At 38.7% G+C, this 144,179-nt stretch overlaps 1 protein-coding gene across 5 annotated transcripts; it reads left to right on the forward strand.

Moving 5' to 3' along the window:
- The first annotated feature begins 10,968 nt into the window (after window positions 1-10,968).
- On the forward strand, window positions 10,969-117,055 carry fam49al (family with sequence similarity 49 member A, like). Of its 5 annotated transcripts, none has more exons than XM_028818640.2 (12): window positions 10,969-11,252; window positions 64,300-64,392; window positions 84,631-84,711; window positions 94,509-94,630; window positions 94,967-95,072; window positions 95,159-95,295; window positions 95,381-95,458; window positions 95,649-95,765; window positions 100,337-100,416; window positions 107,831-107,957; window positions 108,280-108,350; window positions 115,487-117,055. In XM_028818640.2, exons 3-12 carry the CDS (start codon window positions 84,642-84,644, stop codon window positions 115,548-115,550), a joined length of 972 nt encoding a protein of 323 aa, XP_028674473.1. In that variant the 5' UTR covers window positions 10,969-11,252; window positions 64,300-64,392; window positions 84,631-84,641; the 3' UTR covers window positions 115,551-117,055. The 5 variants fall into 5 exon arrangements, with proteins under 5 accessions (XP_028674473.1, XP_028674472.1, XP_051792305.1 ...); XM_028818639.2 differs by lacking the exon at window positions 84,631-84,711 and adding an exon at window positions 85,248-85,327; XM_051936345.1 differs by having other exon boundaries at window positions 64,300-64,383.
- The last annotated feature ends 27,124 nt before the right edge of the window (window positions 117,056-144,179 follow it).

Genomic DNA, 144,179 nt, shown 5'->3' on the forward strand with positions numbered 1-144,179 from the left:
AGAGACAGAAATGAAGAGAAATGACAGAATCGGTGATCTAGTCAGTGCAGAAGATAAGAGGAAAGGCGATTGGGTGGACCTGTGAGGGAGTGAGAGAAACAGCACTCCTGGGAGGGTCACTCCTGTTGAGTATCAGATGGAGAAGGAGTGACTGAGTGCTCCAGGGGTCCTGCCAGACCAAATGCTGGTGTCAGGACAATGGAGTCTGGCTAAGCAACTCCAAGCAGTGACCGGCTAAGATGTCTAAGGCGAGAGTCGGAAATGATTGACCATGCACACTGGTGTCACGCCAGGATGGTGAGAAGGAAAGCTACGCTCACGTTGTGAAGAGGGGGTTGAACGCACCCCAAGGAGACGTGGTTTCTTCCCCTCTTAAATGGTGATACAATGGGAAACAAATACAGTTTTTTTTTTCCTCCTCTGTGCTCGATCAGCTGCTGGCTTGCTACTGCTGCCATGCCGCATGATCTGCATCTCACTTATGTCCATATATTTCATCTCTTTTCATTTTTTTTACCTTTTCATCAATATCGCATTGAATTTTGATTCCATGTTTGGAATTACTTCGTGACAACGCAACGTATAACTGCCCGTGAGTGAATATCATTTCTTTCTCTCTACAAGAAATGTGTCTGACAATAGGAATCACACAAATGAGAAATGATTTCTCTCGCGGGATTTCACTTTCACCAAGCAACAAATCTTTTAATTCTCGTGGATATGCCTATTCATTGGGAAGAAACAGTACTTTTTTTCCCTGATGGCAACACAAATTAGACGATCTACAAGTCTCCGACTTAAAGTTTAAATCCGAACAATGTATTCGATCTCTTTTCGCTGTTCCGTTATTTCACAGAGTAATAATTTCTGTTTGTTTGCACTTACGCGATCTTTACTATCCTTTTTTTGAAGCTTTCGAAATTTTCGTACTTCCATTATTTCTAACCTGCTCTGCATGTGTACTGCGCCAGCGTTTTTGAATTCTTTATAACGTTTTACTCTTTGTTTTATTTCCGGCCTTGGGCGTTGTTAAATCTCTTGGCACAAAGACTCGTCTCGCGGGACGTGAAAGTGTCTCTCTGAGAAAATCACATCTCGTCTCCTTCCAACCTTCCAAGATTTTTTTTTATAATAGAGAGATGATGCTTTTTTATACTTACTGCTATTAGTTTTTTTAATTTCTTTTTTTAATAATCCATGTCTACTGCACTATGTCATTAGAACATGTATTGTATTTGTGCTGCAATTTTTATGTTTCTTCAAAAGCAGGACTAGCAAGGAGTAATTTTTTTTTATTGTACTGTTAAATATGATGACATTAGCCATTGCCTTCATCCACTTCCTCCAATCTAGGCTTGCTGTGGAGATCAACTAGCCCAACAGCATCAGGTGCAACCAGGAACAAAGACTAACTGAATTACTGTTGCTGCATGTAGACAATGCAGTTTTCAATTCCTTTTTTACCATATTATGGTTTATTTTAATTTCGGTAGAAAGGAACCATATAAATTTAAGCTTAAGAGACTGACTTTAAAAATGAGTCTAAGAAGTTTCCTTTTTATGTGTGAACCTTTTCCATGGAACACATTTTTTGTTTTGTTTTGTTTTGTTTTCTTGGTGTCACATTCTGCCAAGCACATAATAGCAGGTCATTTCCTTTTTCTTTCAGGAAACTGGAAGCCACACCAGGACCAGTGGGATGAAGTTGAGGAAAGGCAGATTCAAGAAACAAAGTAATTTTTTTTTCACACAGAGCATTATTAATCAGTGGAATTTACATGCTGGGCCTTGTTGAGAAGATCTGGGCTTGTGGACCTTGCAGTATACACTGCAGAACAAGTGATTCATGTGGCTCATGTTGTTTTCTTTAAAAGCAAATAGGGGATTTTTTTCTGCAATTTGTTTTTTTTTATGGTAACCTCACCTCTACCAGTGGATTTGAACATAATCTGAAGAATACTTGGTGAGTCTGCATTTCTTCTTGTTTCATCTAATTGCACTGAGATCATTTGTGCTGGCATGCAGCTTCCTGCAGTGTCATCGCAGCAGGTAGATGACAGAACTGCTTTCTCTGCTCACATTACATGTCACCACCACTACTAGTGATGGGCATGACACAGCTAAGTGGGAGTTTATTTCTGTGTAGGAATGCATACGAACACTATTCACAACAGCACCTAAAAGCGGGTCCTGCAATCCCCAAACTAGGTATGCCAAACCAGGGGTATCTGTATGGCACTTGGATGATGAACCTACATTTTTCTTGCCCTTGTTTGCCTTAGTTGTAGCCTCTGAGACTTTTAACAGGATTCAAAAGGCAGGCAGCACACTTTACACAGGATGTGTTAGGTTTGTCGCAGGCTGCGTTATTGATTTTAACATAGCAGCCAGGCAGTTCCATCCATCAGATACCTGCTGAAACTTTGTTTTAATGACCTCTTCCCCAGTAGTTAAAGGCCCTTCCTGTTTGCTGAAAGCCCCTCATGGTATTTGTGAGCTTTTTTCACAATTGCTCAGTAATTGTGCACTGCCTTGTGATACTGCTAGTAGCTGTGCCATCTCAAATGGAGCATTTTCTTTGAATAGAAGAAAAGGAAGCACTTAAAATACGCTATCACAATGAGCTCTGACAACTCTCTCTGCCCTGTGACATAACAGTTTTGGTATGGAATGCTCTCTGTATTTGACTAATAGCCTTTTACTGACTGCATGCCTCCCTTTGTTAATGAAAGGTTTGAAGGTAAATTCATCTTTTCAAATAGCCTCCGCTTTTTGTGACTGAGAGGTCCGTGAAGACTTTGTAGTTATTCATTTAATCGCTGTGAGCACTGTTATGGACTGCATTAAACTGGGTTTTCTTATTAAAGAAAGGAGTAGAAAATAAATAAAGCAGGATCAAGTGGTCAGGCTCACTGCTCTTGTTGGAATAAAGAATTGAAACTGAAGAAGTAGACCCCAGATATCAGGGAATGTATCATCTGCTCGACCAATTTGGCTATGAGTCAGCATTTTATAAAATATCTGCATGTGAGAGTACTATATATGTGGGTTCAGTATCTCACAATGGCAAGGAAGGAGTTGGTAAAATTTGAATTTTTAGGAAATATTTAATAAAATAACCTTATGTCTCTAACACACTTTACTATTGTAAGACATGTGATGTAAAGTACAATTTGAACAAGATGCCGGCATACTACAGAGCACATGTCGGGGCAGTTAAAGTAGGGAACGTGAAGTACAAGTCGTTTCAATGAAAACAGATTCCTCAAAAAGGAGCTCATGGTAACATAGGAAGGGTGCATGAACACAGAGAGTGCCCCTAGTGAATTTATATTTGCAACCATAGACTATAATTCTACCCTAAGAATAACATGCATTTCTGGATTTGTGTCTTTCATATATCTTGTTCTCTTTCGATCTTTATTATATTGCTAATAACTTAGGTATTATTAAATGCCAAGAGCATGGGAAAGGTGCTATATAAATAATACATTATTATTACTATTATTATTATTATTATTATTATTAGCATTTGTACAGGCTGTCTGCAATTCTCTAGTCATTTGTTGAATCTTAAGGTAATTACAGAACTTCTTTTGCACTCTCCTGGCACATGAGGCTGATAGGTTTAATACTGGTACTATTATTATTGTTAATTATAATATTATTATTGGGTTATGTTGAGTTTACATATGGTGGTACAGTGCTATGGATGTGCTAGAAGCCAGCAGAAACCCTATGCTAGAGACAAGTTCACAAGGCTTCAGCTCCACAAATTAGCAGAAATGCTTATGACCAATGCATGGAGGCTCAATGCCTCTTCCCCAAGCTGTCCACTATCTGTGTAGAGTTTGCACATTCACGCCATGTCTGCATGTCTTAACTAACCCTCTGTAAGTATGCCCTGTGATGGACTGGAGATCCATACTGAAATCATGCCTGATACTTTCTGATAAGCTTTGTGTAACCCTAAACTTCGATTGAGTGAGTTGTGAAATTGGATGGACACATTTTGAAGAGCTGTGTTAGCCTAGACTTTAGGAGCTGAATGTACTGTATACTGCGGTGGGCTGGTGCCCTGCCCAGGGTTTGTTTCCTGCCTTGCGCCCTGTGTTGGCTGGGATTGGTTCCAGCAGACCCCCGTGACCCTGTAGTTAGGATATAGCAGGTTGGATAATGGATGGATGGATGTAGTGTATATTTCTATAGGCCTATATCTTTTGAGCACATTAATTGACTTTTTATATTTTATTACTCTTTACTGTATGTGTTAATTACATTTTATTTTGCTTTTGAAATTTCGCTATATAAGTTGCCAGCTATGAAGCATTTTTTTTCCTGTTTTCCTAATGGTGTCACCTTGTATAAAGCTGTAAAGCTGCAGCTGTCCTGCTGAACTCTTTTCTGGAGGTTACACAGAGGTTGTCTACAAAGACCCAGCTATCGTTGCCAGGCCAGGACTAACCAGCTTTCTATAACTCTTTGTTTTGGCAGTTAGAATGGGGGAGGGAGAGTCATTGTCACCTTTGTGAGTGACTGACTCTTCCCTATTCAGTTTGATTTATTTGGGGTTTTTTTGGGGATTAAAAGCTCTCCATATATTTTCAATAGGTTATGCCAAGCAAGAGTCCACTAGGGCTGAGCAGTGCACAGCAGGGGTAGGATGGGTCAGTCTTGAAAGGAAAGAAGAGCTAAAAAGTGTGCTTATTCGTGAGTGTAAAAGAAGTCATGGTGTGTTGATGACCCTTACAATGCTTGACATTGTTATTTTATTTGTCTCATGATACTGTCAGCAGAACCAATCTTTACTCAAATTAATTTTAAAGTCACTGAGACAGAAGTGACAGATTAACCATACACTGAATGTATTGTTCAAGTCCTTAAACTAAAGGGTGTGTTTATTGTTTAACTGAATACAGGCGATCACTTATCCAAGAGAACCTACACAAACTTCCCCACTGATAGGGGTCATGTAGAACACCTTCAAAACAACAAATATGCACCAAGATATGGATGCAAGTCACAGCCCACCTCACAATGTCGCTGTTCAAAAGCTTTTCTGATGACCTTAATCATACTCTACCATGCATCCATTGATATGTGGCTGACTCCTCACCATCACCTGTACAGCATATGGTTTCTCGCTTCCAACGAATTCTGATACTGTTGGCTCCTCACTAACTTTCAGCAGAATAAAGGATTCTCTTAGCTTCCTTCACCTGTTCAGATTCTACTCAAACTTCTCTCTAGATCAGGGGTCCTCAATCACAGTCCTCGAGGGCCGCAGTGGCTGCAGGTTTTTGCTCCAACCCAATTGCTTAATAAGAAGCCCTTATTGCTAAAGTAACACTTGTGCTTCACTTTAGTTGTCTCGCTCATTAAGATTTTGAACCCTTATTACTTATTTTAGTCTTAAACAGCTGTACTCTTGGTTTTTAATTGCTCCTAATTAGCAGTAACATGCAAATGACAAAAGAGACCAGCATTTCTCCATTTAGCTTGTTTCCATTTACACCTGTGTGTATTTATCATGCACTATTGGGTTTAATTAAATACTTGGAAGGAAAGTGAAGAGAAAAAGTGAAGGACTGAGAATTACTCATCCATTTTAGCCTTCAAATCCTTTGGATGATATCCTTAGAAAGGGGAAGAAAATCTAGGATATGAGAATTTCCTGACATGGCAGAGTTAAAGCACTAACAAGCCATGAAATCAAATTATTGGCAAGAATTGCTTTCTAATTAAGCAACTGGGTTAGAACAAAAACCTGCAGCCACTGCGGCCCTCCAGGACTGTCATAGAGGACCCCTGCTCTAGAACATTAGGTACCTTAGTTTCTTTTTTCTTCCAAGGGATCCTTCTGCCCACAGACATTCATCACTATCTCCTACTGATGGACTACCAGACCACTTAGTTTATTTAAATCTGTTTGTGGAATTGCACAACCTTCCTGAAAATAACCTTCTGCAACTGTGTAAAAGACAGAAAAGTTGCTGTCACTCATAAGTAGCTGGCCTCAATCCATCTCTACGTGCTCTGTCTGCTGCACTGACCACTTTAGGCAGATTACTGACAGCTACCACAATATTGTAATCTTTGATATGCTGTACAGTTAGCCCTGTGTCAGACTTTCTTTGAAGAATAACATATAAATATTAAACTGTTTTGCTCATGAAAAGCATGCCTGTTTTGTATCACTTATTGTACTTCCTACAAAAACGGCTCTGACAAATATGTAAAAATGAAACTTAACTTTGGCATGACAATCTTGAACTTATGGTGGAAAGAAGTGAACTGTGGAGAATTACGAAAAATTAAAAGAATTGTCAAACATAAACTATAGTGCAAATACAAGGAACAGATATTGGAAGCATATGCTTGGAGTAAAACAATCTTGAAGTCAAAAACAAAACCTGTAATAGCTCCTTAAACATTTTAATGCTTCTGAAAAAAGAATTTATTGAGCAGGACCTTGCTGTTTTTTTCAACAAAGTTTGAATTCCCTTTAATGCATGGTTTGATCTCAAATAGTACACATCAGCCAGAATATAGGTCATGTCCTTATCAGTCCATAACATTATAGCAACCCATAACACAAGATGGCAGTGCATGTGCAATTTGTGATAAAAAAAATTAGCAAAACATAAAGATAGATAGATAGACAGACAGACAGACAGACAGACAGACAGACAGACAGACAGACAGACAGACAGATAGATAGATAGATAGATAGATAGATAGATAGATAGATAGATAGATAGATACTTTATTAATCCCAAGGGGAAATTCACAAATAACACAAATGGTACATGTTTTTGTTGAATCCTGACAAAACACACCTGAGAGTTCAGTAAAAATATTTGAATTGAACTTAAATTGACGATCTCCTGGTCTAAAATCCAAAAACAGCACAAAGGTTCTCATACATCAAGTTACTTATATCTTGGTTAGACTTTAGGATATTCAGCATCTAGTCTCTAGACTTGTCCTGGTGATGTTCATTTTGGTAGCATGGTAAGCCTGACATTTTACAGTGGTGTGAAAAACTATTTGCCCCCTTCCTGATTTCTTATTCTTTTGCATGTTTGTCACACAAAATGTTTCTGATCATCAAACACATTTAACCATTAGTCAAATATAACACAAGTAAACACAAAATGCAGTTTTTAAATGATGGTTTTTATTATTTAGGGAGAAAAAAAATCCAAACCTACATGGCCCTGTGTGAAAAAGTAATTGCCCCCTTGTTAAAAAATAACCTAACTGTGGTGTATCACACCTGAGTTCAATTTCCGTAGCCACCCCCAGGCCTGATTACTGCCACACCTGTTTCAATCAAGAAATCACTTAAATAGGAGCTGCCTGACACAGAGAAGTAGACCAAAAGCACCTCAAAAGCTAGACATCATGCCAAGATCCAAAGAAATTCAGGAACAAATGAGAACAGAAGTAATTGAGATCTATCAGTCTGGTAAAGGTTATAAAGCCATTTCTAAAGCTTTGGGACTCCAGCGAACCACAGTGAGAGCCATTATCCACAAATGGCAAAAACATAAAACAGTGGTGAACCTTCCCAGGAGTGGCCGGCCGACCAAAATTACCCCAAGAGCGCAGAGACGACTCATCCGAGAGGTCACAAAAGACCCCAGGACAATGTCTAAAGAACTGCAGGCCTCACTTGCCTCAATTAAGGTCAGTGTTCACGACTCCACCATAAGAAAGAGACTGGGCAAAAACGGCCTGCATGGCAGATTTCCAAGACGCAAACCACTGTTAAGCAAAAAGAACATTAGGGCTCGTCTCAATTTTGCTAAGAAACATCTCAATGATTGCCAAGACTTTTGGGAAAATACCTTGTGGAATGATGAGTCAAAAGTTGAACTTTTTGGAAGGCAAATGTCCCGTTACATCTGGCGTAAAAGGAACACAGCATTTCAGAAAAAGAACATCATACCAACAGTAAAATATGGTGGTGGTAGTGTGATGGTCTGGGGTTGTTTTGCTGCTTCAGGACCTGGAAGGCTTGCTGTGATAGATGGAACCATGAATTCTACTGTCTACCAAAAAATCCTGAAGGAGAATTCATGGTTCCATCTGTTCGTCAACTCAAGCTGAAGCGATCTTGGGTGCTGCAACAGGACAATGACCCAAAACACACCAGCAAATCCACCTCTGAATGGCTGAAGAAAAACAAAATGAAGACTTTGGAGTGGCCTAGTCAAAGTCCTGACCTGAATCCAATTGAGATGCTATGGCATGACCTTAAAAAGGCGGTTCATGCTAGAAAACCCTCAAATAAAGCTGAATTACAACAATTTTGCAAAGATGAGTGGGCCAAAATTCCTCCAGAGCGCTGTAAAAGACTCATTGCAAGTTATCGCAAACGCTTGATTGCAGTTATTGCTGCTAAGGGTGGCCCAACCAGTTATTAGGTTCAGGGGGCAATTACTTTTTCACACAGGGCCATGTAGGTTTGGATTCTTTTTTCTCCCTAAATAATAAAAACCACCATTTACAAACTGCATTTTGTGTTTACTTGTGTTATATTTGACTAATGGTTAAATGTGTTTGATGATCAGAAACATTTTGTGTGACAAACATGCAAAAGAATAAGAAATCAGGAAGGGGGCAAATAGTTTTTCACACCACTGTATATTTTCTCCAGCTTCAAATTCCAACCATTCCTGGAATCTCCTGGCATCTCCAGGATAAACATGAGATATAATTCCTTTAGCATGTCCTAGGTACACCATGGAGAATCTTCCCAGTAAGCAATTGCAGTACACCTCTAAAAGCAGATGACTTCAACTGGCTCCCCTCAAAGCAGCAGCTCCACTTGGGTATCTTAATGGGTTTCTTGGATACTCATCCTCTCTAGGACATTCAGCTCAACAGTCCTACAGAGAAATCAGCCATCTGTGCTTATCTTTAAGTCTTTTACCCACCATTCAATGTTATAGGTAAACTAAGAGTTATAAATGGATTGTCTGTCTACTCTCAGGTTTATGATTCCCTCTATCCTCACTTTTTGTCCTACAAATATAAATATCTTGTAATTTATTTATTTTCTCTAAAAATCTTTAAATATATTGTATATATTTCCATTCCAAAACAGTTCTCATTCTTATATTTTGCAGTGTTTTGGTATCAATATTTATTGACATAAAACACACAACATTTTTGTAGGAGAGAGAAGTTGGAAGATGTATCAGGGAAGTAGCAATCATTTCCAAGTACACATAATAGTACAAAGTGCAGCAGGACTTTTTCTTAGTCTGGTTATCAAGACTTTAATTGGAAATTTACTTGATACACTTTCTTATTCTGCTTAATTTACCTCAACGGTACAGAATCCATATCCTAACCCAGAAGCATCAGATCCAAGACAAGAACCATCTCTGGAAACAAACTAGTGCAGTTAATGGAGCTGTGAGGCAGTGGTGATAACATGTGTACCGTTAGATAGAACTTTATTTTTCCTCAGAGGGAATTTGAATATAAAGAAGAGAATTAAAAACATAGAAGAACTTCGGACTTAGCAGTCACAGTCAAAGTGAGGCATTATGCAGGCATATTGGCATTGGTATTAAGGAGCACCAATAGCATTTCCTGACATACATTTGCTGAATAATTTGTTTGCTTACTTACTGTTAGTATGTCAGAGAGTGGATGCGCAGCATTGTCCATAATGGCACTCAGTTTTGTTTTCATTCTCTCCCTCCTTTTGACAGAAAGCACATTCAAAAATCATTTATCAAACCATTTGGCATTAAATTTCAACATAAACCAGAGCATGCCTTATATACCAATACATCACCTGTTGCTGGGAAGTATAGAAATCCTACACTGCAAAAAATGAAATCTAAGTAAGTGAAAAGTGCTTATATCAAGACATTAAATCTTGTTTTCTATATTTTAAGAATTATTAACCTATTAAAAAAATTGCATTTACAATTTTTTAGCTTACATTAAGAAATCTTGTCAAAGTAAATTTTGCTTACCCCATTGACAGATATTTTTGCTAAATAAAAGCAAAACAACTCCCATTTAAAGTTTTCTTTGTCTAGTTTTTGTATATGCATTTTTTGCAGTGTATCCACAATTATCTAATATTTGTTAAATTGTACTATAAGGAAAGTTAAGCCATGTGCAAGTTCAGTAAAAAGACCTTTATTCTGCCTGTTCAATAGCACACTTCAAATTCCTTACAAAAGGGTAGCAATAAAATACTAAAGGGTATTTAGCACAAAAGTGATGCAAGATTTTTTGTTTAGTTCATAAACCTTTTTCTTTTCAAACACTTACCAACCCACTCCTTTTGAACAGTCTGCTCTGTGGAGTTTTGCCTCTTGGCTCTGTAAAACCTACTTAATCCATTAACTAATTCCTCGTTAAATCCTTATCTACTGTAGTAAAGGACAAAAATCTCCATAATGTCCCTCATCTAACTAATGAGTGAATGTCGGAATATTAGCATCTACTGTGGGAAAATCTAGACTTCTGGAAAGTTTTCCAGACATTAACAGGGCACACTTTAAACCCCCTGCCATATGCTGCCATCCTTCCTGCTCCTCTGCACCTACCATGATTTGCCTTTAGTGCAAGACATTTCTCTTATTTCATCTCCCTAATGCCCTGGAGAGAATATAACAGCTAAATGCACATTCATAAATTATAAAGTGTAGTTTCTTTTACAGGTAGCCTGCACAGTCAAGTTTTTAAACACTTAATAAATGCCCTCATGAGAGCTTTTGGATTGTGTGAGAAATACTGGCGAACAGTGGAATCACTGGGCCCAGCTGGAGTCTCCATTCTGTTCACAGACACCTGCTAATGTTAATGAACTCCCACTAGCAAGGAAAGGGTTAAGAGACCCCCCTCCTCCAGCCCCCACCGTACTAGCAGGCTCATTTGAGACGTCAGTTGTTATTCGGGGGGGAGGGGTGTATTGGATGTGTGGATTGGGGGGTCTTTGTGAGAGGGGCAGAAGAACACTGCATTTTATCTCGCAGAGCGCAGCAGCTGTTGGGCTAGGACCTGTCTTGAGCAGAGACAGTGAGGCTCGTGAGAGCTTGAAGGAGCAGCCACAATATCTAGGTCATTTGGATAAAAAGGCATCATCAAGGGGCATTTTTTTTGCTTTTTTATTTTTTCATTTTTTCATTTTTATTTTTGCTACCTCTGCATCCACAGTCACCCTGTTTCTTATTGCACTGGATCAAGGACAGCCAACCGAGATTGTTTCTTTAACTGTAAGTACCAACATGTAGCCAGCCACTCCTTACCCGCTCATTTGCTTCTCCACTGTGATTCATTCATTCATTCATTGCTCCTTGAGATTCTGCTGTTTTTTTCTGTGTATCCTTTCATTCCTTTTTCTTCTTTATGTCCTTTATTACCCATTCTACTGGCAGATGCAGATGAGATATTGGGCTGTAGGCAAGGAGAGCCAGGCACTGATTATCTGTTTAACACTGATAGACGTGACATTGTCAGAAGGCAAAGAGGGAATGCTTGGCCAGCACAGGACAGCCTTGTAGCTGTGTTTCTATGTGTGTGTGTCTATGTGTATGTGTGTGTGTGTGTGTGTGTCTGTGCATAAGCAGCTGGAATACAAGGAAGAAAACACAAGAAAGACAGTATTCTTCCAAAATCTAGCACTTCAGCACAGGCATGTCTCCTCAGAAGACCGTAGCAATTCCTGCACATAGCAACTTTCCAGTTCATTTTTCAAGGTAGCTTACCACCTAGTTAAAGGCACTGTCTTGATTTCTCTGTGGGGCCCTTTGAAGTCATTGTTTCAGCCTCTGGCTGGAAATGCTTAATAACTGCCTGCTAATGAAGATGGTCACACGGTTCTACCTGCATGCAGTAGCAGATGAGGCAATAATGTCAAAGTACAATCTATCTATCTATCTATCTATCTATCTATCTATCTATCTATCTATCTATCTATCTATCTATCTATCTATCTATCTATCTATCTATCTATCTATCTATCTATCTATCTATCTATCTATCTATCTATCTATCTATCTATCTATCTATCTATCTATCTATCTATCTATCTATCTATCTATCTATCTATCTATCTATCTATCTATCTATCTATCTATCTATCTATCTGTTCACAGTTTACATTACAACACACCTCAGCCATGTGTAATTGAAATGACAGACGTGCATAGCACTTTTCTGTTTGCATGTAGCAGGCTGTGTAAATGCCGACAGGATGAAGGTGGTGGAGGGAGGGGATTATTTCAGTGCGTGATTTGAAAACAATGGATCACCCCATTTCTCAGTAACCACCTACAGGGGCTCAATGCTTGACTCCTTTAAATCCACAGACCCTTAGCTGCAAGTCATGCTTCTAATCTGCTCTCTCTGCATAGAAATTCCAGTTACTCCATTTTGCAGTATGGGCATCAATCTTGAGGGGGTGGTCTGATCTTCTGCATTGTATAGTAGGGATACCAAACACCATGAGTGTAAAGTAAAGAAAATGGCTTTAACACAAACATGGTGGGATTTGTAATTGCACAGCTAAAAGCATACCTAGAACATAACTGGGTTTATTTTATTACAAATGTAAACTGTCATTCTTACATTTTTTTAATAAGAGGGCATAAATATGTCATTTAAAGCTTTGGTCATCTACTCTATGGTGTACTGCTATGAAAGTCTAGGTACTGCATGAATCACAGAAGACAGAATATAATACAAGATGAAAATACTAGGCTGTATGTACATATGCATCACTGTATGCTTAACCCGGTGTAATATTGAGGTTAGATGGTGTCTGAAATACCCAATACTGTGGGAAGACACAGTTTAATGTAACCATTGCTCTGTTGCTAGGGCACTCCCTTTGGAAATCTGCAAAACTCCCTCTCATTGGCTACATTTTTTGATGATGAGATACTTTTCTCCCCCTTCCCTTTCTTTAAGCAAATTCCATAACAACATATAAAAAAAAATTACACACAGTAAAAGCAGAAGTGGTGTCACTTACTCTCAGCATTGCTGAAACTACCACTGTCTACAGCACTTTGATCTTGTGTGTGTATATCAATATAGTAGCAATGTACTGCATATTTGGAATTCCACCAATTGAAAAGCTTTGTTTTTGTAGATGTCATATCTATTGTTTGAGTTTTGGACAGATTGGTTACCTCTGCACTATTTCCTTACTGCTTCCTGCCCTCAGAGTCATCCTTTCTGCTTTTCTACCCAATCACAGGCAATAATGCAGACAGATGACCAGCAGCAGGCAAGATTAGGCATCATATGGTTCACGTATGCAAAGTAAATGCGTGATAACAAAAATGACGCTTCCATCAATCCATCCATTCATACATTCATACCTCCTTCCCTCACTCCCTCCATCTATCCATCCATTTATTATAGGGCCTTTTTTATCCAATGTAGGATAATGAGGTTCTTTCTTTCTTTCTTTCTTTCTTTCTTTCTTTCTTTCTTTCTTTCTTTCTTTCTTTCTTTCTTTCTTTCTTTCTTTTCAGGTCAGTGTCCCTTATAACCTTGAGACACATTTTTTAAGTTAATGTCCTTTACATTAAGAAACCAATCTGAAAGTCAAACAATCAAAATTAATGGAGGTCTGAGTGTAGTGCCTGACCCCCGTGTGGTGATAAGGATTTGTAAAGTTTTGCCTTCAAAGAAATCTGATGCAGGTGTGGGCCTGGTGAAACATAATGCACTGCAGCATTGTACAAATATGTGTTGTAATCCAGAGTTTTCAGTTACAAATATCTTGACTGCAAAGTGGCAGCATTAAATGGGTGACACTCGATATTGCTTGTCACTAAATGTGTGTATTTGCTCAAGCATTCCCGGATAGCTGACAACCTGTGTTCACACCACACCTTTTCTGTAGCAGACAGTTGTCTTGCACTGCCAGCTGTGTCCGTTATATAAACACCTTGTGTTACACAGCTTGAGACATGTTGTGTGTAGACTGGTGACCAGTGCAACAGATGTTTAACCACAAAGTTACCAGTTGAATCATCAGTGGCAGGATCACTGTGTGACCCTGAGCAAGTTATTTAACTTACTGTCACCCCAATTGTAAACAAAAAATATTAACAGTTGTAATGTAGGTATGTACTTGTAAAGCACAATGATGGTGGTGCTCAGTGAAGAAAGGCAATAAATAAGATAAAGGATGTTTGCTGGTCTTTTATCCAACAAAGCTACAGTTTAGAGGTTTTTGAATATTTTACCTCTAACAAAGTTCTTAATACAGACTTGCTTACCTTGGAATGCTGCCTTCTTTTGAATTAGTGCAATTACCCATAAAGAAAAATGGGTTTTCTGGAATCACCACTGCATAAATAATTTTAAGGAACAGCATACAAATCATTAAGAACTGCACTATGTGCCCCAGATTTTAGAGGCTTCTAGCGGTCACAGACGCAGGTTTTCACGGCGTATTTTTAATCAGCTTCTCTATTGAAATGAACGCTGGTGCCTCTATTCAAAATTGTGGAAAACTACCTTAGTTACGTGTTACACTATTTGTGATCTACTATTTAAAGTTGAAGTCCAAAAATGCTATTTACTGGAGGCAAATCAATGATGTCCCCCCAAAGAGATCATGAGATAAACAGTTACAAGTAAAGCCCATAATCGTGATAGTTTGTGAAATAACGGTGAGGGATTAGCAACTATTTACCTGAAAAAAATGTAGTGGGCCACATCTAGAACTTTCAAACAATTCAACCTTTGCCTAATGTTGCCTTCTTTTCAAAAAAATAAGGAAGGAATGCTGGCCCTGAGGCTAATCAATTGGATGGTTCAAATCCCACAAGTGTCACAAGTGATTCCACTCTGTTGGGCCCTTGAGCAAGGCCCTTAACCTGCAATCGCTCTGTCCTGGGTATGATGTTAACCTACATCTAGCCCTGCTATCAGGTCCTCAGACCTGCAGGGAAAATTTGGGGGTTGGTGGCAAGACTGGCACTTCAGCCTCAGTTGAAAACTTCAAACTGTTTTCTTCTCAATTTAAATTTGTGTGGTGCAACAGGTGTCACCTATTGCCTGGCTGCACTCAAATCCTAACTTGGGATCTTGAGGTGGTTCATCGTGTGGTGGGTGCAGCAATTCACTGTATCAATGCACTCTCTTCAATAAATAAGTCATCCACAAACTCGATCATTTGATTGCATTCCTTAAGGAACAGTTGTTTTTAAGTGATTTATGATAGAATGTACACAATTGGCTGAAACTGAGATGTTTTGGCATTTTATGGAAGTCAAGTTCAAATTACAGCTCATTCGCTGTCTGCATGGAATTTTCTTTCACTTTCTCTGTGTGTCCGTGTTGGCCTTCGTGGACATTAAGTTAGCCAGCAGCTCTATATTGGCCCTATATCAATGAGTAAGGTTAAGTGTGTAAGTGTGCAAGACAATGGGTTGCAGTCATGTTCAGGACTTGTTCCTGCCTTGTGCCTGCACAGGATATGACTATACACAACACTGTAAATCAAAATTGTAAAACAGATGGATGATTGAAGACAGCCTTAAATTAAACAAAGGGTGGAAATGAATTTTTACAGCCACCCAACCTGAGTAATGTTTGCCTGGCAACAGCTTGCTGGTAGTATGGGCTCTTTAGTATATGTCTATAAGAAAGATGGTTTAACGCCTGGGTGGCATTTTGATGTAGCAGGTAGCTGTTGCTGCTTTACAGCTTCAGGAGACTGGGTTGAAATTTCTTCTTGGATGTCATATGTGTGGAGTTTGTACATCCTACCTGTGTGCCTGCTTGTGAAACTGGTCACTGAAAATCTGCCCAGTATCCTGGGTTGGTGGCTGCCTTGCACCAGCTGCTACTAAGATGGGCTCTGACCTTTGTGACCCTAAACTAAACTAAGCCATGTGCAAAATAGACAGAGGCATCTGCTGCCCAACCCTAAAAACAAAGCCAGAATATTATATAACTGTGCATAAACTATACAAGGAACTTTCCTCTAATATAACAGTAATTAAACAAAACTTACCTTTTGTATTATTTTTAGACCCCCAATTATGAATTGTTCTGTGTAAGATTTTGTGTCTGTACTCTGTAGTCACATTCAGCTTCACAGGAGAAATTTTAACTGAAATATGTCCAAAACAGTTTTCTCTCCGCTTTCCATTTCTTTGGCAAATGCCTCACTTTTGACACAGTTGTTACCAAGCAGAAAGAACCACCGGGCTGGATAGCACCGTAAAAATGTTTAGCAAGAGGTACTTAATAATGTAGAAAGTGGTTCAGTGTTTACCTTTTTATAAACTTCATCCTAATCTGAGTCACATCAAATGTGTCAAATGTGTTAAATAATTTCCTGTTGGTGCATCCTACAAGAGTGTGCCAGTACTCAACAGGGCACTTTTTTGCATTTATTATCTGAGAGATGGACAAAATGTCTTCACTTTACTACTCAGATCACTGTTGCCCTCTGTTTATTAAAAAACTAGACAAAGAGCCCGTTTCGACAAAGTAAGATGAAACGGGCACGAGTTTGTGTCAGCAGTGTTTGAAGAATAAATGATAAGTAACGAAGAAGTTGTTTTGTAATGATTGTAGTCCGCTTTACTCATTACTGTACAGGCTTGTACTGTTAGTTGATGAATTTTCCAGGCCTATAGTATAATATTGAATGATGAACGTTCCAGTACAATATGGAATAGTAATAAGTATAAGCACCACAAACATGATATAGGTGTATTGAATGAGCTGTAATCGAAATCGCCTTTCAGGCCTCTAGAGCTTTAATCAAAGTCGCCTTTCTCTTTGAATTTTTGCGGCCGTAAATCCGCCGCCTGCCACGATGTTGATGTTGGATGTCAGTCTCGTAAGGTTTTTCGGGCAGCTGCGCAGAAGGTGACTGCACATTCGGCTTCGGACGTGCGCAGAAGGCGACTGCACATTCGGCTTCGGACGGACGTGAGTGAGTGAGTGAGGAGGCAGGCGAATTATGTATTAAGATGAAAGTAATTCACATAAAAGAAGAGACCCTGTCTTCTTGGTTCCAACCATGCTCAGCAGTAGCAGAAGTCAGGTTTTCTTTCCTGATTCAGATAATGCACATTAATATCAGTTCCTACATGATGGTTAAACACAGGCACAGGACACAGGATTTCACAAAGCCTCAGTTGTGCTTTTGCTTAAAAAAACAAAACCAAATAGCAGAAACCATGTCAAATGTCCTATCTCGAAAATACACACAATATTCAAAATGTAACCCTGAAAATGTTACTGTGAATAGAAGTCAAATACTCAAACTCAGCCTCCTCACCTTATTGAATAGTAGTGGTCAGGGTCAAGATGAAAAAGCCTTATGTGGTGGACGTCTCATACTTTCCATGACTAAGGCATTACTGTACTATTAATTGCTTTTCTAGACTAAATGTTCATTCTCCATAACTGGTGGCCCTACTTAGATTAGAGTTACTTGAATTTTGGTGAGAGCAACACACACTCTTTTCCAAAATGCCAAATAGCAGGAATTCAAGCAAACCTTTTTAAATGATCAGAATGAAAGCTTCATGAATTGTGCTGACTTTTACACTTAATCCCTAAGTATCAATTACAGATCGTATTGCTGTACACATCTTTAAATTGAACTGTGCTTTGATCCACTTAACTAGGAATGAAGCTCTTATGGTTAATCCCTGGAATTTTTTTTTCCTGGAATGAGTAATCTGACAGTGGTCAGTCCATCAATGGAGCTAAATAAATTATTCCATTTATCCACCTATTAGTCAATCCAAAATCCAGAATTTATTGTTGAATTTTATTGAGTGGAACATTTCCATGAAATTCACTCTCTAAAACAAACAAAAAAAATGAGAAAGTTGCCATCAAGCAGCACCTTCTTGTGAAATATAACTAACAAAATAAGGGGCATACTAGTATGCAATGGCATTCTGAAGTGATTTAATATTAAACCTAAATGTGTATTACTGCTCATTCAAAAGTAAAGAAGATAAAATATCTCCATGATTCTTACATTCACTCTGTGATGTTGGACAAGGTGACCATTTCTGTTTACGTACAACTGCCTTGAGAATCCCAGCTCTTTTCATGAACTGAAAGTTTAAAAAAATGATACCAACTGAACTGAAACTGACCAGTTATTTATTTAAAATTCTTCGGCATGGAAATGCACCATGTATACTAAACTTTCAAGTTCCTTCTTAAATTTCTTTGAAGGACTTGTTTAGACTAATATTTTGGAACTAAAGAAACAGGTAATAACATTGACAGAAAAGAGAAGGCCATTTACTCCATCAGGCACATCATTTGGCTAGTTGATAGCTACATTGTCACACTGTCTCCTTCAGATACCTTTAAAAGATGTCAAGATTCCCTCAGCAACTATATGAATTGGTAGTTTGTTCCAGATTCCCTAATTTATCCTAGATTTGCTAATGTACTGGCACAACCTAAAGAAATAAAATATGCTTTTACTCAAAGCAGACTTGAAATATACACTGAGCTGTAGGCCTGTGCATAAAATGTTCAGTGGAAATGGCCATTTTCATTTGTACAAGAAATAATTATTTTCCTGAAGTTTTACAATCATTTAATAAAAGTTCACATATTAGTTTTAAGACAGTGCACAACTTGTAGATAAAATAAAGTCATACCCCAAACATACTGTAGACAAAATTGTCACTAGATAAGAGTATAGGCAGAAACTGATTTTTGACAGTTGGCCTGTGCAAAAAGAGGTAGCATTTTAACAATTTATAATATTATCGTATAAATTAGGGCCTGAATTTCATTTGTGGTAGGGGTGGGGGGTGTTGACGTGTATATATTAACTGGATTAATTACCATGTTCTGTTCTACTACTTAAAATCAAATCAAATCAAATCTACAAAATAAAAGTCAACCATTATAAATTTGCTATAATAATTAGTGAATACCAAGATTATTCAGAATATTTTTCATTTACACAAACTCGTTAAAGCTGATTTTGTAACAACTCATTTTAAAATAAGCGTTATCAAAATTTCTTTTGTCAGTTTTGAGACTTTTGCTCTTGTGATATTTATTTTTGCCTCAGTACATGGGAGACACACTAGTTGGTTAACAGCGTATATTGAGCAATGTTTATTGGAAAAATCAAATTAAATAAAATTTCAAATGTCAGAAACTACTGATATGATAATTCTCCGAGTCTCTTCCTCTTTTTTTAACATTTTATAACACTTTCAGGTTATATTTGTTAAATCAAACTTATCAATTAAGATTAATCCATCATTTCAGAACTGCTGTCAAATTAATTTTACGGAGTTGTTTCCAGCATGCCCTGATAACATAAGTTATCAAAATTTATTGTTGCTTATGACTACATACTTGTACTAATAATGCAGAACTGAGCTGACCTTAACTGCATTAATTGCTCATACCTGCACACTGCATATCATTCACTTCTGCTTTGTTCACTACATCTACTACATGATAAAATGGTAAGGTCTGTGTGCCCGGTCTCTGAGAATTCTGATTGGTCAGTTTGGCTTTGGTTTGATTGGTCAGTTTGAGGTACACAAATGAGCCACACAGAGAGAGTCGCCTTCAAAGATGGCAAGTGTAACCCCAGACAGGAGGAAAGAAAGGTGCCTCATAAACAATGAAAGAGCATGAGATGCAATCTTTACAGGAGTGAGCTGCGGAGAGGGAGCACTGGTGAAAGGCACTGAAGATATGTGTAGGGCAAGATTTAACAAACATTTTTTTAATTATTCTGTTATCTGTCTGTCACAAGTAGCGTGTCTAATTTTTCATAATTTAGTTGTTATACTAATGAACATTACATTGGCTTCAAATGCCCAGCAAAAAACATAACTTTTAGTGTTCTTTGATTGATTTTTCAGCAATGAAGTGTTCTGTTTTTACACCCCCACTAGCTGCACGTCCATGCGGTTTTACACTTCTCTCAGCGCAATATATATTGTATCATTAAAGAGATTTGCCTCATGCTTCAAAGTATTACAGACTGACATATACAAATGTGTGCCGTTATGAAAGTTTTGAAAACTATAAGCAAATAAATTTTATTTTGCAATGGACATAAGGAGCGAAAACTAAAGATAAGTAAAGACATAACCACTTTGTTTGAAACACACCTCAGTTTTTACTTGCTATAATTACAGCTGGCGCTGCTCATTTTGAGTTTCTGCTGGATATTCCAGTTTTCCTCCCACTTGCTAAAGACATGCAGATGAGATAATGTAAATACTCCAGATCATCCCCATATGAGGAAGAGTGGATGTGCAAGACCATCCATGCAAGGTTGACTCTTGCTTTGCACCCAGTGCAGCCAGGTATATAGGCACCTGTTCCTCTCATCCATGAACTGGAAAGGCTGATTAGAAAATGGATGAACAGTTGAAAAGGCAAAAGCAGTCATATGAATTACATTCAGAGGATGAATATGAAGCATCCATTATTTTACTGGGGCTTTATATAGTACTGTAAAAAAGGAAATTAATTTTGGTATAATTTCATAATACTTCATTCAGTGGCACTACAAGTTTAAACAATTGCCACTAACAGTTGATTGGTCATCACCCTTTCAAAGGACAAATATATTTCTATTTCTGAACTAATGCTACAATTGGATAAAATTGGCAATAGTCAAAGATATTTTGCTTAAAAAGAACAAGGGATTTTTCTGCTTTACCAAGTTACGTAATGTAGGATTTTTAAATAACAGATGTGATTCCCACAATCTTACATTGAAATTAAAGTCCTGTTAAAATACATTCTCTCTCTCACACACACACAGGTTAAACAACAATTACCTAAGTTGCCCAATCACACTACACAATCTAAGCAAAACTACACTTAAGGCTTCAGTATACTGTATAACTTCATTTAAAAACACATATCAGAATTCAGTAAAACAAAAAATCCAATGTATTTTGCACTGATTCGGCAGGCCTAGGATCAATCAGGGTGTGTTTGGGATCACTCAAACCCACAAGTGGCTACATCCCATCAATACCTACTGTTGAGACTATACTACATTTTGTAACTTTTTTTTACATTTATTTTAACCATTACTGAGTATTTATTGACAATTTCTTCAAATGGAGCTTCTTAAAGTGGCTGCTATGACAGTATGTATTGCAAAGCGGGTGCATCCTTCATGAATGTGACATCATGGGCTATGGTGATGTGATTTTAGCTGCTGTCTAATTTAAGAGTGAGTTCCATACTGTGCATTAATGGAACTTCTTTCTAATTAAAGAAAAGAGTCTGCAAGAGAAAAACTAGGCTCTCAGAAAATTTCATTTTTTTTCATGGTTTTACCTTTACATTTGGATTTATTGATTTCAAGTGACTAAAAAAGATTACAAGAAAAAAATACAATGATATAGCGCTTTACCCACTATAACTGGATCTTTAAGTTCCATTTTAAAAATAAAACTGTGAATGTTTGGTAAACATCAAAAGCAATACACAGGGGAGTCAACATCAGTGGGATATTTCCCTTTAATTCAATAGGAAATAACAATAGCCATAGCTGGAAAAGTGATTAGTCAATTAATTTGAATTCCTGTACTTTCTCAGCCCATAATCAGCTTGAATAAATTTGGAAATGTAAAGTCTACATGTCCACTGGAGATAACAATTAAGAATGAGATTGTGTATAGGAAAAAAACACGGTGCCAAGAAAGAAGATTTCGTGCATTCATCAATCCAGTATTCCTTTATTGCTGTCAGAACATTCCCTATGGTTTTGAAATCAGCAATAAAGCTACAGTATATTGGATAAATGCATAATGTTTGTGCAAGACAAGGACTGAGGGTTGTCACTATGTTCTAAAATTCATGAAATGTTTAATGGTAGATAGAAGTATGTTTTTGCTTGTACATGGTGGTGGCTACTTGGTAATGGAATAGAAAATCAGTAACATCAAAGTGGTAAATGCTTCATATGTACAACCCATGCATCTCAGGCAAATGATTACCTCTTTCTGCCTGTCTGACTCATTATTTACATGGCCAAAACTTGAAACAAGTAGATTTCTTGATATAAAAGAACAACCTTCACTACCTTTGTGAATCAAAGCTGGCCTCAGTGCAGACCATAACCGGGCTCTACATGTCCTCTTCTGTAGGCAGACGCTGCTGTAGTCTGTCCTTTTTGCTCTTTAGGCAGATTAAAAAAAACTCTTCAAAACATTCTGCTTTCAAATGGCAAAGTTTTTAAAAGCATCCTTTTCTATGGCTAAATGCTGTGTTTAGAGTGTAAAATTAAGATTCAGTGCCAGCTGAAAAGAGGAGAAATGTCATTCAGGGCATTCACAGCTTATCTATACAAAGCATGCTAGCAGACACTACCAATAAAACACAGCAAATGATAAGAACGCTTTTCTAGACAATGTGTTTTTTAATTCTGAAGAATGGCCTCATGGAACAGAAATGTTTACTGAAGTCAAAGGTGCCAGCTACTGATACAGCATGCTTATGAAGTGGCAGGATATTAGAAGAACACGCACAATGATTAATGAAAGGTGGAAGGGTTGTTTTACACACCTTATTTTTGGAACAGTGGTTTGTGTGATCTTGTCTGGCCTCTCTTCTCTGTGTCTAGCCATTCCTGCCACATGTAATGTACGCCTGGTCATGACTTCCAAATGCAGTTTTTATTTTTTCTTTCTTCTTGTTTCTCTCTCCATACACTATCCATGTGCACTTTGTCTTTAGTTGTAACCCTCATCATGCCTACAGTTGCTCAGCTGTCATCGCTCTATCTGCAGTTAGACTGACTGTTCACCTTCACCCATGGCTTTGTTATTGAGTCGTTCATGTTCTTCTTCTGTTATTTTTGCTTCTCCTATTTTTTAACACATTTTTTTCTGATTTATAGACTGTGATTTTACTCATGTGTTTTGACACATTTTCTTTTTGATTTCTTTTTTGTCATTTCTCCTTTAAAAATCTTTATTTATATGAATAAATGATGTGGCTGGGGGTTGAGCCTTATCGGTCGGGGTTCTTTTGTAGTCAAACACTTGTAAGGTTTACCAAATTATTACATTTGTTTATTACTAATCAAAAACAATAAGCTATAACAATTAATGTTAGGTGTTCTCAATTACTTTCACTAAAGAAATGGCTAGTTTTAAGCATATGCCTTTGGACATACAGTATATACTTATGCTTTCCAAAAAGGCTACCACAATCCAATTTGTAGATCATATTTGCCTAGAAACTGAAATAAAGCATGTGATGACAACATTCTTAAAAGTAAGAAAAGCAGTAATTCAAAATCAGGCCATAATATTACACATACCGCTCCCCAAACTATTATCTCCATTCTCAGTTAATCTTTTTGGGTGTTTTTGGACAACAAGATTCCTGGTCCTGTTTGCTTTTGTTTATTGCTCTACCCGCTTATTAACCCTTCTCTGTTGCGACCATGTCTCCTCTATCACCTGCTGTTAATCTCACTGAAATTTGCTCATTCTTTAATCACATATCCAGCCATTCTTACATTCTCCAGCATTTATGAGTTCTCAATTATAATGCACTACCCTTACTTAAAACGAACAGTTAAATGCACCAAATAGAAGCCACTTTTCTGTTGCAACTATTGCAAAATGAGGGGGTGAGAATCTGGACCAAACTGAGATAAGGTAGAGCAGCTTCCAAATATCTGTCCACTTTACTGCAGTATTTTGTTTTCCCTCAGAAGATGACATCCAAGGAGCAAAAAGTGACACTGATGTTCATAAACTTGAATTTTGTCTTACTAACTTGATCAGGTATTAGAGGTTATTTGCTTGCTTAGTTCTGGCCTATTCCACAAGAGACTGAATTGGAGAAACTAATTTACCATAAGGAAACTGGAAAACAATGTGAAGAATACTGATTTCCTCTCATCAAAGATTATTTTGTTTTCTTCGTACTGGTAATTTTTAATAACAACCCAACTCTTCATTGTTACATCAGTACATTATTCTTCCTAGCAGCTCACTCATATTATTTCAAGTTGGCTTTTTAAGCTTTTCAACTTAAGAAAAGTTGCTTTGAGGCTGGTTTATAACAGCAATTTTGAATTGGTTATGACAGAGTGTCTACCAGCTGTTACACTCCTGGCACATAACCCAGTCTGAGATCTCAGGTAGCCACATTCAGTCCCACAAGAAGCGGAAGCAATATACGTACATATATATCCAAATTGGACTGCTATGTAAATAAAGGCTCTGTCTTCATTCATAAGCCGACTGGATGAAGATATTCTCAAATCTCAATATTAAAGTATAAAGTATATTCTAACCTTGTTCTGAGCATTTTTCTAAATCAGACCATAGTTTTACCTATGAGTCATGGATGACATATTCGTGTAAAGGTAATTAATTCAATCAGATTTACCTAGTGACATCATGAAATTAAATATTTATTGCTTACAATGTTGTGTTTGCCATCATTGAAAAGATTCATCTCGTTCTCAATGCACTGAATGTTTACCACTGTTATGTCCTCCTTATGTTCATAAGACCAACACAGCATGTAGATTAGTATTCCAAAAGAGCGCTGCCAAATAAATCTTATATTTTAATTGCAAAGCTTACAAATTATGTTTTTTAATTCCACTTGTGTATTTCTGATTTGTGGACAGTGACCATACAACTATGACAACCCAATTCTTTCAGATAGGCTGTGTTTTCTCAATCCATGTTCTTCATTGTGTAGTTATAGCTGCTGCTTTACTTTCTGTATGTTAGAATTTTGTTTATCAAAACTACACTTTCTACATGTCCATCTGTATTGACTTACTTGCCTCCTAGATATCTGGTAATCCACCTAATTACATTGCACAACAATTTTTTTTAAAAGTCTTGATTGTGACAGGTACCTACTGGGTATGCACAAATATAGTTTTGATTTTACTGCATCACATAGGAACTCTGAGAAATAGACATTTATACGTTTACTGACAATAACATTTAGTCACGTTTATGTTTCGCATAAGCTATTAAATTCAAGAGAATTAAAAATGTTTTGCTCCTGATTTTCTTTTGTATTCAATGTCTGGTGCATCACATTGCAGTGTCCAACAGTAGTCAGCAAGTATTGACAGATTCCAGTTGCCCTGGTATCGTTTCTCCATCGTAGCAATGTCCTGGTGAAACCTTTCACCATGTTCGTCACTAACAGCACCGAGATTTGCGGGGAAGAAGTCCAAGTGTTAGTGGAGGAAATTAATCTTGAGTGACATGTTGTGTTTCATTGTCTTGTATGCTTTGAGAAGTTTGTCTACCAGTTAAATGTAGTTTGGGGCTCTGTAATTGCCCAGAAAATTGTCAACAACGTATTTGAAGGCTTTCCAGGCAATTTTTTACAGCCCAACCAACAGATCTTCAAACCGCTTGTCACTCATACCTTCGCCTTCCTTGTTCAGTGCTTTCACGAAATTCTTCATGAGTCCCAGTTTTATGTGAAGAGGAGGCAAAAATATCTTGCCAGGTCGACAAGCGATTCATGTGCCACGTTTTTCTGCCCTGGAACTAACTTTTTACAGAGTGGCCAGTTCTGTCGAGAATAGTGCAAATCTTTGGCACAGCTGTCCCATTCACAGATGAAACAACAGTACTTTGTATAGCCAAGCTGCAGTCCTAGTAACAGAGCAATGACTTTAAGATCTCCACAGCTATACTGGACGTGCTTCAGCAACAGTTCCATATTCTCATAAGTTTCTTTCATGTGTTCTGCATAGCCAACAGGTACTGAAGGATAAACGTTGCCATTGTGTAGCAGAACAGCTTTCAGGCTTAACATTGACGAATCAATGAAGAGACACCACTCTTCTGGGTTGTGATCACAACCCAAGGCCGAGAACAATCCTTCAATGTCACAATAGAAACAGAGACTGTCGACTTGTGCAAAAAATTTGGTTATATCATGATGTTGGCCTCGAAACACAGAAATTTTCATTCCTGGTGACAGCAAACACCATTCCTGCAGTCTCGAACCCAGCAGCTCGGCCTTTGCTTTTGACAGACCCAAATCTCTGACCAAATCGTTCAATTCAGACTGTGTTATCAGATGTGGATCACCTGATGAGCATGGCATTGCAGTTTCTTCATCGGGTTCATCTAAGGTCCAATCCTCTGGTGGTTTCGGAATTGGAAGACTGTCGTCATGTGGCATGGGTCTCATTGCTGAAGGCAGATTAGGATATTCAATTAATTTCTTGTTTTTGGCAGAGAAACCAGACACATTAGTCAAACAGAATTAACAGTCCATCACATGGTCTTTCTGTTCTCACCATATCATCGGAACAGCAAACAGCATCGTTTTTCGAGTGCCTCTGAGCCAGGCTCTCAGACTGACAGCACATGTCGCACAGCAAATGTGAGGCTCCCATTCCTTGTCTTGATCACCAATTTTGCAGCCGAAATACAGATGACAAGCTTTCTTTACAAGAACAGTCATCCAACGTCTCTGAGGCGCAAGAGTTTATTCGCCACAGATATAGCAGAATGTATCGCGGCTGTTACAACATTGACGAGACATATCGCCAGACACCAAAATGTCTAAAGCATCAAGCTTACTTACTGTTATATTGCTACTGATACAATACTATACTATACTGATACTATACATACACACTGACTATCTATATTAACCAAATGAGCAGGATCGGTGTATGCAAGCCACCTTTATAGCATGCTGAGACAGTGTCAAGCTCATTCAGACCTGCCCAGGCATGCCCAGGATGTCAACTTCCACAGAACAGCTTCCAACCTGGCCTGATTCCATGCCTGGACATGTCCAGGCTGCACAAACCGTTGTTGATAAGTCACTTACGGGAGTGAAAATGTTTGGATACAAACAAATATAAGAAAAAATCATGACAAAACTATAGATTTCTCTGAAACAGTACGTAATGGGTAAATTTTGATGTGATATTCGTGATCAGCACCCAAAAATCTATATACCCTAGTGTTCAAGAAGCAAAAACTTTATTGTGCAGTGTTACAGTGTTCTGTACATGTACAGTAACTAAATAGCTTGTTTCATCTTTATCCTAATCATTTACTTTGTGAGAAGCCACATCTGTTCGAAGTCCACACAGATGTTTGCATTTGGATTCTATGAAGCCAGAAAATCAGCAATGTGGCTGTGGCAATGTTTCCTCAAGGAACATAATGTTTTAGGTCATGTTCACTGAGACTTTCACTGCACCATATCATTGATAATTCATTGATTCATATTGGCATTCAGATGCTATTTCTTTTTATTTTGACTCTGAGTTAGAAAAATCTTATGAACCTTTCCAGTACAAATTCAAAAATGATTGATGAATAAACAAATAGTCACATATATTCCAAGCATACAATACATCTTCATAAGGTTAATTTAAGAAATGATCATTTAGAAAAAATACTTTCTTTGGAAGTACTCCCTAACACTTAAAATACCTACACATTACTGTATGCAGCTAATGCACTTGTACTAGACTATATTGATTTGTTCCTGAAGTTACTAATGTAATAATAATAATAATTTTGTAACCTACTGAAAGCAATTTACATAGACAGTGAAGAACCACTTCAGCTACCACCATTGTCTGCCATCCACCTGGAATGATGCAACAGAAGCCATTAATGCACCAGTGCACTCGCCACATGGTTGTTAGGTGGTGAAGGGCTGAGACAGACAGTTAACAAATAAGAGATTATTAGGTGGCCAGAATTACCTGGCCATGGTGGGCAGTATAGCCAGGACATCAGGAAATACCCTACTCTTTTTGAAATATACCCTTGGATCTTTTATGATCACAGAGATTCAGGACCTTGATTTTATGTCTTATTCGAAGGAATGCACTAAATTTTGTGTCCCTGTCACTGCACTGGAGCATTGGGATTCACAAACAGATCACTGGGTAAGTGATATCTGATGGCGTCACCAATGCCTATTCCAGCAGTAATCCAAGTTTTTCATAGAAGGTCTCCCATCCAAGTGCTGTCTGGGCTCAAACACGCTTCAGGTGCATGATCGGTTCTGAAGTGTAGGTGGTAATCTCATAGACTGCAGAAAACTTTGATTTATATATCCTAACCATCCTGAGGGTCTGTAAAATATATCAAAATTTACCATGTAATGTTAAACTAAGGAAAATAGCCTCATAGATAAATAGTGTGATGTGTAATATCCATCGAACGTAATAGCATGTATCTATTGAGTGCTTTTAAGGAATTCATGTTTTTCATTTATCCTTCAGTTATGACTGTGATTCTTCAAGTGTAAATTGTGTAAGTTGGCTTGATTTGAGTGGATTTTGGTTTATAATTATTTGATTGTGGTTTCACTCTTTAGTACATTATCCACTTTACTCTTTTTGATAATAATTATTTTACTCTAGAAAATACTATTATACATAAGTGCATTTTATATGTTCTGTCTGACATGACTATTTCTGTCTGGTTCTTGGGTTACTCAGGATGATTATTTATTCTGTTTTAATAAGTTTGCACATTTGGACAAATGTACGAGGGACGTTCAAAATGTTTCTGCACTTTTTTTAACTCTGTTTATTAAGAATTTCAAAAACAAATTACATCACTTTCTACATAGTCACCTTCGTTTGCGATGCAATTTTCCCAGCGTCGTACCAACTTTTTAATGCCTAATTACTATTCATCCCACCTTCACCGTTTGCAACAAAAATATAAAAGCACAGAAACTTTTTGAACATCTCTTGTATATTTTTTTGTTATGTTTATATTTTGTATTAATTTTGTTGCATCTTTGACCTGGTCACTGTCTCTTTTTAATTTTGTAAAAGTCAACTAAACGAAGTGGGTGTCAGGAAGGGCAGATGGCTGTGAAAATATGGAGGCAGCTGGCCAAACTGCCATTAAATAGGCAGAGAGAGAGAGAGAGTGTAAGAGAGAGAGAGTGAGAAAGTGAGAGAGAGGGAGAATTGAATTTTGAATTGAACTTTATTAATCAATATTCAACAAATCATTTACAATATTGAAAGTAAAGAAAACAAAGAAAACCCCAATTCACAACAAAAAGATTACAATACTTAATTCATATGTCAAATAACAAAAATCAATTCATTATCTTTAAGTTTACAAATTGCCTCATGAACACACTATTTCTCCTCAAAAGAATTCACATTTGCAGTCATTCTGTAGAATTTATATTCCAAATACACCCTGGCTTGTACAAGTCTGTGAAATATTCTGATCATGTAACGTTGTTTACTTGATTTCACTTTCTCTTTTCTGTATTTATAAATGGCCATCTTGGCCTGTCTGATGAGGAAATTACCAAAGAGACAGTGAGAGAGACAGAGAAAGAGAGTGAGAGAAGGGAAGAGAGAGAGAGAGACCAACAGACAGATAAAGAGAGGAGACAAGAGGTAGACAGATTGAGAAAGAAAAAGTGACATAGAGAAAGGGCATAGAGTCAGACAGAGAGAGAGAGAGAGAGTGAAATAGAGACAGTGAGACAGAGAGAAAGAGAAAAGAGAAAGAGAGAGAGAGAGGGAAAGGGGAGAGAGGCAGAGTATGACAGAACAAAAGAGTGAGAAGGGCAGAGAGATTGAAAGAGAGAGTATTCATTTCATCTGTACACAATGCCTCCACAAGCACTGAAGAATCCTTAAAGCTTGTTGAGATGACAACTTGAATTGGGCTTTTTAAGAATAAATGAAGCTGACATTGTAGTAATTACAAATTCATGGCTAAATTACATTATATCAGTAACTATAACTCCTTCAGGAAAACCAAGCAATATAGAAAACAAAGAGGCATGGTGCATGTCACAAATATTACTGAGGTTCATAACATCAGTGAAGAAAGAACAGAGAAGAAAGTAGCATGTCAGAATTGCCATTGGTTGAGTTAGCATAGAAGAAATATTAGATTTATCAATTGGAGAGTGTACAGGCCACTAATTTCATATATTTCAAATTATATCATATTATTTATCCAAACAAGAGATATGTGTCACAAGCTAGAAGTAGCAGTCACAGGTAATTTATCTTATCAAGTAATGTACAAAAGATGAAACTGAAATGGTGCCCTTGGAAAAGGTCTACTTTCTCCCACAGTTTGTTTCAAATCCTTCATAGTGTAAAGTCTGCCTATATTTCATCTTTTAAAAAATTAATTAAACAGAATACAATTAGTAGAAGTTTCTGATTCTTTAGCAAAACTGACATTGATTTAATTAACAAACCAGTAAAATCTATTTTACAGTAAACGTGGGGCATAGCAAACACATTTGGAAATGACCTGCACAATCATAAAAACTAGGCAAGCACAGACAGTTTCATGTACAAAAAAGGAACTTTGACTATAAATACAACATGGGTAGCGCTCATCTATAGGAAGTGACATCTGAGGAGGATTTTTGGCTATATGTTGATACAATATTCTAATGATGGCAACACAATTAAAAGACCAATAAAATGCTGACTTATATTGTAAAAATATTTCAATATAACTTTAACGATACTGTGTTCAGGCTGTATCATGATAGTGAGACTGCATTTGAAGTACTGTGCACTTCTGGTCACCACTCTCCAAAAAAAAGATTGCAGTGCTAGAAAAGCCAAGTATGAAGAAAAACCAAATATGCTCTCTGACCTACAAGCCACGTCCCATTCTGAAGGGTTAAGAGAATGAAACCTCCTTAGTTGTGAGCAGAGAATGCTGGTTAGAAACCTGACCCACAACTTCAGAATTAAAATATATATATATATATATATATATATATATATATATATATATATATATATATATATATATATATATATATTCATTTCCTGACTCATGTTTTGTTGAGCTGTCACATGTGTTAAGGTAGTACAATCCCCACTTTGCCAATCACAATTCTGAAGATTAAGTGGAGGACGAAATGAAATTTGAACCTCTATGGCTCTTGGAGAGTGCAAATCCATAGCCTTTTTTGCCCTTTGTTTTTAAGAAACAGGAAAGGGAGGTTGCTAAATAATAGCAGATGGGCAGGCAAGCTGGGGTAGCTTCCCATGTGGTGAGACTTTTCTGCAGAAAAAAACACAGTAATGTGCAAAATGGTGCATTTTAGTGTATCTTTGTGTGAAAAATATGCAGAAGGTCAATTTTTTTAAAAAATGCACTGTTACCCTGCAATAATGTGAGCAAGAGGTATAAAAAAAATTATTTCACTGATGCATTACAAAACTGGGTGGCATGGTGGCGCAGTGGGTAGCGCTGCTGCCTCGCAGTTAGGTAACCCGGGTTCGCTTCCCGGATCCTCCCTGCGTGGAGTTTGCATGTTCTTCCCATGTCTGCGTGGGTTTCCTCCGGGTACTCTGGTTTCTTGCCACAGTCCAAAGACATACAGGTTAGGTGCATTGGCGATTGTAAATTGTCCCAAGTGTGTGCTTGGTGTGCGCGCCCTGCGGTGCCCTGCTTTGCGCCCTGTGTTGGCTAGGATTGACTCCCTGTGACCCTGTAGTTAGGAAATAGGTTGGATAATGGATGGATTACAAAACTGCAAAGAACACAGGTAAACAAGGAAGTGTGAACAAGACTTTAGAGGGAGCAGTATTCTTTATTTTTCACCCAAAAAATATTTAAAACCTACTGAAATGCTTTTTAGTGAGCTTCATGATTCCAATTGTGAAATCATCTGCAAAACAAATTTTAGTGTCAGTCTTGGAAATATGAAAGATTCATCTTGGCTTTCCCTATTCCCCAGCAAAATATCAGTGTAGAACAACTTAGGACATTTACTTTGATTGATTTAGAGGCAAAAGTACCTAATGCTTAGTCATGTTCTAATCCTCCAGACAATGGTACAGAGATTTATTTTTTGCTCCAGTGAATGTAAGAGACTGTTATGTTCTTCACTGGGACATAATTTTCATATACTGGTCATCCAGGAGTTTTTCACATTTCAAATGTAATTATGGGAATTTATTGGTTCCATCAAAAATTGAAGCATGTGCAATATAGTAAAGTACATGAATTATAGTCTTGTAGGTTCAATTCATTCATTACCTATATCTTCGCTCATTATGAATTTGACTTATAGGATTCAGATTATTTCAGTAGACAGTCTTCTCACTGATGGTTTCTTTTTTCATATCTTCTATTGCTTCAACACTCATAAGAGCTTCAAAGCATTTTAATATAAGATTGATTTATTTAATCACAGTCACTTTCATTTGGAACTTTTTTTCCAAAAAGTAAAGCTTAAGAACCATATGCAGAAACATCTTTCTTCACAGTACATGTAAAATAACAGCAGATTAGTGGTTGTAATCCTGAACTATGCTTGGAATAAAATTGGTAAAACGTTTTAATTTTCAACAGTGTTTATCTGATAAAACATTTTGAAAAAAGATCAATTTGAAAAGAGAAATATTATTCAAGACAATACTAATTACTGTCAATTGATCACTAAAATATGTAGATTTTTGATCACTTCATCCCTGTTCCAGTAGTTTCTTAAACCTATATACTGTATGTAGCAGATAAAAGTTAACCCAGATCTTTGATTTATGAGAATAAATTTTATGATTTTTTGGACATTCTATGTTCCCCTTCTGCTATGGATGACACTCAACAGAAATAATCAAAAATCTGCTGCCATGATGCTAATTTTGTCTTTAATTTTATAGTCCCTAGTATAAATACTGTATGGTCCATCCTCTGGTACTGGGCTAGAGTAGATGAGATCTTGATAAAAACCAGTGGTCTTTTCAGCAGGTTGTGAACTGTAAACATGATTGCCATCTTCAGTACCAAATACCAAGTAAGACAGTCTGGCTTTTTACAAAATATATTAGGCTGTTTCAAGTAGTTCCATCACACTACTGCCAAAATACATTACACCATGCAAGATTTCAAAACAAATGAAACCTGTATCCCTCACCATTCTAAGTAAATCATTAATTTCATGTTTCTTGTTTGAAATATAATGGTATTAGTGGTTTCTCTCCATGTTCCCTTGAATTACTTGCTGATATGACTGATGCTACACCTTCCAGCAAATTAGAAAAATCTTTTTTTCGGAGACCTTTTTACTTCAGTTTTTTTAATGAAGCTTTCATCTTTTGTATCCTGACAAATGTACAGATTTTTTTGGGAAACACATTTTTGGAAGGGATCTGCTTGATGGTGCACTGAAAGCTCACTGAGCACCCACGGATTCGTGCATAAATCAAGGCATTTCTCCTTTTTGCATTTTATTCTTTGTTCCGTTTTGTTTGTGGATCTCAAGCCCTTCTGCGTAGGAGAAATGCTACTGAGTTTGTTTTCTGTACTAAAAGAATGTTCCATTATACTGCAATTTTACTTTATGTCTTTTTTAATGAGAGGGTGGTGACATCTTGTAACAGGATCCCACATCATCTCCACTGCATTATGCTTTCTGTTAGGGAAATGTAATGAGTGTTAGATTCTCAAAACATTTATTTGCTTTTTTTACAAGGTTACCTCTATAGTTTTTAGGAACTGTTGAAGAAGAATTACAGAGATAATGCTCTCTTGACACTAGTACTGATTCCTTGATGGTGGATAAGCAGCATTATCCCCAAAAGAGTTAAACATATCAAATGTACAGTATTCTAATTCATCATTTCTGTAATTATTTCTTCCTTCAATTAAACCCCTCTATGAATAATAAGCTTACAATTAATAAACAATAATAAGTAATAATAATACACACATAAGTTATAAATTCAATACAATAGATGCATAGCTCTGGTGTTCATTGCAGATGTATGTGTGTATAGGGACATTCTTATCACATGTACAGAATACAGTGAACTTCTTATTTACCAGTGTTAATCACATCACAATTCTCCTGTGCAATGATTAGTAAGTATAATTTGTATTATTATTTTATTTCTTCATTTTTCAAACACACTTAGTCCAATACAGAGTTGTGAAGAGGCAGAGACTTGGTAGGACTAACTTTAGCAAAATATTTAATTCACATATAGGAAAAGAAGTGTGTATCTAGGAAGCTAAATTTGCAGTGTAATTGTTTATAAGATGAAGATCTGTTGTCTATATAAAGATCTATAAGTGAGTTAATCTCCATTAGTTTCAATGAGTTAAAAACTTAGTAGGTCAGAGAAGGTTGAAAAAGGTAATTATCTTGTATACAGTAGGACCAAGAGGTAAACGTTTCTCTACCTTGAAATGTGTCCTGCATTGGTTCCATATTTTAAGGAATTGGTGGACAACTGGGTAACTGGTGAACTGACAATAGTTAGTACTGAGTGGAGCACAAAGCAGGACATACAAGGAAGATTTAGAGCAGGATGTGATTATCATTGCAAGCCAGGTTGATGTGGATCCATGAATTCCTGCAGATTTCTAAGATTTTATTGTATGTATATTTGCTGTCCAGTAGTAAAACTGTAAGTTAGGTAGTGATATGCCACTTTCTGCTTTAGACTTCGCAGAGTCGTCTTTTTCAATTTGTGGCCATTTTGAATTCCAGATGTGCAACAGTATAATTCAGTGTAATTTACTAAAAAAAATGTACAGTATGTATATTGGTTTACTCTGGAAAAGATTAAGCAACTTAGGGAAATGTTCATTTTAACTGTATTAATTTTCGCTTCTGAGGTGAGATGGAGAGTGAACTATATCTTTAGACATGATACTTACAAAATTGTATTGGAGAAGATGTTTATATTTACTTAAGAAGGATTTCCTTCAGACATTTAAAGTGTTTTGATATCATGAACAAACAGCTACCTAATCTAGTATGATATGCTGTAGAGATCTCAAGGAAAAGTGCCCTTTTATTCGGATTAATTTTTAATCCATAAATTTTATGAAATTCTCCTAATATGTTTAAGACTAATGACAGAAGTAATTGTGGGTTTGATATATATTGTAAAGTGCAATATTGTCTCCATATACTTATGCCAAAGTGTTGAGGCTGAGGGCCTGCGTTTAATAAATCTAGTTTGGTCTGGTGATATTACTGAGGGAAATGCTTTCTCAATCATTCTAGCTAAGACTTTTGCTAGTATGTTAACATCATTATTCAGGAGTGAAATTGGCCTATATGATGCACTTTGTAGTAAGTGTTTAATTTTAACTAAATCACTGATGTTCCCTCTGCCGTACTGGTGGGTATTTAATGGCAGCAGACACATGTAAGTTGATGGTTATGTAAATACCACTGAATAACATTGCCAACATTATGTCAGGGATATTCCATAAATGGAAAACTCTGGGCCAATTTTAATCTTTTCCTTAGCTGTCAGCATACATAAACACTGGTAGCATTGCTTAATAGCTAATTTTCTGTTGGACATGATGTGCAGACACAGGTAGCAAAACTTCCAGCAGCATCATTCCAGCAGCAGGTCCACTTCCTTCTGGACTCAAACCAGTGTCCTAGCATGATCTAGCAAGCTGAGATAAAGAAACATTTTTGTAGCATAAGTACACAGCTACAGTTATTTTTAGGCACATACAGTGCATCCGGAAAGTATTTACAGCGCATCACTTTTTCCACATTTTGTTATGTTACAGCCTTATTCCAAAATGGATTAAATTCATGTTTTTTCCTCAGAATTCTACACACAACACCCCATAATGACAATGTGAAAAAAGTTTACTTGAAGTTTTTGCAAATTTATTAAAAATAAAAAAACTGATAAATCACATGTACGTAAGTATTCACAGCCTTTGCTCAGTACTTTGTTGATGCACCTTTGGCAGCAATTACAGCCTCAAGTCTTTCTGAATATGATGCCACAAGCTTGGCACACCTATCCTTGGACAGTTTCACCCATTCATCTTTGCAGCACCTCTCAAGCTCCATCAGGTTGGATGGGAACCGTTGGTGCACAGCCATTTTAAGATCTCTCCAGAGATGTTCAATCGGATTCAAGTCTGGGCTCTGGCTGGGCCACTCAAGGACATTCACAGAGCTGTCCTGAAGCCACTCCTTTGATATTTTGGCTCTGTGCTTAGGGTTGTTGTCCTGCTGAAAGATGAACCGTTGCCCCAGTCTGAGGTCAAGAGCGCTCTGGAGCAGGTTTTCATCCAGGATGTCTCTGTACATTGCTGCAGTCATCTTTCCCTTTATCCTGACTAGTCTCCCAGTCCCTGCCACTGAAAAACATCCCCACAGCATGATGCTGCTACCACCATGCTTCACTGTAGGGATGGTATTGGCCTGGTGATGAGCGGTGCCTGGTTTCCTCCAAACGTGACGCCTGGCATTCACACCAAAGAGTTCAATCTTTGTCTCATCAGACCAGAGAATTTTCTTTCTCATGGTCTGAGAGTCCTTCAGGTACCTTTTGGCAAACTCCAGGCGGGCTGCCATGTGCCTTTTACTAAGGAGTGGCTTCCGTCTGGCCACTCTACCATACAGGCCTGATTGGTAGATTGCTGCAGAGATGGTTGTCCTTCTGGAAGGACCTCTGGAGCTCTGACAGAGTGACCATCAGGTTCTTGGTCACCTCCCTGACTAAGGCCCTTTTCCCCCGATTGCTCAGTTTAGATGGCCGGCCAGCTCTAGGAAGAATCCTGGTGGTTTCAAACTTCTTCCACTTACGGATGATGGAGGCCACTGTGCTCATTGGGACCTTCAAAGCAGCAGAAATTTTTCTGTAACCTTCCCCAGATTTGTTCCTCGAGGCGATCCTGTCTCGGAGGTCTAAAGACAATTCCTTTGACTTCATGCTTGGTTTGTGCTCTGACATGAACTGTCAACTGTGGGACCTTATATAGACAGGTGTGTGCCTTTCCAAATCATGTCCAGTCAACTGAATTTACCACAGGTGGACTCCAATTAAGCTGCAGAAACATCTCAAGGATGATCAGGGGAAACAGGATGCACCTGAGCTCAATTTTGAGCTTCATGGCAAAGGCTGTGAATACTTATGTACATGTGCTTTCTCAATTTTTTAAATTTTTAATAAATTTGCAAAAATCTCAAGTAAATTTTTTTCACGTTGTCATTATGGGGTGTTGTGTGTAGAATTCTGAGGAAAAAAATGAATTTACAGTAATCCATTTTGGAATAAGGCTGTAACATAACAAAATGTGGAAAAAGTGATGTGCTGTGAATACTTTCCGGATGCACTGTAAATGAAGTCACTACGTTCCAAGATACAACAGATTTACTCATTTAATTCTGTTTGACTATATTTTCCCAGTGAATCTAGGAATGTTTCTGCATTTGTACTAAATATACACAAAAAGAATAGCTTGCTCAAAGTTCAAAAATTTAATATCTTTCCTTTTTAATTTAATAAATGTGTTTGAGTAGAAATAATTCATAATTCTACTTCTGCTTAAATTTCATTCATTATTTTAGAAACAGGCCACATATGGTCCATAAAGTCATGCTGTGACGAGAATGCTGAATTCTCCATGCAGCCAACTTTTTAGTAACATAGCTGTGTAGGATAATAAAGTGGCAATCCACTAGCATATTTGAAATGTCTGAATATGCTTGAAATATCAATTGTTTATCTGCATGGTGACAGATTCCATCTAGTGAGATGGGAAGAGTTTGGTTAATTTTGGGTGGAGTTTTTAAACAAAAACAACATGCATAAAGGTTTGGGAACCATAAGGAATATACCTTTTAATATCCAGTGATATCCCATCTCACTAAGTACCTGGTCAGAACACTGACTTTTGGTCATCAAGTGTTTCATATTCTGTATTGGTGTGGAACGAAGAAGCGGGCTAGTGACACAGTGCAGAAGTGATGTCAAATGTCTTTCAAGTGCTTCTTCTCCACTCAAAGGGCAGAACCAGAACAGAAGTAAGTAAACGTGTCAATCTTTCCCATTTGTTTCCCCATATGTGAGCCTGTAAGCTTCAGCCATCAAAGGCCAAAAAGTAGAGCACACCGCTATTTTCATTATGTTGGTAAATCCTGTATTAACACAATCCAATGCAGAAATATTTCCATAGATATCAACCCAAATCAGGGCTATTATTTATGAAGTAACCTCATGACTGTTTCCAAAAACACTTTTGGCATTCACAAATTTGAATGTGATTATACAGCAAGACTAATTGCAGATGATTAGTTTAAATTTCTGTTTGACTAAAGTCAGTTTTACCCAAAGACTTGTGCATTTCAAATAGAGATCTCCTTAAACAATTATATTTACATAATTTAGGACTACCCAGAAATCGTAACCAATAATTATATAATATTGTAATACTTTAAGTAAATGTCCATATTGTGCACCCTGTGAAGAGTTGTTGTTATCTATACTCCTTGATATTGAATATTAACATTCAGCATTCGTAGTAAAATGTTTTTTATACTGTATATAACTAGCCACATTACCTGTTGAAGACCGATAATAGAATGCATTTAAAATATATGATATCTCTTCAGTCTGACTGAACCTCTCTTGCCCGTCACTGTCTCTTTTGAGCATGTTCTCGTAAATACTATCACTTCAAGGTGCCTTGCTTGCCTCCTGTCTGCTTTTATACTTCCTGTCTGACTCTCAGTGTGCCTCCTATCCTCATGTGTCTTTAGTTTACTTGCTAGGCACTTCCTCTTTTGAATGTGTCACTAAAGCCCAAACAACCAATCAAACTAATGCCAAAATGACCAATCAGATTGCTTGAAGGGACCAGACACACATGCACACACACACACACACCAACAGCAGAATTTTATTATATAGCACATATATGGATGAGCAGATCTTCAAATCTGTCATTAGTTGCACATTATTAAAAGTGTTATACAAAAGGTGATTGTTTATTAACCTCATCACATTTTAATTTATTTTATGGTGACAGTACTGAATTGGAAACAATCAACAGTTTTTATTTGCATGCAGAAATGTGCCCATCCATCAATTTTCACAATTGCTTAATCCAGTTACGGGGTTGTGAAAGTGGAAACATTCATCAGTTTACCTAATATGTTTTGCGTGTGAGGAAAAAAACTAGACAATCTAGAGAAACATTTACATAAACACTGGAAGAAAAGGCGAATTCCACACAGACAGTGAACACATTAGACATAAGGGTCAACTGTGGCATCCAGGAGTTGATTAAAGACTTTTTATTTCTTGTGTCAATATTTATATTATTTAATTGCTTCATTGTCTCCATCCATCCATCCATCCATTGTCCACCACTTATCCGAAGTCGGGTTGCGGGGGCAGCAGCCTAAGCAGGGAAGCCCAGACCTCCCTCTTCCCAGCCACCTCCTCCAGCTTCTCTGGAGGGACCCCAAGGCGTTCGCAGGCCAGCCGGGAGATATAATCACTTCAGAGTGTCCTGGGTCTGCCCCATGGCCTTCTCCCTGTGGGACATGCCCGGAACACCCCCCTAGGGAGGCATCCAGGGGGCATCCTGACCACATGCCCAAACCACCTCAACTGGCTCTTCTCAATGCAGAGGAGCAGCAACTCTACTCCGAGTCTCTCCCGGATAACTGAACTCCTCACCCTATCTCTAAGGGAAAGTCCAGCCACTCTGTGGAGAAAACTCATTTTGGCTACTTGTTTCTGCAATCTTGCTCTTTTGGTCACTACCCAAAGCTCGTGGCCATTGGTGAGGGTAGGAACGTAGATCGACTGGTAAATCGACAGCCTTGCCTTTTGGTTCAGCTCTGTCTTCACCACGACGGACCATTGTAGAGCCTGCATTACTGCGGATGCCGTACCGATCCGTCTGTGAACCTCCCATTCCATTCTTCCCTCACTCATGAACAAGACCCCAAGATACTTGAGGTCACTGTCCGATGTATCCAACAGAACCACATCATCCGCAAATAGCAGAGTTGAGATTCTGAGGTCACTGAACCAGACTCTCTCCGCTCCTTGGCTGTGCCTAGAAATTCTGTCCATAAAACTTATGAACAGAATCGGTGACAAAGGAACCTCAACCTCAACAGGAAACGAGTCTGACTTATTACCGGCAATGCGGACCAAGCTCCTGCTCCTCCTGTACAGGGACTGAATGACTCGTAACAACAAGCCTTGTACCCCGTACTCTTGGAGCACACCCCACAGGATGCTTTGAGGGACATGGTCGAATGCCTTCTCCAAATCCACAAAACACATGTGGACTGGATGGGCAAACTCCCATGCCCTCTCCAGGATCCTGACCAGGGTGTAGAGCTGGTCCAGTGTTTCACGGCCGGGATGGAATCCGCATTATTCCTCTTGAATCCGAGATTCGACTATCGACCGAACTCTCTTCTCCAGCACCCCTGAATAGACCTTACCGGGGAGGCTGAGGAGTGTGATCCCCCTATAGCTGGAGCACATCCTCTGGTCACCCTTCTTAAAAAGGAGGACCGCCACCCTGGTTTGCTTCATTATCTCACTTACAGTATCTCACAAAAGTGAGTACACCCCTCACATTTTTGTAAATATTTTATTATATCTTTTCATGGGACAACACTGAAGATATGACACTTTGATATGATGTAAATAGTTAGTATACATCTTGTATAACAGTGTAAATTTGCTGTCCCTTCAAAATAACTCAACACACAGCCATTAATGTCTAAACCGCTGGCAACAAAAGTGAGTACACCCCTAAGTGAAAAATGTCCAAATTGTGCCCAAAGTGTCAATATTTTGTGTGGCCACCATTATTTTCCAACACGGCCTTAACTCTCTTAGGCATGGAGTTCACTAGAGCTTCACAGGTTGCCACTGGAATCCTCTTCCACTCCTCCATGATGACATCACAGAGCTAGTGGATGTTAGAGACCTTTGAGGATGTCCCACAGATGCTCAATAGGGTTTAGGTCTGGAGACATGCTTGGCTAGTCCAGCATCTTTACCCTCAGTTTCTTTAGCAAGGCAGTGGTCGTCTTGGTGGTGTGTTTGGGGTCGTTATCATGGAATACTGCCCTGCGGCCCAGTTTCTGAAGGGAGGAGATCATGCTCTGCTTCAGTATGTCACAGTACATGTTGGCATTCATGGTTCCCTCAATGAACTGTGGCTTCCCAGTGCCGGCAGCACTCATGCAGCCCCAAACCATGACACTCCCAGTGTGCGGCATATGGTCTGAGCACTGACAGGCTGATCCCCCACCCCTTCAACTTCTGCAGCAATGCTGGCAGCACTCATACTTTGATTTTCAAAAGACAACCTCTGGATATGACGCTGAGCACGTGCACTCAACTTCTTTGGTCGACCATGGCGAGGCCTGTTCTGAGTGAAACCTGTCCTGTTAAACCGCTGTATGGTCTTGGCCACCGTGCTGCAGCTCAGTTTCAGGGTGTTGGCAATATTTTTATAGCCTAGGCTATCTTTATGTAGAGCAACAGTTATTTTTTTCAGATCCCCAGAGGTGCCATGTTGAACATCCAGTGACCAGTATGAGAGAGTGTGAGAGCAATAACACCAAATTTACATTCACACCTGAGACCTTGTAACACTAATGAGTCACATGACACCGGGGAGGGAAAATGGGCACAATTTAAACATTTTTCACTTCGGGGTGTACTCACTTTTGTTGGCAGCAGTTTAGACATTAATGGCTGTGTGTTGGGTTATTTTGAGGGAACAGCACATTTACACTGTTATACAAGCTGTACACTGACTACTTTACATTGTATCAAAGTGTCAAATCTTCAGTGCTGTCACATGAAAAGATATAATAAAATATTTACAAAAATGTGAGGAGTTTACTCACTTTTGTGAGATACTGTATACCTTTTAACTATTCTGTCCCCTCTCCCAAAAAAATGCATGTTTTAGCCATATTTTTTTCTTTCTAAAAAGACCTTAATTGAAACAACAGAATAGTCTGAAAGCATATATTGTCACTATATGTTGAGCTTTATCAATTATCATTTAAAAGTACTGTATACCAATTTTCAATATTTGTCTTCATACAACTCATTCATATTTTCTGGTTTAAATGCATACCGCTCTTCTTGGCAAGAAAACTCTTTGCTGCCCCATAATCAGTCACAGTTTTGTTTACTTACTCTGCTTCTTTAAAAATCACACCACTATGATAAGATGCAGGCTTTATAAAGCCATGTTTTTAAAAATAACTTGTTCTAGGTTCTTCATATAACCAACAGTTTTAAATAAATTCTGAAAATTAATTAAAATAACCCAGCCACATTGTCATGTGGGAGGACACGACTTTGTGTTCAGTGTAGAGCATTGCATGACTTCAAGACTCTATGTAAAGTTTACAAATTTCTGTACACCATGTCACTGTAGAAACTATTGGATTGTATTGGCTGAAACTCTAAGCCCATTTATAAAATACTAAAAAATAATATAACCAGGCTGAACATTTCAGGTTCTTCTCATTACCACACACTTCTCAAGATAAGAACACCAATGTGGGATTTTGAATTAAGCTGTATTTTAAACAAAACAATGACAGCTCTTCTAGCTGGTAAATACATATATGAGTTGCAGGCATATATACTGAGCTTTATTGTTGCCCCTGAGTGCTTTTTATTTCTTGGTGACACAAAAGAGTGCATTTATCTACAAAGGCTGTAGAGCAGTGCTCTCCAACTCTTGTCCAAGAGTGAAACTGTGGCTACAGGTTTTCATTTTAACCCTTTTGTTAATTTGTGACTAGTTTTGACTACTAATTCATTTCTTTTGCCTTAATTTTAGTTAACTTGCTATTTAAGACTCAGACCACTTAATTGTTTACTTTTTCCTTAATTAGCTACCAAACAATAATGAGACAGAAATCAAGCCAACTCATGACCAGCAACCTGTGTCCATCATACAATATCTGAAAGTAAAGAAAGGTTAAGGTGTCAGTAATACTGATCTGTACAGGTCCACAAAATATTTTGACATGATCTTAGAAAAAAGATATCAACAGTTATGGAAATATCTGCTGTAGCAGAATGAGAGCACCAACATGCCATGGAATTAAATACTGTATATACTCACGTATAAGTTGGGTCTTCAAACCTGAAAAATCGATCAGAAAATCAGACCCCGATTTATACGCCCATTCAAAAATGTGACAACTTAATTTTTTTTTTTTTACATCTTCTTGCCTCTTCCAATCTTGCATCAGTTTCTCAGACGCATTGAATTCCGTTGCATTAGTGCAGTTACCAATTTCTTTCACTACTTCAGCGACGTTAAATTTAAAGCCAGCTTCATATTTTCTTCTAATTGAACGCTCCATCGTAGATAAGGGATGCTCTTACGATAAATGTGTATGAGGGTGTGAGATACAAAAAAACACAAATCAGTGCAAACGTTGCTTCAGAATAATTCAGGTATTACCGTGTGGTCACATAGGCACAATATAAAGGGAGAGAAAGAGAGAGAGGTTAAGAGCACGCGCTGATACGGTGCATTGCCGCACCCACATAGAAAAAAAAGGCAGTGTGCTCTGTGGTTACTCACTCGGGTGCGAGTTAACATATCATAATCTCTTGAACCAATCGTGTGAGTTTTCCACATTCAATTTATACGACCGACATTATAAAATACTACAAATTATACTGTAAAATCAAGTCCCGACTTATGCGCGGGAGAACTTATCCGCAAGTATATACGTAATGACTTTAATTAACAACAAGAACTGGTTGGAGTGAAATTCGTTGGAGTTGACTCTCTTCACATCTCTATTTAGGTGTCATTTAAGGAAAAAATGAAGCAATACAGAGGAACGAATCTTTAAAAAAAGTCAATTAAAATGAAGGGAAAGGGAATTATTTAGCAGCAAAAACAGGTCACTAATTAAGAAAAGGATTAGAATGAAAATGTGCGGCCTCAGTAGTACTCCAGTGCCAGAGTTGGAGTACTATCATATAATTATAATTTACTATACTTTAAATACGTAGAAATAGTTTTTATATTGCTGCATCATATAGCACAGCAAATTTATAATCAATGCATTTGTATATTGAGAGTTTTTGGTTTAAGGATAACTATGCTTTAACACTTATGATCTGTTTCTTGTCATTCAAATGTGTTCAGGAGAAGATCAGTTTAAATTCAAAAATGTGACAAGTTTGAATTGTCTTTGTTATACAAAAATTATACTGAACTAGGAGGTCTTAGGTTTGAGTCCAGAAGGGGAACGACCTATGCCTAGCATGTGTGTCGTACACTGTAATAATTGTAAGGTAGCAGATCTGAAAAACTCTGAGTCAGGAGATATTTTCTCATACTTTCTACTAAAAGCTTTATACGCATCACTAGCGTAGGCAGTAGTAACATGAGTGGTCTAACATACTAACATGTACTAACAAGTACTAACATGTATATGTGATATTTCATATGTCTTCTTTCCACATTTCAGGAACAATTTAATTTTAATGGTCAAGGTGTTTTTTGCAGTTCTTTCTAACCCCATAAAGTTTCATTGTCACTCAAACATATACAGCAATGACGGTTGTAGCCAAACCTCTATTTTAAAAATGGTTTAGCTGAAACACACACAGGTGTTGCATGGGTCTGTTGCAAGGACTTCACAGTTTTTTGCTCAGAATATGATTACAACTTTTTGATAACATTCAATGGAACATTGGAATTATTGTATAAATATCAAGTAAATAAGAAAGAGAAACTGCTTTGAGCTAAATGGCTCGTTCTCATAAAACTATCCTTAGTATAGTATACTGTATATTACACAAATGATTTGTACAGATGAGAAAAGCATTTGGTAATGACTTATTAATGAATATTATTATAAAAGTTACCAATACAAAGTATGTAGAGGCATTTTTGTTTTAATATATTTGAACTTGAATTAATGTTTTCTAATAACGTATTAATTAAGTTATTATAAAATGTTAAAGAAAAGTATAGTCTATCAATAGCTAAATTTCATTCTTTCTCTGAATTATTGATCAATAGGTACCTCAGTGATAGGTCATCTCGAGGTGCATACGGTGAGATTAGTTGATATCACTCATATTCCTTGTCATTACTAGTTAAAATTTTTTCAGTCATACATAATGAAGGGAGGTTACACAAAAAGACCAAATGACTCATAAAGAGTTAGTGACCATTTAAATGTATATTGTTAAAGAACAATTCAGTGAAATATTTTGTGTAAAATACCTAATTATAAACTTAAATTATAGATGAAATCAGCATCTGTTCACATATATTGCAAGTACTGCTCTGTGAACAGAAATGGCCTGGTTTGTTGAATTATAACAGACTATACAATGAATAGACCAGAGGGGTTTGATGAGACAATAATGTTTGTTTAATATATGTATTTTATAACTTTAGCTAGTTATAAATTGACTTTTGGACTTGCAAGAAGTCCAAATACCTATAACTTCTTGTCTGCATTATGTTAAGGGCAAAGGGTAAATGCTCATAAAGTCAGGCTTGAGGGGGCTCTGAGGCTGCATGTTTTCATTCCAACTAATTTCTTCTTCTGTGTGGGCTACTACCTTAAGTAAGCATGTTGTTTTTTTCCAATTCCTATCTCTTTGTCTCAATGCAGAAATTTTAAAGTGTTTGTCTAATCTACTCTCTCTATATAAAATCCTAAGCCTAAAAGTGCAATGATTTTTTGCAACGATTATATGTCACGTTTTTTGTAATGCTTTAAATCGGGCTTATTATAAAACTTACATATATATGTTTGTTAGCTTTTCAGATTCTTATTCCATTTTTAAATTAAAAACTAAAAAATATCAAGAACTCACGTCCTGCGAGACAAGACTTTGTGCCAAGAGATATAACCACCAGAAACAAATGACAAAGAGTAGGACAGCTGCTGTACAGGCTTTTAAATGTTCGAAGCGCTGCGCGAGATGCAGATCACGTGGCACAGCAGCACCAGAATCAGCAGCTGATCAAGCAAAGAGGAGGTAAAAAAAAACTGTTTTTGTTTCCAATTGTATCATCATTTAAGAGGAGTGACTGCATCTCGCCCTCCGTTTCACAATGAGAGCGGCAGAGATGCGAAGTGGCTGGTGCGTAGAGCATTTCAGGGGGATTGGCGAGCAAAGCGAGCATGGGGCGAACCCGATAGTAATTATTTAAATGTAGAGTGCATTTTTATTTTGCAAAGGGATACATTGGTTTTCCTTATTCTGTGCTCATTTAGTTTCAGAATAATTATTAGGCTCCTGACCAGTTAGTCCTTAAACTGTGAGCAGTATTTAGTCATCAGCAAGTTGCTGGAGAACTACAAAAGAATGCAAAATGACTTTTCTTTCTAATTATATGATAATCACTTTCATTGCTTCAGCTCTCTCTCCTAGAAGTCTTTGCAGAAAATATTCCCCTTGCTTATTTCTTTCTTGTTGATCTGAATTAACGAGTAAAATAAGTCCTCACGATCCCTGAAAAAAATTGCTTTCTTTTGTTCTCTACACAATAATGTTAGGTATTTTATTTTTTTACTTTAAATTTATAAGATGGCAGCAATATCTTTTGAACAAAATGCTAACGGAAAATGGAATCACCGGGCAAGGCCGCGTAGTGTCTTGTGCACTTCATTAACTGTGAGTCTTATGAGAACAGAACCGTTGTTTGACATGCTTATGTAAGCTCATGTCAATTATTGGAGCTGACTTGTGTTTGTTGAAGAGCTGCTTAAGAAGGAATTGATGCCATTGTGTTGCCCAGATAGAGAAATGATTGTTCTGGAGGAGACATAGCAAATTTAGCCTGTAGCCAAAGTAAACATTGCCCCCCTCCACCCCAAAAATAAAAACCCTCCCAAAATTCTATACTTTGATATTTTGTAGTGTACAAACTCAATATTTCTGACAACAGACTAACTGATCATCACTGAATATGCTGACAGCTACTGAAAAGTCTCAGACAGGTTAAAGCAGGTCCAGCACATGAGTGGCCAGAATAGATAGCCATTAGTTTAGCTAAAGTTGTCATCCACTACACTATATACTAGTTATAATAATTTAAAACATATCAGCCTACCATCAACTTGGAATCTGAACAATGTATTCATTTAATAGAAATGCTTAAAGATCTAAAGTAAGTGCCTTTTTTTAGTTGACAGTCGCCTGAGTCTGCCCCAATGATTAAATTCCAGTATAGGTTGACACACATTAGCATCTTTTTTATAATTATCATAAATTTCTGCTTGCAACCGTATTTAACCATGGATCCTAACATATTATGGGGCAGAGCAGACTAACTTATTTTTACCTCAAATAAATCTCTTGAATCTTCAATCAGTAATTTGAAGAGGATCTTCCCCTCACGCATGCAGAAAAGAAGAAGCTGGCTAGAGTTTGCTAGAAGTTATGCATTGCAGGTCTTTGTCTGCCACTGTTATTGACACAACATTCATTAAATCAGATGAGATTAGATTTAGCTAATCTTAGGACTTGGTGAGGACTGCATAATTGTTACTATGTCCTGACTTGTAAAATCATAGAATTGGTATGCTTAACTTTTCACCTTATTGTCAACATGTGTGTGTCTATAGTTATTTTTGTGCATCATTTGTTGTTGGTTATTTTGTGTTTATTTTAACTACACTGTATTTGTAATTTTGTGCAGCTCTCTGGGCTTGTAAATGGAAGTGCATCTTATAAGAATGAATTAAATTGAACTAAATAATAAAAATACTACTTTGACAGTAATATTATTTAGAAAATGTTATTTTTAAATAAGCAGACTGTTTAATTATTACTTATTTTTACAGTGCATTTTTGCTTCAACCTAATTTAATTGTTTTGTTCATTGTTGATTTTTTGCCTTTATAAATTGCACTCAAATTTTATATCCTGCCAGCAATCCTAAATGTAAATATTCTTTATAAGATGTATTATTCTGATCATTAAAGCAAAGCTACTTAGCACTCCACTTTTCTGAGAAATATTAGTTGAAAAGATTTCCCCTTTTGAAGAAATTTGAACAGGAGCCTTAAAATTGTATTTATTTATGTACATAGCTATGCAATCATGTATATATTATATATAGAAACTGTCCATTTAAAATCTGCCAGGAATTCTATATATTTCCATAACTGTTTTGTAGTCAATTCATGTTTATTTTTATTAAATGATTATTTTCATAGTATTACCATCATGTTTTATACAACAAGGCCCAATGTTAACCTCTGCCTAGTCTTTTGGAAATTTGCCTAATTTGTTGTGAGCAAATAGATTCACTAATAATGACTTGCTTGAAAACTCAAGGATAAACATTGTCAAGCCCAGGACATAAATTTATTTTAAAGTTCTTTATTCATTATAACAAATTGTCTACAAGTTGCCCTTTTTTATATTGTTCAGGTACTTTCAATGACCATTGGATCTGAACTAACCATTTTGCTGGTGAGACCCTAGAGTTTAAATTAAATTTTCTTCTTAGCATTACTGGTGCTGCGTCAAAGCTCCAGGAATCTGAGTTTCTAGCCCTGTCCTGTTACTGTCACTGAAGAGATTATAAGATATCCACAGTACTGACATGCACTTTTTGGTAGGATGCCAGGCTCGCCGTGTCCTAAAGATGTGCATGTTTAGTGTTTAGAGATTTGGTCCTCTAACTGAGTTTTTTAGTTTCTCTCTTCTGCTTTCAATGTATCTGCTGTTAGGATGGTCATACTTACTAGATTGTTTTTATTTTTAATTCTGTCTCTCATAAAAGGTGAGCCAAATATTATAGTGTTTTGATTTAATTACATAGATATGTGTTCTTATGAATAGGTTGTAGCTTTTCTGTTACTGTTTTGTATTTGTAAATCAGTGTGCTACTGCCTTAGTGACATCAAGGTACTTGTTTTATGGTATTGCTTGTTATTGTATTTGTTATTAGTTCACTTAGTAAAGTTTAACATTAGGCCAGTGACCATTTTATATTGTTTTAGTGTATGATGTCACATAACATGTTGGGCCATGGTTGGTGTATATATCAAGGCACTCTATAATACAACCCAAATAAATAAATAAAACAAAAAATTTCTGTTAATGGTAGTTAAGGTTAAGAAAACAAATGCAGCATTAGAACTGGTTTCAGCCTAATTTTAGAGAACAAAACATTTGGTTTTGTGATTTTTTTCGGTTTTGACAATTTGATCTTTTTGCCTGCTTTTTGTTCTTTTAATTCTTGTACCTATTTGTCTTTTACCCTTGTCTCTGGACACTCGCACCACCCTAACACCTTGAGTATGTTTCTATATAAGAACAGTATATGAGAGAAAACTGAACTTTCTGGTTCTTCTCTTGCTATCAAAATTTGTACAAAATGTATAACTTTAAATTATCAATAGTTTCTGCATGTATTTTAAAACTGTCATATTTTAACTGCTAATGCCATGTTTTTAAATATCTCACATTTATCATGTCTGTTCTCTTACAAACGTCCTCACAGGTGGCGCAGTGGTAGTGCTGCTGCTTTGCAGTAAGGAGACTGTGGAAGATTGTGGGTTCGCTTCCCGGTTCCTCCCTGTGTGGATAGCACTTTGAGTACTGAGAAAAGCGCTATATGAATGAATTATTAAATGCAGTATTATACTCATGTGGCCAAAATGGCATTGCAGTAGTTGCACTGCTGCCTTATAAACCCAGATTCAAAATCAACACAATCAGCATTTCAGGATATGTGGTGTTTGAATACGTTCTTTGAGTCTAAGAGGGTTTTCTCCAGTTCCTAGAGTTTTTTCCACTACATCCCAAAAACTTTAAATTGGCCTGCTATGTGTACATCTGAATGTGTGCATGAATGCGCTATAGAGTGTACTGGTCTTCCGTCTAGAGATGGTTCTTATCTTATGTCCAATGATATCCTGTAACCCTCCGGCTCTATAGTGGAGTTTACAAAGTGAATGTTTTTTTATAGGGCGGCACGGTGGCGCAGTGGGTAGCGCTGCTGCCTCGCAGTTGGGACACCTGGGGACCTGGGTTCGATTCCCGGGTCCTTCCTGCGTGGAGTTTGCATGTTCTCCTCGTGTCTGTGTGGGTTTCCTCCGGGTGCTCCGGTTTCCTCCCACAGTCCAAAGACATGCAGGTTAGGTGGATTGGCGATTCTAAATTGGCCCTAGTGTGTGCTTGGTGTGTGGGTGTGTTTGTGTGTGTCCTGCGGTGGGTTGGCACCCTGCCCAGGATTGGTTCCCTGCCTTGTGCCCTGTGTTGGCTGGGATTGGCTCCAGCAGACCCCCGTGACCCTGTGTTCGGATTCAGCGGGTTGGAAAATGGATGGATGGATGTTTTTTTATCAACATTTTTTAATTATTATTTCCTAATTTTTTACTACTTGGGAGATCTATAAAACATTTATAACTTTTGGTTTGTGGCTTGAATCTATTTTTTAATGTAAACATTTTTATTTAAATATATTAGGTTATTTTCAAGTTGTTCATTAATTTAGAAAATTATTTTGGTCTTCTTTAGCATCTTTTACATATATACCTGCATGAATTTATTTTTAAATTATTCATGCTTCCATTTCATTCTGAGGGGTTAGAAAAAGATATAGCAGTAGTTCTGTAGTGTATATTGGCCATGGTTCAACTAACAGATATGTGCAATTTTGACCCCTTAAGCAAACTGAAACTCTTTAGTCTTGAAGAGACGTGAGAACCTAATCTGTCTCTTAAAAATTCTGAAAAACAATGATAAAGTTTATTCAATAGAATTTTTCTTTTTGAGAGGTGAAATATTAACTGCTCAAAAAAATTAAAGGAACACTTTGAAAACACATCAGATCTCAATGGGAAAAAAAATCATGCTGGATATCTCTACTGATACGGACTGGATAATGTGTTAGAAATAAAAGGATGCCGCACCATTTGATGTAAATGAAAATTATCAACCTACAGAGGGCTGAATTCAAAGACACCCCGAAAATCAAAGTGAAATGGTGTGGCAGGTTAGTCAATTTTGCCGAAATTTCATTGCAGCAACACAAAATCATACTCAGTAGTTTGTATGGCCCTCTCGTGCTCGTAGATAGATAGATAGATAGATAGATAGATAGATAGATAGATAGATAGATAGATAGATAGATAGATAGATAGATAGATAGATAGATAGATAGATAGATAGATAGATATTTTATTAATCCCAAGGGAAATTCATAAATGTATGCATGCCTGACAACGTTGGGGCTTGCTCCTAATGAGACGATGGATGGTGTCCTAGGGGTTCTCCTCCCAGATCTGGACCAGGGCATCACTGACCTCCTGGACAGTCTGAGGTGCAACCTGGCAGCGTCAGATGGACTGAAACATAATGTCCCAGAGGTGTTTTATTGGATTTAGGTCAGGCGAGTGTGGGGGCCAGTCAATGGTATCAATTCCTTCATCCTCCAGGAACTGCCTGCGTACTCTTGCTACATGGGGCCGGGCATTGTCGTGCACAAGGAGAAACCCAGGACGCACCACACCAGCATAGGGTCTGACAATGGGTCCAAGGATTTCATCCTGATACCTAATGGCAGTTAAGGTGCTGTTGACTAGCCTGTAGAGGTCTGTGCATCCCTCCATGGATATGCCTCCCCAGACCATCACTGATCCACCGCCAAACCAATAATGCTGACTGATGTTACAGGCAACATAATGTTCTCCACGGCTTCTCTAGACCTTTTCACATCTGTCAATTTTGGTATTCTATGGCAAATGTCAATTGAGCCTCACAGTGCCAGGCAGTGAGCACAGGGCCCAATAGAGCATGTCAGGCCCTCAGGCCACCCTCATGAAGTCTGTTTCTGATTGTCTGGTCAGAGACATTCACAGTAGTGGCCTGCTGGAGGTCATTTTGTAGGGCTCTGGCACTGCTCATCCTGTTCCTCCTTGCCCACAGGAGCAGATACCGGTCTTGCTGATGGGTTAAGGACCTTCTACAGCCCTGTCCAGCTCTCCTAGAGTAACTGCCTGTCTCCTGGAATATCCTCCATGCCCTTGAGACTGTGCTGAGAGATACAGCAAACCTTCTGGCAAAGGCACGTATTGATGTGCCATTCTGGAGAAGTTGGACTACCTGTGCAACCTCTGTAGGGTCCAGGTATTGCCTCATGCTACCAGTAGTGACACTGACTGTAGCCAAATGTAAAACTAGTGAAAAAACAGTCAGAAAAGATGAGGAGGAAAAAATGTCAGTGGCCTCCACCTGTTAAACCATTCCTGTTTTGGGGGTCGTCTCATTGTTGCCCCTCTAGTGCACCTGTTGTTAATTTCATTAACACCAAAGCAGCTGAAACTAATTAACAACCCCCTTGTAAGAGCCATGCTACTTAACTGAACAGATCAATATCCCAGAAGTTTCATTGACTTGATGCTGTACTCTGATTAAAAAGTGTTCCTTTAATTTTTTTATGCAGTATATAATCCGAAACAATAGTATGAAGAAAGAAGTGCATTCCAGACTAAAAAAATTTTTTTTTCAGTCTAACAATTGTAGGAAAACAGAGCAAACTACTAAGGTATACAGTTTAGATGGAGACTGTGTAAAAAAACAATCTTTTAGTCAACTCAGTACACTCATGTAACCTTAAGTAAAATGTCTTGTCTTGTCTTACTGTATGTGCCTAATGGAAGATGATGTAGCTATGTAGAACAGTTCATCTAAATTAAAATACTGTGCATTCCTTCTTTCATTAATCACCTGCATAGTCTTAAATTTATTAAATTACTGTCTTAACTATATTTATTATTGTGACAACTTTCCCAAATTGTTTGTTTTTTTGCTAAAAAACTTAATGAGCAAATGCAAACTAAACAAGTCACCTTCAAACATGGGAAGGAATCGAAAGATGCAAATGATGTTTTCACAGAGAGTACAGCTGGCAGTAGTCAAAAAGCGGACAGAAGATGATCGACCATCCTCGAAATGACAGAGTTTGAGAGGCAGGCTTTACAGAAACGCATGATAGAGAGGAAGCGTTGGCCAACACATGGATGTAGAAGAAAGGCATAGGACAGATGTTAGGGTTACATGTAGGGCAAGATATATCAGAAATTTTTTAATTTATTATGTTACCTTCTGGCAACATCACATCATATATAGTGATGTATATGCAAAGCAGAAATTTAAATTGCATGTAAATTGTGTGCACATGGGTTACAGAAATAACTTAAGCACATATAAAATGGTTTATAGTGTGAGGAACGCGTTCTCAGTTTAGTGATGATGAAAGTGGAGTCGTAATGTATTTAGTGCTGTGCCTGATAGTTTTTTTGATTTATATTAATAATGAAGACAAAAATGTAGCCCACAAGATAGTTAAGTCTGCAGCTAACACTAAGCTAGGCTGATTGGTGGACACTGATGGAAACTACCAAAATCACTACAAATTAACTTGTAGAGAATTTAGACTTAGACTGCTATATGTTAGATAAAGTTTAATTTAAATAAAAGTAAAGTTTTATACATAGTAAATGTAAATATTAAAAATTTTTTGAAAGAACATCTAATGAGAAAGACTTTGGAGTACTAATCGACTCATCACTGTATACATCCAGAGAGTGTACAGAAGTGATTTGATCTTTATAGACTAACATTTGTTGAATGATCTTTTGTGAATGACTAAGCAAAATTAAATAAAATCATAATGGATCATATGTAAAACCAAGATCCAGGCCTTTAATGATCTCTTCGGCACAGCCATCAGCATTGTGTCTGTCTGCAGAGAGAATGTCGACCTCGTTGAGAGGTTTCCCTACCTCTACAACAACTTTCATGTCTCTGGTGACTCTTCCTATCAGGTCAATAGAAAGATTAGAACAACATGTGGGGTCATGAGGTCACTAGACAGGGGTGTATGATGTTCCCGATATCTCTGCAAAAAGATGAAGGTCCAAGTCTTTAGAGTTCTGGTGCTTCCTCTTTTGCTACATGTTTGCAAGACATGGACTCTATTCAGTGACCTGAGATGAAGGCTGGACCCCTTGGAGAATGGCTGTCCTTGGCTGTCTCTTTGGAGAAATCTTGGGTACCATTGGTTTGACTTTGTGCTGAACAAGCGGTTGCTCGTGGAGTCCCAAATGAGGCACATTACCTACATTGTGAGGGAGCATCGATTACGGTATTATGGCCATGTGGCGTGATTCGCAAAGGGTGATCCTGCTTACAGGATCCTCATTGTTGTGCAGTCGAACTGCTGGACCAGGCCAAAGACACACCCACGTGACACCTATCTCTGGCAGATAAATGGTCATTTTTGGAGAGTGGAACTGGACTGCGTGTCTGACTAGGGGGTTGCCTAGAGCTGATTCATTGTGAGGTGTGTGTGGCAACACACTCTACCAACGCATGCTCCCCAACCTGACCTGACCTAACCTGACCTGGATCATATGTCCAAGGTCAAACATTAGAGCAGCAGTGGATTCTCTAATTAGGTGAATAAAAATATTCTTGCTATAAGCTGATCACAATATTTGGCAGTTTTCGACATTCAGAGTAACATTTCTAAGAAATTTGCAGGTGAAATAATAGGAATATTTCCATGGATATGATTTCAAAAACTAATCCAAATGATTCAAAAATAAGTACTTTTCACACTAGTCAAGAAACAGAAAATCATTAAAGGTTGTACAGTAGGATGATACAGATGTTCATGACTGAGTCCTCAAGCATAGGTCAAACATGCTCTAGCCCAAATCACATGACTTTTAGCCCATTTGACATGACTTAATCAGCATCTGTTTTTAATTGAACTTCTGCCTTAATTAAGTAAGATGCTATCTCTCATATATATTCCTTTTTTTGAGGTGATCTGGTAATTTATTAATGAGCACACTTGTGGGTATAACACTGAAGTAGCTGCAGCCTTTCGGCATTCCATTGAGTTAGCTTTGCTTGACATTATCATTATTAGGATACAATCAAGGGAAAAAAACTCCACAAAGAAAAGGCAAATTAGTAGCAAAAGACAGAACAGACTGAAGTAATTAAAGCTATGGAAAATTTACAAAAATGTATAGTTTATGTTTACATTTTATTTAACGTTACTTCACTTTCCGAATGCAGAAAAGAAGAAAAAAGGCTAGATATTTAAACAATGAAATTAATTAAAGGTAAAATGTCTCACCTGGTTGTGAAACTACTTGAAATAAAAACCTGCAGCCTCATTAGGCCTCAGGACTGAACTCGAAAGCCTCTGCATTAGCTTCTCTGGGCAAATTAACAGAAAGACTGGTTAATACAAGAATATTGCATCTTGAGTGTACCAGTGGAACATCTGCTATGTAATGATGCATTAAACTGAACTAAATTATAAGATATTGGCAGTTTGAAATAATGGAAAGTGTCAAAGTAAACACAAAGCATTATAACTCATGGTGGCCACTGCCAATAATATTTTTTCCATTGTAGTTTCCTGGGATCCAAGCTACCATGCAGCATTTCGATGATCTACTATTAGCTCCCCATTCGGGTTTATAGTAATGTGTGACTAAAAAAACACTGTTGTTTTTACTTTGGTCTTTCATACTCGTTAATGATATATTATATAATTAAATCACCCTTAACCACACAGAGACATGTTCTGATGAAATAGAAGGCTTATTGGACTGAAAGGTTTTCATACCCTTAACAATTTTTTAATGCATAGAGAAATTACATTTTAACTTTGTTGGCCTATATTTCAAAACAAAAAATGAGTGATTCTGACTGCTGTATGTGCTTATGCACCAAATGTTGGTTTGGAGTATCAGACCTTCGTGGAGTGCATGACTAGAAAGAGTCTTAGCTGGGGATCCCATAGTCGTGCTTGGCATCTTCAACAAACACTTGGATAATGATGGAGACACCCAGAGAAGCGTGATTGGGAGGAATCTAAATCTGATCTAAATCTGAATTGGTGTTTTGTTTTTGAACTTCTTTGTTAGGCATGGTTTTTCCATAATGAACAACATGTTCAAACATAGGGTCACTAATATGTGTACATTGTATCAGAGCACCTTAGGCCAAAGATCTATAATTGATTGCAGCCATATGGTTTAGAAACTCAGCTGGAGAGGTAGGGCTGTCAACTTATCTCCAATTGGTCATTAGATGGGTCAGATTGTAGAAGAGGAGGTGCCACGGACGCATAGGTGCCTCAAAGGATATGGACAGACATGGAAAGCCCAAGTGATATTGAGTGTAAACTGGAAATGTCTGGGAGAGGCCTCTGTCCAGAAGACTTTCAACTACCTTTTTTGGCATCCCGCAGGAGACTGGTGACATAAAGGCTGAATGGACCTTATTCAAAGCCTACTTTGTAAAAGCAGCTACCAAGAGCTGTGCCCAAGAAGCCATATGTGCATCTTGAGATGGCAACTTAAGGACCCAGTGCAGGACATTAGAGGTAAGGGATGCCATCAGGCTGAAGAAGGAGGCGTTCTATGTATTGTTAGCACAGAAGACTCCCAAAACAGCAAAAAGGTATTGACAGGTCAAAATAATAAAGGCTATTCAGTCCCCGTGTGATCACAGTAAGAACTGAGTCTGTATAATCATAAAAACATCAGCAACGTTCACCATGAGTGTGAGACTCCTACAGGGCTGTGCTTTGCCTCCTATCCTGTTTGTGATTATCAAAGTGTAGCCAGGGTGGGGAGGGTGTCCAGTTCGGTGGCTTTAAAATTGAGTCATTGCTTTTTGTAGACAACGTGATCCTGTTGGATTCATTGGGCTGTGAACACCTATACACATTGTGACAGTTTGCGACTGAATGTGAAGTGGCAGGGATGAGAATCAGCACTTCCAAATCTGAGGCTATTGCCTTCAGTAGGAAAATGATTAATTGTCCTCTACGAGTGGAAGGTGAGTTATCTGCCTCACATGGAGGAGTTTAGTTATCTCAGAGTTGTTCCCAATTGAGGGAAAAAGGGATATTGATGAGATCGATGAACAGATCAGTAAAGCGAGTACAGTTATGTGGTTACTATACCAATTTGTAGTAGTGAAGAAGGAGCTGAGCCAGAAGACAAACCTGTTAATCTACATCCCTTCCCTTACCTATGGGTATGAGTGTTGGGTAATCACTGAAAGAATGAGAGCAGGGGTACAAGTAGCTGAAATGAGCATTCTTCACAGGGTGACTAGGCTCTCCTATAGGGATAGGGTTAGAAGCACGGAAAACTGGGAGAGACTTACAGTAGAGTCATTGACCATTAGTATTGAGAGGAGTCTGTTGGGGAGGTTTGGGCATCTGAAACAGATTCCTCTTGGACTTCTCCCAGCAGAGGTATGTAAAGTGCTTTATAAATAAAGTTGACTTGACTTGACTTGACAATCACGGACAGCTGGGTGGAACTCCCAGGTAAGACCCAGGACCCACTGCGAGGAATATAAATTTAAATTTAATCCACTAAGAATGTTTGAGAACACAAAAAACAGAGGAGCAAAATTTGGAGTGTACCAAAGTCAGGAACCAGTGATGGCTCTTGCCTTTGTATGAGTTACTTTCTAATAATGAAAAAGTAAATCTCATTCAGTTTATATATTGGGGTGATACAAAGGTCGCATCCCATAAACATGTGTTTTAGTTCAATGCGAAAATCTAAAGTGGCCCTGTATGCAATGGTGAGTGTAAGTGGGTATGTGTGTGAGTGTGTCCTCCAGTACACTGGCAGTCCTCCCAGAGTAGGTTTATGTCCTGCAATGGATGTTTTGAGTTAGGCTCCTGTGACCGTGTCCCTGAAATGGATAAACAGATTACAGTTAATATATGAACAGATGTAACTCTATGCCTTAGTCCAGTACTTTTGAAACAATATTATAGAAGGTAGACAATAGTTGGTAGTGCTCCTGTCTTTTATATGTTTGACTTTAAACCTGTTAATGGTTTGAGATGCTATCTCTGAGGAGTTTGCATGTTATCCTATTGTTCACATGGGCTTCCTCCTGGCCCCCAAAACAAGCAGGAAAGTTAATACATTCACATGAATTCTCATTTATATCTCACATATATTCTGATATTTCTAAATTTTGTTTCATTTACCAGATTTAACTAAATCAGGACAAAACCTATACAGTATCTTTTATTGATCTATCCAAATACATTTAAACAGATTTATGTGTTTGTGAATGTAAATGTTGCATGGACTTGAATATTCCTTTTACTGCTATAAATATACAAGAAAATTACTATACAAGAATAGACGGAAACTGAACCAAATTAGTGGTTCTAAATTCTCCCAAGTTTAACAATGGCTAACTGTAAGTATGGATTCAGTGTATGCATACTGGTCACTAAATTGTTCAAGGGCTGTATTTTGCACAGTTTATATGCAGTGTTGGCCACATATACCTTACCACTGGTTGTTCTCTTGTTTTGGTGTGATATCACTTTTGGACACTGTTATTGAGTTAATTTGCAATTTGCAGTTCTTGTGTGTGTATGTATTTATGTGTTGGTAAAATTGCTGCTTTCATATGTTGCAGATAACTGTGGATTCCCATGCTCCTGAGTACAAAGCTCAAGGTGCTTCACAGAGTCTCATAAAGAAACTTCAGGTATATGTAACATTGGAGACAGCTATTTCCTGAATATACAAATGCATTAAATAGAATATAAGACAATAAACCACAGTAAAATACTAGATTCAATACTAAAAGAAAATGTAGCAAATAACATAATTTGTGATATAACAAACACACAAATTATGCTGAGCATCTGGACAGAGAGGAAGACTGAAAGAGGAGGCAGAGTGTTAGGTTAAGTTATACACCTTCCTGAGCAGATGAGTTTTAAGTTGTTTTTTAAAAGAATGAATTGAGTCAGCTGATCTAATTAAATTCAGTAGGTCATTCCAAAATGTAGCCGCTATACAGCTAAAGTCTCTGTCACCCACAGAGAGCAGGTTAGTGTGGGGCACAACAAGATTGCCAGAATCAGAGGACATTAGTGGGCGAACAGGAGCATAGTGATGGAGAAGGTCACTGGTGTAGTCCAATGCAAGGTCATTTAAAGGTTTTGTAGGTTAATAATAGAATTTTATATTCAACCCTGTAAGACACAGGGAGCCAGGGGAGGTGAAGCAGGATGGGTGTTATGTGCTTGCTGTTGCTGGTTCATGTTAGGACTCTTGAAGCAGAGTTTTGAATCAACTGGAGCTGTGATAAAGGATGAGAAGTGCACCTGCCAGTATAGGGTGTTACGATAATTGATACGGGATGTGATAAAAGCATGGACAAGTTTCTCAGCATTTGAAAAGGAGATGAATGAGCAAACATGGGATATGTTACAAGGTGAAAGTAGGAAAGTTTGTTAATGTGGTTTATGCGGGTGGAATAAGAAAGGAAGGAACAAAAAATGACACCAAGATCCCTTGCTTAGAAGAAGGTCTGATGAGATCACCATCAAGAGTGACTGAGATGGAGCTCATTTTCTTAAGTTAAGCCAATTTGCAGGAGTTTAGTTTTATTGCAATTAAATGTTTAAGAGTTCTGTTTCATTCAGGTTTTAATTTCACTCACGCAAATTGTGAGCTGAGAAAGCCCTGATGATGTTTCACTTTTAACAGAGTTGAGTATCATCTACGTAAAAATGATAATCCAGTCTAAAGGTACAAATAATATGCATATAAACACAGAAGAGTAGAAGGCCGAGGACAGAGCTCTGAGGAACCCCTTGTGTGACTGGCGCTGAGCTGGATCTACTGTTGCCAAGACTAACAAACACTTGCCTGTCAGTCAGATAGGACTTAAACCTCTGGAGGGAAGTGACAGACATGTTCTCCATTCTGGACAGTAGAATGTCATGTCTGACACTGTCAAAAAGAAGAACTGAATTTGCATTGATGAGTGCAAATCAGAAATAGATGTGTTTCTCACCAACAAAAAGAGAGTCTCCAATGAAATTTCAGATGTTCAGTCTTGAGATAAGGCAGACATAATTAGCAGGGTGAAGGTTTCTAGAAACAAGTTGACAATTAAGTTACTGGGAATAAAGAACCCACTGCTGTACTAAGATACACATAAAGCTGAAAGAAGTGAAATGCAATCAATAGCCCCTGAAGAGAGCATCACCAAGAAGTAAATAATCACAGCAGTACTGTTGAACTGGAGACCATTAAGCAAATTATCCAAAGACACCTTAAAATGGCCTACAGGTGCGCTCTATGAAATCCATTGCACTCACTTTGCCATCAAGATTCCATCTCACGCACAAGAAGCAACTAACATTCCTGGTACCAATGGTATTATAGTAAAAAGTAAGTTCCCATGCCTTTAAAATTTTTCTAAAAGAATAGATACCCCTGCAGTTAAAGCTAGTGGCACATTATATTTACATTTATATTTATATTCAGGCAGCAGACACTTTTATCCAAAGTGACTTACAAAAGAAGTCAACATAATTGAGTAAACATGGAACTATTTAGGAACAGGTGCTATAAAACAAGGTTACAGAACTGATCACCAAAAATAAAGAGCTCTAAACTAAACAGAGAACAAAATTAGTTAATCTTTCCTTAGTTACAACAACCTATCAAAGCTGACGTTCACAGAACAAGAGAGTCTTCAAACTCTTCAAAACAAATTGAGTGAATCGGCAGTTTGGATGAAGGTTAGTGGCTTGTTCCATCAGCTGAGAGCTACACATACAAAGAGTCTGGATTGACATTTGATGCCACGCAGAGATGGTATCACAAGATGCTTTCACTAGCATGCCTGAATGATCAAGAAGCAATGGACCTCACAAGTGTCTCCGATTGCATAGGTGCCTACCCAGTGACTGCTCTGTAAGTAAGCATTAAAGATTTGAACATAACATGTGCTGCTACAAAGAGTCAGTGCAGTAGCCTAAAAAGAGAAGTGACATGTGTCTGTCTTGGCTAATTTAATATAAGACATGCCATTGAATTTTGAATCATCTACAGTGGCTTGGGAGCACAGGCAAGCATTCCTGCCAGTAGACAGCTACAGTAGTCCAGATGTGACAAGACCAAAGTTTGGATCAGGAGTTGTTCTGTATACTTCTCAGACACATTCGGATCTTGCTGATGTTATACCAAATGAATCTGCAAGATAAAGAGACAGTTGCAATGTGGTCATTGAAGGATAGCTGGTCATCTATCACCATCGCAAGGTTGCGTACTGATTTGGCAGCTGTTAATGATAATAACGCAATGGAGATGGCTGGGAGAATAAGTAGCTCTGTCTTTGCTGGAATGAGCTAAAAATGTTGCTCTTTCATCCAGATTTAGATATTAGTGAGACAGGCTGAGATTCTAGCTGATAACATATTGTTCTCCAGAGGAAACAACAGGTACCACTGTGCATTGTCGCCATAGCACTAATATCAGAAACTGAAGGGACTAGATTAGGGGTGGGCAAAGTCATTCCTGGAAGGCTGCAGTGGCTGCGGGTTTTTGTTCCAACCCAGTTGCTTAATTAGAAAACAATCCTTGCCAATAACTACATTTCATGGCTTATTAGTGCTTTAACTCTGCTATGTCAAGTCATTCTCATATCCTAGATTTTTTTTCCATTCTAAGGATATCATCCAAATGCTTTGAAGTGTAAAATGGATGGGTAATTCTCAATCCTTCACTTTTTTCTCTTCTCTTTCCTTCCAAGTATTTAATTAAACCAAATAGTGCACGATAAATACACACAGGCGTAAAAGGTAACAAGCAAAATGGATAACTGCTGGTTTCTTTTGTCATTTGCATCTTATTGCTAATAAGGAGCAATTAAAAACCGAGAATGCAGCTGTTTAAGACTTAAATAAGCACTAATGGTTCAAAATCTTAATGAGGGAGGCAACTAAAATGAAGCAGAAGTGTTTCTAGAGCAATAAGTGCTTCTTATTAAGCAATTGGGTTAGAACAAAAACCTGCAGCCACTGCGGCCCTCCAGGAATGACTTTGCCCACCCCTGGACTAGATGATAGAGCCTAGACAGACAGTGTACACAGAATAAAAGAGAGGACCAAGCACCGATCCTTGGGCACTCTCATGCCAAATTCAGAGAGGGTGGCAAGTAGAATCTAATAGTTGATCTGACTGATGACATGTTAGTAGTTCTTGCTAATCGTAATATGTTAATCACAGTCAGTAGAGCTGTCCAAGTGGAATGGCCCATTTTGTAACTGGACTGGTTAGGATCAAGGAATCTGTTCTGCAGAAATAAAGAAAAGACTTGGTCAGAGACAGCATATTCAGGTGTTTTGGATAGAAAGAAGACTTCTAGTTCTATTTGGGGTTGATGTCAAACTTGACCATCTCTGCTGCTGACGTTGTTACCTGTGGAAGTCAGATTACACTACTACAAGGTGCAGGAAATGAGTCTGTGATGACTTTTCTAGCACATTTTCACATTTCCAAATTATCTTCAGCTCCTGCTTTTTTCTGACAGCCAATAATGTGGTACCCGACAGAGCCACTGCTGTATAAATGCTTTCTTGGTATGTCGAATTCAACCACAATTTTGCCCCTTTTTCATTTGTCCATTCTGTCATGATACGTAAAACACAACACACCAGACAGACAATCCCCTCTGCTGTTTGCAAGGTCCAAAACAGCTAGCTGCATTATATGTATTGTACTTCTGGGTGAAGTTCTCATCTCTTACACACACAGAACTCATCCCTACAACTGAAGACAATATCAAACAGGTCTAACTGGCAACCAGCAGACAGGCAGAACTGTTAGTCAGACTACACGACTGGGAGATATAGGAGCGTGCCACAACTACCTTCAACTCACTAAGATTAGTTAAATGAAGTTTGCAACTAAAAATTGCTGGTAAAATAGCATAAAGTGAGAGGGCTTTGAGGAAGTTTCTGATTATCACTATTATTTAAAGGGAGACGAGACTTGATGTGGATAGTATGAAGTCATCATTTATTTATACTATATATTTAGATGAATCACTGCCAATGGAATTCTATCTCCTTCTCATGGACATCTTCCAAGATCATACAATGGCTTCCATATAATTCACATGTGTAAATTACATTGTTTTTACATATATAAAATACAAGAAAACTGTTGAGACCAGAATTTTTTTAATACATAGCCTTCAAAACATAATAAAAGGATCTGGGGTAATCAACCACAAGACCTTCTTAAAAGTGATGCAAACAGCACTTTGGCTGAGACTTCAATCAGGATACTGAAGATATGGCATGAAAGCACGCATGCAACAGTGGCTCTGATAAACTAATCAGCCAAAGCCTGGTGCACTATGTTAGATTGGCCAGCCAAAATATCCTGAATACCAAATGTTCCGTTCTACCTCCTTCATCATGAAGACACTCTGTAATAATGTTAACAAAGTTGTCATTGTCTGTGTATTCTCAGCACATTGTGGGTGCCTTTTTCAGTTCATACAAAGTCATGGGTCCAGCCCTGAACCTGGAAATGTTGCAAATACTTTATTGCCAACTGAGGGTGCTTCATCACCTGAATAATATATCCATCAATAAGCAAGGATCACTGCTAAAAAATGGTTTTGGGGACAGTAAACTTTTAGTAAACCATCAAAGGGGTGAAAAGCAAAGTGCCATCTTTGACCCAATCTCATTTGTCACATATTTGGTCATTCAGCCATTTAAAGACCCACAAACAGCAACTCTCAAGGAAAATGGTCATACACAATTAAAGTGATCATTGAGTGTGACTCATTTAAAGTTATCTTGGTGTCTAGTTACACTTTGTTTTGCTTGCTAGTGGTTGTTTAGTATAGATAATAAGTATTGGTGCCTTATCACACATCACTATATTTCCATCAGAAGAATGCAGTTTGTTAGCAACTGTATTAAAGCTGTGATTGATTTCAGCTTTTTTTGCTCATTTATTATTATGAAAATGTCATGTTGTGCCTCTTTGTATCTAGTACTGGCTGCTGAAGTGTGACATTTTCTGCATATCTGTTTGTTAAAGCCACACACTCATTTGCACTCATACAAGTGCAGTGGTGTACTCATATGTTCTTCTCGAGTGATCTAAAATCAGGTACAGGAATTATCTACATGTCAGAAGAAACAGAGCCTGGTGCACTGCCCACTGGAGCAATGCTACAAAGCAGTGGAAAGGTGACAATACTCCTTTACTCAGCTTATTAGGAGACTTCTGTTTCCTATCCTTTTTATCAGAGTTCATTAGAAATCTACTGCTGACCTAATTGTGCTTAGAAACATCCTGCCAGGCATCCCATGTTTACTTCAGTCTTGTACTATTAACTTGCATGCATTTTCATTTTCAGAAGGAGTTGTGAAGAGTGAATTGCCTGTGAAATAACGGGAGGAATATAGCTTTTTAAGAGATAAAAAAGCACTTCAGCAGCACCCAACATGGTTAAATGTCTAAACAGAATGCAACTTCAGGGCCTCCCTGCTGGTGTGGGTTCAACCTTCTCAAACAAAAGGTTTACTATCTGTTGTTATGTGTGTTCTTTTCCTTTGCATCTCCTGATTTCTATTTTTCTCTTTGTCTTTCTCTTTCTCCACTCTTATACAGTTGAAGGTCACGCAGATCTGATGCAGTGATTTGTAAGACATCAGCAGTCACGGTTGATGCAGAGCAGTGGTCCTTGAAGAAACAGTGAGTAAGGTAATACAAGCAGAGTGCACATGCTTGTCAGACATTTGTGCACCCTCACTGAAATATGCACACGACTCAAATGCAACTCTGTCTTTGTACACTCTCTCCTTGATCACGTTATGACATGTGTGGGACTGGGAAACAGCAGAGTCACTAAGCAACTGCAGCTCATATTCTGCGTGACAGCAGCCCACAGACTACACATCCATCTATACTCTCCAGCCTGTTGTCTTTCTTCATTTTTGTACTTTTTCAAAGCCTTCATATAACAAAGTAAGGGTGATGGAATACCTGTAGTCCCTCAATATATCCAAAGTACTGTCTAGTTTGTTAAATGGGACCTCAATTGCAACAATTTCACCTTGTACTCTGCAATGTAACTGGGATGGAGTGTCTAGTAATGCTTTTATACTGTGTGTTCCCAATTTGCCATTTCTGTATGACTTAAATAGGGCATTGTCCCCTAACCCTAACTGAGTCCAGTTCAAGCGGCCTCAAAAACCATAGTACAGCACTAATTTGATGCTTATATTTAAATATGTGTTTTTATTTTGACAAAATTTCACATGTAAGTATTTTTATTGTTTGTTTTAGCCTAACTGTATTCTATGAAACAGTCTATCTTTACTATCATTGACAGGAATGGGAACATTTGTCCTAGACTCTTGGCTGGTGGATGTGGTGGGGTTTAAGAACCCAGAATAACCTGTGCACAATTCATTATTTTTATAATGGTAACACCAGTAACAATATCTGATGATTTGACAACAGCCATTAAGTATCAACTGCAAAATCTGAAGGTGTTATTAAACTGTGACACTTTTAAAGAAGCTTCAAAGATTTTATCCAGATGTGTGTATTTTTTGTGTGTTAGCCAGGGCAGGGTGTTATTTTAATAAACTGAAACTGATTAAAAATGGCATGCGCTAAATGATGTACCAAGACTAAAGAGTTGTGAGATCCTGTCCATCGAATGGGAGCTTGTGTGTTAAGTGAATTTCATGGGTGTTATTAATGACTTCAAAACTGTGAATGCTTGGAGATGGATTCTGTAGAAATTAGTGGAGTAAGACCAGTTATTAACTTTATTTGTTTTACATGAAGTTAAAAATATATTTTCTTCTATTTATTTTGCAGTGTTACAAAATGCAAGTATGTACTGATAATCTTTTGCCTTTGGCTGGAAATGCTACAAAATACACAATGATAATGTCCTCCTAGTCACAGTTTTGATAAATGGTAAAGAGGCTGTGGTGGGGCCCATTAGGACAGCTCTTTCCTGGGCCTGGCCATTTATAACGGCATACCTAATAAGGACTGGATGATACCCACTTTACAGTTACAATAACATGGAATGACTGGGATTCTGGGACTTGGTTCCAGTCTGTGGGTTTTCTGTCTGAGGACATTCTTATTCACTCATTAGTTTTAATTTGCCTAGTTAAAGTCCTGGAGTCTAATTGATGACCTGCTTTTCTACTGTGCCAAGCAAAAAAAGAAACATTGATTTGATGCTGTTTGGAATTTGATTGGGCCTCCTGTTGCTCTACATTAATATTTGGGTGAGGGTTGTCCATGTACATGTATTTGTACCCAGTGCTGCAGATTTTCATTTCAGCTGTTTGTTTAATTATATGGGAGCTACTGTAATTATACTGTTATTTATCTTGCCAAAAATATCTAGCAATTTCTATAGAGGCCAGTTGTATCTAAGAAGTTCAATCACTTCTGCTGAAGTTTACCTATCACGATTTTTATCTTCTAGTATGCTTTTCTAAATATTTTAAAGCAGCTGTCCTGTTAATGAAAACAAGCAGGTGCTAATGGAATTAAAACAGGTGGTACCAGTTCACACCTGTGTCCCCTCAAAGAAAGGAAAATCCAAAGAAACAGAAAACATAAAATTAAAAACTATCCTTTATCAAGAAACATAAAGAGGCTTCTATGCCCCATATGCAAAGACAAAAATACATAAATTTGCATACCACATAAGGCAGACACGACAATAGATATGCAATATCTAAAATGCTGGAAATTGGCATTCATTTAAAAAGCTGTTTAATGTTAAATCAGCAGTGTGGTAATCTTATAGAATCCAAGTTTGGAAAGCCCTTTACTAGCTGATAGAACGCCTGTGTTTCCCAAATGAGGTATTTAGCAAAAATGTCTGTAATTGGAAACAAGTTACATGATAATACACCTAAATTTAAAACATTCAAAAGCATTACAGACAGAGTTAACCTTTTATTATTTTTCTATAATCATTTCTTGTAGTGTACATGCTCTTGAAGAACTTGCAGCACTTTATACACAAACACCTACAGTATACGACTCTTAATAGTGATGAGTAACTGTTTGCTTAAAATACATGAATGTTAGCAAGTTAGATACTCAAAAGAGCGTCTTATGAGCAAATTTTCACGGGTAAAATCGGTGTTTGCAGTCTGTGCTCACTTTTCTCTGGGTGTATACATTTACATTTATTTGCTTAGCAGATGATTTTATCTAAAGCAACTTACAAAAGAGGTTAACAATCGAGTAACATTAGGCTAGGGCCTGTTTGTTCAGTAAGTGTAATAGGACAGGTACAAAAGTTGATTGCCATAAGTAAAAAGATTGAATAACTCACAAATTTACAACCATAGTTTACAATCAATAAAGCAGTTAAACTTAACCAAATTAAACAAGAATATAAAAATATCACAGAGCAAAGTTTTGTTTTTTTCTTCATCAATTTGACACATTTGACACAATTTGACAGATATTCACAAAACACCTTTTAAACACATTGACAGAGTCAGGACTACGGATGGAGGTGGGCAGCCCGTTTCATCAACTAGGAACCACACAAGAAAAGAGTCTGGACTGAGACTTGATGCCACGTAGAGGTGGCATCACTACAGCAGCTGTTCAACGGCAGACCTGAGTGGGTGAGAAGGAGTTTAGCACTTCACCATAGTCTCCATGTACTCAGGTGCTGACCCATTGACTACACTGTAGGCAAGAATCAGGAATTTGAACTTAATGCCTGCTTCTACAGGGAGCCATGGTAGCAACCTGAAGAGATGAGTGATGTGTGCCCGTCTTGGCTGGTTAAACATAAGGCAGGCTGCTGCATTCTGGACCATCTGCAGAGGCTTGATAGCACGTGTAGGTACTCCTGCCAGAAGTGAGTTGCAGTAGTCCAGAAGTGACAAGTCCAAAGCCCGGGCCAGACTTTGTGCTTCATATTCCATCAGATAAGGTCTGACCTTGCAGATGTTGTACAGTGTGAACCTGCATGAACGAGAAACAGTAGAGATGTGGTCAGGAAAAGACAGCTACTCATCAATCACCACCCCAAGGTTGCGAACTAAGGTGGTGTTAGCGACAGTGGGACTAGCTGTACGGAGGTGGGAAGCTGAACACACTGGCTGGCCGGGATCACAAGAAGCTCGGTTTTTGCCAGGTTGAGCTGTAGGTGGTGGTCCTGTACTTCATTACTGTACTCCGTTAGCTGCTTTGACGCACGACGGCATCGAAATAACTGACTTGGAGGGCATCACTACCATGCACAATTATCAGAGATTGTTGTGCAATTACGATAAAGAGACACACCAAGAAGGGACACGCTGTTACAGGAACACTTACTAATGCAAACCTGCTAAGTCAAAGATTTAACGAAAGGTCCTTATTTGTCTATTTTTGTATCTATCTTTATGTCACTGACGTAGTCAGATATGATCAAACTAATTTAGAACTAAAGGAAGCCGCTCTTTGAAGCCAGCTGCTGGAGGTCCACGAATGAACCTCCCCCACTGCAAATAACTCAAACCACCACCCCTCCCCCTCCCCGAACTAATCGTAAGCGGCAAAAGCTTTAAAATAGATTCTGAGAAAAAAGAAGAAGTGTGACAGGAGCAGCGAAGAGCATCCGCTTGCGGCGACTGAACGCTGGGGAGAGAAAGAGATAGACAGAGAGAGCGCGACAGAGAAACGGCGATCCTCTGAGCGGCACCAGAGGCAGAGTGGCTACTCTTGCTCTCGTGGACCCGCATCGGTTAAGCAGAAGAAGAAGGGGATTATCCAAGTGCAGAGTCTGTTAACACTACGGGCACTGAAGGTAAAACAGACTTTTCCTCTTGCTTGGCCTTAATGTATTTGTTGAGTTTTGTTTTGCTCTGTTGGCAGTACGCAGGTGGCATACTGCTGCCAGTTTAGGTTTCTCCGTTAGACGTTGATGAGTGATTGTATTTTTGCCATTGGCTGCACACGACTGCAACTGCCATCCTCCAGGACGCAAGGCTATCATGGTATTCGCCTAGAAGCCTTCCGCAGAATAAGTTATTCCTGCGATTACCAAAATGGATTAAGGGAAATAAACGGGAGAGGATTTTGTTGATGTGCAACAGAGCACGTTTGATTTTGAACGTGCCGGCGTGGATTAAAACTAGAGAAAGTAAGAGGGGATTCTGGGTGGCATGCAGCTCTGTGCAGTTCTGTGCCCAGGGCACTTCAGCATTGGCATCCCCTGGCCTCCGATAAATCAAATTAAATGGGTACATCGTATGATTATGTATACGTTATTTAAATGTTGGTAAAGTGTTTCACTCTCTCTCAATGAAAGTGTAATGACAAGAAAGCACATTCTGATTAAGTTTCAATTCAAATAGGATGCAATATAAAAAACACAGGGGTCTCGGTGCAAAGTTTATAATAGCAAAATGAGGAACTATGCTAAAGGTACAAAAATGGGACTAAATTAACCCCTGTCATTTAGGAGGCTAAAGAGTGGAGAAACAGGTAACCCCTCTAGATGATATATTTAGTAAATGCCCACACACTAGAACCATTGAAGCTCCATTCAAACAACATGCATTATATGCTCTGCATGCAAGAGGTACAGGAACAGGGAAAGAACACGCATAACTCCAGTGATCAAATATTATTTTATAAAGCACCTTTTCTGTTAAACAGTACCACACAGCTCTGTTAACATGTCAAAACTGATCAGTGCCACATACTGGGAGAGAATATTTCCTGTGTAGAGTGGCCAGGAATTCATTTTATTCTTCTAAAGTGCACTTCCTAGTTATTCACTTCGGAGAACTGTACAAACTGTAAACTTCAAACAGATTACACATATTGCAAGATAAGAGAATTTAAAAAGAGTACTTCTGTGAAGCCCTAAAACAGACTCTGTATACTCAACATATGTTTGTGGATATGAAATGTATAATATTTAATCCAAATCATCTAGCAAAGATCAATAGAAAAAAAACATCAATTTCAAATGTAAAATACTTTATTTCTAATGTTTAATCAAATCATGAGGCAAAGAAATGTAGAAATTGTGATCTCCATATGTGCTTATTGCACTACAAAATCTTAAGGAGCTAGGTGCCATCCCAAAAGCTTCAAGCACAAGGTGGGTACAAACTCCGAACAGGTCACCAATCCATCAAAGAGCTTACTTCCTCACTCATTGATACTGAGATGAATTTAAAGTTGCCATCTAAACTGAACATCTTTGGGGTGGAGAGAAAAATAAAAATACAAATTGATGTGAATCTTGGAGAAAGCAAGCATGTGTGATAGTCAGGCCACACGATTGCTGGTTGGCTAGGCAGTCAATAGCAATGGAGGTAATTGTCTTGGCTGAAGTGGTTTTATGCAATAGTCTGAATCTGGAATTTCCCATGCACTTCGAGGTCCTGTTTTGCAGCGAGGGAGGGTTACTTGGTTGAAGCAGCAGTGGCATCAAAATAAAACATCTTAACTTAATATGAAAGAGAAAGGGGTGGATAGTAAGAGTTAGTCACCATTTTAGCTACAGTGGCAGGTTAGAGCAACTGAGCTATAAGTACTGATAAAATAATGTAACATGGCCAGTCACTAAAGCACTTGTAATGAGAGTGAGTACGGCATCATTGATCGGCCCTTCTTATGCGGACAATCAATGTGAAGGTTCCATGCTCTGGAAACTGCAGGATGAGAATAACATTGTTGAGTATTTTAATGGGTCTAGAGTTGAAATTAAACCCCAGGAGTAACTGAATTTTAAAGTCACTATCATTTGAAATAGCAGTAATGAATATTCCAATAGAGGAAGCTTTGTACTGTAATTGTTAATTTGAGTTGCCTCAAAGGTCAGGAGATTTAGTCCAGTCCCGGCCCAGTCACATTTGTGTGGAGTGTGCACACTCCCCTCAAGCCTGTAAGAGTTTTCTTAACACATCTTAAAGACATACATTTTAGGTTATTCAGTGACTCTTCTGTACTAACAGAGTGCAAGCGTATTGTCAGTGCGGCTTGTAGTGCACTTTGTGCCCCATCCTGTGATAGTTCCTGCCTTGTGATAGTTCTGTAATTAGTGAGTGGTGTAATCTGTTCTTGCATTTTGCCTTGTGGTTTGTACTATTGAATTATATTTTGTGACAATGTTAGATTGGTCATTTTGCTCTGTGAAGAGGATTACTTGTGTTCTGTTGCGTATTGTATTTACTGTACCCCATTTTTTTGACACCCATTGCACAGCCAGCCTATCTGGAAAGGGGTTTCTCTCTGAATTGCCTTTCCCAAGATTTCTTTCATTTTTTCTCAACAAGGATTTTTTTGGAGACTGGGGGTCTGTCAAGCAACAGGGCCTGTATGTCTTTTCTTAGATTAGAATTTTAATTCCCTTTTCTCTTTAAATGCAGAGAGTTAATTGTCTTAATCAAAGTTATTTCTGCTAAAACATTGAACTCGATAGAAATTTCCCTTAAGACAGCTTCACTCACTTTCTAGTTTCTTTATGTACTATGGAGATAAAATGAAAGAAGCATTTCACAACTGTCTAATAGGTTCAACAATAATTTAATCTCAAATGGTGCCAGGTGTAGAACCTTAGAGTTAGATTCACGGGCAAGGAATGAAAATCAACTTTAGACCAAAAACATTCTGCTTTAGTCTACATAAGGCATGGTATAATTAAGCTCAGAATTATACATCAAATGCAGTTCTGTTAGCTGAGATTTTCAAAAGTATATCCTGGACTAGAGTAGATGTTTTTAAGCATATGGCACTTTTGGCCACCTTGCTGAGGTACAGTTTTCACATACTTATCAGACATCTTTTAGATCATCCTTAATTCTCATTCTTAAAAACCCTGTTTTCCATGAATATCATATGATCACTGTGTCATAATGGTGCACATTAGACTGTTGTTCTTGCTCACTGTATTATTCTGCTTGAATAGAAGAATTCTGACCCTCCAATAATAGTACAAATGGAAAATAATGCTCTGTACTACTGAAAATCAGAGATACCTTGCACAAAACAATTCAAACATTTTCATTATATAGTAGATCAGCCCCAATGTAAATACCATTTCCAACTAGCACCCTTGGAGGTAATCAGAGTTCTTTTCACTATACTCTCCTCCACTTTTGCTCTTGCAGTTTTGGATGTGGAACTCTAAGTAACTCTGTTTGATTTACTGAATTATATAGTTTGTCATAGTACTAGGGTGTTGTACAGTGTTAGCCATTATGAATGTAGAGAAAAGCCAAGCAAAATGACACCTTTTATTGGCTAACTAAAATTTAGTTAGCCAATAAAAGGTGTCATTTGCCAATAAAAGGTGTCATTTTGCTTGGCTTTTCTCTATAGTTTGTCATACTGATACTTTAAAATAAATAAAGGGAACATGTTAAACTGTCAATTTTTAAATTATATGAATTGTTTATTATAAAACACACTAAACATCATTTTGTAAATATTAGGGGTGAAATAAATTAAGTCCTGTATTTTCTGCTGTGAGTATGTCACACTGCATTGTCAGTCATTATCCATCCATCCATTATCCAACCCGCTGAATCCGAACACAGGGTCACGGGGGTCTGCTGGAGCCAATCCCAGCCAACACAGGGCACAAGGCAGGAACCAATCCCGGGCAGGGTGTCAGCCCACTACAGCACTGTGCATTGTCTTTCTCCATTATATGACTAGTAAGATTTTGTATTCACAATGGCACATTCTAAGTTAAGTTCAGTCTTCTCTGACCAATACAGAAGGTTTTGCTCTTTAGTCATGACGACTGCCAAGTGGTATTGGGAGTTGTTAGTTATGGTAGTTGCTTCCCTTTTTGAGCTAACTTTCACTTTGCATCAGAAAGGATTCTCATACCTTTTTTGAACCCCAGGTACAGCATAAGTTTGAAGTGTTGTTTTATAAATGGATAGGGTTGTATCTGCCTGGTGGCTGTGCGCAACACACTGGGAGACTGTAGAGAGTGACAAGGTTGGACAGATATAGTGACACATTTTGCTGTTGGTGTCTGGCTCACTTAGTCTAAACAAAGCATTCATAGTGGCTGTCTGTGATGGCTGTTTCTTTTGTATTTGTCCTCAGTGCATCAAAGTACAAGATTTGCATGTAAAAATATACTCTGTGAGACTCAATGACTGGACCACGAGTGTGAGGTAGACAGGAATGGATGATCAGTAACAGCATTCAGAACAGAAAGTACTCAGAGATTTGACATCAGCCAGTACATTTTGCTGTAAAGTCTTACACAATTCACATACAGCTCTTTGGTAGGCTTATGACCAAGGTTACCATTCACAAAGGCTGTGTGCTTTTTGCGAATAAAAGCTTCAAGTAAGTGTCAGTGCTGCTAAAGAAACAGTCATAATTGAATGTGCCAAACGTTTACTGTTCAATTAACTGAATACGTTGAATGTGCGATCGTTTCAAGACAGTGTATCTCACCCGTTGCGTACTTAAAGTATATTTGTTGCCTGCTTGACACTGTCATGTCAAATGAATTCTCTAATTTTCATCTTGGGGGAAAGTTTCAATGTAAAAAAGAAGTGCTTTGCCAACATTTTTGCTTCCTTTTTCAATATTTGCCACTAAAGACAGAGTGCACAGAATGGAGTGTGCAAAAAAGTAAAGAATGACCGGCAAGAATTTGTGAACTTCCAGATACTAAGATGTAACAGTGTTTTTAATCTAGGTCATAATAAAATATCAACTCTTATTCCCTTTCAAAACAAAATCAAATAGTGAGGCTAAAGTTTAATTGAAATGGAGTTGAAGTGGATTTAATTAGAGTTTATATAACTTGACGTAGCACATCATTTTCAGTTTCCTATAGAAACCATTAATCATAAACTTTAGGTCTCAGTATTGCCAGGACTGGGCCCATAACCACAGCAATACCAAGAACCATTACTACTTTTGTGGCCCAAATGTCTTTTTACTGTGTAGTATTTTTTTTTTCTTTATAGCTTCTACTTGTTTGGTTATCCTACTATTGCTGCAAAGGTGATTGGTTTCCATTTGGGCTTTTGAGGTAGAATGTTCTAGATGAGGCAGTCCACAGGGCTAACGTAGATAGCTGCAAGCTTCAGAGAGTCTTTACGTAACAGTGTGATCTGACAGGCTCAGGAGGGAGTAGTGATGCATCTTCAAAATATGGAAATCACCATCTAGTGGTGAGTTTAAGGCCAGTCCATGCACACTGCAAAATATATGTGAAAATGGCCAAACTGAGTAGCAGGAAAAAAATAAATCTTTATACTACTTATAGTTTACCTTATAAAAGAAATCATTACAAGGCTTTGTTTTCTCTGTGGATGGAACCTGGTTTAGTGTTTTCCACCTCTGGATAGACTGGAGAGGCAACAGTAGCTGTACATCCCAGTTTATATAAGTATTTCTGGTGTTTTGTATTTTTTTCAGAACAGTGTCCGGTCACTCTAATTGTGCGTCGGTGCACGAACTTTACTTTTGTTTCAACAAGCATCTCAATTATAAGCGATTGCTTGTTGTTAATAGAGGGAGTTGTTTCATTTGTGTTTCATCCTGATTTCATTCTGTGGTGTCTTTACTTCCTTCCAATATGTGCAGGTATATTTTACCTTCCAGAGGAAATTGTTAAAATGTTTTGTGTACCACAGTAGATCACATTAGTTCCAAACAATCCAATATTTCTCAGTTCATCTTTCTCTTTCTCTATTCTCTGTCATCAGTGCCTTGAAAAGTCATTTATCTTTGTTTGCAGCATTTTTATTTGATATTTAATATATAATATTTAATTTACTTGATATTTAACATTTTTATTTTATTTGATTTTATTTAATATGATTGGTCAGCAGTGGATAGGTACCCTCCTTGACTCAGGAATTGTATTAAGTGGGTTCAATAAATGGATGGATGGATTCTTGATTTCATTACTTTTTTGTTTGCACTTTGTATTAAAGTGTCACTGATTATGTCACTATGCAGACTATTTGTATACAATTACCGGTTTTATCCATGCTGTGTTTGTACACACTTGAGAACTTTTGATAGATAGATAGATAGATAGATAGATAGATAGATAGATAGATAGATAGATAGATAGATAGATAGATAGATAGATAGATAGATAGATAGATAGATAGATAGATAGATAGATAGATAGATAGATACTTTATTAATCTCAAGGGGAAATTCACAATGATTAATTAACAATGAAATAATTGATGTCATAGTGTCCGATCTACAGGGAAAATGCTTGTTGTTTGCATTGCCTTAACTTCTTTTACAAGGCCAATGTGAAATTCATGGCTGTTTAGAGGAAGAAAGAGATGTTTTGTTTATGATCGTGCAGGTTATTTCAGCTGAAGTTTGTTTATGGTCTTTTCCCTTGACTTTATGATAAACTAGCAAAATACCCGCGCTTCGCAGCGGAGAAATAGTGTGTTAAAGAGGTTATGTAAACATATATATACATATACATATATACATATATATACATATCTACATATACACATATCTACATATATATATATATATATACATACATTTACACATCCACATATACATATATATACATATACAAATTTACATATCTACATATATATATATACATATGTACATAGATACATATAAATATATACATATCTACATATATATACACATATATATACATATGCACATATATATATAAATATAGACATACATATATACATACATACATACATACATTCACATATATATATATATTCACGGCATTCGTAGTCTGAATCACAATCTGATTGTATGGGTAGTTACCTACCAGGTAACGCTTATGGTTGGCCAGCAAGTCAGCTAACATTCGCCACGGTGCCTTCATTTGTGAGAAGCAGATCATAGAATGGTTGAAAATAGTTTACTGTCAAATAATGCAAAGAGTACGCGACACGTGTTTCGCCCTAATTCTTGGCTCATCAGGCGTACACACTCACTGCACTCCCTTACGGGAATCGAACCTCGGACGTCAGCGCTAGAGGCGAAGCCCCTAACATTGCGCCACGGCGTGTGGTTCGTTTATTTGACAGCATGTAGATCGGGGTAATTACATTCACGGCATTCGTAGTCTGAATCACAATCTGATTGTATGGGTGGTTACCTACCAGGTAACGCTTATGGTTGGCCAGCAAGTCAGCTAACATCCGCCACGATGCCTTCAGTTGTGAGAAGCAGATCATAGAATGGTTGAAAACAGTTTACCGTCAAATAATGCAAAGAGTATGCGACACGTGTTTCGCCCTAATTCTTGGCTCATCAGGCGTACACACTCACTGCACTCCCTTACGGGAATCGAACCTCGGCGCTAGAGGCGAAGCCCCTAACATTGCGCCACGGCGTGTGGTTCGTTTATTTGACAGCATGTAGATCGGGGTAATTACATTCACGGCATTCGTAGTCTGAATCACAATCTGATTGTATGGGTGGTTACCTACCAGGTAACGCTTATGGTTGTCCAGCAAGTCAGCTAACATCCGCCACGATGCCTTCAGTTGTGAGAAGCAGATCATAGAATGGTTGAAAATAGTTTACTGTCAAATAATGCAAAGAGTACGCGACACGTGTTTCGCCCTAATTCTTGGCTCATCAGACGTACACACTCACTGCACTCCCTGACGGGAATCGAACCTCGGACGTCAGTGCTAGAGGCGAAGCCCCTAACATTGCGCCATGGCATGTGGTTCGTTTATTTGACAGCATGTAGATCGGGGTAATTACATTCACGGCATTCGTAGTCTGAATCACAATCTGATTGTATGGGTGGTTACCGACCAGGTAACGCTTGTGGTTGGCCAGCAAGTCAGCTAACATCCGCCACGGTGCCCTCATTTGTGAGAAGCAGATCATAGAATGGTTAAAAATAGTTTACTGTCAAATAATGCAAAGAGTACGCGACACATGTTTCGCCCTAATTCTGGGCTCATCAGGCGTACACACTCACTGCATATAGCCAAATTCCCGTGCTTCGCAGCGGTGAAGTATTGCTTTTAAATTTTAATTAAGAAGAAAAGAAAACCTTTTTAAATTGAGGGAAAATATACCAATAACAATTTGTTAAGGATCTGTTTTTTTGTGAAGCTGCCTTTACACAGCCTGTCCGCTGTTTTATAAACGAACGCCATATAAGGCCGTCCTTTCTCCTTGCTTAGCGGTTCTGTATTGTTTTATTGTTCGTTTATTACGATTGTTATAGTTATTGTGTAGGTATTTGAGACTCACTTTTCTGTTCAGGTACCCATTTCCTTTATGAAATCCGCGGATTCTCCGCTATTTTTTGTTTGTTTATTACGATTATAGTTATTTATTGATTCCCTTCTTTAGCTGACTGCCTGCTCATATAAGATGCTCTGCTGTTTTTTTGTGAAGCAGTCTTTACACAGCTTCTCCGAAACGAACGCCATATAAGGTCATCCTTTTTCCTTGCTTCGCCAAGGAAGCAGCCTTTTTATTTAATCCACGGGTTCCCCGCTGTTTTATTGTTCGTTTATTACGATTGACCAAGTCGTGCAAGCTTACTGTTGAGAATGCAACGTATAGTTGTACAGGAGAAAAGCAATCTTGCCAAACTTAATTTAAACTTACGGCTTACACCGTGCTTTGTTTCCGCCTTAGCTGCACTTATGAATATGCTTGTATGCGTCACTCGCTCGCTTCTTATTGTTTCGCTGCCTTCTCAATTGTGTAATGAATGTTTTCTTCAGCGCTCTTTGGGGCTCTTCCTTGTTTTCTACGTACTGTGTTCACAGTCAGTTCACGTGATTACGTGGGAGGCGTGATGACGCGATACGCAACTCCGCCTCCCACGGCCAGCGAGCTGCAGTCCATTACAGTATATGGACAAAAAAGAGGTTCCAGTTATGATCGTTACGCTTTGAATTTCGAAATGAAACCTGGCTAACTTTTGTAAGTAAGCTGTAAGGAATGAGCCTGCCAAATTTCAGCCTTCCACCTACACAGGAAGTTGGAGAATTAGTGAGTGAGTGAGTGAGTGAGTGAGTGAGTGAGTGAGTGAGTGAGTGAGTGAGTGAGTGAGTGAGTGAGTGAGGGCTTTGCCTTTTATTAGTATAGATAAACAATCATCTCAATAAAGACTCCTATTTCTGTAAACAATTATAGTTAAACCTGTGCGCAGTAAAACTCTATGAAAGCAATATGCAACAATCTGAATTTGAAAGTGAAATAAATACTTAAACTTAGTATCTGAGACAGACACTTTCTAATTAAACTAGGAGTTCAATTTAATTGGAAGAAACTGAATGAGGAGTCTGAGTGTCTGGGCTTGCAAGTGTTCTGGATAAAAACCAAGATCCAGGCCTTTAATGACCTCTTAGGCACAGCCATCAGCAGTGTGTCTGTCTGCAGAGAGGGTGTTGACCATGAAAATCTGCAGCTCTCAATGCATTGTAACCTAATTTTTCATTTATTGCAAAAAATGAAGTCATTAACACAAAAAAGATAAGTGCACCTTCTTTCATGTTGATGCTTTTATATCTCTTTAATGTACATGTAAAAGAAACTTGGACATGATTTAATATTCATCTTGTCCTCATCAAGTTCTTAGATAAGATCCATTCACATAAACTTCTCATAACAGATTTAAAGTTGTCATTTTTATTAAACAAAACGCCAGAAGTCCATCCATCCATCCATCCATCCATCCTCTTCCACTTATCCGAGGTCGGGTCGCGGGGGCAGCAGCTTGAGTAGAGATGCCTAGACTTCCCTCTCTCCGGCCACTTCTTCTAGCTCTTCCAGGAGAATCCCAAGGTGTTCCCAGGCCAGCCGGGAGACATAGTCCCTCCAGTGTGTCCTGGGTCTTCCCCAGGGCCTCCTCCCGGTTGGACGTGCCCGGAACACCTCACCAGGGAGGCGTCCAGGAGACATCCTGATCAGATGCCCGAGCCACCTCATCTGACTCCTCTCAAGGCGGAGGAGCAGTGGCTCTACTCTGAGCCCCTCCCGGATGACTGAGCTTCTCACCCTATTTTTAAGGGAGAGCCCAGACATCCTGTGGAGGAAACTCATTTCAGCCGCTTGTATTCGCGATCTTCTTCTTGTGGTCACTACCCATAGCTCATGACCATAGGGGAGGGTAGGAACATAGATCGACTGGTAAATTGAGAGCTTTGCCTTATGGCTCAGCTCCTTTTTCACCACGACAGACCGATGCAGAGCCCGCATCACTGCGGATGCCGCACCGATCCGCCTGTCGATCTCCCGCTCCATTCTTCCCTCACTCGTGAACAAGACCCCGAGATACTTGAACTCCTCCACTTGAGGCAGGATCTCACTCCCAACCCTGAGAGGGCACTCTAACCTTTTCCGGCTGAGGACCATGATCTCGGATTTGGAGGTGCTGATTCCCATCCCAGCCGCTTCACACTCAGCTGTGAACCGATCCAGAGACAGCTGAAGATCACGGCCTGATGAAGCCAACAGGACAATCCTGAGTCCACCAAAACAGACCCCTCAACACCCTGGCTGTGCCTAGAAATTCTGTCCATAAAAGTTATGAACAGAATCGGTGACAAAGGGCAGCCCTGGCGGAGTCCAACTCTCACTGAAAACGGGTTCAACTTACTGCTGGCAATGCGGACCAAGCTCTGACACCAGTTGTACAGGGACCGAACAGACCGTATCAGGGGGTCCGGTACCCCATACTCCTGGAGCACCCCCCACAAGATTCCCAGAGGGACACGGTCGAACGCCTTTTCCAAGTCCACAAAACACATGTAGACTGGTTGGGCGAACTCCCATGCACCCTCCAGGACTCTGCTAAGGGTGTAGAGCTGGTCCACTGTTCCGCGACCAGGACGAAAACCACACTGTTCCTCCTGAATCTGAGGTTCGACTATCCGACAGACCCTCCTCTCCAGAACCCCTGAATAGACTTTTCTCAGGAGGCTGAGGAGTGTGATCCCTCTGTATTTGGAACACACCCTCCGGTCCCCCTTCTTAAAGAGGGGGACCACCACCCCGGTCTGCCAATCCAGAGGCACTATCCTTGATGTCCATGCGATGTTGCAGAGACGTGTCAACCAAGACAGCCCTACAACATCCAGAGCCTTGAGGAACTCCGGGCGTATCTCATCCACCCCCGGGGCCCTGCCACCAAGGAGTTTTTTGACCACCTCGGTGACCTCAGTCCCAGAGATGGGGGAGCCCACCTCCGAGTCCCCAGGCTCTGCTTCCTCATTGGAAGGCATGTTAGTGGGATTGAGGAGGTCTTCGAAGAACTCCCCCCACCGACCCACAACGTCCCGAGTTGAGGTCAGCAGCGCACCATCTCCACCATATACAGTGTTGACACTGCACTGCTTCCCCCTCCTGAGACGCCAGACGGTGGACCAGAATCTCCTTGAAGCCGTCCGAAAGTCATTCTCCATGGCCTCCCCAAACTCCTCACATGCCCGAGTTTTTGGCTCAGCAACCACTGAAGCCACATTCCGCTTGGCCTGCTGGTACCATTTACAGTAGCTGCCTCCAGAGTCCCACAGGACAAAAGGGACCGGTAGGACTCCTTCTTCAGCTTGACAGCATCCCTCACCGCCGGTGTCCACCAACAGGTTCGGGGATTGCCGCCACGACAGGCACCGACCACCTTACAGCCACAGCTCCGGTCAGCCACCTCAAAAATAGAGGCATGGAACATGGCCCATTCGGACTCAATGTCCCCCACCTCCCTTGGGACGTGGTCGAAGTTCTGCTGGAGGTGGGAGTTGAAGCTACTTCTGACAGGGGGCTCTGCCAGACGTTCCCAGCAGACCCTCACAAAACTTTTGGGCCTACCAGGCCTGACCGGCATCCTCCCCCACCATCAAAGCCAACTCACCACCAGGTGGTGATCAGTTGACAGCTCCGCCCCTGTCTTCACCCGAGTGTCCAAGACATGTGGCCGCAAGTCCAACGACACGACCACAAAGTCGATCATCGAACTGAGGCCTAGGGTGTCCTAGTACCAAGTGCACATATGAACACCCCTATACTTGAACATGGTGTTCGTTATGGACAATCCGTGAAGAGGACAGAAGTCCAAAAACAAAACACCACTCGGGTTCAGATCGGGGGGGCCATTCCTCCCAATCACGCCCTTCCAGGTCTCACTGTCATTGCCCACGTGAGCATTGAAGTCTCCCATCAGTACGAAGGAATCCCCAGAAGGTATGCCCTCTAGCACCCCCTCCAGGGACTCCAAAAAGGGTGGGTACTCCGAACTGCTGTTCGGTGCATACGCACAAACAACAGTTAGGACCCGTCCCCCCACCCGAAGGCGGAGGGAGGCTACCCTGTTGTCCACTGGGGTAAACCTCAATGTACAGGCTCCAAGACAGGGGGCAATAAGTATGTTCACACCTGCTCGGAGCCTCTCACTGGGGGCAACTCCAGAGTGGTAGAGAGTCCAGCCCCTCTCAAGGAGATTGGTTCCAGAGTCCAAGCTGTGCGTTGAGGTGAGCCCGACTATATCTAGCCGGAACCTCTCAACCTCGCGCACTAGCTCAGGCTCCTTCCCCTTCAGAGAGGTGACATTCCACGTCCCAAGAGCCAGCTTCTGTAGCCGAGGATCGGACCGCCAAGGTCCCCACCTTCGGCCACCACCCAACTCACACTGCACCCGACCTCCTTGGCCCCTCCCATAGGTGGTGAGCCCATGGGAAGGGGGACCCACGTTGCCTCTTCAGGCTATGCCCGGCTGAGCCCCATGGGTGCAAGCCCGGCCACCAGGCGCTCGCCATCGAGCCCCACCTCCAGGCCTGGCTCCAGAGGGGGGCCCTGGTGACCCGCGTCCGGGCAAGGGAAAACGCCGTCCAAATTTTTTATTCATCATAGAAGGTCTTTTGAACCGCACTTTGTCTCATCCCTCACCTAGGACCAGTTTGCCTTGGGTGACCCTACCAGGGGCATAAAGCCCCGGACAACAGAGCTCCTAGGATCATTGGGACACGCAAACCCCTCCATCACGATAAGGTGGCGGTTCGAGGAGGGGAGGCCAGAAGTCATGAGGGAAAAATTGAGCAGAATTGTAGTGCTTCAGTGTCATTTAAGAAGGTAATCTGAGCCAGGTGTTGCTAAAGGCCCTGTCATATTACATGCCTTTTTCAAGATAGAGGCAGTCACAGCACACTCCCATAACGCACAGTCGTGTAGTATGACATACCCAGCGACTCAATGCACCACTTTATGGTTCACCCTGACAAAATCAAACAGGTTTGAGTTTGTCTTAAGTTGTATGGACAAGCTCTGTGTATGCAAGAGATGAGAACCAATGAGTGCTCAGCCAGAAGTGCAATGCATATGTTACAGCCACGAGGATTAAGATACATGGGAAAGGAAAGGCTTGTCTATCTAGTGTCTAATGTTTTATGTACCACAAGATAATAGGGGAAAAAAGAGAAGTGACCTCGGAACTCACCATACCTGTAAAGAATTTGTACAGCACAGAATATTGGCTGCCACAAAAAGGGGTGAGTTTGCAATACTTTGGAAATTTGGAACTGCGCTGGAAAGACATCAGTGAGTCATCGACTTTGTCATGCCCTGTGATTTTTGTAGTTGTGTAGTTCGACATGCTCAGGCAACAAGATCAGAAATGGCAGTCATTGAGTTTGACATTCCCTCTGTCATGTAATGTGCCATGGGCTCAATCTAGTGCACCAAATAACCTCAAAGTGCTACCTCTATATAAAAGCAGGACATTTAGCAGTTCAGCAGAGCTTCTGGCTTTGTAGTTAACACTACGCCAAGGGGAGAGTTGTAAGGCAAATTCCAAACAATTTTATATTATCATTTTCAAAAATTATTTACAAATGATTAACATTCAAGATATTTGCAGGTCTTTTCAGGTAGTGGAAGCCATGATAAATGCATACACATTCACATTGTATGGTTCTCCAAAAAACTGCAAAGAATGCAAAAATGCAATCTATTATTCTATAGCCCTCAGAAAATATCTAAATTATTATGGCTTTCATGGAAGAGTTTTTCCTAGTTGATTCTGGGGTTTGTACAGGGATGTGTTCTTGCTCCTACTCTGTTCAATACTTGCATGGGCTGGGTGTTTGGCAGGGTCATGGGGTTCAGTGGCTGTGGGTCATCTGTTGGTGAAGAAATATTCACTGATCTTGACTTTGCGAAACATGGACGCTATCTAGTGGCCTGAATGAAGACTGGACTCCTTTGGTACTGTGTCTCTTTGGAGCATCCTTGCACACAGCTGGATTGACTTTGTGTTGAATGAGCAGTTGCTCACAGAGTCCCGAATGAGGCACATTACCTGCATTATGAGGGAGCGCTGCTTACAGCGCTACAGCCATGTGGAGCGACTTCCCGAAGGTGATCCTGCTCACATGATCCTCATTGTTAAGGGCCCAAATGGCTGGACCAGGCCGAGGGGATGCCCATGTAACACCTAGTTGTGGTAGATAGATGGTCTTTTCCAGAGGGTCGGATGAACTGTGTGTCTGTCTGGGGGGTTGCCAACCAGGATCCCGAGCTGTTTCGTCGTGTTATGGGTGCATGCTCCCCAAGCTGACCTGACCTGGAAGGGTTTATCGAATAAAATCCTTCTCTCCTTGAAGGACATTACAAATTTGCATATCTAAGAAATGCATCAATTGAACAAATCACAAGACCAATGAAACAATGCTACACACTCGTTGAGTATACCATGTACTCCTTCTTGCACTAGGGTATTACCTAAAACTGTGAAGCGCATTGTTCGACATCTACATCAGAGCCATTATGCAATAGGGCAAGATTCTAAGCACAAAGGCAATCTGCAACAGAATGGATAAAAAGAAAATAATTAAGGTTTTGAAATGGTCAAATCAAAGTCAAGACCTAAATCCTCTTGAAAGGCTGTAGCTAGAACTTTGAGATCTGTTCATAAATGAATACCCTCAAGCATCCTCACTTTGTTTATGAAAGAGTAGACAAACCTTCACCATTATTATATACAGCATGAGATTAGAAGTTTATTAAAGAAATTATTTGTTTCAACATATTGGTGCTAAAGGTGGTTCTACATTCTACTGAATTACGAGATGCATTTACCTTTACACATGCCTTCCTCAGGTTGGTTTATTTTTTGTTGAATAAAGAAAGAACTCTGTTTTCTGTTTCTGATTTATCAAACTTTATGAAGTGAGGACCATATGATTTTTAGCCATGTACTGATATTTAACTGTAAAACCACAGAACTAAAAATGTGAGGTTTTGCTTCTTTCACGGCAATTGTTTAAAAGCTGTCATTGTAAATAAAACTACTTGTCAGTGTCTTGCTTTGTTAATTAAACATATCTAACAAATACTTTCCTTAACAGTCCCCAACAGTGTCCTTCCAGATGACAGAGCATCACAAGACAGAATGATCTCTTTTGTTGCCAGTCCCCAAGTCTACCTCAAAATCAGCTCTGATCAGAGCCTTGAAAGTGTACTTCATGTTGATTTTTAGGGAGCAGGGCCACAAGCCAGTCAAATCCCAGTGAAAACCAATCCTCAGGGTTTCATTGCCCTTGGTAGACTAAAATGCCTACTACCTGCCAACTCTCATCACTTTCTTTAGTGCTTCTATCAGTGAAAGAGATTAACTGCTCTCCAGCACTTTAAGCATTTAACATCCTTTACATTTACCTGTAGGGCTCTGTTTCTTGCTCCTGCTGTTGACCATCAGTGAGGACACACCATGCAAGGTGGCCCAGCCAGTTTTAACTGTCTGATTAGCTGTCTGCCATAACTGTCTGTAGTCCTTGGGTTTCTTGCTAGATATTCTAGTCCTAGTTTTCAGCAGTGTGTCATCTAAAGTTTAGACCAAATATCCATTTTCAGCATTGAAATATTGTATGCCGCAAAGGTCCTGGCTAATTGGGGAGGGTTTGGTGTTTGTCTCAAGTCAATACGGTGAAAGCTAGAAATGCAATTGTGTGTCTGTCTGTTATGTCTCCTGCTTAGGTGTGCTGGCCATGGGGAACCTCATTAAGGTCCTTGGCAAGGATTTAGAAAACTGTCCTCATTTTTTCCTGGACTTTGAAAGTAAGTCTCAGAGTGAAGATGGCAGCGAGCTACAGGGTGGTGATGTGCTGCAGCCCAGGAGGCTCTCCTGCGTCTCTCTTGCTCTCCCTATTGTACAGGCCTTGGTACACTCACATTGATGACATTTAGAGCTAATAATTTGAAACAATGAAATCCAGACTCTGTCAAAGTCATAGCTTGAATGTGCTCTGCATAACAGCAAACAGAACAGTTTGATGAACCTTGCCTCTCGGCAGAGAAACACAGGCGTGTGCTGAGAGCGGGTCTGTTTAGCACTTGGAAGAAATATCTTCTTATTGGAAAAGAAGCTCTGAGTATCAAGGCCTGTCTCCTTGGGGGCGGGGGGCCGCGTTGGGCAGCTGGGTCTTTGTGTCCTTGTCTGTCTTGTTCACGTGCCCCCCTCCTCATCGTACGTACACACATGCCACCCTCCCCCACCTGGCTGCTCATCCCATGAACACCAGCAATCACTTGGCTGCCTGTGTCCTCATGCTTCCATCCCATCACCCAATTCCCCTCTCCTTCTTCTTTTCCAGGTTCTACATGGGGAATCTCCTAAAGGTGCTGGCTTGCGCCGAACTTGAGCATGGCCAAATATTTTTCCTTGACTTTGAACGTGAGATCATTGGCTTCTTCTTTTGTTTTATTTTTTAATTTGGTTTGATTTAGTTTGCTTAGTTGGTAACACACAGCAATAAGTGTCTAACACAAGCTCTATGAGTGCTCAGGAGACCTCCATTGCTGCAGTTGACTCTGTTCTGAGATTTAAAAGTGGAACTTTACAGCTAATGTAGATGTTATGACCAGGATTTGAAGTGTTCATTCTTCAGTTATTGATTTAAGCAATATTAATATATGAAAACTTTTATCATGTCCCCAGAACTTATGAGGTCAATACTGAATGGATAGATAACTCCATTGTACTTTAATAAAACATCTAAATTAAAAGTAATTAAAACAGAGGAAGCTTAAATGGAATGAATTAATAGGCATTCTTGGGTTATAAAATGACACTTAATGACGTGTAACCAATTTCTTTCCCATTGTTTTTCTTTCGTTTTTTTATTTTTCAGTATGTCTTTTAATAAGTTTGCTGCTCTTTTTGTGTTATGACAGACATTACTAATTTATTATTATCTCATTATTATTTATTTAATTCTTTAGTTTGTTTGCAAATTGCTCATGCACAAAGCTTTGTATAACTTATCTCTCAGTGGAACAGGCCAATGCTCGATCACCCATTGTGCAGAAGTACTAAATCTGTCAGCTGACGTTGAATAACTGCTGGTTTCTGTGCCCTTTCAATTAAATGCCAAGTTCTTTGTGTGCCATTCTGAACACTAGACAGAATATCTGGTATTATAGAGACACCTGTCTATACACATACAGTAGGTGCGCTCAGCTTGATAACGGGAGATGTTCCATGTACTCTCACCAGTTTATTATCTAAGATTTCTTATTCCAGTCCATTACCACCTCCACAGCAATCAAATGTCCTCAAAAAAAACATTTACAGGTACTTTAATAACCTGGTTAATCACAGAAACCAGGTTACTAAAATACTATAAAAACCATTATTCTGGTTTAAGAAACCAGGTTATCGGTATCTGAGACACTTGGTTAACAGAGGTAGATTTCTCTGTGAACAACCCTTTTATGTGGCTATGTAAACCCTTAACCGAGGTACAGTTAAGGATTTTGCAGTCTGCACATGAAAACTGCACTCTGTTTGTCTACTTAGCTCTGCACATGCTTTTAGTAGCCATGGGTAGTAGCATTCACAGAGATCAGTTTCTTGAAGCAAGTGTCAGGTACTCACATTATTCCCTGTACTGGTTGAAATAATCTTTTGCAATATTTCAGTAATGGCTAAATTGTTTAGCTTTAGTGCTAAGTTCAGCAGTACAATCTCTGGAGCAGTAACACATTAAATGTAATATGTGTTGCTTAGTTTGATTACTTTTTGAAGTAATGAGTAACCTTGCACAATACTTGTTTTATTGAAGTAAAAATATCTGTGTTATTATTATCACAGCAATACTAGGTGTAAGGCATGAAACACACGTACCGAGTCGTTTGGAGCTCTCAACTGCACAGCCAAGCAGAAAAGAGTGTGCTGTGTGCAACCTGGTTACAGAAACCTTTAAATAAAGTGTCAGTTTTGTTTTCATCAAGCTATTTGCTGTAGATATGTTGAAACTGTTACACAGCAGCCAGTGTACATACACATCTTAGGGAGCTTAGGTTAGAGTTGTAAATAGGGGATGGATGATATTTACTTCACAGCACATTAAAGACTATATTTATTCATAAAACACAAAAAAATATCACAGGCCTCATACTTGTGTTTGGATTTATACTGGCTGATGATGATGATGATAATGATGATGAATTGTAACTTTTTTTTTTTTGCACAGTTTAATGACGCCAGAGCATTTTGCCAAAGGAGAACTACAGATTACTTGTGCAACTAATCACACATTTTTAAGAAACCAGATTTCTACCTTAACTGGGTTACTCACCTTATCCTGGGTTATGTGTGTGAATATAAACGCACTGAGGGTGGGATACTTTTAGTTCTTCACACTCTTCATGTTATCGTGGATTGTTTAGTCCGGACTATAAATTCATCTCACAGCCCAAAGCCATGCTGTTAGCGTGACTGGTAACACCGTGTGCTTGAACATATTATTAGCCCCTTTTAACATTCCTTTTTGGTGATATTATCACAAATGAATAGCACTTAACAATATTAAAAACCTAGGAAAAATTATTTTGTGATCTGGTTATTCAGACACATTCAATACAAATGCATTTTCTATCCACATTGACTGCCCACTTAAATAGAAGCTGATTCATATTCTGCTGAAGGAGACTGACATCAGGTCTTTATCTGGACACGATGTGGACACTTCAGTTACATTCTAATGTCAGCTAAATGTAATCAGGCAAAAGTGTATATATACTTGGATATAATTCAGATACAAAATATATGTTAATGATGAGTGCAAAGAGGGCAGTTGATGCAACATTATGGTAATATCTTTATATTTGAATTTCTTTTAAGGTTGGCTTACTGAGGCACTTTCAGGGTAAATAATGCTAACTCCAGGCAATAAGGGCATCTCTTGGGTTCTCAGCCTGGGTAGAGAGTCTCTTGCATGGGCTGGCAAACGGAGGCTTTGAAAAAACATAATATAACTTAATTTAATGAGTTCTTTTGTATATTTTGGGATTTGATTGCCTTACTGAAATATTGAACAGTTAGGGCTGAATAAATGTCAATGTCAATGACTAATTCAGCTTCCAGTCTTTAGCAGTTTCAGTCCCACCCTATAATTTATTTACCCCTTTCACCCTTAATGAGAAACACACTTAATTAATAATTCACATTTGTTTTAAATTATTGCAGAAAAGAACATACTGGGTAGCTATACTAATGCCTCACTTTGACACGTTATCTTATCCAGACAAGTCGCAAATATCAAGAACAATGCATCATGTGTCTGAGCCAAATGCTTGTTGAGTCCATCTAATAAACCCCCTCCTATCCTGAAGCCTAATTTTAAACTAAGGCCACAAATGGTCCAAAACTGAGTACAACTAGTTTTATATTCCACTCTTTGCTATTGCTGTCTTAACCATGAATTCCTTTTACTTCTCTTCACCACTCTACACATTATTTTTTCTTTTAAGTTTTGATCTCCACTGTTTTCCTTTGCTCATTTATCCTTATATTTTCTGTTTCTATACAGAATATAATATAATTTGTTCCATGTTGCATGCTTCTCCTAGTACTGTACCATTTTTCTGCCACCTGCTTCTTTATTTAAATGCCACATGCATTATCTTCAGAGAGATCACAGACCTTTCTACTTTTATTTTTTAAAGTGACTGCTGTCAGTGGAATATAATATGATGCAGTAACCACTTGGCAAACACAGCACAAGCAATGGACATCCCTCAGTAGTCAAACATCACAGAATTATATGTCCTCAGTGTGTGGTTGAGGCTCACAGATATGTAGAGATTACCAAACAATTCTATACAACAATGTTGAAAAATCAAGGAAACTGTATACTTGCACTCTGCCAAATGTACTTTGCATCTCTTCACACCTCGCCAGTGTTCTCTTTTCAATCCACCTGTTTGCCACTATGCCCTCACACTTTCACCAAGCTCTAAAGGTGCCCGACTTTGACACTTATTGTAATTAGTCACCAAGTGAGGATGCAGTTGACCTTTGCACTTCTGACTTACTTCTCCCTCAGGTGGCAATAATCTTCTTATCCCATGTTATTGCTTATCGTTTCCAGATACTCATAAAGGAGTCTACATCGCTTTTAGCTTTCTGGTGTTCAAACTGGCTGCCATTTGATACATTAGTGTCCTTCCTCAAAATGTCTGCGTCAATTCCACTTGTAGCACATTTTTGGTGACCCAGCACACTACCATCTTGTGGGGTCTTTGTGCCACTATTTTAATGGATGATGTTGTTTTATGTAACATTTATATTCCTTTAGGACTCATAGGAGCATTTTCTAATTACACTGTGTTAAGTTATTTTGGATAATATGAAACAAATGGGTCACACCGCAAAGGATGTTATTGGCTATGGAGACTGAAAGAAAATGATACAGCTGAACTTAGGCTGGTGCAGTACATCTGAGAAATAGACTCAGAAATGAGACAACCCTCAGTTGGTTTGCAACACAGGTGTCACAGAGTCTGCCCCATAAATGTTTTAACTAACATGATTGCTGGGTTTGATTTCTTTTATATTAGGAGATAATTAGTTTTGTTTTTTATTAAATCAATGATTTAGAGGCTCAGATCTAAATATGTATGACCAGCATGGCTGAGATCTGAAATGTCAGGGCTAATTCCTTATTTTGTTATTTCCAGCAAGACCTGAGCTGTCAAGCTAATGAAAATTGAGCCTTTCTGTAAACACCACAGAGCACTCCTGTGCATGTGCTTCAATTAATGCATTTCAGGCAATGGAGCCTGATCTTGATTGGATTACTAGATCTTTATTGTTAATGGCAATGAGCAGCCCATAAAGAAAAACTTCTTCAAACCAAATGGCCTTTTTAGCCCCAGTTTCATCCTTTGTCTGACTCGTTCCCTGACACTCTACTGCACCTGACATCTTGGAAGAATGGACCCCTTGAGAAGTCTAAACTAGTAACATGCACTAAATCACAATAAAAGCTGTTTTAGTATTCCCACCTCAACACCTAGCACCAGAATGTTTTGCAGTGCTGGCCTTCCTGCTGTGCTGTTGCTATTGCTTTGATGGTGTTAAAAAGTTTTGCAGGTACGCTCAGGGTCTGATCAGTTGTTTCATCAGAAAGAATTTTAAACGTGGACTTCTGATTGTACCAGATGTCTAATTCACACAGAAAAGCTAGACAGGCTCTTCCTGGTTGATGAATATAACCAACCTTTATAAATATCTAACAGCTGGCAAGCCTCTTGCTTTAGGCACAATATTCACACTTTTGGAGGCCTATATTGCAACGTGAAGCCCTTGCATCTATAAATCATGCTAGAAGTTAAATTGTATCATGTGAAGTCTTGGGCAAAGAAAACACATGAAGATTCAGATGATTTATAAGTTTAAAAATGTGTTCAGTACTGTAACCTGGTGCTATATAAATCATGAACAGGGAAACTAGGAATGTGTGTAAGAGTGACAGTTTACTCTTCTCCGAGGCTATTCGAAACAAGCAATACTAGAGCATCTATATATATAATTCACTAAGTCTATGGCAAGCAAGACACCCGCAAGACATGGCAAGCAAGACGCATGCAAGACAGAGCCATGCCTGCCAACTCACAGAGCCCCGCCCACCAACAATTCACTAAGCAGCCGACCATGGCACGCACGACAGAGCCCCGCCCGCCAACTCTTAACACTCCTCCCACGTCCATTACCTTCACATTGTTTTCCTTTTATTTCTGATCCCGTTCAAGCAGTACTTCAACTATGTGGCGACATCGACTTCTCAACTGTGACTCCGAAACAACTCAGTACGCGAGCTATATTAAGCGTCACCAACGAAGACTCGCTACACCGTAATGAACAAGTACTGAAACTTATCCCTACTGATGAAGTAACTTTCACCAGCATTGCCTCCATCATCACAGACGATCCCGCAGGTCAAGTTTCATTCCCCGAAGAATTTCTTAACAGTCTTACTCCCACTGGCATGCCTCTGCATAAACTCAAAATTAAAATAGGTTCAGTCGTCATGCTTCTCAGAAACCGTCCATGGCAAGCAAGACGCACGCAAGACAGCGCCACGCCCGCCAACTCACAGAGCCCCGCCCACCAACAATAATTCACTAAGCAGCCGTGCGCGCCGATGATTTCCGCATGTGTTCAGTCTCTCCCTGTGCATTCCCTGTGCAACGAGCGAGTGAGCCAGAGAGAGAGAGAGAGAGAGACACACACACACAGGCGTGCGAGAGAGACACACACGCACACAGGTGCACGAGAGAGAGACACACACAGGTGCGCTAGAGAGTGGGGGCTGGACGCATAAGACAGAGAAGGCAGTTAATGAATGCACCGGGCTTGATTTTGTTTTCACTTCTGTTTACAGCGATCGGTTCGTAGCGTGCATTGTTGCAATGTTACTTTTCTTGGTGGTTTATTACATTACGGATGTTTCGAATGTTCATTTTTTTCCCTGTGCTTAAACTCATTAAAAAAGTGTTTCTCAACTGTGACTCCGGAACAACTCAGTACGGGAGCTATATTAAGCGTCGCCAACAAAGACTCGCTACAGCTTAATGAACAAGTACTGAAACTTATCCCTACCGACGAAGTAACTTTCACCAACATTGCCATCGTCACAGACGATCCCGCAGATCAAGTTTCATTCCCCGAAGAATTTCTTAATAGTCTTACTCCCACTGGCATGCCTCCGCATAAACTCAAAATTAAAATAGGTCCAGTCGTCATGCTTCTCAGAAACCTCATGCCAGCAAGAAGTCTCTGTGATGGCACTGGACGGACTGTTACCAGCATTCACCACAATGTACTGTAGTGTAAAACTATCGCAGCTCCTACCTCACAAACTGTCCTTATTCCCCAGATATCCCTGACCCCATCAGATTCAAATTTGCCTTTTACTTTTACACGCAGACAATTTCCTGTTAGATTGGCCTTTGCAATGACAATTAATAAGGCACAGGGACAAACTTTCAAAATGATATGCCTGTATCTGCCAAACCCAGTTTTCAATCACGGACAATTGTATGTCGCTCTCTCCAGAGTTCCATCTTTTCATTCACTGACAGTTGTATCCTCAAAACCACCCCATTTGGACAACTGTGTCGTTCAGGAAGTGTTCACCCATCAATAAATAATTATGCGGCGTATGCTATGCCGCGGGTTGGCTAGTTTATTTATATTTTAGTAGGGTGATGTGTGTTTAAATGTATACGTTAATATACATTTAATATTTACTGGGGTAACCTTTTAAACAACTTGCCTGAGGTACTTCCAGACCAGTACCAATAATGACTTCTGAGATCGTGGCAGCATTTATATATTGTCTCATTGCCCAGGCCACATTGTCATCTGTTCTTCTTTAAAATCAGTGCAGTTTTGAGCTGTAATTGAACTCGAATTCTGCTTCCAAGTTACCTACACACATTTTTGAGACAGGGATTCCTATTTGTCGTAATATTGACAGCGATATTTTTAATGCCACACAATGATCACGTTGGAGTTTATTTTGCCTCCTGCCATTTCCTAAGCCCAACTCCACCTTTCCTGCCCCCATCATCTCACTGGTTCTCTTCAGCTAACCCCTGACCATTGACCAGGCTTACTACTCTGGCTTCAAAGACTGATGAGAAGATGACGCTCTCCATCTGCCCAGTGGGTTTCTGATCCTCTGTAAGACCCTTTTTGACTCTGGTCTCCTGGTAATCCCTTGCTAGCCAGCAACCCTTTACAATGTGCATCCAATAGATTTTAAACACAGGCTGATTTTCAACATTAAATCAACCCAATATGAGTCATTGTGGGTGTGTGACTGAGTGCCTGTCTTCGGACTTGGTCCCTATTCCAAAGTTACTTCTTTAATGGTCATATGTGAAAGTAGACCCAATTTGGACTCTACTGCAAGTGACAAAAAGACATTCCTGATCAGACTTAGTCTAAAACAGAGACTGTTCTATTTACAAATCATGTATTAAGCAAGAATTTACCTGAATGACTGTGTGACAGCATTCGCCCCTCATCACCACCACCGTCTTCTTCCTGTGTTTTATAGTTAAGCACTTCCTACTTTAAACTGTGATTCTCAGCTGTTCTATACTGTTTCAGGCTGCTTAGGTCAGTACACAAACATCAACAGGTAGTTTATTAATCGGAGATGAGAAGCAGTTTTGCAGTAAAAAGTAACGTGCACAGTGGATCATCACTTCACCAGTTCTCCAATCATTCTTCAGTATTCTAACCTGCCTAGCCTGGTCAAGGTCACAGAGGCTAGGGTATCACTCAGAAGTACACGGTTTAAGGTGGGGAGCAGTCTATGACAAGTATTGATTATATAAATCACACAAATTCAATCAATTTGTCTGGATATTTTTCTTTTGCTGTATACAGTAGTTCCAGTCCCAGTAATTATTCTTTCCTCAAAAAGAGAATTTGAGTTAGACAGCATAGTATAAAACTACATCTTTTTTTCTGTTTTTGTAGCTATTAAAAAGTGAACTTGGCAGCTTTTGAAAGTGGCAAAAAAACCAAATACAAATCATGTTATGCCTCTGGGCCAGCATGCCTGTTCCACATTTTCTTAGGCTCACCAATGCCTGGATCCTCTTCGACAGCATGGAGTCACTTATCTTCTAACTTTTACAGACACAGCCTGTCCTGACAATGGTATTCAATTCTTCTTCAAACCACCTTTGTAGCTTCATGTGTTGCAGTCAATCCTGTGTACTCTGAATGAATCACACTGCAGTGAGGAAACATCTGACTAGACTGTCTTCTTATGTCCTTCATGTGCTACACCTAAGTGTATCCATATTTAGCAAATACAGTATAGTTAACATCAGGTGGTCATAGGCACTGCTGACAGTAGCTCACTTGCTTGAAGGACATAACAAGTGAGTTGTTTTAAGGGCCATGAAAAGTGAGAATATCTTTTAGATTTTATGTTTAATGCCATTCCAAGATTCTTGTTGCCAGCATTGGCAATATTTCCTGCAGTTCTCTACAGTTGGAGAGCAGATAAGTTAAATGATTTCTGCAGGGTTCATACTGGGCTGGGGTGAGTTTTGAACCTGCTGCTTTCTGGTATTATTTGTGCATTCTCAGCCACTAGACTTAATAGCCTGCTGAAGATACAGAGTAACTTAAGAGAGCAAAGTGAGACTTTAATGCTCATTCAAAATTTGCTGTCAGCAGCCGCATAGCCCCCTCAACAAGGAGAACAGATGGAGGCAGTGTGATCATCTCAGTAACTGCCTGCAGAATGAGATTTTAATTATGGAAAACAGCTTATTGGAAAGCTGTGCACTCTTTCTGAATTTATTAGCAGGACAGTAGCAGCTTTAACTTTGCCAAGCAGCTTGACTGCTAGCCGCTTTGATCATACATAGCAAAGCAGTTGCATGGTACTGTCAGTTACTTTTGTCATCCGCGTCATAACAGAGGCATGGGGCTTTTAAGGCAAATCTGAATATATCTGCTTGTAGTCAAGGTGCAGCAAGCCAAGTTGACTCCTGTAATTGCCACTTTCCTTACACTCCTTACCCCTTCCTTGGTATAGATGCCCAGCCAACGGAGGCAGAGACTGCTGTGTGGAACCAGGTGAATGCTGTACTAGAGGAAGCCCATGGGATTTTGGCGGAACTACAGTCTTATAATGGAGCAGGGCAGGAGATACGAGAGGTAAAGCTTTGGTATTAAAGATATATGTATTTTGTTTCTCGGGGTTTGCTTGAAACATTCTGAGAGCTTGTAGGACTGTTTGCAGGGTCAGATTTAGTCTGTCCATGTACAGCATTTAAGGGTAATGGCCTGGTGACCAAGATTTAAAAGTACAGTATATAGATAATGCAAGTTCTTATCTTAATGTGTGTTACGTTACGGCCTTACCTGGCACCTCTGCTTTGCTAGTATATTCTTTTGCTTAGATTTAAACAGTTAACGAAAAATGGAAGGAATAAAATTTGTGATTCTTTTAAGACGCTTGTACCATTATATACTGTTCTTTTTTCATATTAGGCCATTCAGAACCCCTGTGACCTACAGCTACAGGAGAAAGCTTGGAATGCAGTGTGCCCCCTAGTGGCCAAGCTGAAACGCTTCTATGAGTTTTCACTGAGATTGGGTATGTTCATTCATATAAAGCGATTTATGTCCATCGGGGGCTCTTTTGACACGATAACATTAACTAAATGCACTTGCACTCTGCAGAAAATGCATTACGCAGCCTCTTGGAAGCACTGACAAGCCCCCCTTACGCACCCATGCAGCACCTGGAACGTGAACAAGCACTGGCTAAGCAGTTTGCCGAGATTTTACACTTCACACTCAGCTTTGATGAACTCAAGGTGGGTGTAAGTACAGAGTGTCAGAATCCTTAGAGAAGGCTGAAGGGAACAGAAAAAAAAAATCAATTGTTTCATTGATCTGCAGATGACCAACCCGGCCATACAGAATGACTTTAGCTATTACAGAAGGACAATCAGCAGAAATCGACTAAATAATCTCCAGGTAGGAAGCCACTATTGGGAGTCGAGCGACCAATTTGGTAGTATCTCTATGAAACGTAATGGCATCGGCTTACTATTGGACTTCCATAACCTATTTTTCAAAAAATGGAATGTGACAGTAGCCTTAAGAATAAATAAGGATTGCTTGCTTTCTTTAAGTTTATTTTTTTCTCTTATTTTTTTGTTTACAGCTTGATGCTGAAAATGAGGTTAACAATGAAATGGCGAACCGGATGTCACTGTTCTACGCAGAGGCCACACCTATGCTGAAGACCCTCAGTAATGCTACAACTAAATTTGTGTCGGAGGTGAGGAACCACTATCTAAGAATAAAATTATGATCATTGCAGATCCAGTGTCTAGCCATGCCCAATTGCTCCATCAATGCAGCATCGTTTCTGGAGCTCCCGTCCCAATTACACACCCTTCTTTATGTTGCATTAGAGGTGTAAGAATTACTGCCAGTCCAGCTTGTTGGGATTGATAGACAATAATAATGAAATGGTGTGTTTTTTAAGTGATCAGCACAGTGAGTAATGTCAATTTACTTTTGTAAAGGTTCTCTTGTTCATTTTGAGAAGGTGTCTCTCATCTGATTGTTCAGCTAATTGAGAGAAACTGGTCCATCAATAATAATAATAATAATAATAATAATAATAAATAGTAATAAGTGTCTTCCGGCTTAGCATAGTATAGACTCTGACTTTTTGACTTTTTTAAACTGTAATACTAATGAGAAATTCCAGATTATTATTTAAATATTTTTGATTTGTCACTGCCATTTTTCACAAATGTACATCCATCCATCCATTTTCCAACCCGCTGAATCCGAACACAGGGTCACGGGGGGTCTGCTGGAGCCAATCCCAGCCAACACAGGGCACAAGGCAGGAACCAATCCCAGGCAGGGTGCCAACCCACCGCAGGACACACACAAACACACCCACACACCAAGCACACACTAGGGCCAATTTAGAATCGCCAATGCAATGAATATAATGTACTTTATTTATCAAGATTTGATTGTCTCATACATATGTGACATACACAAAGTATTATTAAACTTTAAAGTAAACAATCTAAAAAACATTCATTTTTATGTAAAAAGTAATAGCCACTCATTATAATTATGAAATACAATCCTCTTGTGCATATTAAAATAGATCTACTACTACTATGTTTTCTACTACCATTGCTACTACTACTACTACTACTACTACAATATCTACTCTAAATCTATAATACCAGGCTGTATAGTGAATATAAATGTTAATTTTTATCTGACATTCACGGATTCCATGAAACCTCAGGTTAAGAATCCCTGGTATAGAGCTACCTGTTCTCACCACTTCCTCTCCCCATGACTCGTTGAACTGACCACTATTATAGTTAAAGTGTTTTGCTGGAAAAATCCTGTGGTGGTTGCTAACACATTGGACTTTTTTTGGTGAATCCAGCCTAGTCTTGTTGAGGCTTTGGTTTCCCTGCCTGCTTGTCATTTTATCAGTATTTTTACTTATCTGTTTTCCACCATGCACAGTTATTAGTCATTAACATTATTATAGCTATAAACCATATTTACGTGTCCCGAGTGGGTGCATGAAACTCGCTAACATGATGCTGTTGCCATTGTATAACACAGGACAACAGAATAGGCTGATAAAACGAATTTTCTTATTTTATACCCTTATTTGGTATTTTTATTATATTTATATATATATATATATATATATTTTTTTTTTTTTTTTTTTTTCCCTTTTATAACATGTTTTACATGTTTTTATTCCTAACCCTCACAGCTGGACAGACACATAGATATACAGACACACACAATAAATGGAAGTTATCCCAAATATCAACCTTATCTCATTATCTCCTTGTAAGTAGAAGATTGAGGTTGTATAAAATATTTTGGGCCACATGTATAACAACATGCATGGAATTCACACTGAGACATGGCATACGGACAAAACTGGAAATGTGTATACAACCAAAAAAATCTAGATATATAAAACTGTGAATACACCAAGTTCCACACATTTCCCTTTAATAAATCTTAATGAATGTGAAATTTAACGTACATGCACAAGCCTACAGCCCCACCCACCCCGACTCCTCCCAGAATTTCACAGATTTGAATAGCCCCTTCTGTTCAGTGCTTTCTTAAAAGACAATGGCAAAAGAATGTAGAAAAAAGGAGAATTTTAGCACATGCAACGTGGAGGCAAGGAAAAATATGCAATGTGTTGGCTTAAGCAGAGTATTTGTAACAAAAGGAAGTTATGGAGTGATACAACATGGTGGAGACACTTGAAAGTTTGAGTTCAGAAATCCGCACAGTGCCCAAAGTAAAAGGAAGTGGTCAGAGATCAAATTTGATGGGAAAATATGAGTCGCAGCCACACCATCTGTTTATTCTGCTTCAGACAATCTTACAAAATCTGACCCCCATTCTGAGGACACAACTCCAGGTGGGGGTGCTGCTACTGTGCCCAGTACATCTTCAAGCACTGGTTGCGCATACACCTCTGCCTTAGAAACTCCTGGGCGACCAACTGACTGTGGGCTGATGGGTATTTTTCTGGAGTCACAAAATGCAATAGTGGATGCTGTAAGAGATGTGGGTAATGAACTGAGGAATATGAGGGATATACTATATGATATTGACCACAAATTAAATAAATTAGTTAAAAAATAAATGCTGCATCTGATTACCTGTTTTTCCATTTTGATAATCACATTCAAACAAAGTTGTAGCGCTTTCCGATTTGGCTGATCATTTGGTGGGTCAGGTTCATCATGCAACATCTCTTCAGGTACGGACAAGCCACAATTGTGTACCACATTATGCAGCATGCTAAATGCTTGCACAAAGCAACACACTTTCTGTGGACTATAGAGCAGCACATTAATAGAGTGGTGGAAATGCTTTCTATTTACATAAGCAAATTCATTCTCTGAAGGTACCTTTATAGTGTAGTGTCGGCACAAAGCACCACAACGGATAGATTCTCTGCTCTTTATATTGCTTTTTGAGGTGACTCGCTATCCTTAAAAGGACTGCATGCACCAGGATATTTAACAGCAATAAAGTCAATGTATTTAACAATATACTGTATGGCCAATATTTATTGGCCTTCAGTTTTCAGTTGTATGTCTCCATTCATTGAATTATTAATAATCTTTATGAATGACCATTTACCTTCACCACCTGTGTTAGGGCATGGTTTAGATTTGAGACACAGTATACTTTTGTTGCTTCTGATTTGGAGTTGATGATTTTTGAAACTGAAATTTTAGAAGATCTTCTCATCAACTGCAGACCATATGTGGTAGTCCAATTTAATAACATTCCCCATCCACACAACCCCATTTTCCAGAAAATATGCATATGGAAAATGATTAAAATTTATCATGGTGCTCTTAAATACTATAAGCATGGGAAAAGAAATCTGGAATTAAATTCTGTATGATGACTTTCATGCAGGTGACACCATTGTGGCTCAGCTATCTTTTATGTATACAGTATATATAAACAGAATGTGTCTGTATAATTTGTACTGCATGGCATTTTGTGTTCTCGAGTTTACTAATGGATAATGTGCTAAAAAAATGTTTTACTGAATTAAATTGGAAAAAGGCTGTGGTAAGACAACCATTATTTCCCTAGCCTAAAGCTAGATTACACCTACCTATGAAGTGATGTTTTACAGTTTTGTTTGGAGAATGTGCATTGCAGTGAATGATGGTTTCAGGAAAGGGCTTACTCTAGTATTTTCAGCATTATAAGCCTAATAAATTCAACAAGATGAACAAGAAATTTTGTTTACTACTTGTCTTGTTGAATGGCGGGTACTAGGAGATGAATGCTGTGCTCTGTGTCTGTAAATGATTACAGATTTGGATACAGTTTTTTTTTTTGCTTAAAATTGCTATTAATTCAGGAGGTGCCAGTGAAGGTACAATGTTTTTTGTTTCTCCTCATCCTTTCATTCTTCTTGTCAACTTATGGAAATGCACGTTACCTGAGTTTTGTTGATCCAGTCACATTTTGTGTAAGAATTAGTGGACAGCTAAGGATCAAGGAGACGGCCTATTGGGCTGTCAGCTTACATTGTTCCTTTATTAAATGTTTTTATGAGTTCAGTTTATTGTCATATGGCATATACCCTTCCATCTGAAGACGCGGAGCAAAGATGTAATCCGGTTAAACAAAACACACTCACACCAAGCCACATGGCACCTCAATTCCAAATTGTTTGACTATATTGTAGAAATCACAGTTTAGACGTCAATATATCAAAGGTCATAAAGGGTTCACCATGACATTAATATATTTTTGAGGTGTTAAATGATTTGGTGTCGGAGGTGTTAAGGTAAGCTAAGACATTTGAAATGAAGAATTAAGTCAAAACTCAACTTTATAAATATCCTAACGAAAAATGGGAACATGAGACTAAATCTATATTTAGTAGATGCCAAAAGAAACTTATAAATCAAAATACACCATAATTATTTACATGTATGCATTTAATTAGAACAGTGACGGGTAATATGAAGTGCTGGAGGATTCTGTGACAGCAATGTCTAAACAGTGCCCTTCAGAAAAGGCACATCAGATTCTAGGTGACATAGACAAGTATTCAGTTTAAAATCATATTGTGACACAGGCCATTTCACATTAACAATATTATGGTCTGGAATCTGTTACCATTTTATGCCATTATCTTCCAAACAATTTTAGGCCAAGAGGAGCACAATGCGATTCCACAAGATTTTAACAAGAACAAGGAGAGAATGGGAAAGGCTTAATAAATAGCCTGTTAACAATGACTGCTCAACAAAAAAATATATTTTTTTTTCTTTTTGCTTCATACAGAACAAGACTCTTCCAATTGAGGACACCACAGACTGTCTGAGCACTATGGCTTGTGTCTGCAGGGTCATGCTAGAGACACCGTAAGTTGTATGTTGAAATGTTGTCAAAATAGAAATGTAGTGGCTTGCTAGACTTTCTGTGCTGCAGGTGGTTGCTTTATGGCCTTTAAATTCATGATGGGCTCTGGAAGCTTCACTTTTGGTAGCTGGTTATTGACCAGCTCGGTTTGATCACATTGTGTAACATGTCAGATGACACTACATTAGAGAGGATAAGGGGTGAAGAAGAACAGTGAGCAACACCTTTGATTCGGTAGCTGCTTGAATGGATCCTTGTATGACAAGCTTTAAGTTGTATCAAATGTGTAACCTCTTAAGAAGAACTAAACACTGTGAAAGCACATGTTTCATTTTCAGCATGTTAATAAAAGCTGAAGTGAAACAATTCTATTTTTACTGGACTGAAAACTAGGAATCTCCATTTTTACATGTATTGATTTTGTTTACTCGTTTGTAAAATGGAAAAGGGTTTTATTTAAGAGTGTAAACATCATAAAGCAGTTCAAAGCAAATGTGACACTTGAGAAAAGTTGTACAGAGTATGGTTTTGAATAGATACACAGCAGCTACAGAGGGAGCATCAGAAGGCTGTTTTCACACAGGCACTCCAAGTCAGTCTGTCAGTAGTCAGCAGGTACGAAAGGTTTGGCCTCTAAAGCTCAAATTCTGGAGGGAGTATTATTTTAAAGGGTTCAGTGGAAGGAGATCAGGTATACAGTTTTGAAAGAAGGACTCAACTGATGGCCAGTGCATCAGGAAATCCATATGATTAGTGTATTTTATTGAATACAATTAATCTAATTTAGTTTAGTGTTGATAAGTATGTACTTTTTTAAGAGGTTCAAAGCTGAACATAAACAAGAAAGTTTGAGTTTGCATATTATTAGCAAAATGTATGAGCTAGATAGATAGATAGATAGATAGATAGATAGATAGATAGATAGATAGATAGATAGATAGATAGATAGATAGATAGATAGATAGATAGATAGATAGATAGATAGATAGATAGATAGATAGATAGATAGATAGATACTTTATTAATCCCAAGGGGAAATTCACATACTCCAGCAGCACCTTACTGATACAAAAAACAATATTAAATTAGTCGGCAGCCTTTTCAGCAGCTCCGTGTATGACTGTATGTGTATGTGTATTTTTCTACTTTTATTTTTCTATTTTTATTTATTGATCACTCCTATCACTTTATATAAAGTTATTGTCTGTAATAAATGCAGGAATAATATAGCTAATAATGCATCTGTTACACTTTGTATTTATTAAAGCAAAATAATATACGTAACAAATCCAGTGGTGAATACGTGAATGAATACATTGGAAGCTCTCTGTAGTCAGTAGTGTGATAGTGATGAAAAACAACTACTGTACACATTTGTTTTGAAACACTTGAAAAATGCACAAGCCAAAACTTTTCAGATCTACAGCAAGTAGCAGTTAGAAACATTGCTTTCACCTGTCAGTCAGTGTTACCTTTCCAAAATCCGCTTAAACGGAACTTCTGAAACAAGTTAAATTGCTTCTTTGAATGTGACTAATTTAACCTTCCATCCATCCAACCGTTTTTTTTTCCACTACAGGGTAAAGACAAGAGAGCCTGAACCGACCCTAACAGGTTTGTGAGAGCAACCAGCACCCCATGACAGAGTACATTCGCCCACACCAGAGCACCTTTTAGTCATGAATTACATGTGGATTTAGGGTGAAAGAAAAAAAAAATGGATTAACTGAAGAAAAACAATTCAAATATGTAGAAATTATGCATACTCTTGCCAAACTGCAAAATCAAACTTTGAGACAGTAATATTAATGGCTACACCAATGTGGAGCCCATAGGTTATTTAGACCTATTGAATATTCCCATAATTGTTTTGCTGTGATTTGAAAACATTGTTGTTACACTCCCCAAACAATAATTCCATATAAATAAAAGTATGTGTTCCAGAAATAACTTATGCAGAGGTGTACTTTATTATTGAAGGCATACATAATTAAAGACCTCCAGCTTTATGCAGCTGGGCCAGTCAGTATGTATATTTGTTATTTTAAAAGAAAGACATAACACTTGTAATGGTATAAAAGAGCAGAAATCAGTGCCTGTATTATGAAACGTCGCAGAGTAGGAAAATAGTCCTAACTGGCTTAAAAATTTCTCAGAGTGACACAAATTAGCTCTTACTCTTAACAGTAGGAGTAGCAGCATTTTATCAGTTTTCGTAATACAAGAAACTACTTCTAACTTCACTAGAGCTGTCCTGACTCGCTAGGAGCTGCCAGAAGATGGCATTCAGGCAACACAATCTGGGTAAGGCAGAATATTTTGTAAATGCTTGACAACAAAAACTCAGAAACAAGAATTGATTTGGCAAAGATTGAGTAATTTTTGTAACAAATCTTGTACATTATATGATCTCTCCATCTACGCAGAGAAGCCATGTACTGTCAGCCGCTATGAAAGAGATTGCATTATTCTCATTTTTTCATCCTTGGAGAAAATGCAGCTTTGCAATAGCAATGATGCACCAAACTTTGAACACCCTTACAATGCTTGAGGTAATAGACAGATTTGTATATTTCCCCGTAATATTAAAGCAAGCTGCATTTGTACAAATCCCTGATTTTCCTGGAGTTGCTGGTGTGATTGACATGCACATTAAGATGATTTCATATGTCTGAGCAAGCAATATCATAGTATCAGTACATAGGTGGTCATGTATTGTAGTAGCCAGCAATTTAGCTGAAGATAGGTGGGGCTGGGTGGTTGATTGACAGTGAAATAAGTACACTGAACTCTGCATTCCTTGAAACCCTGGAACATTCGTGTTACTTTAACAAGTCCAGGAAGTTTTGGTATTGGATAAATAGAGCCTAGCAAAAGACCAGGGGGGATCACAAAGAGAGGCATGTTATGTAAATCTGAAAGATATTTGGAAATACTGGAAGAGTGAATGTCACTTCAATAACTGCAGAAATAGTTGTGACCAGGTTCAGTAACTGTTATTTTACAAGACATTTCCCCATGGTTAAAACAGCGTGATTCTTCTGGAAGTTGACTGTGAATCATTCATTCTTAAACAAGCATGCCTATCATCAGACTTACTCTCACGTGTGGCTCTCTGTCTTTCCATCTCCGTGCTCATTTCATTGTTTTTCTTGATATTGCTCCACAGCTTAATAATATATCCTGCTTTATTATGTTTTCCTTCTTCTTCTTCTTCTACTTCTTCCCACTTCTTCTTCTGCTTCTTCTTCTTCTCCTACTACTACTACTACTTTGAATATTTATTATTATTACATCTTCTAATGTATTATTATACTTATTTTAGGTAAAGCTTTACCATCAGAAAACTACAAAACATCATCATGAGTTTCATTTTGTGACTTGGGGTGCTGTAAAACGTGACATCATTCATTCTCAAACACGACCCTCTTACTCCTCACTGGGAGTGGGTGTAGGACACTTTATAACTACTTCTCATGTCATTCTCTGGGGTAGGGAATTCCTTGTTGTGTTCTGATTTTTAGCGCAATTCCTAGGAGTATTTCTGAGACGCTGATAAATACGGGCAGAGATCAGCACCAGCTGATGGTATGAAACCTTTGCCAGAATGCCCCCTAAGTTAGACTGACATGTCATGTTTAAAAACGAAAATGGCAAATTCTGTTACATTAGGTTGAGTACATATTCTACTTTTTCAGAATGTTCTTCTCTCAGCATAAAATGAGAATACTTTCTTATTTTAGATTTTATAATAAAATCTCCTTCTGAATGTAGCTGATCAATGCAATCCAGTTATCCTGAATTCCTAGGCTACAATGTGTAGAGCTCCTCATAATGTTACCTGGTGATCCTTTACACCTGGAAAGCACCTGTACAGACTAAAGACTAGAGAGACTAAAGCATACTGCTTTCTAGTAGCTCAGAACGGTTCACATAACATAATTAGGTTTCATCTTGTTCCAGGGTGTTTATAGACCCAATTCTGTTATGGTAGTGCTCCCTGCCTTTCAAACATGGTATTGCTACCCATATCTCCTTTTCAAAACCATAGAAACACAGGTCTCCACATATTCATTTCTGAGTATGATCAGATTTTAAATGAATCTTTTGAGCATTGCTATTACCACAAAATCATTTGTGCATGCATCCTCATATAAACATATAAATGATTTCTGAATTTTCAGTGGCACTATATGTGGTCATTTTTCCTTTTTACAGAGACAATCCTTTTTGCCATGGTTTGATTAGGAGAAAATATTTAGGTGGTTTAGGGTAGTTATTTAAGAAGCTACAGGCCACTGTTGGCCTGCTGCTGCTGAAACCAAAACTAGAATGTAGCAGGTACATGTGTTGGGACCAAGCTTAATTAGGACATTGCCCTCTCCACAGACACCAAATTTCATTTGAAAAGATAGATTAACAGTCATATCATAGCATTAAAAATACAGTGTAGGCTTCAGCAAATACATAAACACTTTTCTCTTTGTCAATATACATCATATTTGTTGTTATTGTTATTGCTTTCTTCTCTTCTCTTTTTCTGATGTGTTTCATGGAAATACTAAGTGTCAATAAAATAAAAACTTGCATTGCAAGAATGAGCAACTGTTGATCAAAATGTTTTTTTGGATAATAAGCTCCTCCTGAATGTATTTTAAAAGCTGCTGTTTTATTTGTAGAATCTGTTTATCGTACTGTTACCATGACAAGATAAGGATTTAAATACTATTTAGATAGCTCCTTTGCAGTACTAGGGTGTTGTACCATGTTAGCCATTATGAATGTAGAGAAAAGCCAAGCAAAATGACACCTTTTATTGGCTAACTAGAAAGATTACAATATGCAAGCTTTCGAGGCAACTCAGGCCCCTTCTTCAGGCAAGATAGCTCCTTTGCAAATAGTTCCTTTTTGTTTATGGCTTGTTACATAAAAGATGGCACATGGGGAGTGGACACTGCTTTAACATAAACCATACTTTTTGAGCTTAATTTATGGCACAATTTTGTTTTTACTTTTAACAATTATTTACTACTTAATTTAATAAACCCTGATTATCTGACATCTAAAATATTCTAGAAGCGTTGATTTAGTGTTGATCAGTGAATTTCACCAAAGCATTATTCACAGCGAATTTGCTGTGTTCGCCCTTGTTCGTCAAATTATTTACTGATAATTCAGCTGGTGTAGGAGAACTTTTTCCCCAGCACCCCATAATGCTTTGTGAGGCCAGCATGACATCCCCTGGAGCTGTAACAACCAACATTGGATGGGACCACCATGGTGTACATAATGCTGATCATTTGCATTACAGACTCTGTGGGACTTAGCTAGTGGTAGAACCGATAAGTAAATAATGCAGGTTCTCAAAATTTTATTTTTATGAAACATATACAGCATAAATAACAAGTTATCTCTGCTTGTCGCCAAATGTGCAGGTCAGTCTTCGAGTTCCACGTCAGAGTAAGAAAAGGAGTAATGTGCCCTATACGTGCATAATTAGTCATGTAGAGATAAAAAAAAACAAACCTTGAGGAAGCATGATGCCCCCCCAAAACAGGAGATTCTATGAAATAATAATAATAATAATAACAACAAGATGATTTATTACTATTTACAAAATGTTTCTGTCTTTCTGATAGAAGAAAAAGTGCAAAGCATCAGCACAGTTTGGAGAGCCTTCAGCACAACTTTAAAAAATAGAACAAGCCAGTGTGCGGCTTCAATCATGACAGACCACTTTGAATTTTCTGCCTTTAAAAGACCTACCGTACTGTATATACTTGCAGATAAGTTCTCCTGCGGATAAGTCAGGACTTGATTTTACAGTATAATTTCTGGTATTTTATAATGTCGGTCATATAAGTTGAACGTGGAAAACTCATGCTTATTGGTACAAGAGATTATGAGATGCTAACGCCCACCTGAGAGAGTAACCACAGAGCACACTGCATTTTTTTCTATGTGGCTGTGGCACTGCGCTGTATCAGTGCGTGCTCTTAACCTCTCACTCTCTCTCACTATTGTGCCTACGTGACCACACTGTAATACCCGAACTATTCCAAACCAATGTTTGCATTGATTTGGGTTTTTTGTATCTCACACCCACATTCACCTTTATCATAACAGCATCCCGTATCTATGATGGAACATTCGATCAGAGGAAAATATGAAGCCGGTTTTAAATTAAACGTCGTTGAAGTAGTGAAAGAAATTGGTAACTGCTGCTGCAAAAAAAATTAAGTGTCGCATTTTTGAACAGGCGTATAAGTCGGGGTCTGATTTTATGATCGATTTTTCGGGTTTCAAGACCTGATTTATACATGAGTATATATGGTACATATTTTTTCTGACTTTTGACTACAATTTCGGCATTTCCGCTTTGTTTTGACAAAATATATGATTGTGCATCTCTGACTGTGTTCTTTCTTTTTGATTTCACTGATGCATGGTGGTTCAATGGTTGGCAATGCTGCCACACAGCTTGGGTCACCTTTTTGGCCACAATAATCGGTCCAGTATAGTTGACAGACGTTTCCCTAGCCCTCAGGAACACTTTAAAGATGATTGCACCATTATAATCCAATCAAATCTAGTTCACTTAGTCCTTCCCCACTGACTTCAATGCATTTAACCGAGTTCAGAGATATTCGCTCATCACTACTACACAACTTAGCAAGTCCAGTAAGTAAACATGATGCTGAATTCTGAGCTTGAAGTGCAGATTGCTACTTTTGGTGTACCAAGACAGTGACACTAAATATAACCATTGACTTAATCTGCTCTTAGAAAGATTTACCGTGCATTGTAATAGTAATATAGGCTACAGGGAGGGCCTGCACCCACAAACTACAAGAAACAGTCCTGGATATGAGTTTTCCTGTGCTGGATCGAAAACGTGTTCTTTGTGTATACTGAGGTTTGTTTTCAGAGCTTAATTTAAGTACACAATAACATGTACTGCACTGTGAAAAAGAGACAATGAAATGTGAACAAAATGTTCTTTGCCTCACCTCCTGTGCTGAATTGTGATCAAAGTATGAGTCGTCACTAATCCTGGTTGACCGCCTACCAACTTGACATATTGCTGTTGTACAAGCTGAAGATATGGGGGCTGGAGTGCCAGTGTAAAAGGGACCTAGAAAACACAATCACCTCTGCTGTACTTTTTTACTGATTGCAGCAGCATGCAATTTTCAAATAAAAACCATGTACTTACAGCATAATTTAGATGATTTCAAGCAAAATATATGTTAGCGGTACATTTTTATATTTAAGAAGTTACTTATTTTTCAACATGCTAGTGAAGGTGAGATACAATTTGTCTTCTGGTTAGATCTAATTCTGGAAATAAAGGCTTAAATGTAAGTGTTGAGGTTACAGGTGCAGAAATTGACATATACTTTTACTTTCTTCTAGAGAGTACAGATGTCGTTTCAGCAATACTGACACCATGCTGTTCTGTATGCGAGTGATGGTGGGAGTCATTATCCTGTATGACCACGTCCATCCTGTGGGCGCCTTTGCTAAGACTTCCAAGATTGATGTAAGCAGACCTACAGTATGTGCCATCTGCTTGATAACTATTGTTGGCTTATGTTTCACTCTATCCTTTAGCCTTCAAAGACTTTCAGTCCTTCATGTGTGTTTCTAAATCGAGATGGTAGGCACACTCTGCTTGTGTATGCCTCCTGTTTAAAAAGTGTATGACTGCTTGCAGTGAAGGTGCACTGATTTTGTTTTTTGTTTTAAGATGCCAAGATCTTTAAAAATTGTACCTAGATGATTTGTTTGGCTCCATCCCACTGCTTGAATGTTGGGTAGCTGTGACCTTTACTTTGTGCTTACCAAGTCTTTGTTCTTTGCAGATGAAAGGCTGTATCAAAGTCTTGAAAGAGCAGCCTTCAAACAGCGTGGAAGGGCTGCTCAATGCTCTGAGGTAGGTGAACAGCAGCAGGCACGATGTCACCGGGCTCAGCATGACCCTGCTCTGTGATGCTCAAAGAAATTATTTAGCTGCTTGTAATTATTTTTCCTTGTGTGTCTTAGTTTCAGCAGCACTGACATAAACATCACTTTTGATTTTTTCCTAATGCTTCATTTTAAAGTTTACCCTGAACCACAGAGAATACAAGTGACATGCTGGAAGTAAGCTGGAGCTGAATTAGTAATGGGCAATTTGGTGACACAGTGGTTGAAATTGCTGCCTTGCAACTTCCGACTAAGTTTGAGTCTCACCCTGGTCACTTTTACAGCATGCAAATTTCTGTGTCTACAAGGGCTTGCTGTGGGTACTCCTCTTGTCTTCCCACATCTCTATGTTAAGTCAACTGATGTCTCGAAATTGACTTGGTATGTCCAAGTGTGTGGTGGGTCAACACTCCATCCAGAGTTGGCTCCCGACTTGTTCCAATTGCATTGGCTCCCAGTTATCCTAAAGTTAGATTAAAAGGATTCATTATAAGATGCATTAACCTTTAATACTCTTAGTTTTATTTTAGGTGTGCCAAATTATGCTTGACTTGAATAAATGAAAAATAACCAATAATCACCACCTATCATTCCCAATCAAAATCAGGCAGGCTAGCCTTTTCTTTTCCTGTCATGAAACTTCACTTTATCAAACTTCATCATCCTTGGGTTGCTCCTGATGATTTAGAGGTTTCTCCATTACTGTGATCATTTTAGTACAGAGTATTTTAAAAGGAAAAATGTAACCTAACCCAACATTCCAGCATGACTGAATGCAAGGTAGGAACAAAACTTGAACAGCGTGCTAGTCTGTCACCAGGCCCACTCATGCATACCTCTGTGGATTTCTTTAAGTTGGTACTTTTCATGTTCAGGTTGATGTGTTATTTTTTAACTGCTGACGATTAACACTGTAGTAGTAGCATAGTTATACGTAGCATGGGTGGTGTCAGAGTTGGCCCCTTTTAGAATTGTGGGTATATATTTACTGAATGACTCTACACACTTTCAAGAAGTGCACCTGCGACTCAGTCCAGAAGCCCTGTATAATACAGGAGAAACATTTTCTTCAACTTATCATTTGTGTTTGCATCCATTTATTGTACTACAGAACTGCAAGCGTTTCTTATCAGAATGAACTGTAGTTTACTGTGCTTAGTCACTTAGATCATTCTTCGTTCTCAAAGAGTGCTGTCTAACCCTAATCCTCATTCATTTACAAAGAATTTTATTGGGGTAGAGAAAATGAGCTAGGCTCATTTGTAGATCTGCTCAAAGGTTACAGAGGAAAATAGAAGTTCCTGTCACATGCTGCCTGACTTCAGTTTTTTTAGCCCATAAACTGGGGAACATTTGTGCTTCGACAAATAAAAAAAAGCATATCTCATTCTAAGAGGAGGATAGCTCTACACTGCCTGGATTCTAAGCACCTGCCTGTAGAAATTACTCAAACAGCAGCTCTTGATTTGCAGTTTTTGTGCTGTTACTGCTGCACTATTCTCCATTTTCTATTTTAAAGAAAGCTGCATCCAGTTTCTGAGTGTTTGCTTCATCTATAACATGCAGCTGTTATTCACAATAAACAGTACTCCTCTATAAAGTGACTGACTGCTGACATCTTTGTACTGAACATCTACAAATGAAGTAGCTGCCAAAAATACACTGGAGCCAGCTTTATTCCAAAATTCTACGATTTTATTGATACACTTTTTAACCAAGCTTTATCTGCCCCTGTCCTGATTTCCTCTATTAGTTTAATGTTTTAACTGAATAGATAGATCCTCAGGTCGTAAAACAAAATCTACTACTAGATAAAGAGCAGTTAAATGAATATCATATTATTAAACGTATTTAATGTATCTAATGAACAAAGTTAGCCATGGACCTACTGGCACTGTTTGGAAAAAGTAACCACACTCTTGCATTTAATAGCTAGTTGTACCACCTTAATCCACAATGACGTCAATTAAACATTTCTCGAAAATTCATATTTAAGTCTTCCTCAACTCAGTAGAGGAATTTTAGTTCACTCTCTTTTGAAGAACTGCTTTAATTCAGAAGCATTTGTAGGTTTTCAAGCATGAATTACTCTTTTTTGAACCATGCCACAGCATCTCTGTTGAGAATAGGTCTAAAATTTGACAAACGTAAATTTTTCATCTTGCTAGCCATTCTGACGTGGACTTCCTTTTCTGTTTTGAATTGTTATCTTGCTGCAATATACAACTACCATTTATGTTCTTTGGGTCTTGCAGATGTATCTACCTTACAACTCTTCAATTTTTAAACCAGTGTCTTTCTGATAGTGAAGTCATGGAAGCTGATCTTAATGATGGTTCTTTTGGTGTTTTTTTAGGATCATTTGTGACTTTCTAGACGGTTTTGCATTGCACTCTTGGAGTAGTTTTAGCAAGCTAGCCACACCTGTGAAGATTGACTAAAGATCAGTAGCGTACCAGAGCCTTTTACAGTCATTTTCCAGTCTAATGATTTTCAACAAGTTTTTATGATTATCTTTGCCCTTTACGGCAATTTTTCCCCTAATGGAAACATATTACTCTTTCACATTGTCTCATAGCAAAAACCATCCTGACATGATAAAGTTGTTACATAATTATGAATCAGTGGTAGCTTAATGTATGGTAGTGTCTCACAAGCATTTCTGGCTCTGAGCGCTGATGCAGTTTTGTTGTTTATATCGCTAGTAATATCGCTGTCAGGCTGCATCAGCCTGGGCGTGAGTCACCAGCAGTATTACTTACCGTTCAGTCATACAAATAAGCAGTTTAGTGCCAGCTGCAGGGGTGCTGATAAAAACAGCAAGCTTGCCAAAGTCTCCAAATAATTCCAGCTAGGGCAGCAGCAGCAAACAGTCCTTCTAAGGATAGTGAGCTATGTCAAAGAGCCACGTGAAAAGCAAGAAGTCATTGCCACTTGGCTCAGGTGACCACTGCTGTGGTGCTACAAGTACATTGTTCATGGTGGCAGCAAATTACATGTTTAGGACTAATGACAACATGATTATCAAAAGATCAAATTGTACACACAGAGTGTTCTTGAGCTTTTAGTGTTTTAGTTCATTTGTCTGATACTAACTAAGCAATCAACAAGGCCATGGAGTACTTAGATCAGGGGTCCTCAATCACAGTCCTGGAGGGCCGCAGTGACTGCAGGTTTTTGTTCTAACCCGGTAATTAGAAAACAATTCTTGCCAATAATTTAATTTCATGGCTTCTTAGTGCTTTAACTCTGCTATGTCAGATCATCCTCATATCCTAGATTTTGTTCTCCTTTCTAAGGATATCATCCAAATGATTTGAAGGCTAAAATGGATGAGTAATTCTCAGTCCTTCACTTTTTTTCTTCACTTTCCTTCCAAGTATTAAATTAAACTCAATAGTGCATAATAAATACACAGAGGTATAAATGGTAACAAGCTAAATGAAGAAATGTTGGTCTCTTTTGTCATTTGCATGTTATTGCTAGTTAGGATCAATTAAAAACCAAGAATACAGCTGTTTAAGACTAAAATAAGCAATAAGGGTTCAAAATCTTAATGAGCGAGACTACTAAAGTGACACAGAAGTGTTACTTGAGCAATAAGGGCTTCTTATTAAGCAATTGGGTTGGAGCAAAAACCGGCAGCCACTGCTGCCCTCCAGGACCGTGATTGAGGACCCCTGACTTAGATTGGTTTGAGCTCATGGCTGCTATGATTTCTGTAACCCACCAGGTGTCACCATCTTCAAAGCTTCTGATCTTTTCCTGGCACAATCAGGTAGAGGCTTCAATAAGTTCCTAGGGCTTCATCTGCCCATCACTAAGTGGCATTACATTGAACAGGGTTGGCAGTAATTAAGCATACAGTGTTCAGTCAGCTGACTCTCATTTTCCCTTTAGTTGGGTTAAATTAACTAGGAGGCAATTACCTTTTCACCCAGCGGTAGAAGTGATGGACACATTATTCACACAGATGTTCTTTATCTAGTACTAGATTGTGTCTGTGGTCATGAAAATATTCTGTGTAAAAATAAGTGCAATAATAGTGGATATCAGGAATGTGACAAATATTTTTGTGTATTTCTCACAACGAATGGCTCCAGATCTTCAGAGACGATGTACTATTAGAGTAAACATATTATACATAACACCATTTTGAACTTGCTACTTAACATATTTAAGTAATAGTTACACAATACCAGCATTGCTTGTGTTAAATAGTAATTACCCACTTAGTTACTCACTCATCATCGTAAGTTCAGCAAAGTTAACTGATAATTAGACTGACTGAATACAGCCAGACCTCCTTGCATTCAGCCTTATTGAATCTAAACCTGGCCATATATTGACCCTTACCATGACAGTGAAGTAGTTACCACAAGGTTTCTAGAAGAACACTGTGCCTTAATTAAAGAAAATTATAGAGGAGATGAGTAAAAACGTTGCTGAAATTTACAAATCAGAAAAGTATTACAATGCTCATTTTGAGGCTTTGTGACTCCACAGCAACACAGTAAAAGCCATTATCTTGTAAATACCCTTCCTTGTTTCGTGGTTCTCGCAGATGAGCTTGATGGTATGCACATTCCACGTGCAGTGGAGCTTTAGGTTTCTTTTCTGTCTCTGATACATCTTTTGGATTGTAATAGCCAAGACTGTACTAGTAGAATACAACAAAATGTCCTTTAATGACAGAAAATGAGTCAAGTTTTTAAAATTGTTTTCAAATGTTAAATGACAGGCAGACACATGCTGAATTAAATCGTGTGAACATTTGCAAACAAAAACTACATGCCTGGAAGCAAAACACAATTTCTTTCATAAATATTTTTCTAAAACAAAAATACCAAGTTTGGCTGTGAATTCAGTTTTGCATGATTCATTTCACTCGTCACTACTGACGATCCATTCAGAAAGTCAAAGAGGATCTTAGAAGAACATCCATCAGATTGGGTCTGGATTCATGACTCCATGATAGGAAAGAGACTGAGAAAAAATGGCGTTCTTAGGAAAGTATCAAGGAGTAAACCTCTGCCGTCCAAGAGTAATATCAGTGCAGGGTCATGCACTTGTGAAGAAGGACAGCTCAAATCTCAATCTCAAAATCTTTTGGAATAATGTTATTTGGACCGACTGGTGAAAGTACAATTCTTTGGATGTCAGAGGTCACCACAGTACAGCATATCTACAGTAAAACATGAGGGCGGTAATGTAATGGTTGGGGATGCTTCACTGCTTCAGAAACTGAAAGATTCATCATTGTTTAAGAAACCACAAATTCTGCACTTTACTAGAACATTCTTTAGGAGAAAGTCCAGTCATCTACCTGTGATGTGAATCTGACGTGTAATTGAGTTAGGCAGCAGGAGAATGACCCAAAACACAAAAGCAAATTTACAGCTTAATGGCTTGGAAGAAACAAAAAATAAAAAGTTCTGCAGTGGCCTAGTCAAAATCCTAACATGAATCCGATAGAAATGCTGTGGCAGGACCTAAAGCAAGCAGTACACACTCTCAGAACTACCAGTTTGTCTAAATTGACACAGTTCTATTAAAAAGAGTGAGATAAAACGCCTCAACAGTGATATCAGAGCTGATATCAAATTATAAATAGTGTTTTAGTTGTGCGTATTGCTGTTAAAGGTGCTGCAACCAAATATTGAATCTATGGGAGAAATTGTTTTTTCACTAGGTGATAGAGATGGTGTTTGTCACTTTTAGATAGATAGATAGATAGATAGATAGATAGATAGATAGATAGATAGATAGATAGATAGATAGATAGATAGATAGATAGATAGATAGATAGATAGATAGATAGATAGATAGATAGATAGATAGATAGATAGATAGATAGATAGATAGATACTTTATTAATCACAAGGGGAAATTCACATACTCCAGCAACAGCATACTGATAAAGACAATATTAAATTAAAGAGTGATAACAATGCAGGTATACAAACAGACAATATCTTTGTATAATGTTAACGTTTAAACCCCCCACCCCCCCCGGGTGGAATTGAAGAGTCACATAGTGTGGGGGAGGAACAATCTCCTCAGTCTGTCAGTAGAGCAGGACAGTGACAGCAGTCTGTCGCTGAAGGTGCTCCTCTGTCTGAAGATGATACTGTTTAGTGGATGCAGTGGATTCTCCATTATTGACAGGAGTCTGCTCAGTGCCCGTCGCTCTGCCACAGATGTCAAACTGTCCAGCTCCGTGCCTACAATAGAGCCTGTCTTCCTCACCAGTTTGTCCAGGCGTGAGGCGTCCCTCTTCTTTATGCTGCCTCCCCAGCACACCACCGCATAGAAGAGGGCGCTCACCACAACCGTCTGATAGAACATCTGCAGTATCTTATTGTAGATGTTGAAGGACGCCAGCCTTCTAAGGAAGTATAGCTGGCTCTGTCCTTCCTTACACAGAGCATCAGTATTGGCAGTTCAGTCCAATTTATCATCCAACTGCCCTCCCAGGTATTTATAGGTCTGTACCCTCTGCACACAGTCACCTCTGATGATCACGGGGTCCATGAGGGTCCTGGGTCTCCTAAAATCCACCACCAGCTTCTTGGTTTTGCTGGTGTTCAGGTGTAGGTGGTTTGAGTTGCACCATTTAACAAAGTCCTTGATTAAGTCCCTATATTCCTCCTTCTGCCCACTCCTGATGCAGCCCACGATAGTAGTGTCTTCAGAGAACTTTTGCACGTGGCAGGACTCCGAGTTGTATTGGAAGTCCGATGTATATAGGCTGAACAGGACCGGAGAATAAATTCATTGAATAAACAATGAATTGTTTAAAAACTGTTTTTTTTGTGCGCTCAGTTTCCCTTTTTCTAATATTGCATTTTTTCCAAAGGTTTGAAGTCACTCGATGTGTACAATATGCAAAAACAGAGGATATAAGGAAGAGGGAAATACTTTTTCGTGGCACTCAAAAAAAAAAAGAAAAGCCTAAATATTCATCCGGTTGTTTCATCCACTTTTGCCAGAACCTGATCTATTGCTAGAAATTGTGGTGTGAAGGCAATTCCATGGGCTCACTGTGTCTCTCTATCAACCAAAGTGGTAACACTGTGCTCCTTACCTGTTCTTCAAACGCAGGTACACCACAAGACACCTGAATGATGACAGCACTTCCAAGCAGATCAGGGCCATGCTGCAGTAAGACAGAGGGGCCAAGCTGAAAAGCAAAAGGGGAAGGAGGAGAGCAAAGCAACACGGCACAGCACAGCAGCGTGATCTCTGCAAAGAAACCTCAGAGACGTGTATGTTTACATAACTTAATGCAAAATAATTGTAATGTTAATAACATGCAGAAACGACAGATACTGTATTGTTAATTGATCGTCTCCATGTCTCTCATTTTGTAAACAAAGGAAATGCAAACATAAGAGAGTAAGAAGAAGCAAGAAATTAAAGGAAATATATAAAAGATTAAACTTTTTAAAAGTCCATATATTTGGTTTAGCATCAGTTTATTGTATTATTGAAGAGTATTTTTTGCACCCACAATAAAAAGTTAGATTAAATGTACAGTATATATGTAATTTACCTGCAACTGATCCCAGATATTTGAAGCCATCATGTGTAGTTCACAGAGCCACTGTGATAAGGCTGTGAAAGGTAGAATGGGGCTGTACTGCAGAACAGTAACCTCAGCATAGACCAGGAGACCACGCAGTCATTTTCATTTAACTCAGGCTCACTGGGCTTTGTCCATTAGGATGGCTTTTTTATTTCCTGTTTTACGTGGCAATACAAGATCAGACATAATCCTGTGCAAAGCAGAGAGAAGGGCCATACGTAGTATTATAAAGTGCTTTACAAGGTTGTTTCCAGCTTCCTTCCACAGGCTATGAAATGGTGTCTCTTGTTAAAAAATATAACAACACAAAGTTGAAAAAACAAGATTCTTGGAAGGCAAAATTCAACCGGTGTTTGGTCCTGGTCCTGAGCAACATGCTGGCCTTGGAGCGCAGATAGACAACAGTTCATTGTGCAGTTAAACTACTTGTGTACTGCTGCGTGCCACCTGCAGTGCCCCCTGCTGCCCAGATGGAATGGTGAATTGCAGTTACTGGAATTGCGTTTGTCTTTGCACAGTAGTTTTTCATAAGCTTTTCCGGATTCTGGGCAGTTGCACAGGCAAAGTGATGAAGGCACTGCAGCTACAAACAGTTCATTGGGGGAATGGGGTCACTGGCTTCTGCTTCTCCTAGTGCACAAAGAGAGCCGGAACTAGGATACTAGCCAAAATGGGACATTAAGGAAATAATGCAATACTGTACTTACGAAGTTCATAGCCCTGGGCAATTAAATCAACTTGACCATATCATCTGTTTTATATACGTATATGTGCCTATGCATATACTGTATTTATATATATATATATATATATACTTATATATATATATATAGCACACTGTAGAAGTCTTGTCCATGACAGAGCTGTAAATAATGTGTTTTTATTCATTTCTGTTGTTCAGTAATTCTGGATTGAAGATGTGTTGTCTTTCTAATTCATGCATTGCCTTGGACCCTCAAAGATGGTCTAGTTTTAGGATTTAAATTTTTAACTTCATATGAAAAGAGCAGAAGAAAAATAAAATTATGTCCATTTGCTTGTTATTTTGTACATTTTGTGCAAAAATAAACTTGTCATTTAAAGCAGTGGTTTTGTATTTCAGTATTCTGCTTCTCTTTTATTGTCTGATTTAAACCTTGCCAAGGACTTTTAGCTTCTTTAGGTTGCATAAGTCCTCAGAATCTGCGCCTGATAAAACTGATAACAAGCACAACGGGATTGGTGGCTCCCCATTTACCATTTCATGTCATTCTTTTCCTCCCTTCATTGCCATTTTGCAAGTGTGCTTTTACAGTGCTGTGGTTGTCCACCTGAATTTCTTTGCAGGTTTCGGCTCTGATTCATTTGTTAGTGTAGCAGTTGTTTCAGCACTAACAGAACAGGCAGCCCATCATCTTTTATGGTGCTTGCTTCTTTCCGGTGTCCCTCTTTTATTTTATACTAGAGGGGAAACTCATTTCCAAGGAGGGATCTACACCTTGGAAATCTGTTTTACCTATCTGCTATTTGAAAAATAAAATCGGAGTAAATACAACTGTTCACAATCTATTTAAAAATGTATAGGCAGTCTACTATATCATTTCAGAACATAATTCATGACTTTATTGTTTTAAAACAGAGAATGCTTTAAACTGACTAATTAAGTTTCATCAGTGTTAATCATGGCTACAGTTTACATATTACATTTCATCTTCTGTCCACTCCAAATTTCCAATAGTATTTTTTTTCTAGGAATTTTACATTCCATCCCTGAATTTGCTTTATTATTTTCTTGAAACTAAGTATGACTTCTGTAACCTCCCATAGCATAGGGCTTCACAATTTCTTAATCCATCCCTGACATTGAGTCTTTTTAAACATGGAGCTCCAAACCTCTTAAAAAGCATTATCTAAAAATCTAAGTGTTACTCCCTGCTATGTTTGTTATTCTGTTGTGACACATTCAGCCAAAAAAGCTGAGTTCACTTTATATGGGTGGTTTCATTACAAAGAAAACACACTCTCTTACATAGGTAAGTGAGAAAGATGCTGGAGTCACTGAATGTCAAAAGCCTTGACAGGCAAGTCTCATGATCTCATTATGAATAAAGACGTGATAAGGTGTTTGTTTCTCTGTCATTCAGTTATATCTGGAAGATAGCTACTGAGCCCTGTCTAGGAAAGAAGTTCTTGAGAAGACACCTTTGAATTTTAATAAATTGGAGACGACAGAACCAAGTCAAGTTGGTTTCTTTTGTGTTTTAACATGTTGCTGAAGGACTCCAAAACGTTTTGTACAACTTTAAGAATAAAGTGTGCTTGGTAAAAAAAAAATGTTTATTAAATGTATTTATGCAATGCAGAGCCTAGAATTCAATACTCTATAGTGTCTTGCTTATACGTAGTGTGGTGATACATTTTCAATATCAGAAGCACCATTCTAGCTGTGCCATCATTATCCCACATAAGACATTCACTGTGCTGTCATTATGTCTGAATTCTGAGTTTTGACAATATGTGGCAGGTTTTCGCACAGTCCCAATTCCAAAAAAGCTGGGACACTTTATAAGATGTAAATAAAAACAGAATTCAATGATTTGCAAATCTCATAAACCCATATTGTATTCGCAACAGAACAAAGAAAACATACCAAATGTTGAAAGTGAGAAAATGTACCATTTTAAGAAAAGAATTTGATGGCAGCAGCATGTCTCACAAAAGTTGGGACAGGGCCAGGTTTACCACGGTGTTGCATCAATTCAACTTTTACCAACAGTCCATAAACATCTGGGAACTGAGGAGACAAGTTACTGGACATTAGACAGAGAAATGTTGCCCCATCCTTATCTGATAAAGGATTCTAGCTGCTCAACAGCCCTGAGTCTTCTTTGTCATATTTTTCCATTTCATGATGCCCCAAATGTTTTCAATTGGTGAAAGGTCTGGACCGCAGGAAGGTCAGTTCAGCACCCGGACTTTTCTATTACGAAGCCATGCTGTTGTAACAGATACAGTATGTGGTGTAGCATTGTCTTACTGAAATATGTAAAGCCATCCCAGAAAAAGACGTCATGTGGCTGGGAGCACTTGTTTCTCTAAAACCTGTATATGCCGTAACATTCAGCATTGGATGGTGCCTTTCCAGATGTGCAAGCTGCCAATTCCATAGGTACTAATGCACCCCCATACCATCAGAGATGCAGGCTTTTGAACTGAGCGCTGATAACAAGCCGGATGGTCCCTTTAATCCAGAGGATGCAGTGTCCATGTTTTCCAAAAAGAATTTCAAATTTCGATTTGTCTGACCACAGAACAGTTTTCCACTTTGCTTCAGTCCATTTTAAATGAGCTTTGGCCCAGAGGAGATGATGGTATTTCTGGATCGTGTTCACATATAGCTTCTTCTTTACACAGAAGTCAACTCGATGACAATGATTTCTGGAAGTGTTCCTGAGCCCATGCAGTGATTTCCATGACAGAATCAGGCCTGTTTTTAATGCAGTGGTTTGATTTTTCCCTTGCACACAGAGATTTCTCCATATTCTCAGAATCTTTTGTTGATATTATATACTGTAGATGATGAGATATTCAAACTCTTCTCAATTTTAGATTGAGGAACATTATTGTGAAATTGTTCTACAATTTGTAGACACAGTTTTTTGCAGATTGGTGGACCTCTGCCCATCTTTACTTCTGAGAGGCTCTGCCTCTCTAAGATGCTCTTTTTATACCCAATCAGGTTACTGACCTGTTGGCAATTAACCTAATTAGTTGAAAAACATTCCTCCAGCTGTTTCTTTTTAGTACCACTTACTTTTCCAGCCTTTTATTGCCATGGTTCCAAGTTTTTTGAGACATGTTGCTACCATCAAATTCAAAATGAGATATTTTTCATGAAATAGTAAAATGTCTCACTTTCAACATTTGATTTGTTTTCTATGTTCTATTGTGAATAAATTATGGGTTTATGAGATTTTCAAATCATGGCATTCTGTTTTTATTTACATTTTACACAGCATCCCAACTTTTTTGGAATCGGGGTTGTATATGTGACAATAATGACAATATAAACCTATATGATTTTGCATACATCTGCAGCTATACAGGCCATTAAGAAATGCTACTTGATGTTTCGTATTCTTGTTGAAAGTGGCTCCACATTGCTTAGCTGATCTTATATAGTGTGACAAGAGTGACACTTAGACATCATAAAGGTTTGGGGCAGCCACCCGTGTAATGTTCCTTGGCTGCAAAATGGTATTTTTAAAGGTTGTCAGTTGTTCACTAGACTGAGTCCAAAACAGAACTGCAATATTGATTCAAGATGGCGACTTTAAAGGCCAGTGCAAGAAGTGACGTCATCGGGGCTGGTAGTGGAAGTAACGTCATCGGAGGCATGTCCAGAAAGTGATGTCATTAAAGGCGGGACCGGAAGTGATGTCATCAATGGCACTGGGAGCAGAAGTGAAGTTATCAAAGGTACCGGAACCCTGTGGGATTTCCCGAGCATGGTCTGCAAAGGATCAAGAAAGATTGTTAATGCACCCCGCCGCCGCCTGGTCAGATGTCGAATTGCCATTATTCAGGCCCTTTAGTTGACACCTACTCACATGTGTGTGACAACAGAAATACCACAGAAGTGTGAGATCTGTGTCTGTATTTATGAAGCATCTCAGAGAAAGAAAACTGCCATAACTGATCAAAATTCTCAGGTTACTGCAAATTTGGCCCTACTCTTAGGACTTACTCTTAAGCACAGTGGAAGAAGATTGGGATACTGGAAGAATGAAATTGACTTCAGGAACAGCCCAAGAATAGCTGTGGCTAGTTTCAGTAGCTGTTAATGTCACAGTGAGAAGGGGATTCATCTGAAAGTACACTTGCTGATCACACACCCATCCATCCATCCATTTATTTTCTAAACCTGTTTTATCCTGACCAGGGTCACAGGGAAGCTGGAGCCTATCCCAGCAAGCATAGGGCTCAAGGAAGAAACAATCCCTAGTGCATTCATTCTTAAATAAATGAGCCTATTATTGAGCTTAACTCTCATTCAGTGTATGTACCTCGGTCTTTACGTCTTGGTGCTTGTTACAGTTTTATTTTTTATGTTGTTGCAAAGTGTCAACAATTATGTGAGCTTAGTACAATTTTCTACCTTATTATGTCTTCCTTCTTCTTTTTCTATTGCTACTTTGAATATTATTATCATCTTCATTATCATTCACATGTGATGAAGACCATGGAGCGGCTGCTGCTTCACCACCTGAGGCCACAGGTCCACCACACCCTCGACCCTCTGCAGTACGCATACCAGGAGAAGGTGGGAGCGGAGGATGCCATCACCTATACGCTACACCGATCCCTCTCCCACTTGGACAGAGGCAGTGGTGCTGTAAGAATTATGTTTCTGGACTTCTCTAGCACCTTCAACACCATCCAACCTCTGCTCCTTAGGGACAAGCTGACAGAGATGGGAGTAGATTCATACCTGGTGGCATGGATCGTGGACTATCTTACAGACAGACCTCAGTATGTGCGTCTCGGGAACTGCAGGTCTGACATTTTGGTCAGCAACACAGGAGCGCCGCAGGGGACTGTGCTTTCTCCGGTCCTGTTCAGCCTATATACATCGGACTTCCAATACACCTCGGAGTCCTGCCACATGCAAAAGTTCACTGACGACACTGCTATCGTGGGCTGCATCAGGAGTGGGCAGAAGAAGGAGTATAGGAACCTCATCAAGGACTTTGTTAAATGGTGCAACTCAAACCACCTACACCTGAACACCAGTAAAACCAAGGAGCTGGTGGTGGATTTTAGGAGGCCCAGGCCCTTCATGGACCCCGTGATCATCAGAGGTGACTGTGTGCAGAGGGTGCAGACCTATAAATACCTGGGAGTGCAGTTGGATGATAAATTGGACTGGACTGCCAATACTGATGCTCTGTGCAAGAGAGTACAGAACCAGCTATACTTCCTTAGAAGGCTGGCGTCCTTCAAAATCTGCAATAAGGTGCTGCAGATGTTCTATCAGACGGTTGTGGTGAGCACCCTCTTCTACGCAGTGGTGTGCTGGGGAGGCAGCATAAAGAAGAGGGACGCCTCACGCCTGGACAGACTGGTGAGGAAGGCAGGCTCTATTGTAGGCACGGAGCTGAACAGTTTGACATCTGTGGTAGAGTGACGGGCACTGAGCAGGCTCCTGTCAATCATGGAGAATCCACTGCATCCACTAAACAGTATCATCTCCAGACAGAGGAGCAGCGTCAGCTACAGACTGCTGTCACTGTCCTGCTCCACTGACAGACTGAGGAGATCGTAACTCCCCACACTATGCAACTCTTCAATTCCACCTGGGGGGGTAAACGTTAACATTATACAAAGTTATTGTCTCTTTTACCTGCATTTTTATCACTCTTCAATTTAATATTGTTTTTTATCAGTATACTGCTGCTGGAGTAGGTGAATTTCCCCTTGGGATTCAATAAAGTATCTATCTATCTATCTATCTATCTATCTATCTATCTATCTATCTATCTATCTATCTATCTATCTATCTATCTATCTATCTATCTATCTATCTATCTATCTCTAACTCCAATTTGTGGCTTGGGGTGTTGTGAAATCATGACGTCATTCATTTTCAAATGTAAAGTCTCACTTCTAGCTGGGAGTATGTGTAGGACTTTTTGCAAATACTTCATCATATTACTCTGAGGTGGGGAAAATTCTTATCCAAATCAAAAGTTTAGTTCAATTAATGCAAGTGATTCTGAGATACTTAATAAATATGGGACTTGGTTAATTAAACTGAGTTCATAGTCATGTTCCATTTCGAGACATTTCTAACCGGAATGAAAAATGAATTCCTATTACTATTTTAGGGCTATTTATTTTTCATCTTTCTCCCAGGGCTGAATATGTTTTCTAAAAAGCACACAAAGCAATGGGTTCAAAACATAAATCAACATCTTCTTCTTCTTTGTCTTTCGGCTGCTCCCATTAGGGGTTGTCACAGCGGATCATCTTCTTCCATATCTTTCTGTCCTCTGCATCTTGCTCTGTTACACCCATCACCTGCATGTCCTCTCTCACCACATCCATAAACCTTCTCTTAGGTCTTCCTCTTTTCCTCTTACCTGGCAGCTCTATCCTTAGCATCCTTCTCCCAGTATACCCAGCATCTCTCCTCTGCACATGTCCAAACCAATGCAATCTCGCCTCTCTGACTTTGTCTCCCAACCATCCAACTTGAGCTGACCCTCTAATGTCCTCATTTCTAATCCTATCCATCCTCGTCAGTGCAAATCTTAGCATCTTTAACTCTGTTAACAACATAAATCAACATATAGCACTTATTTATAGCAAATGTCACTCTGTTTTAATTCCATGAGCCTCTACAGTATGAAAATTCACATACTTATTACATACCTGTTTTCTCATGAGTTGAAAGGCACTTTCTGGAAAAAACAACAACTACCTGTCTTTCATTTTCGATATCCAGATTCGCTTGAAGCAAAACTGAAGCCAGAGTCCGATTCAGCAATAATACGCAAAAACAAAATAAATAAATAATGTGCATAGAGTATTTGCTTTGCACATTCGCTTTGCTCTTTTGCCGGATGTCGATGCCATTCTAGACGTTGTTTACTCTAAGTTACTAACACATATACAGGGTTTCAATGTCAAGTCAATGAATCTAACAGTCCTCCTAGCAAAGAGCGTCTGCCCATAATGTAACAGTGAGTTTTCTCGACATTTATAGCTGATAATTGCCCTCTGCCCCTCTACCCCTGCTGTTGACAAAAGTTGACATCTGCCCTAAAAGAGTTCAATAAGTATATTTCAGCCACAAAATGGTTCACCAGATTAGCAACAGTGTTCAGTTTTTTTTAAGTGTTTCTTTACTCATAGTGTTAAGTGGAAGAATTCGCCAATGTGTTTTTCGCAGTGAATATGCAGTATTTGCTGTTGATCTAGTTTGCCAAATATTTTCACCATGAAGTCAGCTTAGGCAAACATTTTTTTCCCCAGAACTCCATGATGCTTTGCCAGACCAGTCTGACATTGAGGAGCTGAAGCGGGTATGCGCAGAACTTTCATGCTTCAGGCATGCATGCATGGTTTCACCACCCTATCAGTACTCCAACCTTCCACCATGCATGCATTAAAAAAAAAGAGAGAAGTATTTTCGTTTGACAGCATTTGAGGGGTACATTAGCATAATAAATATTATGAATTCTGCCATTGTACATATAATACTGATACCTGTGTATTAGCAGACCACATGCATAATTAGTTAACTGCCCAGCTTGGGCCCTCCCTGGGGAGAAAGAAAACACACGCAACCCTATGAAATAATAAAATCATAATGAAAGATTTACAACTGTTTTTATTACTGTTTACAAGACATTAATATTCTTCTTGGAATAAAAATTACAAAGAATCTGCATTAAGATCATAAACAAAAAAGACATTCGAGCAGCACTTGGTGCCAAGAATTCAAACAATGGAACGAGCCTCAGCATCATTGCACTGCCAAAGTCTTCCCATAATTAGAACTCTATGAGCTCAATGGTATATATATATATATATATACTCGTATATATTTATATTTTGGGATATTGTCAAATTATTGTGCCAGTTCTCCTTGCTTGGAGCCGGCTAGCTCAAAGCTTGAAGATAGCAATTAAGAGTTAACTGGACTGGGGGAGCCTTTTCTTGGCTAGCTAATGAAGCCTGCTTTGTGACTATATTTTAGAGGCCCCACACTCATTTCAGTATATCTGAGATTCTTTATCACAAGTTTATTTTATATGGATTGTCATGGCTTAAAGACAAGTGTGACATTTCTGTCTAGATATTATATAAGGTCTGTATGTTTATAGAGTTTTTTCACATATGCAATGTAGAGTCAGGTCTGTTCAATGCTGGTCTCTTCTCCTGGTCATGGCACTTATGGAAAGAATATTAAGGCACAGCTGTGGATTGGATAAAGTTTAGATTCAAAACCTTAGGGTTGTATCTGTACTGTTCACTGATGATGTACGTTTGTACCTAAACATTTGTGATATCCAGCAGAAGCTGTAACAGTTTGTAGCTGAAAATGATGAGAATTGCTGCCTTCAAATATAAGGTCATGGTCCTATCCTTTCTCCCCTACTGGTAAAGGATGAGTTGCTACCCCAAGAGAAGGAGTTCAAGTACTCTGGGTCTTGTTCACAAGTGAAGTTGAAGGTTATTGTGAGATAAGATAAATTAATCAGTGCAGAAGCAGTTTTATAAATATTGTACCACACAGTGGTGGTAAAACAGGAGCTAAGTCCTCATAGTAAGGTTTTGAATTACTGGGTAGTCTATTCCTCTTCCTCACAAACTGTAGTTAATGACTGCAACAATAAGATTGGTAGCACAAGCAGCTATACGGGAAAGCCTTGGCTTTGCCAGATTGAGAGGCGTCATTTGAGGTAGTTTATGTACAATAGTTAGAATCCCCCCAAGGGTAATAATTGCAGTGCCATGGCAGGCGTGGACCAACAGTAGAAGGCACAGGGCCAGACAGACCCAGGAAATACTGATGGGATTAAAACTCTCAACTGACCAGGAAGCATCTGGGAATTCTCCAATGGGAGCTGGTCTGATTAACTTGAAATGTTGTAACATGACCCTCACCAGGATAAGTGAAGTTCAAATGAACTGAAAAAATAAAAATAACCTGCTCAAATTTTGTTTTCCTGTAGTATCTACTGAATAAGGCTTACTTTAATAGAAAGCTACAGACCTAAGATATTCTTAAAGGTTTTCCAGAGTATTAAAGCCGGAATTGTTTCAGTTTGACTGAATAATATTTTATATTGCGTCATCATATGAGCATATACTGATGTGAATAAGTTCATTACACCATCTGTCAATTATATCCTTTACACATTAAGATATAGCTAATAATCATCTAGTGTTCACATTCTAAAATAAGATAAATCTAATAACAAATTGTAATGGCTTACTTTTGGTTGAATTAATTATGTGAGAGGTAAAATGCAGTATGTTATGTGTTGTTTGTCAGCTGAGGTTAGAGTTTTCTAAATTTGGGACTTGATGAGTTGTAGGTGATTAATATGTCTTGACATACTATATAAAATTGATGAACATATTCACTATAGCGTTTTTTACTTTGTATGAGAATACAGTACATTTGTTTGTTGAGTTTCACCTTTTTTTTTTTTTTTTGTTTTGCATAACATCTTTGTCTAAAACAATTCTACTGACAGTTTACCGGAATGAACTGAAGGACTCTGTTGTATCCTGCTTCAGTAAGGTAATGAAGGTCATCGCTTACTTTTAATGATAGCTATTCACACACCTGCACTTTATTTGTGTACATGGTTTTCTTGAAAGTTTCCTAGCTGGAATCATAGGCTATGCACAATGGAGCAACATAAACAGCCAAGAGAAAGGCTGTGTACTCTATAAACTAAACTGCAACCTTTTGTTAAGTATAGAAGTTTTAAAGGGTGGTGTGGGAAAAAAAGGAAAAATTTCAAGTATATAACTAAACATTCTGTTGATTTCATTTCTAAGTTGTTTTGGATAAAAGCATCTGCTAAGCAAATAAATGTTAATGTACTGTAAACGTAAATAGGGTGCCTATAAAAATTTAAATGAACGAACAGATGGATAGACCTGAAGAGCATTAACTTTTTGACTATGCCAAAGACAATGCAGAAAACTACGACTTCACCTACCCAACAAGCCCACAAGTGTTGCTACAATGATGTGAAGATTTCAGTCTCTTTTACTGAAGACTGTACAGTAGCTGTTATTGACTTGCAGGACAAAAACAAAAGCATTATATCACTGCCAGCCCAGATGCAAGAAAGGCACAGAGATGGCAATTCTGCTGCTTAAAAAGACGGTCTTTTTTCTTGTTGGTAGTGTAATAAGGGGCAAAGACTCACAAAACACAAACATATATTCATAGAAATTGCCACAGATTTTACAGACTAAGTAAAAAAACAACTGGTTCTCTGTGTGTTTCTGCAACCCAAATTAATCTTCTAAATGAAGAACTTTATAAATGTAATGAAATGTATCTGTGTGTTCTAATTCTTATCAAATGACCTATTCATATTTTTTTACTTTAACCCTCATCCACGTTTTTGTTTACTTTTCCATCAACACTTGAAATTACAGACAGCTTAATGTGGTCCAATTTTCAGCTGTAAAAGTCCACCTAAATTTAGAGCATGGTAGATGTTAAGATTTGCATTAGGTGTGATGAGGATGGAGAGAATTAGAAAGGAGTACATTAGAGGGTCAGCTCCAGTTGGACGGTTGGGAGACAAAGTCAGAGAGGCGAGATTGCGTTGGTTTTGGACATGTGCAGAGGAGAGATGCTGGGTATATTGGGAGAAGGATGCTAAGGATAGAGCTGCCAGGTAAGAGGAAAAGAGGAAGGCCTAAGCGAAGGTTTATGGATGTGGTGAGAGAGGACATGCAGGTGATGGGTGTAATAGAACAAGATGCAGAGGACAGGAAGATAAGGAAGAAGATGATCCGCTGTGGCAACCCCTAATGGGAACAGCTGCAAGAAGAAGAAGAAGAAGAAGAAGAAGAAGAAGAAGAAGAAGAAGAAGAAGAAGAAGTGTAAATCCATCCATTTCCTGAAACTGCTTCATTTACAGGATTGCAATAAAGTATGGCCTTTGCTGCAGCATTGATTTCAATATAATTTCCAACCCTGGGATGGATGCGAGATCAGCACAGGGTACAATAATGTGCACTGTGCAAACTAATACCAACCTATTAGCCAAACTTCCACATCCAAGTGGAAGGCTGTTGGAGAGAAGCTCCAGTGCATGCTCCATGTAGATCTTGCCTGGGTCAGTATTTGAATTCATGTCCTTCAAATTTTAAGGAACTTACCTTATCCACAACACTACAATGCTAGTCATGGGTGTAAATAACTTTAAAACTGCTTCACAGTTTCTGTTTTACTCATTTATCTTGCATATTAGGGTAACTGAACTCTCCCAGCATAAATCTACATCCATGATTGAACGGTTCCTGGTCCTTTGTTGTGTGCTGCCTTGTACTGAATGATGTAAGAACAGGTTTTTCAAAACTCATGCCTCAAACTGTAAACATCTGGATCCTTGGTTCAGTCCACTGCAATAACTCAGCATATATAATGTCACAGTAGCTACAGCATGTGGTTTGTAAGCAGCTTTGGAATTTTAAAAATTGCACTTTGAATGTGTTCTTGAAAAGTATCTTGAGTTGGATTCCAGTTGAGGAAAGCACTATATAAAATAAAGTTGCTTTGTTTAATGAAAACTAAAATAACAGTACTAGAAACAACAGAGGTGATTGTCCTGTGTGCCTCCACTGGACACATTCAAATATAAACACTTGTTCACTCACACAGGAAAGCGTTCAGTCAGTGGCCGAACGAAAAGTGTGCCATTAGACTCAGGTGGTGAATCAAAAGGAAACCCACTAAAATGTAGGGAGAATATGCAAACATTGCAAAGAAGACACCACAGCTCATAAGTCTCATAACTAAACCAGAATCACAAGCATCCTTACCCACGCTGCCAGTCAGAAACTGAATAAGGAATATTTTTGCTCAAGCAGATAAACAAGAATAATTTTTTTTTACTGGAATAATATATATATATGAATTATCTGCAAACAGAAGGTAATCATTCAAAATTACAAATGTTAGTTTGAAACCAGTCTTTGTAAAGAGACTTTAAAATCTGTTCCCTATGCTTAAACTGAATATACACTAGAGGGCGCCCCAGGTCAGACTCAGAATAGCAGACTTGTAACTGTTTAATCCCAGTTTTCAGGATTTAGTTTCTTTTTTCTGCCACTTCTAAGATCTGTGACTTAATGAGGAGAGAGCTCCCCTGCTTTATGCTTTCTTGTTTGTGTGTTTGTTTTGTTTTGTTCTGCTATTTATATGCAGAGCTGGAAAAATGGTTGAATGCTTCAGTGCCCACCTGTTTGTGTTTGATAAAGGCAGAGATGCATGCAAGAGTCAAAGTATTTGGAGGTCTCCTGTGTCTTTGTAAGCATAAACTCTGGCAGTTTTTTAAAAACAAACATTTTTATAGACACAGCAGTAACTCTAAGCATCTCTTTCCTCCACTATATTAATCTCTGATCCAGGTACCTCCTGTTATCTAGCAAAAGTGCAAAAGCAGTCTAGCTTCAGTACTGGAGGCCACATGTCAAAGATATCATTCTAATCATCCCAAGGAAAACATATAGGATGTCTGAATATATGGAAAATATGGTAGCACACCATAAAATCACATTGGTGGTTGAGGCAGAGTGTACTTTTCATGAGACAAGTCCAGTCTTTTAACCAAACAGCAGCACCATTTACATCCATTTGAAAATAATCAGAAGGGCTTTAACCCAAACTCTTAAAATGTAAATATGTCTTCTGCAGGCATTTTTCACTAGATGTTGCTCTGCAGACACATGCGATTAAGTATATTTGGTCATAAAAGTTATCTTCTTATTTATTAAGCCTGGATGTTTGCTTAGTTTTGTATTTTCATTATTCACAGAGATCGATTGGGAGATTAAACTAGAACTCAGATACTGAAACTATTGGAAGTGTTTACCAAGCATCTCAGAATTACTCCTAGGAATTCCACTAAAAGACCAGGATAAGAATGTATCATTCCCCAGAGTAGGACATGAGATGTAGTTCTGAAACATCTTACAATTCCCAAAAAGGATTAGGAGTTCACATTTGAAAATGAATGATGTCATGATTTTACAGCTCCACGAGTCACAAAATGGCACTCATGATGAAGTTTTGTATTTTTTATCTGTGTGACATTTCACTGTCAATCACCCATCCAGCCAGACCTATCTTTATGGAATTATGGTGGCTACTACAATACAGTTTACATCCATTAACATATGTGAATTGTTACTGTAATCCATCCATTTTCCAACCCGCTGAATCCGAACACAGGGTCATGGGGGTCTGCTGGAGCCAATCCCAGCCAACACAGGGCACAAGGCAGGAACCAATCCCGGGCAGGGTGCCAACCCACCGCAGATTGTTACTGTAATTTCACTTGTAATTCACACATGGTGAAAAGATCTTTATGTACATACCATCAATCACAGCAGCGACTCCAGGTAAACCATTAATTTGCTTACTTATAGGTGGTGCAGTGGTAGTGCTGCTGCTTTGCAGTAAGGAGATTGTGGGATCGCTTCCTGCGTCCTCCCTGTGCGGAGAGCGCTTTGAGTAGTGAGAAAAGTGCTTTATAAAAGTAAAGAAATATTATTATTACTTGCTTGCTTTAACACTACCTCACGTGGTGGGGAAATGTATAAATCCAGCTCATGCATTGTAAGGGAGTTCAAAGTTTGGTGCAAAATTTGAGAAATGGTTGGTTGTGACATACCCAAATTATTGCTATTGCAAGGTTGCATTTTCCCCTTGGCCAAAAAATGTAATATTGTCGATACTTTCATTCATCTAAAACATTCTGCCTTTCCCGGAATGTGTGCAGTGATCTCTGCTTGAGTGCCATCTTCTGGCAGCTCCTAAATCCTGAAGAAGTTAGGAATAGTTTCCTATATTATGAAAATTGATCAAATTATATAACTCCTACTCTTAAGAGTTGAACCAAAGTTACATCACTCTGAGATTTTTGAACCAGTTACGACCGTTTTCCTACTCAGAAACACTTGATAAATTCGACCATGGAATTCAAATACTGCATGCCAATAGAACTATCTTCTGAGCCACCCCAGTAACCAGATTTTCAGTAAAGACATTATATGCAGGCTCCCTAGACTATGCATTAATTGTCAGTTTTGCCCAAGTGTTAATTTGGATTCAGTATCCACCAGTATATTTCAGTATACCTAACATGAAACAATTCCCATACTTTTTCAAATTAATTCTGGGCCCATTTATGCACACATCCACACACACTGGGGCAGTTTACAGCATTTAATTACCATATATACTCACATATAAGTCAGGTCTTGAAACCTGAAAATCGATCATAAAATCAGACCCCGACTTATACACCCGTTTAAAAATGCAATACTTGCATTTTTTTTATTACATCTTTTTGCCTCCTCTAATCTCGCGTCAATTTCTCAGATGTATCGAATTTTGTTGCAGGAGCGCAGTTACCAATTTCTTTTGCTACTTCAAGGACGTTTAGTTTAAAACCGGCTTCATATTTTCTTCTGATCAAATGTTGCATCGTAGATAAGGGATGCTCTTATGATAAAGGTGTATGAGGGTGTGAGATACAAAAAACACAAATCAGTGCAAACGTCGCTTTGGAATAGTTTGAGTATTACCGTGTGGTCACGTAGGCACAATATATAGAAAAAAAGGCCGTGTGCTCTGTGGTTACTCTCTCAGGTGGGCGTTAGCATATCATAATCTCTTGGACCAATAGAGTGAGCTTTCTGCATTCGACTTATACGACTGACATTATAAAATACCAGAAATTATATTGTAAAATCAAATCCTGACTTATCCACAGGAGAACTTATCCACGAGTATATACGGTATATAGAATGTGAAAAGAAAACTTGCATACTCTGAAGAAAACCTACAAAGTTACCGGAATGGAATTGTCTTTGAACCCAGATGATGGAACTCTGAGGGAGTAATGCTGATTTCTGTGCTATAATGCCCATAAGAAAAATGGGGTGCTTTGAGGCTCCCCAGATGTGTCATCTTTCCAGTCATGAATTTATATTTGGTGTCCACCATCATACAGCCCTGAATGAAATAAAATTGAGGCAAAGATTTATTTTTTCTATAAAAGAAAACAAATAGTTTAAGAGAAGACTGACTCAAACAGCATGGAGAGTGCTGATTACTGACCAACTTTTGATATCTGCCGTTACGGTGGGGTTATGTCCAGCTAGAGTGGCCACATCTCTGTGGAGTCTTTTGAATACCAGCTGATTGCTGTGTTCCTGTGAAAAAATGGTCACTTTCAGGAAACTGTGTAAGAAAATAACTGTTATTAAGCATTAAGCTGCCCTGAGAATATTGATCTCATTTCTTTTAGACATTGAATGTAAACCATCAGTCACTTGAACTCTCAGGTGTTCTACAATTCCTCAGTAAAGAGAGAGGTGGCAGTGATGGAGTTAAACATGTAGGCTGAGAAGTAGGCGGTTATTCAGTGGCTTGGCGGGAAGTGCTTTGTTTCCCTTTGTGCCTGTGAAGGGCCACATCCACCCTCCCTTCTCCCCGCCTCCCTCCTGCACTGGCGGGAAACCTTGTCTTGCTGCCTCTCTCATTCTGAGCACTGCCGTTGATTATTTCCTTCCTCCTTTCATTAGCTGGGAGGATCTCTCACCTTGCAGCCAACAGCAAATTCACGGCTACTTACACTTAAAGTTGCGCGGGCTTGCCGGCGGCATCCACTGTTTACATTTGCAAACTTTGACACAAAGGTTAAGAAACAGTGGCCGTTTAGTCACCTGGCAAACACCCGAGCTGCAGCTGCGTTGTTTCTACTCCACAGAGTCTGTTGTTGTGTTTGTGTTAGCAGGCTAGTAATGGGCAGCACACTGGCAGATAGCAAAAATGGGTGACCTTACTATTCAGACAATCCAATAATGCAAACTTTCATTTTCCAAGCCTGCTTTTTCTATTGCAGGATCAAGAGTAGATCGGAACTATCCCAGTAGAATCAGTCACATAACAGAATTCAAACCCAGGGCTTGAACACATATGGAGAACATGAAGAGAATGTGAAACTTTATGCAGAAAAAGACAAAGGCAGATATTGAATCCAGGTCTCTTGAGCTATTAGGTAGAAACATAAGCCACTGTGGCATCATGCTACCATGCTAATCATTTGATATTTATTTTGCCCCCCCATATCACCGTTACTGTTGAGTTTGTAAAACGTTTCCCTAAGACAGCACAGAGACAAACAGAGACCTCAGTCAGCTGCCTGGCACCTTATAGCTAAACGCCATAGCTACTAGGTGGCACGCTGCATTAGATAGCAGGGAGGATTAGGTTGTGGGTGGACTACACAAAGCACTCATCCCACTATGCACTGCAAAAAAATGTCACCAAACGCCTTCTGATTAAGACATGTAATTTGATGGTACCCAATCCTACATATAACAAAGAGAACTTACTTATGTTTCCCCTGCACTCCCCCTCTTATCTTGGCCACTTGTGCCATGTCACTCCCTTTTATGACTTTTAAGCAGTGTCGGTTATAACACTTTTCATTTTCCCGGTCAGGCAGAAAACTGAAGCGGCAGTGAAACAAAGCAGCTCACTTAGCTCATTCCAAAAGTATTCAGGTGTGGCCAGTAACCGCAGGGAGGATTTTATCTGTTTATTTCCTAACGTTCACTTTCCTTTGTGGAATGCAGACTAAGCTAGTACACCAGGTACTGGTCTAATGAGCCTACCATGCATTTGCCAGGTAATGATCTGTTCGTTACTGCACAGCTTTAGCAAAACAACTGTGAATAATTCATTGGCCATTTGTTTTTTGATAAAAATTAAACCAGACAAGGAGTGGTCCTGGGCAGAGTGGAATGCTTTGTTGAAGAAAGATTTCTCAGGGGCTCTCTGTCTTGACAGACAAAAGAAAATGGTAACATAAAAGTGATAGATATGAGCCACTGTCATTAACTGGCAGTATGGAGTCCCACCCAGGCATTTTTCAAGGGCAACATCCAAATCTCTGGGGGGCATGTGAAACTTGCTACCTCCTTGTACAAGCCGGAAAAGAGTGCAGAAAACTGCCTTGCACAAGAGTGCCATTAACAGCTGTGATGAATGGCCGGCAGCTCAACCCGGCCGGGACGCCCTTGTGATGGAAGGATGGGGGAAGGCAGCTTTTTCAGGACACTGCCTCCCCCAATGCTAGATGGCAGCTCCCCTGGAGTGTAGCTGTGCCCTGGATTCTCGCAGGGCATCCTGGGACTTGGAGTCCGGTTTCTCAGCCCTGTTGGGTGCCATGGGTGCTGCCAGGGGGCAATATTAAAGGACCTGGGGAGTCATGCTTCCCTTACAGCCCGGATGTGCTTGGAAGTCATGAGGACAGAAGCCCCACAGTACTTCCGGGCTGATTAAAGACTTGGGGTTCTCCATCTGACCCAGGTCAAGAACTATATAAAGGACTGATGGAGACTCAGCAAGCGGGACGGAGTTGGGAGGTAGAAGACATGGCTTGCTGTTAAAGAAAATTGTATTGATTTATTATTTCTTTATTTGTATATGGTGGCTGTATTGCTTAAAAGGCACTTTAAAGAAAGAAGAATAAGGAAAGGATCTTCTTTGTGCTTTTACCCTCTGTCTGCATATCTGTCTGTTGGGTTCACCGGGCAACAGCGCCCTCTAGAATTCTTATACAGCTTAAATGAGTCAAGACTCAAAGTGGACACCCTGAAAGCACAGAGGTTACCAGATGTAGGAGCATCAGAAAGTGTGCTGGTGCAGGGTATCCAAAAGTCCAAAAGAAAGGGAATACCACACTGGCTGTAGGCAAGGTCATAACACTATGGGAGCACAGGGGCACTAATGGGAACAACCCTTGTGGATTTGTATGGAGCTATAATGCAGGATACGGTGAGCTGCATCCCATATAGACACATGTTACTTTTCCCAATAGCACTAAAAGACAAGTAAGCTAGCAGGTGCTAGAGAGTCCTGATGCTTTCTTCAAAGATTAAGGAGAGCCACATAGGGTTGGCAGGAGGCAGAAGCACCCTCTGGCAGCTCAAAGGCTTTATATACACAAAGTGACAACTTTATTAGGTTCACTTATCTAGTACCAGTTAGGGCCACCCTTTGTCTCCAGAATAGCCTGTGTTCCTTGAGGCACTGAATCAGAAAGGTGCAGAATATTTCTTTGTAATTTTGTTTCATGCTTACCCAAAAGATTTAAGCAGCCTCTGGATTATTTTTACAGCCACACATTTATAATATCAAAGGGTAGATGTTGGTCACGAAGGGTAGATGTTGACTATGCTGCAGCATTCAAGTGGTGCTCAGCTGGTATTAAAGAGGCCTACAACATGTGTGCAAAGAAAACATTCCTCCATACGATTACACCACCTTTACCTGTACCACCAATGAAAGGCAGGATGGATCCATGAATTTATGCCCATGCACTCCAGATTCCGACCCTGACATCTGCATGCTGCACAAGAAATTCCAAAGTTCAATCGTTCACTTTAGCTTAATCTTTATGCTCTTAGCTGACAAAGTATAAACTGGCATGACCTTTTACTTCTGCATCCCATCTAATTTAAGGTCTGACATGTTGTGCACTCACAGATGACTTCACAGAACTTTTTTTTAAGCAGACTCTATCTGAGTTTTTGTGGCATGTGTGTTAGCCTGAACAAATATAGCCATTCTTCTCTGACCACTCTCATTAAAAAGGAGATTTCTTTCACAGAATTGTCACTCTTTTGGTTATTTTTACTTGTCACACCATCCACTGTGAACTCTAGATATTGTGTTGTATGAAAATCCCAGAAGACCAGCTATCTCTGAGAGGCAAAAGCCATCATGTCTGGTACTGTCAATCAAAGTTGCTTAGACTGTAAGTCTTTCCAATTGTAATATTTGGTTGAGCAACATTTAAACTTTTTGAACACATCTCATGCTGTAAATATTTAGATGCAGTTACATGATTATCACTAAGGCTCCAGAAAGTGCTGCTGCTGTAAAAAAAAAAAAAAAAAAACCCTATTGTTCAAGTTCCAAAATAAAGCAGGAGCCTTTTTACCAGGTGACCACAGATCAGTGGACATTACGTCCCACATCATGAAGACCTTTAAGAGGTTGGTCATGTACCATATGAGTCCTTTTGTTGAAGACAACTTGTTTGTTTGCCTATTGGACAAAGATGAAGTGAAAGATGTAATTATCTATTAGCTCCACATGTCTTATTACCATCTGAACAAAGCTGGAAGCATCGTGAGGATTATGTTTTTTGATTTCTCTTGTCCCTTTAGTACCATCAAGCCATCCCTGTTAAGGGGTAAGCTCAGAGATATACAGGTGTATGAGCCATGATGTCTTGGATAATGGACTATCTTTAGGGGCAGACCACAGTTTGTGAGGCTCAAGGACCATGTCTCTGATGTGAATGTGAATAACATTGGAGCACTACAAGGAACAGCCCTGTCTCCTCTTCTCTTCACTTGGTACACCTTGGACTATATATAATAACACATCACTTGCAGAAATGTTCAGATGATTTTGCACTAAAGGGATGTACTGTATTGATAAGGGGAATGAAACAGTACAGGAGTCAGTCAGATGGAGAACTTTGTTTCTTGGTCAAAAGAGAATTGTCTGCAGATTAACACCAGCAAAATCAAGGAACTGGTTATTGACTTTCACCACAGCAAAGGACCCCTAAGCCCAGTCACTATTCAGGGAGTGGATGTGAGGGTAGTGAAATTTTACAGGTACTTGACAGGCAGGACTGACACAGTAACATATAGGAACAATGTAAGAAATGCCAGAGCAGACTTTTTTTTCCTAGCAAAACACAATATGTTCCTTTAATGTGCATAGTCACAACCTTCACACATTCTATAACTCTGTGACAGCCAGTGAGATTTTCTATGATATAACAGCAAAGAAAATTAAACTATTGACAAAATTTTGACATTTATGAAAAGCAACATCATCATATAATGTTAAATAATTACAGGTAAAATTCCATTATAACGAATATCTTTACAACGAAATTTTCATTACAATGAAGTATTTTTATGGTCCCGACAGCTTCCCCGTATGACACGAGTCTATAGAAATCTTGTTACTACGAAGTACATTCAGCAGATACTTTCATTACAACAAAGTGCATAAAAGACCTTGAAATGCCTGAATGAATCATCCACAGAGCAGTTAGTTCTATGGCCGTAGCTCAGTTGTGCACAATGATCCCCAAACAGAAACAACTGTCATTTTTTGTTCTTTCTTCGGACTTTCCTCATACTGTTTTTTTTTTTTTGCCTTTTCTGTTTCCTGCGGTTTTCAGTGATACCTTTTACTTATTGCTCGTCAACATTTGAAAAACATCCATTGGAATTTAACTCATTGTCACCCTCCTATAGAAACAGCAGACATTGAAAACGATAACAGTTCATGTTACAAAAAAAACTTTAACTTTTTGCAGCTCTCGATTGCTGCAAAAAGAAAAAAGACGTTGCCAGTGAATTTGGAATTTTGCCATCAACACTGTCAACTTTCTTGAAAGACGGAGCAAAAAAAAGTAGAAAAATCTCGGGTTGCAAACGTATGTGAACTGCTGCATTTGAAGTCATTTAAAAGTTTAACGCGAAAGAAGCTATTGAAATGACACCTGGATACAAGTTAAAGAAAGCACTATAGTAACAAATACAGAATCTCATTACAACGAAATATTCGTTACAACGCAATATTTTTTAGGTCCCTGGGGGTTCGTTATAACGGAATTTTACCTGTATATAGAAAACTAAATCAAAACTGAAAACTAGTTAAAGAAATAGATTCCTCATTAAAGAAAACCACAAAGGGGACATAAAGAGAGTTGAAAACAACAATTGTAAAAGCAAAAAAATATTGAATCTGGTAACAGTTGGGAAGTCAAAATGAAACTAAAGAAAAAGCTACAAATGTTGCTCAAATTCAAATTCAAAAACAAGAGAACACACAAAGAGTCTAAAGCCCTTAAATTTCTAATGAAAACTATTTAACACTGCAAAAATAATCTTGTAGAAAATCCAGAATCCTGGATACCAGAAGCAAAACATAGCCACTTCAAATACTTTCTAGGTCATAACGATATGATGCGTGATCTAAAGGTACCACATGATGGCAGATATCACTAAAAAACAAAATGATGGTTGAAAAATAATAATGAACCAGAAAATTAATTTCAAATCACCAAGTACAGTAAATAATTAATAGACATTTTCTCAGTGGTCCCCAAATTAATATTCCTTCACAAACACTTTATAAAATCATTGCACCTTTTAAAGTTGACAGCTGGTAGGAACTTTCAGCCACACATGTGACAGCAAGCAGTTCCAGAATGGAAGTGTTCCTAGTCCTTTTCTTAAAGTGAACCTGGCCAAAAGTATAAATCTACCAACAGCCAAATTTATTTAAACCATATGAGACTGAACTGAGGCAACAACTTAAATATTGGAAACAATGAGAGAGAATTAAACAGAGAAGCAACATGAGGAAGGGAGTATTTGGAGAGCAAGTGGAGGGAACCAACTGCTACGGCAGACAGGTGATTATTTCATCCTATTCTACATTCAGAGAGGTTGTAGAGTTTTAATTTAGTACAGTATTATTTGTTTACTTTGTACTTTACCTTTTGTGTATCATTATGTATTTAACAATTTCAATATAGTCATTCTTTATGTGCACTTCTTCCGTCCTTGGGCTGCCTCTTGTCATGATACTCAAAATTGTAAGATCAACCACACTGAAAGTCTTGAGACATACTACCAAGAAAGACAGACATTAGGCAGATACAGATCATTTACTCTCCATTGTTTATACACCAGCTGTATGGGCCTAGGGCTACTTTCCATGTGATAAGTCTCTGCTTGACTATGCTATACATCTACAAGTATATTAGACCCACAAGGTGATATAATCACTAATTCCACAAACACTAGAGTCAAATTTACAGACAAGGATGACTGTAGCTTTACAGCTCTCGATTACTACCATCACAGCTCACCTCACCTCCACATAAGGCAAAAAGAGTATGGGCAAAATTTTCCTGCTTTTATGTTAGTGAAGGATCATAAGTATCATAAGAAGGCATAACCCTGAAAGCTTCCAGAAGTACTCTAATGGTCAGCTGACCACAGACCATGATAAAACAAGCCAAGAACAAAGAGTCATCCATTCACTTGCAGCTGTAAGAGGGAGGAGAGCTCTTTCTGAGGCTGCACAAGATTCGATTAAGCGAAGGAAGATCCTAACCCTGCAAACTTGAAATTGGAAAGAAAACAGGAAGCTGATGCTACTCAAAATGTCAGCTTGGATCTTGGAATTATTATCTTATTAGGGGGCTCGCCCCCGCTTGCTTCACTCGAACAAACCGGCCTGCGCTATGCACCAGCCACTTCATGTCCCTGCCGTTCGCATATGTAGATTTCACTTTCACCAAACAACAAATCTTTTAATTCTCATAGATACGCCTCTTCATTGGGAAGAAACACTACTTTTTCTTGATGGCAACACAAATTAGACGATCTACAAGTCTACAGTTTAAATTAGAATAATATATTCAATCTCTTTTAGCTATACTGTTATTACACCGAGTAATAATTTCCATTTGTTAGCACTAATGCGATCTTTACTATCATTTTTTTGAGACTTTCAAATTTTAGTACATTCATTTTCTCTAACATGCTCTGCATGTGTATCGCGCCAACGTTTTTCAGTTCTTTACGACGTTCTACTTTGTCATCTACTCTTTCTCTTTTATTTCCGGCCATGGGCATGGTTAAATCTCTTGGCAAAAAGTCTCGTGGGACGTGAAAGTATCCCTCTGAAAAAGTCACGTCTCATCCCAGGCTAAAAAGTCTTGTCTTGTCCCAGGATTTTTTTTATTATAATAGAGAGATAAAACTCCATTGTGCCATCTTGGAAGACAGCCTAAGACTCTGTAAAGTATAGAAGGAGACTATGTACTATAATTCATTATAGATTAGTAAAGGCACTACATGATAGGGATGAAAAATATATTCAAACAGCATGTTGATTGCTGAAGCCCACATTATATATTTTCCTAACTACCTTACAATACTGTCTGGTCTCCTGTAGACCACTGATGCTTCTTCATGTAGTCCATGAAGTGCAAATAAAAGTAATAAACAACACTGTTATGATTTCTACTCTTTACTTATCCCTCACTGCTACTCATACTGATGCATAATTATAACTGGAACTTCTTTTCCGCAACCCCTATTACAAAGTACTGTTATAGTACAGCTAGGGTGTCATCCCTGACTTAAGTGTTTTTTCTTTTTCTTTAAGCTTTTTTTATTTTCTGAATATTACTTTCTTGTAAATATAGTCATTGCTTATGTTCTTATTTTCATTTTTTTACAATTATCCTTAATGAATATTTTGTTGGAATTCTTATTTGAAGCATTTATTATTGTTACATGTTGTGCACACTTAAAATAGAGCTTCAAGGGGTGGGGACCCCTGACATTGCACTTGAGGGTCTGCCCTCTGTACTTTAAATTGGACTGTATGCAGTCAGTTCTCACTGAGGCACTGGATCTTCTGAATGTTTGCTCATCTCTCCATTGTTCTGGATTTCATTTTTGTAATTGCTGTTGTTTTGTTTCATTCTTTGGTTATGGATTCTGAACTGGTTTATTTTGTTTGATTCTGACTTTAAGACTTTATTTTAAGAAATAATTATTTTTGGTTGCATTTATGTTTTACTTTTCTGTATATTTTTTTTAATAAACTATTTAAATATGAAGGAAAATGGTTTTGTTTATTTATGATCTCCCTTTTCCCTATTATGATATTTTTTTCATTTGGATCCTTTTAACCTGTGAAGGGTGTGAAGCTCGCCTTTTGAGTTTGGGGTCAGGCTGATTCTATGTGTTTTCAGACAGGAGTACATGTACATGAGTACATTCGATTTGAAGCCTACATCCTTTTCCAAGTTCTTGTGAGCTGGCAAAATCATATTAAGTGCATAGTGCCATAAATGCCATCTATTTTGAAACAACAATCTATGCATTTGCTCTCCAAACCCGCTTATCCAAAGCAGGGTCATGGGGAAACTGGAGCCTGTTGAGGCAAGCATCAGGTGCACAGCAGGAACAAACCTTGTACAGAGCACCTGTCCATCGCAGGGTGAGCACATCACACATCAGGGGCTAATTTGGCAAAAGCAATGTGCCTAACCTGCATGTCTTTGGACTGTGGGATGAAACCAGATCAGATGGAGGAAATCCAAAAAGACACAGGATGAAGATGCAGACTTCACACAAGAAGCACCTAGGATGTGAACCACAGTCTCTTTGCTGCAAAGCACCAGCACTACCACTGCACCACCATGCTGCTGAAATAGCAAACTATTGCAAAATAAAACATTAATAAGCTGTTACAGCAGATTACATCATAATTTACAGAAGTCACAGTATTGGTTGAAGCTGAATTTTTGGATACAGCCCACTATTTAATGTCTTTTAGGATGCCTGCACATGATTATATCCAGATAACACCATCTCTCCCTGCTGAATAGAGCATAAACACACCTGCATGGTTTTATCATTATGGTGTCCTGTAAGCCCTTAATTTCCTCTTTGACCTTTTGATGCTGAATTTAAAAATGGTCTGCTTCTTAGTATGTTGGATTTATTTAGTGACTTTTCTTGGATTATGGACTGCTGAAAACTGTTAAAAGTAACAAAATAAACTATGTAAAACAGAACTGACTAATTGTCTTTTTTTCTCACTAATATTTTTTCTCTGCCTTCATGGGTCACTTAGTTTCACTGTAGATATTAACTTTAGCAGTATAGCTGTTTGTCTGTACATCTCATAAGCTACTCTATAATGCACCTTTTCATTTTTTTACTGTAATTGGCTTTTGCACTAATGACTATTGCACATTGTACACAGGTCTACTTATAAGTTCTAATGTTATTTATCTTATATGTTATACTTTTATACTTTTTATATATACTACGAAGATGAGAGAGAAACAGTATTTCGATTCTCCTGTATGTTCTGCACATATAGTGAATTGACAATAAAAGGCTATTTGATTTGATTTGATTTGATTTGATTTGAATTTGATACAATGTGAACTTCTAATCTTGAGAACTAGAGATAGCCAAACGTAAACTTATAGTTATTAATCCTATTTTAACTTGTTGATTTCAACCTGTGAAAAGTAAAAAAGTTTAAATACCTTGCATGTAGAAAACAATGATGGCAGCCAAATATTTTACCTACATTTATCTGGTGCAGCATTGGCAGTATTTACTGAGTTATACAAATGTATGACCAAGCAAATACACACACACTTCAAAACCAATAGATTCATATTTGCCTTTCTTCACAACTTTTAATGCAATTTACTCCCCCAGGTGATTTTTTTTCTATGAATAAAGAAACTGGAAAAAAATAGTAATGATGTCTTAACAAACCCCAGCTTGCACACAAAATCACAGCCACTGCTATCCTAGTTTCATTTCTGTAACCACCAGGTCCTTATGGAAGTGATTGGTTGAGGACATGCTTATCAGTATTATTGCCATTCAGTAAACAGTGCCATGCTGTCTGAAATGAAAAGACACAGGCAGTAGCCGCTAGTAAATGAACATTGCCTGGATGGCTGCTATCCATGCCCTGCCTGGTACAGCTCTATGTCTTCATAAAGCACTTGTGCTGTTGATGCAGTCCCTTCAGCTTATTCTCACCTGCTGACAGATGTAAACAGAGCCACCAGACAAGAGGTGTAATTAATCTTTTACCATTTCCCTGATTTGCTAAGGCTAATAGAGTCCACTGAGCTGAGGATGTGGCCATCTGTTCTTCCTTAGAGCAGCCAGCCTAAAGTATACTGTAGATAGTAGTGGTGGACAATGAGAAAGTAAGAATGAAATCAGTGCAGCAGTGTTCCTTTTTTTAGGAATCGATCTTTTTGTCATAGAATCATTTTTTGTTTTCATAAGGCAAGGGTACTAATTATTTACTAAGAGTTTTAACCTATTTATGAAGGAAAGTCTCAGTGACAAATGCATCTTTAATGTTCAGATGAACCAAAAATATATCAATTAAAAAAGCTGAAAGATACCGGTTAGAATTAATGAGAGTGCTTGTGGGTCCATTTTGAGTGTTCCTGGCAATGAACTGCCATCACTTCAGGGATGAGTTTTATGTCCAATGCATTCACCTCCTTGATGATGCATTGGATACAATGGATTTAAAAGTGGATGAATGGAGCTTTGTGGCACCTTTAGAGGGTGATGCTGTAAGGTGCATGGTCTAAAGGTCAATTTACTATACGTATACTTCACATGAATGTGAACTATGGCTGGTCTACATGAACAAAATGAGATCACCAAAGGAAGGACAGTAAGTCACACAATTTTCTTATTGGGTGTGTTTGTATTGTTTTCTCATGGAGGGTCTGATTGAGCCATGCACATAGTATTTGTATGAAATTTCCAAAAATGGCATGGATTGTGATTAATTAAAAAGCTTAATTCATTATAATAGCTAGCTGCCAGAGGCCAGAAAATGTAATGTCAATATATTTTTTTTTTACACAAACTGGAACACTGTAAGTAGATTTACATTTTTCACATGGAGTAACTGAAAGTAGTCATATTGTAATGCTGTAGATGTTGCATTGTAATGATCAGTGGTTCATGTTTCTCATGCTGTCCTCTGAGCAGTTGTACATAAACTATAAACATTTCCCACTTTGGCAAAAACATACCTGACTGTGATTATCATTCTTATCCTCCTATTCTTTCCTAATAAATACGAACAATTTGAATTTTATACACTAAGATTCTCTCTCACTTTGTAATTGCAATCTAAATGTGTTTTAAAAGTGGTCTCCTATTTGGCAATTTAACAGCAAGTTTTTGTGGTAAGCAGTTCTGCTTTCATCAAATGTGCCAAAAATAATATCCGATCAGCCTTCTGCTTCCTTAAATCTGAGGAACAGTTCCTTGTTTAGAATCCAATGTTCCACATTGACATGATAAATAAATGCAGACACATTAAGGCTCAGCTAATAGAGAGCAGGATCTTGGGTAAGTTTTACAGAAGCTTTTGTTTCCTAGTTCCACAATAAAGCACTCTTTATACATTAAAAGCAGGATGCATCAAGAGACATCAGTTACTATAAAAGAATAGTGCACCACTTTCCAGGCTTTCAAAGTGGTCATTTATTTGTTAAAACCGTTAAGAAGAAGGAAATCCCTTGAAAAAAAAAAGATAGGTAGAGAAGGCAGTGATGCTCACTGAACTTTGCTCTAGTGAGCTTCAGGTCAAATTCCTGAGCATGACAAGTACAGGATTACAGTGTTATACTTCAAAGACCAAAGAACAAGGAAATGCCAACAAATTCTACACTCTACTGTCCCATGGGTTTGGTGGTCTGCCAGGCATGTGTGGAGACAGCATGCAACTGTTGTGTGAAGCTACGCTATACACCC

The sequence above is a fragment of the Erpetoichthys calabaricus genome, chromosome 14 (assembly GCF_900747795.2).
Source record: "Erpetoichthys calabaricus chromosome 14, fErpCal1.3, whole genome shotgun sequence".
Taxonomy (NCBI): Eukaryota; Metazoa; Chordata; class Cladistia; order Polypteriformes; family Polypteridae; genus Erpetoichthys; species Erpetoichthys calabaricus.

Bases quoted from the DNA above. Each gene is read 5' to 3' on its own strand.
- fam49al (XM_028818639.2), top strand. From the start codon at position 85,255: ATGGGGAATCTCCTAAAGGTGCTGGCTTGCGCCGAACTTGAGCATGGC. The intron at 95,459-95,648 runs GTAGGAAGCCAC...TTTTGTTTACAG, and splicing joins ATCGACTAAATAATCTCCAG to CTTGATGCTGAAAATGAGGT. The intron at 108,351-115,486 runs GTAGGTGAACAG...CTTCAAACGCAG, and splicing joins GGGCTGCTCAATGCTCTGAG to GTACACCACAAGACACCTGA.